The sequence below is a fragment of the Schistocerca piceifrons genome, chromosome 3, assembly GCF_021461385.2.
Source record: "Schistocerca piceifrons isolate TAMUIC-IGC-003096 chromosome 3, iqSchPice1.1, whole genome shotgun sequence".
Taxonomy (NCBI): Eukaryota; Metazoa; Arthropoda; class Insecta; order Orthoptera; family Acrididae; genus Schistocerca; species Schistocerca piceifrons.
The window spans coordinates 11,974,386-12,118,564 of NC_060140.1; the positions used below are offsets into that span (position 1 = coordinate 11,974,386).

Here is a 144,179-nt window from a genome sequence, read left to right on the forward strand (position 1 = left end):
AAGAGATTGTGGTTTAAGCGGCTCCTGGGAGACCAGTATTACATTCCGATGCACCAGTGCAGGTTTACTGTATCCCTTGGACCTTCACATTGACCATGAAACACAGAAATTGCATCGGGATTGAATACATAAGGCACAATGCCGACTTAAGTACAGGAAGAGTGAATCTTCTAAGAGTTTGTGCTTTGAGCGGCTCCTGGGAGACCAGTATTAGATTGCGATGCACCAGTGCACGTTGACTGTATCATTTGGACCTTCACATTGACTATGAAACACAGAGATTGCATCGGGATTGATTACAAAAGCACAATGCCGACTTAAGTACAAGAAGAGTGAATCTTCTAAGATTTTATGGTCTGAGCGGCTCCTGGCTGACCAGTATTAGATTCCAATGCACCAGTGCAGGATTACTGTATCCCTTGAACCTTCACATTGACCATGAAACACAGAAATTGCATCGGGATTGAATACAAAACTCACAATGCCAACTTAACCTCAAGAAGAGTGAATCTTCGTAGAGTTTGTGTTTTGAGCGTCTACTGGGAGACCTGTATAAGATTCCGATGCACCAGTGCACGTTTACTGTATCCCTTTGACCTTCACATTGACCATGATATACAGAAATTGCATCGGGATTGAATACAAAAGGGACAATGCCGACTTAAGTACAAGAAGGTGAATTTTCTAAGAGTTTGTGATTTGAGCGGCTCCTGGGAGACCAGTATGAGATTTCGATGCACCAGTGCAGGTTTACTGCATCCCTTGGACATTCACATTGTCCATGAAACACACATATCGCATCGGGATTGAATACAAAACGCACAATGCCGACTTAAGTACAAGAAGAGTGAATCTTCTATGATTTTATGCTTTGAGCGGCTCCTGGGAGAACAGTATTAGATTCCGATGCAGCCGTGCAGGTTGACTGTATCATTTGGATCTTCACATTGACCATGAAACACGGAAATTGCATCGGGATTGAATGCAAAAGATACAATGCTGACTTAAGTACAAGAAGAGTGAATTTTCTAAGAGTTTGTGATTTGAGCGGCTCCTGGGAGACCAGTATGAGATTTCGATGCACCAGTGCAGGTTTACTGCATCCCTTGGACATTCACATTGTCCATGAAACACACATATCGCATCGGGATTGAATACAAAATGCACAATGCCAACTTAAGTACAAGAAGAGTGAATTTTCTAAGAGTTTGTGGTTTGAGCGGCTCCTGGGAGACCAGTATTAGATTCCGATGCACCAGTGCACGATAAATGTATCCCTTTGACCTTCACATTGACCATGAAACACAGAAATTGCATCGGGATTGAATACAAAAGGGACAATGCCGACTTAAGTACAAGAAGAGTAAATTTTCTAAGAGTTTGTGGTTTGAGCGGCTCCTGGGAGACCAGTATTAGATTCCGATGCACCAGTGCACGATAAATGTATCCCTTTGACCTTCACATTGACCATGAAACACAGAAATTGCATCGGGATTGAATACAAAAGGGACAATGCCGACTTAAGTACAAGAAGAGTGAATTTTCTAACAGATTGTGGTTTGAGCGGCTCCTGGGAGACCAGTATTAGATTCCGATGCACCAGTGCAGGTTTACTGTATCCCTTGGACCTTCACATTGACCATGAAACACAGAAATCGCATCGGGATTGCATACAAAAGGCATAATGCCGACATAAGTACAAGAAGAGTGAATCTTCTAAGAGTTTGTGGTTTGGGCGGCTCATGGGAGACCAGTATTAGATTCCGATGAACCAGTGCAGGTTTACTGTATCCTTTGGACATTACCTTTGACCATGAAACACAGAAATTGCATCGGGATTGAATACTTATTGCACAATGCCGACTTAAGTACAAGAAGAGTGAATCTTCTAAGGTTTTTGTGGTTTGAGCGTCTCATGGGAGACCAGTATTAGATTCCGATGCACCAGTGTTCTTTTGCTGTGTCCCTTGGACCGTCACAATGACCATGAAGCACAGAAATTCCATCGGAATTGAATACATAAGGCACAATGCCGACTTGAGTACAAGAAGAGTGAAGCTTCTAAGAGTTTGTGCTTTGAGCACCTCCTGGGAGACCAGTATTTGATTCCAATGCACCCGTGCTGGTTTACTGTATTACTTGGACCTTCACATTGACCATGAAACACAGAAATTGCATCGGGATTGAATGCAAAAGATACAATGCTGACTTATGTACAAGAAGAGTGAATTTTCTAAGAGTTTGTGCTTTGAGCGGCTCCTGGGAGACCAGTATGAGATTCCGATGCACCAGTGCAGGTTTACTGCATCCCTTGGACATTCACATTGTCCATGAAACACACATATCGCATCGGGATTGAATACAAAATGCACAATGCCAACTTAAGTACAAGAAGAGTGAATTTTCTAAGAGTTTGTGGTTTGAGCGGCTCCTGGGAGACCAGTATTAGATTCCGATGCACCAGTGCACGATAAATGTATCCCTTTGACCTTCACATTGACCATGAAACACAGAAATTGCATCGGGATTGAATACAAAAGGGACAATGCCGACTTAAGTACAAGAAGAGTGAATTTTCTAAGAGTTTGTGGTTTGAGCGGCTCCTGGGAGACCAGTATTAGATTCCGATGCACCAGTGCACGATAAATGTATCCCTTTGACCTTCACATTGACCATGAAACACAGAAATTGCATCGGGATTGAATACAAAATGGACAATCCCGACGTAAGTACAAGATGAGTGAATTTTCTAACAGATTGTGGTTTGAGCGGCTCCTGGGAGACCAGTATTAGATTCCGATGCACCAGTGCAGGTTTACTGTATCCCTTGGACCTTCACATTGACCATGAAACACAGAAATCGCATCGGGATTGAATACAAAAGGCACAATGCCGACTTAAGTACAAGAAGAGTGAATCTTCTAAGAGTTTGTGGTTTGGGCGGGTCATGGGAGTCCAGTATTAGATTCCGATGCACCAGTGCTGGTTTCCTGTATCCCTTGGACCTTCACATTGACCATGAAGCACAGAATCTGCATCGGGATTGAGTACAAAAGGGACAATGCCGACTTAAGTACAAGAAGGTGAATTTTCTAAGAGTATGTGGTTTGAGCGGCTCCTGAGAGAGCAGTATTAGATTCCGATGCACCAGTGCAGGTTTACTGTATCACTTGGAGCTTCACACTGACCATGAAACACAGAAATCGCATCGGGATTGCATACAAAAGGCACAATGCCGACTTAAGTACAAGAAGAGTGAATCTTCTAAGAGTTTGTGGTTTGGGCGGCTCATGGGAGACCAGTATTAGATTCCGATGAACCAGTGCAGGTTTACTGTATCCTTTGGACATTCTCATTGACCATGAAACATAGAAATTGCATCGGGATTGAATACAAAATGCACAATACAGACTTAAGTACAAGAAGAATGTATCTTCGCAGAGTTTATGTTTTGAGCGGCTCCTGGGAGACCAGTTTTAGATTCCGATGCACCAGTGCAGGTTTAGTGTATCCCTTGGACTTTCACATTGTCCATGAAACCCAAGTATCGCATCGGGATTGAATACAAAATGCACAATGCCAACTTAAGTACAAGAAGAGTGAATTTTCTAAGAGTTTGTGGTTTGAGCAGCTCCTGGGAGACCAGTATTACATTCCGATGCACAGTGCACGATAAATGTATCCCTTTGACCTTCACATTGACCATGAATCACAGAAATTGCATCGGGATTGAGTACAAAAGGGACAATGCCGACTTAAGTACAAGAAGAGTGAAGCTTCTAAGAGTCTGTGCTTTGAGCACCTCCTGGGAGACCAGTATTTGATTCCAATACACCAGTGCTGGTATACTGTATTACTTGGACCTTCACATTGACCATGAAACACAGAAATTGCATCGGGATTGAATACAAATGAGACAATGCTACCTTAAGTACAAGAAGAGTGAATCTTCTAAGAGTTTGTGGATTGAGCGCCTCCTGGGAGACCAGTATTAGATTCCGATGCACCAGTGCACGTTTACTGTATCCCTTGACCCTTCACATTGACCATGAAACACAGAAATTGCATCGGGATTGAATACATAAGGCACAATGCCGACTTAAGTACAGGAAGAGTGACTCTTCTAAGAGTTTGTGCTTTGAGCGGCTCCTGGGAGACCAGTATTAGATTGCGATGCACCAGTGCACGTTGACTGTATCATTTGGACCTTCACATTGACTATGAAACACAGAGATTGCATCGGGATTGAATACAAAAGCACAATGCCGACTTAAGTACAAGAAGAGTGAATCTTCTAAGAATTACGGTCTGAGCGGCTCCTGGCTGACCAGTATTAGATTCCGATGCACCAGTGCTGTTTTACTGCATTACTTGGACCTTCACATTGACCATGAAACACAGAAATTGCATCGGGATTGAATACAAATGAGACAATGCCGCCTTAAGTACAAGAAGAGTGAATCTTCTAAGAGTTTGTGCTTGCAGCGGCTCCTGGGAGACCAGTATTAGATTCCGATGCTCCAGTGCAGGTTTTCTGTATCCCTTGGACCTTCACATTGACCAGGAAACACAGAAATTGCATCGGGACTGAATACATAAGGGACAATGCCGACTTAAGTACAAGAAGAGTGAATCTTCTAAGAGTTTGTGCTTTGAGCGGCTCCTGGGAGCTAACTCGATACAATACACCCAGGAAGTGGAGAGCAACCCGCACTGGACACCTCAAAAGGCAGAACATTGGGAATTATTGTAGATGTAGCTAAATGGAATATCTGAAGGGAAGTAACAAAATAATGTGTTCTAGGATGGGACAAACCTGCCCAAGTCCTCTACAAAGGATACCAAGGGTCTAAATAATGTTTTTATAACATTTTGTATTTAAAAATATTTGTGTGTATAAATTGTTCATGTTGATGTAAATTTGACAATTTAAGATATGGTCATGCTTAGGAACAATGTAAGAAATAGGTGTTATGTAAAAGCCAGTGTGCTTTTGTTTGAAACGAAAATAGCTGTGGGGAGTGCAAAAGGTGCGAAAGGCGAATTGGCATGCTACCTTGAGCAAGTGCGGGAAGTAAGTCACACAGTCTGTAGGCAGCAGTGATTGAGGTAACTCCTTTGTGGAGCAGAAGCTTTGCCTGCAAATTTTCATAAAAATGCCTCAGTTGAAGACTGCAAACAGCTTACAGCATAGCTGCGAGTTGTTGAGCTGCTGTATGTAAAACTGAATGAAGCCAAGAAGAGAAATTGAGCCCATACAGCAAGAAACTTGCAGGCCGTAGTGTGGGTAGTGTAGCCGTCATAACTGTTCGCCACACCCAAGCCTACAGCCACCAGATAAGATTTTTTTCTATTTTTACCTTTGTACAGCATGAACCATTAATTTAAACTGTGTTTTAATAATCATTCTTGAACTTTATGGAAACTGGCTCACCCTGTCATTTCATCCTAATAATACATCTGTATAGGGATCCTTCCTGGTGTTTGATTAATCCGAGTGTCCTGTTTTACAGACTTATGAAATGCCAAGTTAATATAAAGAGGCACCATTTAAATTGCTTTAGTGTAAATAATAAAAATGTTTTCTTAACTATTGCAAAGTGTTATAGTTTGCTTACATAAAATTCAATCAGAGTGAAGTGCCAAGTTAAAATAAAGAGGCACCATTTATATTGCTTTAGCGTAAATAATAAAAATGTTTTCTTAACTATACCAAAGTGTTATAGTTTGCTAACATAAAATTCAATCAGAGTGAAGCCAAGTTACTAGAACCTGTTAGATGGCTATACAGAATTAATTCAAAGAATAATAGCTTTTGAAAGTAAGTTCCACCAAGAAAGAGGTTTTCTTTAAGTGAATTGTTCAGTTAAAAAGTGTGTGCTTTAGTGTCTAAGTATTTAAGTTTCTTGATTATGGAAAGTGCTTTTCTAAAGGTTGTCCCCCCCCACCCCGGTTAATTTTTTTTACCTTCCTTGAAGTTATCTACTGGGCTTTTTCTTTTTTAAAAACATAATATATAAAGATGTAGCCCAAAATTGTTTAAGTGGGGTAATTTATTTGAAGAGCCAAACTAAACAGTAGCAAGAAAGTAGGCAAAATTCACATTTCTGCTTCTCCAATACTTCACTATTTCATTTCCAGGATAGGTTGGTGACCATTAAGTACATGTTTTAAACCACTAAATGAACTTGGAAATGAGTTGTCCTAGCTTCAGTATATTATTATTCATACTGTGTTTCTATCTAGCCACTGGGTAAGATCTTAGGAAAAGAAGTGAATAGTCCAATTTACTTATCCATTAGACGCAACACACGGTAAATCCAGTAAGAAGGATAACTCTATTGATTATCTTTTCCTATAAACAGGACTATCCTTCCATAGTGCATTTTATTTGGAAGCTAAACTAAATTTTAGTAAGAGGGTTATACGTGGCAACATAGAGACAGGGTTTCTGTTATTTACGTAAAAGCATACTAATATCATAATGGTAGTGTTATAAGGTCCTATTAATGTGTGGTCATGACATTTGTTAAATGTCTCACCACATTCCTATTGAAACTATTTACTCTTCTTGTAAATAACACCTATGACAATTTTATACAAATGTCCACTAAGACTTTGCTCGTCAACTTTCATTTAGGTAACAGCGATCTTTTAGATGTATTTAAATCAGTACTGTTAAGAAATACTGACTAGCTTTATTTTCAAGAATCTCAAGTTTAAGTTATACATACTGTTATCCTCCAATAAGAATCATTGGCCGATTCTTCATCTTTGACAGGTTCATCATGCCTGCAATGCAAGACATTATCTTTTGTATTAACAGATGAAATCCAACTTTTTAAATTTAATAAATGCTTATACAAACATAAAGTTTCTTCAAAAAATGTATTTCTGACAACTTCCTGTCACAGATAATTTTCACTGAATGTTGCAACCCAGTTATATTGCTGATGAGAAGCAAATGTTGATCTTTTCCCTCTCTTCCTTCACCATCTCCTGTTTTGTTCACCTTGACATATTTCTACCAAAAAGACTACCCCAACAGATCCACTGCTTATATTTAACACACAGTAAATTCAGTGCAAATATTTCCTTAACACAGGATGTGCATTGACGAGCTTGAATTAATCAGAAAAATATAAACAGATACTAACCATTCCACAGCTCTTACAAAGTACTTGCATTAAGTAATCATCAAAGCTACTTTTTGTACAGCAAGAGGACTAATGGTCAAAATGGTGCTACATGCTACAGGCAGTGCAATACAATTTATTTTACTCATTGCTACAGCAATAAATGTACTTATAAAAATATTCAGACTTAGACTATAATCAAATACACCAAGAGAAAATATTCTAACTAAAGATATATAGCAGCCATAGGCAGAAACAAATAAAAAAACTGATACTAATCTTAGCTTTGAGGACCAAAAGTTTATTCATCTGGAAAACGTAAAAAGAGAAATGAGACTGTTCAAGAATTAAGGACAAAAATTCAGGATCTTGAGTCAAGGAAGATGTATGGTTAAATGAATGAAAAAACTAGACTGGACATGATGAAATTCATTTGCGAAAGAGCAGCAGATGATGTAATTTTAAATGCTGAGAAATAAGATCTCTTCAAGAGGAGCCACCAAAAGGTCAAATAAGTGAAGAACAAGCTGAAAATACCGGTAAATGGGCTAAAATGGCGGCAAATAGATAAAGGTAACAGAAAGAAAGTGCTGAAGAACAGGCAACCAAACAACAACAACAACAACAACAACAATAATAATAACAGCACATTGTAGCAATATCTAATAGCAGTCCCACAACATCTGGAGGAAGATTTTCCACTAACAGAGCAATAAATTCATGAAGCCATCAAATCATTCCAAAACTTCAAAGCAACAAATGAAGACTCTACTGCAGCAAAATTATTGACATAGTCAGAACACACAAATGATCTACAACTGCTGTTTGAGAACATTTGGAAAGCTGAAGAGATTATGGAAAGCATTAATCCACAGCTATGAAAAAAAGGGGACACACAAAATGTCAACAATTGCAGAGATGCCTCACTTCTGCCAGTGGTACACAAAATATTATCAAAAATTCTCTGGACAGAGTTGTAGAAACTTTAGACAAATAACTGGGAGAATCTCAAGGAGCTCTAGAAAGGGAAGACCCTGCACAGAACAGATGTTTATTAGAAAATCGATAATTCTCCACATACTGTTAATCACCAAACCTATAATAGTATCACGTATTGGTTTCAAGAAAACATTTGATTTTATAGGCAAAGAAATTATAGGTAAAATCATCAAAGAATTTTGTGTTAAAGCAAACATAATCCTCAAAACACTAGCAAATAGGATGACTGAAGCTAAATTTATGGGAGAAGTATCTCAACCATTTGAAATAAAAACTGGTGTTAGACAAGGGGACAGTTTATCACTTTTACTGTAACACTGCATTCTAGAAAAAATAGAAAGTATCTGGAATTTGGAGAAAAAAAAAATCACAAAATTGAACCAATAATTTTAGGACGAAAAACAAATGGAATTAAGGTAAACTGCCTGGCTTCTGCAGATGATTCTGATATATTTTCAAAAAATCTGACAGACAGTTATTGAAAGAAATCTTTTGGAAGAAATAGCAAAGAGAGCTGGTCCCAAAATTTCAGCCGAAAAACCAACATTGATGACAATTTCAAACAATGCATCAACATTCTTAGAAAAACAAAACTGTAAAATAGCATTAGTAAGTAAATTTAAATATATTGGACAAACTGTACAACAAAATGGACTAGAAGAATTAACAGTAGATGCAAGAGTCAGCAAACTGGAGAGAGCAAATCGTTCGACAAAGGATATTTACAACAAGAGATGTACAACTAAAAAAACAAAACTAAAACACTATCCCACAGTGGTAAGACCAGGATGTTTATATGGATGAGGATGCCTAATGATGAACTATAAGCTGGACAGAACAGAGGTTCCTCAAAGGAGCATTATTAGAACATAATGGTTGCAATACAAGCTACAGATGGCTGGAAAATGAGAAGTAATGAGGAGATCTACAAAAATTTTGAGAAAATATCAGAAGTAATGGCTAAAAGAAGATTAATCTTTTTTGAGAGACCTCTACTGAATGAGTAGTTCTGGAAGAAGGAATCAATGATAGCATGGATTACAGAAATAAGAAAGAAACAACATCAAACAATCAGAAATAATAGAAAGAAACCTTTTTACAGATAAAATACTGAATTTAAAAGGATCATCACCTCTCCAAGATCAAAATTAATTTCATCCCTCTCAATAAGACCGTGAAAACCGGGAAAATTCATAAATATGATATTGCGAAGCTCAAAATCAATCAAAACATATTGGAACAATGCCACCAGTAACTGACAGTTGAATCCCATAAATGGGCAGACATTGCCTCCATGATCCAACAAGCAGCTAATACTACAATCCTGACAGCTAAAAAGAGGAATCATACATGGTGGAATGAGGTTTGTGGTGAGGTGGTGGCCAAAACAGCAAGTGCATGGAAAAAGTGGAACTCTACCAGGAGACCTGATGATTTTGATGTATTCCATGAAGTTCGAAAATATGCAGCCAGAACTCTACGAAGGGCTAAGCAATTGCAGAGAAACAGCAGTTAGAACAGATCGATCAGCGTTTCCAGATAAACAATGTCAGAGACTTCTATCAGACGTTCAAATCGAATTTGAAAGGATACCAAGCCCCTAGTTTTTGTTTTAGAGACGAAAATGGAAAGCTCAGTGTTGTGTACATAGTTCCGCGTATTCAGCGCGTACACAAATTTCCCACTAGAGTGTGCCCCGCTAAGCACAACAGCGCAGGCGCAGCGCTCGTCCATCTCCGCACTACGAGATGGCGCTGCCATAGAGACGGACCAAATTCTGCTTCCGCCGATCCGCGTAGTAATATGTAACGCAGCCAATGAGATTGCTGCTAACATAGAACACTTTCTCCTCGCGCATCACACTCGCGCAGTGATACATGAACGTGCGAGGTATTATAACAAGTGTTAAGACCTTCGATCAGTCAGTCTGCATTTGTCTGCACCAGTCTGTACCAGTCTGCATTAGTCTGTACCAGTCTGCATCAGTCTGTACCAGTCTGTACGAGTTCTACAATTGTCTGTACCAGTCCATAGTCAAGATTCAGTCTGCGCCTAATAAGATTACCATTTTCCTGTACATAGCCATGAAGATAAATGTATAGACACTTTTGTCAAGTATCCGAGATATATGTGAGAATAAGATTAACGTACCAATACCAAAGGAACTTCAGATTGTCAATTGTAAATAGCATCCAGAACCAAGTTAAGTAATTTTTATATTTGTTATTATTTTAATAAATGTATGTGAAAATTAATCAAGTTCTGTTTAAAGTTGGTCACCGTCAATCTGCTACTCTAAGCGTGCAAGTGGCATTTCTATCGTCTGACCTAATGGCAGAAGATAAACACGCCATGATAAGACCACGAGACATATTGCTGACACTCGCTTACTTCGTTAGAGCAACAAGTCAAATAATCTGATGGTGTGTGTACTGAAGGTCTTACAGTACGCACACCACACTTGGCCTGACCAACAAAGAAAACTGCAAGAAAATGTCTCGTTACTTTGAAAATCTACTTAATTGTGATGAACCGAAAGAAAGATTCCCTGTATGTGCCCCAATCCACAAACTACCCCTCATCTCCATCTAGTAAAGAGGAGACCAAAGATATCATCAACAACTTTAAGAATAATAAGGCAGCTGGAGAGGATTCAATAGTGGTGGAACTACTGAAGCTGGCAAATAATGAAACTCTAGATATACTAGTCCAACTTTTTGAGGAGATCTGGAGAGCTAGGATGATACCAACTGATTGGCAGTCAGCTTTAATCCATCGTCTACACAAAAAAGGTGATAAATAGAATGTCAATAACTATAGGGGTACCTCATTAGTATCTGTTCCATATAAGATACTCTCCAAAGTGATACAGAATAGAATAGAAGATCATTGTAACCAACTGACTGGGGACTATCAAGCTGGTTTCCGAAAGGGCGATTCTTGCGCAGAACAGATCTTTAACCTGAAGAACATCATCAGGTACAAAAAAAATTGGAAGAAATAACTATGTGGTCTTGTTTGTTGATTTTCAGAAAGTATATGACTCCATCGACTGACAGGCATTAATGAATATTTTGGAAAAGTTTGGGGTGGATAATACATCAAGAAAGCTGATCAAACAAACTCTTGCTAACACAGTGTCAAAAATTAAATTTATGGGTGAGGTATCTGAACCCTTTACAATCAGAACAGACATAAGACGAGGAGATGGACTATCCCCCTCCTTTTCAATTGTGTCTTGGAAAAGGTCATTCGAGAGTGGAGAAAGTTATTAGCCCAAGAAGAAACAAATGAAGAGTGGTTCAGACTTGGTCCTAAGAACAAAGGGGTGTGCATTGACTGCTTAGATTTTGCGGCTGACCTGGCCATTTTTGCTAACAACATAGAGTCAGCAGTCAACAAGATAAATAGGCTGTCAGAAATTGCTGAAAAAAGTTAGACTCCAGATCTCTATTCAAAAGACAAAATATATGACGAACATCTGTGACGGACCTGAATGGATGATAACCAACCTGGGAAAAAATCAGATGAGTTAAGAATTTCAGGTATCTCGGTGAAGTCATCCACCAGGAGAATGGATTAAAAGAAGAAGCAACTGTCGGGATGAGGAAGTTAGACCAAGCATACCAACTGACAAAGAATACTTATAACAAAAAGTCTATGAGTATATGGGCCAAGTTCCAACATTATAATACAGTTGTAAAACCTGAGGGCTTATAAGCATCCAAAACTTTGACCACGAATAGGCAAGGTCAAGCTGAGCGGCTGGAAAAGCGTGAGTGTAGGATATTAAGGAAAATCCTAAGGTAATAGATGGGTCGATGGACAATGGCGAATGAGAGCAAATGAGGACTCATGCAGCAAGACAGAACCTATCACAGCATCCATTACGAAGAAATGATTGTTATTTTATGGTCATCTCATGAAAATGGACGGTGATCGACTAACAAAAAGAATACGGAGTTTCATCCTATGTAAGAAAACGAGGCCGAGATGGTTCAAAGAATGTGAAAAAGATCTTAAGCAGATTGGTATCTCAGAGAGAAATTCCTGAAAGGAACAAATTTAGAAGATTGGTGACCAACTACCAAGGTTTTAACATGGCATCAACATCTGAAAGACAGTGAGGACCATTATCTGAAGGGCATAAAAAGGCACTTCTTGGAGGGGCTCAGAAGATACTGGCAGGAAGTCAAAGCTGGAGCAAGAACAAGACTTGGCACTAGAGTGAAGTCGGTTGTTACCACGCAGTCCGTAAAGACTCACCTCGATAAAAAAAATAAATAAATAAAAATAAAAGGCTTTCGATGCAGAAGAAATAGGGGATTGAGAACAACACGAATAGAATTTATGAGGAGGAGATGGACGAGTACTGGAAAAACAGGAGACGACAAGGGAAGAAGAAGAAGTGAAGTTATTACATGACGAGAGATGGTTATTGGATTTGATTTGATTCAGTTTTCGTTACATACATTGAAAAAATGAGATGATTCTCGAGGGTGTGGAACATGTCAGAATGTATAACACAAAACATTTTAATGTAATGAATACTACCCTGATCATTTGTCACGAGATTGTCAAAATAGGTGAATACAATACAGTAAACTGGAAAAGCTAATATTTACAGAATTAATACACTGTCAGAATGAAACATTGTTATGCACTATTAATAAATTTATCATACACAAAATACCTAATATTGTCTGTTGCAACCAAGTGCTGTCAAAACTTAAATCTAACATATTTTTACTTAAGCTGGCATAACAGTCTCTGTTAGGTTAGTCATCTATAGAGTAGAAGGCATTGCCTATCAAAAAGTCATTCAAACTCTGTTTAAACTGTGCTTTATCTGAAACCAAGTTTTTAATGGTTGCTGGTAATTTATTGAAAATGTGTGTTCCTGAATATTGGACCCCCTTTTGGACCAACATAAGTGATTTTAGGTCTTTATGTAGATTGTTCTTATTCCTAGTATTGATAATATGTATTGAGCTATTTGTTGGAAATATAGATATATAACTTGCAACAAATTTCATTAAGGAGTAAGTATACTGAGAAGCAATGGTTGGAATTCAAAGTTCCTCAAATAGGTTCTACACGATGTTCTTCAAAGACTGGTCCCAGATACTCCATTGCACCATTCACCGAACCTGATAACCCCGAGCCGTCAGTAACAAAAATTAAGTCTTGCTTAAGAGATTTACAACACTACATGCACTTGTTACCAAAGTCTCATTTACTTTTAGAGCTATCTGTTCCACTTCCTTTTTGGCCCCACTTCTCTCTGTCTTCACTATATCCCATACAGTTCTTATTTTGTTGCCCGATACAATTATCTTTTTCTCTTAATAAAGCTACTTCGATTTCTGGATTACTTGCTTCAACATTTTGCAGTATTCTTTGTAATGCATTACAATGCTAATATCAGAAATGTTCCTAGATAGTAGATACAGTCTCCTTTTTGCCCCACATGATATCTTTATTCCTTGTGTAATCCATGGTTTATCTTTTGACTTCTGTGTGATTTGAGTTACCTTTAGAGGAAAACAATTTTCGAATGAGGAGGTAACTTTATTAATAAATGCTTTGTATTTTCCATTTGAGTCAGGTAAACATCTCTCCAGTTCATGTCTTTGAGGAATTTCCTGAATTCCTCAATTTCTGGCTTATTTATTATCCTCCTGTACTCAGATTTAATATTTTTTTATCCTGACAAATTTCAACATTTAACACAAGATGCTGCACGTCGTGATCAGTTAGTCCATTTACTATTGGTTTTGTGATATGACTTTTTCCCCTAGATTTGTTCATAAAGATATTATCAATAGCAGTCTCAGAGCATTTACATATCCTAGCTGCAAAGTTCACAATAGGAACTAAATTGAATGATAGTGTTAAAAACACCAGCAACCACTATTTCCTCTTCTTTTTTTTTTTTTTTTTTTTTTTTTTTTTTTACAGAAGCCATTCCTTTCGCTTTGTGAAATGAAGCACTGCCTAGTTCCAAAACACAGGACTACTATGACAAGGTGAAATGTTCTCAGAGTGCTACATGTATGATAGTAAATGTAATCAGCACTATAGTTGTTTTCTGAGTAGTTATGCTGTGTGTGTTTCATTCAATCAGATGAAATGGAATAAAATCATCAATTTATTTATTTGGGCTCTTTATCACCAAGATACATTCAATGTTGGTTGAGGTTTATCTTTTGAATTCACTCCAGTGTAGATTGTCAAAATTTTATCAGTTGTCAAAGTACTTGTAACACAGTTTCCGAATTTACCGCCATCCAGGAAAGTCTCGCACTCAAATTATTCTCAGCGTCTGAGAGCTGGCTGAAACCCAGAGTAGAAAGCTCTGACATATTTAGTGATTAATGGAATATATATTGGAAAGGCAGGTTAGACACTGTAGGAGAGGGAGTGTCCATTGTCTCTATTGAGGTCAAAGCTGATTGTGACAGTGAAGTATAACAAGTCTACGTGAAATCACGTTAATTAATGGATGTTTTAATCAGCCACCCGGTTCTGCTATGACAGTTTTGGAGCCATTCAAAGAAAGTCTACAGACAGTAGCACGTAAATACCTAGATCATGCAATACTAGTTGGAGGTGAATTTAGCCTACTGAGTATAGATGGTAGCCTATGGCTTCATTGCAGGGGGTGCAGTCAATCTTGTGAAGCACTTTTGAATGTGGTTTTCGAAAATTGTCTTGAGCACCTAGTTTGGCACGCCACATGCAATGGAAATATCTTAGACCTTGTAGTTACAAACAGGCCAGATATCATCAATGACTTCAGCATAGAGATGGGGATTAATAATCATGATAACATCATAACAACTAAGGTTACAAAAATCAATAAATCAGTCAAGAATGCTAGGAAAATGTTCATGCCAGAAAGAGCAGATAAGCAGATGTTAGCATCTCACTTAGACAGAACTGACATCACTTACTTCCATTAAGATGGACGTAGAGAGATTATGGTCAAAGCTTAAACAGATCGTGAATTGCACTCTCAACAAGTCTGTACCTAGTAAACGAATTAAGGATGCAAAAGAGCCACTGTGGTTTAACAATGAAATTCGGAAAATACTGAGGAAGGAAAAGCTACTGCACTCTTGGTTCAAAAGAGAATGCCAAATGGCAACAAGGAAAGGTTACTACCACTGTCATACCTCAGCAAAAGATCTGGCTGAGAAGCAGGGGAAATTATTGTCCTATGTAAAATCACTAAGTGAGTCAAAGGTTTCCATCAAGTCACTTGACCAGTCTGGTGTGGCAGTAGGAGATAAATGTTTTAAATTTTGCATTTAAGAAATCATTCATGCAAGAGAATCATATAAACATACTGTCATTTAACAATAGCACAAAGACACCTAACAACAATCACCACAAGAGGCCAGCGCTAGCACAAGTTGTTCACATGATATTCGTTGGACTGTTACCTGTAAACACATGCCATGTCAGTGCTCTTGGAAGAGAGCTGTGGCAGTGACACGGCTCTGTTGCTGTTCCTGTGTAGTGATCTGCAAAGACGAGGGGGGGGGGGGGTCGGGTCGAGATTCAAGCAGTGATTAAGTACTTCATAAAGAAAGGTATGAAAGCGAACGACATTCATGCCGATTTCCAGAATACACCAGGGGACTCTGCTCCTTTGTCTTCAACTGTTGCTAAGTGGATAAATGAATTTAAATTTGGTCAGGAGAGCTTAGATGATGATCATCCATGAATAGGTCAGCCAAGATGTGTCACTACTCTAGAAATCATTGCAAAAGTGCGCATAATGATCAAGGAGGATCACCAATTTAGAGTGCATTAAATTGCTCACGCTTGCCAGATGTCATCTGAAAGGTATTCACAAGATGGGTGCCGCGACTCTTTACGCTGGGTCAAAAACGCATAAGAATGGACATATCACAACAATGTTTGGCCTGTTTTAGGAGAAACAAACAAGATCTTTTGTGCTGGTTTGTGACCACGAGGAAACTTTGGTTTACTACTATACCCCAGAGACAAAGCAACAATCAAAGCAGTGGAAACATGCTGAATCTCCTCCGCCAAACTCCTTCAGCGGGGAAGGACATGGCGTCAGTGTTCTGGGATGCACCACCAAATTCCTTCAGCGGGGAAGATCATGGCATCAGTGTTCTGGGATGAGAAGGGGATTCTGTTTGTACATTATCTCCCCACTGGGCAAACAATTACTGGAGAGTACTATGCTAACCTTCTGGACAAATTGCAACAAAAGATATGCAAAAAAGGCCAGGTTTAATAAGGAAGAAAGTCATCTAGCATCAAGCCAATGCACGCTCGCACGCATGTGCCATCGCCATGGTAAAATTACACAAACTAAGGTATGAATTGTTGCCACACGTGCCTCTTCCCTAAACTGAAAATTTTTCTTTGTGGATGAAGATTCACTTAAATGAAGAATTGATAGCCTGAGTTGACAACTATTTTGCAGTCCTGGAGGAAAATCATTGTCGAGATGGGATCAAGGTATTGGAACACTGTTGGACCAAGTGAAGTAATCTACAAGCAGGGTACATTGAAAAACAACAAAGTTTCAGTGACTAAGTACTTTTTTTCTATTCTGTTTCAAGAACTTTTCAAACCACCCTCGTAAGCATCTCTGACACCTTAAATAATTAAAAACAAATAAGTCGCCAGTTGCAGATGGAATCTCAATTTGGTTTTACAAAGATAGTGTGTGTGTGTGTGTGTGTGTGTGTGTGCTTGGGTGTGTGTAAGTGTGTAAGTATAATCTAACTTCTGCACCATTTCAGTGCAGTAATGTGTTCATTGTAAATAAGTATTACAGTAGTTGTATTACATGTTTCTTACCTTATAAATAAATAAAAAACTTTTTTATTTTAAATTCAGTGCAATAGTATTTATAAAATGACTCTTAGTGTTCATTAAAAAATGACGATCATTCCACTTGGGACCTGTGGAATGGTACATTAGCTTATTTGTTTTAGTTGTAAATATTTGTCATGTATTGTTGTTTTTCTGACATGTTCCACATCCTGGAGGACCTCCTCACTACGGATCAATTGGAATGAAAGTAAATCTAATCTAATCTAATCTGCTATATGGCACTGGACCCTTACTTAGCTTGTATTTATTGTGAATCTCTCACCCAGCAGAAAGACCTAAGCAACTGGGGAAAAAATACAGAGGCGTCTCCTGTATATACGAAGGGCGGAAGAACAGACCCGCGAAATTACAGACCAATACCTGTAACATCAGTTTGCTGCAGAATTCTTGAACATATTCTGGGTTTGAATCTAATCAGTTTCATAGAGACCAATAAGTTTATGTCCACAAATCAGTACAAAGCATCGCTCATGGGCAACTCAGCATGCCCTTTTGTCATACGACGTCTGTTCAAAAAATTCCAGAACTTTGTCCACAAAATTTTCTATGCTTATCTTTTAGTTACTATGGATTGTCTCCTTCGAAATACTCTCCTCCACAATTGATACACTGCTCCCAATATCATTTCCACTTCCAGGAGCAGTCTTGACACACCTCTTGCTGGGTCGCATAAAGTGCCATCTGCGAATTTTCTTCTATCTCATCTACCATTGGAAACTTCATCCTTTTCAACTTTGGAAATAAAAAGAAGTCTGCAGGGGTCATACTATTCTCGCAAGGAACATCTCATTCTCATTTGTGAGATCCAAAAAGTTTTTTTGGTCTTGACTCATGAGCCGTGGAATGAACTTGGCGGCAACACAATGCATTCCAAGATGCTGTGTCATTTCATAACATGATCCAATTGAAATGTTACATTCTTCTACAATCTCTCGGACAGTGAATCTTCGACCGGCACACACAATTTCGTTGACGTTCCTGACACAAGCATCATCAGGGGACATCTAAGAGCGTCCTGAACAAGGATCATTTTTGACTTTTGTAAAGCCATTTTTAAAACGTGTGAATAATATGTAACACCGAGTATGGCTTAAGCACTCATCGCTATAGGCTCCCTGCATCATTTGGTGTGTCTCTGTAAAGGTTTTCTTGAGTTTCACGCAAAATTTAATGCAGATGCATTGCTCCTCTAACTTTGCCATCACAAAATTCACAAACCCAGATTCCATATTTCTTGATTTCCGAGAAGCATTTGACATAGTGCCTCACTGCAGACTTTTAACAAAGGTACAAGCAAATGGAATAAGTTCCCAGACATGTGAGTGGCTCAAAGACTTCTGAAGTAATAGAACCCACTACATTATCCCGACGGTGAGTGTCCATCAGTGACTAGGGTATCATTAGGATCGTTCCAGGGATGTGTGATAGGAGCGCTATTACTCATATTTTCTATGTGCATAACTGATCTGATGGACAAAGTGGACAGTAATCTGTGGTTGTTTGCTGATGATGTTGTGGTGTATGGAAGGTGTCATCATTGAGTGATTTAGGAGGATAAAAGATGACTTGGACAAAGTTCCCAGTTGGTGTGATAAATGACAGCTAACCCTAAATGTAGAAAAATATAAGTTACTGCAGATGAGTTGGAAAAACAAATCCATAATGCAAGAATCCAGCATTAGTAGTGTCATGAATGAAGAAGTCACATTGTTTCAATATCTGGACATAACATTGCAATGTGATATGAAATGGAACAAACTTGTGAGGGTCATGGTAGGGAAGGTGAATAATCATCTTTCGTTTGTTGGGTGGATTTTACTACAGTGTGGCTCAGCTGTGATGGACATCACATATAGGATGCTAGTGTGATCTCTTCTTGAGTACAGTTTGAGTGTCTGGGATCCACAAGGGGTCGAATTAAAGCAGACATTGAGGTAATTCAGAGGCAGGATACTAGATTTGTTAACAGTAGGTTGAAACAACAACATACAAGTATTATGGACATGTTTCTGGAACTCAAATGGGAATCCCTGGAGGGATTTTGAGGAACACTGTGCTGACTGCAGAACAATTCTGCTTGCACCAACATATATTACGCATAAGGACCACGAAGATAAGAGACTACAAATTAGGACTCATAGAGAGGCATATAGACATTCACTTTTTCCTCACTCGATTGGCAGATGGAACGGGAAAGGAACTGACTACAGTCGAATTAAAATTACTTGATAGTTGGCACTTCAAACGCCAATAAGAGTAGTCAGCGTCACACTTGAACTGTCTGCTGTTGCCAAACTCCACCAAAATTGGCCAGTCACTTCCAATTCCTGGTTCAGCATTCTTTCTTGATGTATTTGTATCCCGAATTATGAGCCCGACACTTTTATTATGTATTTCATGACACGCGATAACTACACCAAAAACAACACACATTAACAATGCTAATAAAAGACACACATTTCATTCATAGCACTAACCAAATACTACCGAATAACTCAGCACAAGGTGTAATTCAGTATCATACATATAGTTATCATATTCACAGAGATCATCTTACATCAGATAAGCTTTTCACTACACTGCGTTAAACTGAAATTTTTAAGGTTGCAATTCATAGTTGCAACTGGGTCACTACATTCACATATATAAATACTTCATGCAGTGCTGTGGCATAGCACAATGGATGGCAGATTAATATAATGTGTAGCATGTCATAGGTTTGAATCTCATCAATGCAGCAAAATTTTTATTTCTAAATCTAACCAAAACAGTGTGATTATTATTTTCATTCAATTAATTGCTTTAAATATATATATTTTTTATTTTTAATAATTTGCTGCATCATTTTTCATCATTGTTTTGACTGTTCTATTTGGTCTTATTTGTCTTCCTGTCATTATTTCTTCATTTGGAATCTGCCTCAGTCATCTATAATCCACGACCAAGTGCCCACATGGACAGTTCACTGGTTTCTAACATGGCAGCATGTGCAACTAGTGTAAGGATAGTTACAGGTAACAAATGACATGGAGAAATTTCAATTTGCTTTCAGCCCTGAAATTGAGTTTTTGTTGTCTTGAGTTTACCCTTAAGGGTTAGCTTTAATCGCCATGAACAAAGTGATCATGATATTAGTACTGCTGCAGACTGTTGACCACAATTTTCTCGGCTGGGTTAGGACACAAGTTTACAGTCAGGGATACAAAAGGGGTCGTCTTCCCCAGTTCAGTCACTGGTCACTTTAAATCAATAGTCGACAGAGTATCCAACATTTCTGACATACCTTGCACCAGCCACTAGAAAAATTGCTCTGTGTTAAACATTTAACATAATTTGTGAAGTGAGCCGCTTGTTTGTTGTCACCTGTAACCAAACGGTAGCTGGCAGCCAATGTGGCAACATTGTTGCAGCAAGTGATTGATGTCAACTATCAAGTAATTTTATTCAGACTATTGTAGTGAGACAGGGTACCTTCTGCCATGCACCATATGGTGGCTAGTGGAGTATGTATGTAGATGTGGAATCAGTCTTTCCTTCTCATCCCATTTGGAAAGTCACCCTTGATCTGCAGTTCTGGATAACTTTCTCAAAATCTACCCTTTTTCCTAGACCTATCCTTCACCCCTCTTCCTTCCACTTCAACCCTTCTGCCTGAAGAATGAGCTACTGGCTCTGAAAGCTTGCCCCTGCAACTACTGAAAAGGCTGCTGCCCCTCTTCAGGAACCACATGTTTGTCTCACCTCTCAACAGATACCCCTCTGTCGTGGTTGCACCTACGGTACGGCCATCTGTATCGCTGAGGCACGCAAGCCTCCCCACCAATGGTAAGGTCCATGGTTCATGGGGGGAGTTCCTTCATAGTCAACAGTTAAGGAATGGGTGGCTGAATTCATATGTGGCATATGTCTCTGTAAGATGACTCATGAACAACTTCCTAGAATTACAATCAAATATGAAAATGCTGAGAAAGAACACAGTGTGATATTGCAAGATCAGTAATTAAAAAGATGTGCAAAACAGTTGATGCCGTGGCCGTACCAGAAAGTGAGTGGCATGTCTGTTGAAGCCTGACTACAACCTAATGTGAAAAACAATTTGGGACAATCTGACACACAACTGATTCTATGCACCAATCTGTTCCCGTGGATGAGAGATGACTGAAATGAAACAGCAGTTGCACAAAAATAGCCAAGGTGACTTCATCGGAGAGAAAGAGTGGTCATTGTTTTCAAGGATGCAAAAGTGATTTGTATTTTAGATTAGCTTGCAAGACTGAAACAATACCTCACAAATACTATGCAAGTATTCTGACTCAACTGGATGAAAAAATATGGAGCCAAGACCCAGGGGGGGAAAAAAAGTTTATCGTCAGTGAAATGCGTATGGTCACAAAGGCACTTTCACAATAGGAAAACTGGGAGTTTCAAGTGTGAAGTCTTCAAATATCTATTCCATTCTCCAATTTTTTCACATTCTGACTTTAGCTTCTTCTTCTTTTCTTTTTGTATGAATGATTCACTTAAGACTACATGCGTCACACCTCAAAACCGTTTTGTGGGTCAACAACTGGATATGTTTTCACTGCTCTGTCTCTTGTAACTCCGTTGGACATGGAGGTAGCAAATGAGGATGTAGGATGTCCATGACATACTGCTGTGCTGTCAGAGTGATCTGAAGTCATATCCGATGCTGCCCCACATGCCCTCTCCCTATGTCGTTGTCATACTCACTGACAACTGTCATCATGGGTCTTGCAGAATGTGACTCACTGCTGATCACATGACAGGTGCGGGTGTGAAAGGGTTACAATGTGCTCGGCGTACATTACAGCAATTCTCCCATGAGCTCGTCAGACACGGTCAACCGGAAGCTTGCTGCCAAGCACGCCGCCCTTACGTTCCCAAGCAGTCCAACATGGGGCCACTACCACATCTGAATGTCTCACAAATCTGAATATTGCATAATTCAATCAGCCTGGCAAATGGAGACACACAATTAGGCCCCTTCAAATTTTGTTACGTGCTGATAATGCTGACTCACAGAAGTACAGGGCATCTGTGCCCTTCACAGGGATCACTCAACATCTTACACTCTTCACATCTCTTATAGCTCCTACCATTCACGGTAACAATCCGAGACACAAACAAAGCTAATGCAATCTGGTGGCCTTTGTATCCATTTCAGAGAGTTGCAACTCTCATAATTTACCACTGGTATGCACACTCGTGAAACTATGTTGCTTCAGGGACCTTCCCTTTTTTCTCTTCAAGCAGTTTAGTTCTTTGAATCCATTTTTCTTGTAGCTCAGAATAATTATTTTATTGTGTAGCAAACTTACAGACTAGCATTCTGATCTGAGCTGTCGGAGTCGGCCGTCATGCGTGTGTGAGGTGTGCTTGCTTGTGTGAATGAATGGTGTGTATTTCTATTTCTTTTTCTGATGAAGGTTGTGGCCAAAAGCTTATGTGTAAGTGTCTTAACTGTGCCTGTCTGCATTTTAACGTGCCATCTTTATGGTAATTAGCACTCTATCGTTTCCTACACTGCTGATATTCCAACCTGGAGTTTCCATTGTTTGAACTTACGGTCTACTGTTTTATGTTGCAGTGCACTTCTACAAGTGTAATACACAAATGTTGCCTTAGGAAAGAGTCACAATAACATCCATGTCTACCATTTGCTATTTTTTACGAAATAGCATGTCACACTCGAAATTTAACTTAGCCAATGAAATAAGTTTGAAGATTTATTGTGTGTAAAAGACACGAGGGCCCACTGTGTGGGAAATGTGTGAAGTTCTGTGCAGAGACGGAGTTATCCACAGACGCGGTAAGTCTGGGGAGCTATACGGGTGTTAAAACATCGCCACCTGCTGGGATGAGGGGCCACTTACTCTGAGGTGGCGCTGTGCCAGCAACGAGCTCGACCCATTGATTAGCACCACAGATGACAATGAGCAACCAGCTGCTTCTCTGTGCAGAGATATAAAATTTATCGATTTTGGACGTCGGGTGACAATCTGTCACATGGAGAACAATGTTTACTCTGGCAATTTTAACACTAATCTAGTGTTCTGCAACATATTAATGTGAAATGTTGTCTATGATGTTGAGGAGTGTAAGTTAAACTGATATCTGAGAATTTGTTGTTTTTGTGGCACTATCTGGAAAATGGCCTCTCTTGCAGCTCCAAGCATAAATGTCAAGTGAAGAAGAATAATTAGCACAGCACACTGGAACCGAGTAGGGATCCGGTTTACTGCTCGGCCACTAAATTAGCATATCGTGAGTACACCAGAAGAGACGCTGTACACACTTGCATATACTACATACACAAGTACAAGCATCGATCAAGCTACTGTGAAACTGCACTCTATGTGACTCATCACTACATCAGAATACTGTAAATGTGGTGATTCCAATTCCTTAAGGTCTCTTCCTGTTTGTTTTCATCAGTTGGATCTTATTTTTCAAGTATGTGGGAATCCAATGAGCTGCCGGTTTGGATACATTCTTTCTGTACGTCCCACAAGTTGAATTCTTTGGAGACACATTGTAACAAGAGTTTTTAGGAATTTGCCTGGAGATTTCACACTGGGTTCTGTGTGATGTATTCCATCTTTTATTCTTGGACCTAAGATTTTTACTACAATTTTACATTCTTGCTGTTTTCATGTCTTGTGTTGGACAAAGAGTCTCTCTCATGCATAAAGAAATTCTAATTTGATCATTGTTGTACAATGTTAGATTTTAGAGTTCCAGGAAAAATACTTTTAGTTAACTGTGAGACAGTTTGTATTTTCTGAAGTCTGGATTCTATGGCCTTCTTTTCATTATGATGTTCAGTGGTCTTTTTCACCTAACTATTTAAACTCTTTAACACCGAATACTATGTCATTGCCTATATAAGTTCACCCAGTGCCATTTTGGTATCATCCAAGAATTTTTTCTCCAGGTGAAATTAGTAGTCCAATTTTCCTAGCTTGCTCCCTTAATATTTCAAATTGCTTTAGCACATCAGTGATGTTTTTGTCAATTAGTATTATGTCATCGGTATAGGTTACACAATATAATTCTATCTTTAAGTTTACGTTCTAGTCAGTGTAATAGTGCACCTGCTCTTCTCCATTATCTTACAATTTTCTTAGGGGCATAGTTGAATAGCAATGTGATATGCCATCCCATTTTCATATTCTTATGTCTGTCTTAAATTACACTGCTTGAAAAAAAGTGAGACACTCAGAAGGTGGGGAGAAAACAAATTGAAACATAGCGAATTTAGAGCGTATGTGATGTTATTTCAGTGATAACAAAACAGAGTCAAATTTATACAGAACTTATCAGTTTGAGCCCACTTATCAATACAGCAATGCACCCTGTCTCGCCTGGACGGTGCGGGAGGATGTCGTAAAGCTGCTGCATACCCTCCTGAGAAAGGTGATCCACAACTGTTGTAACTGGACATTGCAATCATGGATACAGGCAGTGGGATGGAGTTGACGTCCATGTTGGTCCCATAATGTTCTATCGGGGACAGATATGGGGATTTTGCTGGCCACAGGAGTATATCAACATCACGCAGACAATTTAAAGAGACACATACTACATGTGGACAAGCACTGGCCTGTTGAAAAATAGCACCACAATACTATTACACACTGCTGTACCATCAGAGTTCCCTCGGCCATTACAAGCCGTGACCTGAAGTCATACCCAATGGCTCCCCACACCATGGGACTGCTTTGTGACCCCCCCCCCCCCCCCAAATGTGGAAGAATGGGACCTCTCCCCATCTCCCCAGGTCACTGTCAAACTTCTCCACGATAGTCATTTGGAGCAGTGCAGGACTGGGACTCATTAGTGAACATAATGTGACGCCATTCATTAGCAGTCCGTACTTCTTGATCATGGCACCACTTCACATGCAGTCATTTGCTTGGGTGTTAATGGCAGCCTATGCGCAGGACGGCAATTCCACAGTCTGGCTGCTCCTAGCTGTATGACACAGCATGTTGCAAGGAGTCTATTACAGTGAACTCCTGTTTATCCGAAATGATCGGGACGGTGGCCGGTTCCGATAACGAAAATTTCAGATAAATCAAAGTCCCCCTGTTTTCACATGTGAACACTCCAAATTGCATCAATATTGCGAAATACGATCGTAAAACGTGCGTAGGGTATGTAAAACGTTACTGATATGGTTGCAAATAACCCTGCACTTTTTTACTGAAAAAATTGTGTTGACATGTTAAAAAGGCACCAAACTATGATTGAAAACTCAAAGTTTTTAAATGCTGTATAACAAAGCTCGATTATTTTGCATTCTTACAGAAAAAATCTCCCTTATTTGGCAGCAGGAAAAAACAGGAGTTTTAATTTTATTACCTACTCTTTTGAATAAAAAATAAACTACTGAACAAAATTATGAAACAAATCTAGAGATTACTCAAAGGAACGAAAAGTCTGTCTAGAGGAACTTTCAAGAAAATTAAAAAAAAAAAAAAAACTTTTTAAGTTATGGACATAGAAGTTCTAGGATGCTTCATTAGAGTTTATTTTTTGGTAACGAAGTCACAAATGTCTTTTTTTTTTATTTTTTGCTTGAGAAACTATTACTGCAACAATACAACTCCAACGTTGAAATCAAACTATTTCAGGATAAATCGTCTCCTCCTGTTGGCTGATGTACTCCAGGGCAGTTTGGATCACTTCGTAACAGAATATGTGAGGAATATTTTTCTCTGATTCATCATCAGAAACATAGTCTTCTGACACTTTATGATCGGTCACAATTTGGACGATTTCATCCTCAGTCACATGAAAAAATGCCATTTTCCATCCACTCTTCAATGTCTTCGAAGTGTGTGTCTTTACAACCAGCTTCTCCAGTAAATTCACCAAAATTATGTCAGCTTGAGTTTCGGTGTTGCCTCCTCCTTCCCACCACTTAGGTTGCCTTACGATCTAAGAGTTTTTTCCAAGACCCAACAAGAGGAAGTGGAGGAATTAGACTCCAAGCTTCAGCAATCAATGAATGACACTTAAAACATCGATTTTTTAAGAGCTTCCACAAAATCATCTGCAGCATCAATCACCTAGCATCTTGCGTCTGTAATGTTTTTCCATCGCCTCAAGAATACCTTGGTCCATCGGTTGACATAGAGATGTGACATTTTGTGGGAGAAATACAACTTTGATATCCCCATCTTGCAGATCACCTGGGTGATAAGGAGCATTGTCCACAAGAAGTAGCGCTTTTCGAGGAAGTCCATTTCCTTCCATGTAATTTACTACAGCTGGAACAAACTCTGCCTGGAACCACTCTCTGAAGATGGCACTGTTCATACATGCCTTAAGACTGATTCGTGTACCTCAGTGGCAAACTGGTTGGTTGGTGTCTAAATGCTCTTGGTGTTTTGGATTTGCCAATTAAAGTAAGACACAGTTTATGATTGCCAGTGGCATTACTGCAAGCGAGGACAGTAAATCTTTCTTTGATATTTTTGTATCCGGAAGCCATTTCTTCTTCTTTAGAGGCAAGGGTTTTCGTTGGCAGCATTTTGTAATTCAACCCAGTTTCATCACATTTGTAAAGTTGATTGCCAGTATAACCTCCTTTGTCAATGATTGTGTGCAGTTTCTTCTTAAAATCAGCGTAGCAGCTTCATCCCCAGATAATGATTTGGCACTGATGGCAATTTCATGAATGCCATGCCGCTTCTTGAAACGATCCTGCCGGCCATTACTTCCGAGGAATTCTTGCTTCCTTCCTTCAATCAGCTCATCAGCTCATTTTGACAAAGTAGAGGACCTGAAACTGACACACCTTTGGCTCTTATTTATTCGTGCCACAAAAATAATGCCTCTTCTAACTGAGGATGTGCACCTTTTCTCATTGTTTTTCAAGATTTCACTGCGCTGCCCAATGCTTGGATGGAACAAAATTTTTCAATTCCTGATCGATTTGTCTTCCGATCAGTAATTGTACTCCTACTCTGCAGCAACTTTTGTGGGTGGCTCACCAGCTTTGATGTACTGACAACAAATGGAAAGTGTTAGGCGGCGCACTCTAATTGTCAGTTTCGACAGGACTACGTTGCGCTGCATAGAACAATACTGTATGTACTGTACTTACAAGGAGTTCCAATAGATGGCAGTGGCATGAAACCATGCAATACGAATAAGAAACGCACTAGAGCTTCAACCAACACACGCACGAATTGACAATACTTGGACTTTTGACACGTACCAGTGCACTGATTAGCACTAGATTGCCAAAAAACACCAGCAAATGCTTGGCTCCAGGTGCATGCAAATTGAAACTTGTCAAGTGTCAATCTAGCTAGCCAAAAGTGTAGCTGCACGAGAGTTTACTGTACTTGTTCTCAGATGGCAGTCACAGACGTGAACAGGTTACAATGTACTCAGTACACTACACAGTGATGCTCCCTTGTAGTGGTCTGATGTAGTCAACTGGAACATTGATTTTGAGTATGCCCTTACTTTCCAACATCAGGCCACTATCAGATCCAAATACTCCAAAAATACAGATGTTGCAAGGTTTAACCACGCGACCAAATGGACATCCACAATGAGGTTTCTTTCAAACTCTCATCAGATAATGCTGTCTCACACCAATATGCAGCACCTTCATATCCTCCAGAGTGATGATTCAACATCTGACGCTATTCGCATCCCTTATATACCACATGATGCTTGCTAAACAGCAATAAAAACAAAGAACACTAATGAATAATGAAGGAAAAGACAGACTGTTACTTACTATAAAGAAGATACCTTAGGCTGCAGATGGGCAGAATTAAAAGACACTTACATAAAGCTTTCAGCCACAGCCTTCACCAGTAAGTAGTAATTTGTCTTTTCCAACATTGTTGATATTCCTACTGGAGTTTCCATTGTTTCAAGGACACTGATGCTTTTCTGTGAGTGTTTCCTTTATGATGTTTTCTACATTTTAGCTTCTCTTTTAAAAAGAAAAAAAAAGAAAGAAAGAAAGAAAAAAAAAGATTTGTTGCTGGAAAACTTCTGAAGTCCAATAAAGGAGTTACAACAGCCATATATGGTTATCTGGTGGACCTTGCAGAACCAAATTCTAGGGCTGAAATGTATTGTTGACCAATGGGCATTAATCAGACTGAATACTAAATAAAAAATTAAATCCAATTTTACACAAAAACACAGGTTCTATCACTGTTGTTTTTCCTTCTATTTTGCTCTTATGTTCGCTATGACTTGTTAAGCAGAAATTTTCTTTCTATCTATAGAGTTACATTTGCTGTAATGTATCTTACCTGCATGTTGTTACTTCTTTCTTCTCACTGCTGCCCCAATCATGGCAAGCAAGTCATCCTCACTGCATTTGCTTCGTATTGCATCTCTGAAACAACAGTTAAAACACCCGTTAAACAGTACCAGGCAATTACCACACAGTGAAATGTTGGTACACTAAAAAGGAAGAAAAACTTTGCAGAAATCTTCAACAGTAATCTTGTAGTCTGTAGTAGGCAACAGCAGGATAACAAACCCACTGGACAAGAATGGGAAAGTCATGATAGAAGTTACTTTTATTTTTATAAATAAACAGGTATCTTACACAAATGCTCAAGAGTATACATAGGATCTTGGGCTGAAAAGGTGGAGCAGAAACTGACATTAGTTTTGTTGAAGAGGGAGTAGTGGAACACAGCACAATTTCTTGCAAAATGAAGCCGAATTTATTGATAAACTGTTAATTAATTGCCAAGCTCACTAATGTGACCATTTTACAACAGGCACTTACTGCTTGGAGTATATGTGAATTTTCAGGCTTGCCTGATAGATCTGTTGCAAAAACACTTTGGGTTCCCCACCAGATAACATTATGCAAGTCCCTCCCTCAATATTTCAGTGACACAACTTTTTGGCATCTTCAGGTGGTGGTGATTTCCACCATCACTGCTGCAAGATGCAACTGGCAATTTCCACGTGACAGCTTTGAAATTTATCATGTGGATGACTATGACCATCATATTTAGAATTCAGAGGATTTCATAGAATACCTGAAGATGCTTAAACTAGAACTTTCAGATCTTTTAGTTAGCTCAAATGTTATATCATTACTTACAAAAGTGCCCCTGCAGCCCTCATTAGAGATTATTAGCAGCAAGTTTGAGAAAGAAATTGTGGTGCTGTTTAAACATGTGCATACCTCATCCTATTTCTTATGTAACACCAACTACTTTGATCAAGTGGACAGTGTTCCCATGGGAGATCCTCTATTTCCCTTAGTAAATATCCAACATTCCTCCTTCTGGCAGAATGCTGAAGAGACATTTGTGGTGTGGCCCACATAATACAGACACTACCTATGTTCCTGCAGCATTTGCACTCACTCCATCTGAATATTCAGTTCACTGTGGAAGTACAATAAGATAGCAGCTTACCATTCCTGGATGTCACGGTTAGAAGAAAAGCTGACAGAACACTGGGGCATAGTCTCTACTGCAAACTGATACACGCAGAGTTATATTTGCGGTCCAAAAGTTGCCATCACCCTGCACAATGTGGTAGTGTCTTACACTCCCTGGCACATAGAGCACACGTGATCTCAGATACCGACAGTCTGCCTGGTGAACTGTAACACCTAAGAACAGTGTTCCAGCAGAATGTTTATTCTTGTAAACAGATTTGCAATGTGTTCTGAGCAAAGCAAGTTCAGTGTAGGGATGTAAATGAAGATACTTAGACAAGCACTGCAAATGGCTTTCTTGCTATATTTCAGTGGCATGTTTTCAAAAATAGAAAGAATCGCTAAGAGAAACAGAATCAAGTGTGTTTTTCGTCCACCAGCAAAACTAAGGAATTGTTTGGGTTCAGTTAAAGACAATCTTGACCTTAGAAAACACAGATCATATATAAGATCTGATGCCATTATGGGAAATCTTATATAGGGCAGACACCTCACATTGTGCAAGAACACTGTGTTCAACAGCGCTGACAAAAATGCCACCCAGTAAATTAGTGGTAGCAGAGCACTGCCTGAATACAGGGCACCACACGTTTCCCAAGAGAACTGAAATTTTATCCTCAGCATCATCACTCTAGGATTGTGTTTTTAAGAATGAGGCATGTATCCATACGGTGGGCAATCTTACCAACAGGAATATGGAATTTTGACTAAGCACTGCCCAGAATCCAGCACTGATTGCCATGAAATTAAAACAGTAGAAACCAGATCCTCCGATGTATGACCTGATGCAGCACCTTGCAGAGAGTTAATTCAGCTTTTAACCACACGAGTGTCCAGAAGTGCAGTCATTGCCCACAACACATAAGCAGAAGGCTACTATGAATGGCATTTCCATCCAACTGGGAGTGCCTGTCCACACATTCGTACTCCTGCTTCTAGCCTGACAAATTTCAATTCTGCTGTGCGAATATCACCAGTCACATCTTGCAGCAGTGATGACAGGACCCACCACTACCTGAAGATGACGAACAGTTGTGTTTGTGAAATCTTGTGAGGCTTGCACAAAGTTATTCAGTGGCAAATCTGAGAAGGTTTGTATACATTATTTTTCTGTGATGCAGGTAATGTGCAGCAAAATGTGATAACTTTCTGCATTTGCCTTTTTATACATTTCAAAATACCCCAAAAATTGGTGATAAACACTGAACATATGACGTAACCAGATGACATACCCCACAGCATGTGCAGCAGTTGGGGCTGAGTGTAAAGGAATGATTGAGCAGTGCAATACTTTCATTTGAGCAAACAGAGCAAATTTCGAAAACATTTTGTAAATATGATCTGTTGTAAATGTAGATGTTACAAAATTATTGTCCCTGCTGTAATCAAGCAAAAGCAGTTCTGATTTTGTGTTCTTTGCTTCTGTCCCTTCTCTTTTTGTTCACAGACATTAGTTAGTAAAGAAAACATAGGTCATTTAATGGCAATGGTGCTATTCTGAAGTTTATACTCATCTACTTGTTATGCAATATGGTAGGTTTTCATTGTACTGTACTTTGCAAGAAATCAAGGAAACTGCAAGACCGGTAAATAAAATAATAAACTTCAATATAAATACATAATTGTTTAACACAATGAAAAAATACTGCCTGCCAGATGCAAGACTCAAATCCTGAACACCATCACTAAAGTCGCACACATGTGTCCGTAGCCACAATGATATGAATACTTGACTTGGGTTGGGATGATCAAGTGTGACAGGCCGAGAGGCTCAACCACTGCAAGCATGGCAAGGTACATCATCTGGTGACATTTGTCATTCACTTTTGACACATTTCCCAACATTTGTATCGTATCCAACATTTATGATCCCATGTGTCTTGTATTAAATTACTTGTCTCAGGGTCATCTACAGTGCTTTGGAGGTTTTTAAATGTTAATACGCATCACCCTGTCTGTGTGTGTGTGTGTGTGTGTGTGTGTGTGTGTGTGTGTGTGTGTGTGTGTGTGTTTATATATATGAAACAAATGCTAACAAAGAGATAGAGGGCCTGGCCAGTACTTACCTCAGCTCAGTACAGCCGATAGATACACAAAACAGAACAGAAAATTGACGTATCCTAGCTTTCGGAACTTCGTTCCTTCATCAGGGAGGAGAGAGGGGAAAAAAGGGGAAGAAGGGAAAGTGGATTCAGTTATTCACAACCCAGGTTATGAAGCAACAGGGGAAAGGTAAACAGGAAGGGTAGCAAAGATGGAGGCATGGATGTCAGAGGGAAGCCAAAGATATTCTACTGTAATTACTGTGCCAGCTTCAAACCAAGGAGGATGAATACAGAAGTAAAGAGGCACATAGTATAAAGATAAACGCAACTGTGTAGGATGAAAAGATGCGTGAATGGCTAAAGAGGAAAGGGAAAGAGGAGAAGACTAAAGAGTAAATGGGAGTGAGGTTGGTTAACATATGTTCAGTCCAGGGGGATGGCGGGATGAAAGGATGTGTTGGAGTGCAAGTTCCCATCTCCGCAGTTCCGAGGTACTGGTGTTGGGTGGGAGAAGCCAAATGGCACATATTGTGTAGCAGGTTCCTAGGTCCCTAGAATTATGCTGGAGGGCATGCTCCGCTACTGGGTATTGGACATCTCCTAGGCTGACAGTTCGTCTGTGCCCATTCACGCGCTCAGCCAGTTTAGTTGTCGTCATACCAAAGTAAAAGGCTGTGCAGTGCAGGCATGTCAGCTGATAAATGACGTGTTGTCTCACATGTGGCCCTGCCTTGAGTTGTGTATGTTATACCAGTAGCGGGGCAGGAGTATTTGGTTGTGGGGGGATGCATGGGGCAGGTTTTGCATCGGGGTCGGTTACAGGGGTAGGAACCGCTGGGTAGAGAAGGTGGTCTGGAAATATTGTAGGGTTTGACAAGGATGTTACGGAGGTTAGGGGGTCGGCAAAAGGCAACTCTGGGTGTTGTGGGGAGAATATTGTCAAGGGATGATCTCACTTCAGGGCTTGACTTGAGAAATTTATATCCGTGGCAGAGTAATTAGTTGCCGTATTCGAGGCCAGGATAATATTGGGTGAAAAGGGGGATGCTTCTGTGTGGTCTGGGGGTAGTAACATTGTTGTTGGGTGGGGAGGAATGTATTGCTTGGGAGATCTGTTTGTGGACAAGGTCTGCAGGATAGTTGTGGGAGAGGAATGCACTGATATATAATATAATACAGGGAAACATTCCAAATGGAAAAAATATATCTAAAAACAAAGATGATGTAACTTACCAAATGAAACCATTGGTATGTTGATAGACACACAAACAAACACACACACAAAATTCAAGCTTTCGCAACCCACAGTTGCTTCATCAGGAAAGAGGGAAGGAGAGGGAAAGACGAAAGGATGTGGCTTTTAAGGGAGAGGGTAAGGAGTCATTCCAACCCCGGGAGTGGAAAGACTTACCTTAGGGGGGGAAAAGGACAGGTATACACTCACGCGCACACACACACACACACACACACACACACACACACACACACACACACACATATATATTCATCCGCACATATACAGACACAAGCAGGGTATATGTGCGGATGGATATGTGTGTGTGTGTGTGTGTGTGTGTGTGTGTGTGTGTGTGTGTGTGTGTGTGGCATACTGATCTGAACTATGCAGCCTTCAAATGGAAGTTTTTTGATCACTCCTTATTTTGCACCCTACCACCTTGGCAATATGTACCGCAAATCATCAGACAGACGACCTTCCTGCATGCTTCGAGCATCCCCTGGTGCTGTTCCGAACCAATGCTAATCTTTGTAACTGTGACGAGCAGTGTGCAGATTGCATGTTTGTATCCCACAAAGAGGTGACAGTTCCCAGTGGCATGAATGGTTACTGTTTATTGACTGTCACTGAGTTGGTGAGTCATTTGCTGCATTGTGGCCCACCTGTTCACTGCTAAAGCCATGCTAGTCAGTGGTAACCCCTGTCAATGATATCCTGTTGCCCATAGCAGTTCACTCTGCTGATTGTGGTAGTATTTTCCTTGAATAAATCTGCTCACAGTACACCTTTGACACTGTGGTACAAGAAAGCCCAATGACTACACACCCTTATAGAATATGTGTCTTGACCCATGGGTACCCACGATATGGCAGTGATGAAATCACCCTGTGATCAACTGTCACACTGCAGCTGTAAGCTGCACCTCCTTTTTCAGAATACTCAGGTTTATTAATTTGAAGTAAATCAGATCTTTTGAAGGAAGATTTAACAAAAAGAGCACATCCAGGAAAGGATGAAAGCATGTCTAATTAACTGGAACACAAAATTAATAATTAGTGGTGACAAAGATCCTCTGCAATAAAAAATAATGTCCACTTACTTCATGTATTAGTCTTCAAGTGACAGAATATATGTAACAGTGTCCTTCTTATTTACACTGATTAAACAATGTAAATTCCAGGTAGGAATATCAACAGTGCAGGGAAAGATAGATCACTATTTACCGTAAAGAAAATAAAGTTGCACACAGGCACAACACACAAGCAAGCACACTGCGTGCGCACACACGCACACACAGAGAAAAAAAAACTGCCAAGTCCAGCAGCTAGAGGCAAGCTGCTGGAGTTGGCAGTCATATGTGTGTGACATGTGCTTGCCTGTGTGTATGAATGTGTGTGTTTCTCTGTATCTCTTTTGCTGATGAAGGCTGTGGCCGAAAGCTTTGTGTAAGTGCCTTTTTAATTGTGCCTGTCTACAATGTAACATGTCTCCTTTACAGTAAGCAGCAATCTATGTTTTCCTATATTTTTCATTTACACAGATGTAATTAACAAATCAGAGTCTATTTATTCCAGAGAAGTGACAGTTTGTTCATGACAGTTCAGCACAAATCTGATTTTTTATATACAGCAAGGCTACCTATAAATTATTCTGTGTGCCAGTGTTCATGCTGACTATAGGGATTCACACTGATCATGTGTAATTTGACATCTGGTCCTGTAAACTTACTTCTGCTCAATGTGAAAAATTCTCCAATCCACGTTTTGTAATTAACCTTAACATATCAAATAATGCACCCTTCAATATAACTGCTTATTGTCCACTTCCCATCACTCTATTCCCACTGTCAACCCAGCTGACCACTACTTCTAATCCAAAAACCATGGTTGACTCAATGTTTGCTATTGCAAGCTATTGCTATTGCAACACAAAAGTGCCAGAGGCACCAGTAATAATATATAATTAAAAATACTAGAAAGTAAGGCTCACCGGTTAGTTCATGCTAAGACAAACACTACAAGTGTCTAAGACACTGCGCTCTCACACAAGTACGAGGTCTGAATACATTCCAGTTACGATACACTAAACTATTTCATTCACGGTGGCAATATACATACTCTCTCCCCAATAAACAGAATAGTTATAACTCAATTGTTCACAAGTGTATATTATGACTCTTGCCACAGCTATGCAGTCAGTATGCCACAGGCGTGCCATAGAAAGGGATCAGGTTCAATTCCTTGTAGAGCCGGGAAATTCTGCTCGGTGGACAGACTGGAATAGGGTACACACTGCTTGTAGTTCCAGCTGAGGAGCTACTCAAGTGAGAAGTAGTGTCTTCAACTTCTGGAAGTTGATAACAGCCTGGAGAGTTGTATACTGACCCCTTAACTCTCCATAGATATATAGTAGAGAACATCTCTCGAAGAGCATTGCGTGGTCTTCTGGGCCCAATACAGAGTTCCTTTATCAATGTATATTGTATATCACCACTTGTACACACTCATCAGCACAGTACCATATTGTCTCTTCACGTGGCAAATTTTTATTCCCTTGTTTCCAGATCAACATTTTTCCTCTTCTTCTTCTTCTTCTTTTTTTTTCCTTACTATCATTTCTTGTACCACACATATTCCACACGGTTTATGCTCACTCCTTCAATGATACTGCCCATCCTTCTCTAGTGTGTGAGTTGTCCCTGCTTTCCTGCGTGTTTGTTGGTTTAAACACCCTTGTTTCAAAAGAGAGTGACAGCTTAGATACAGTCTTGTCAACATTTTTTATTTTTATTTAGCAATTATTGTTTGAGCCTTATAGGCGAATGTCACAAGATATTGTCAACCACTGCATTCACTAGATTGGAATGGGGTTCATGGTAACTTATCAATTCATTTTTTAAGTTGCTGTTATCTTTTTCATCCTATCTTGGACTAGTTTTCCATATTCCCACTCTATTTTATGTAGTCAAACAGTTATCTGCCCTTGCAAACTTGCTCCTTTACTACCAAGTTAACTAATACTGGGCAGACTAACAGAAGTTCCAATATCCAGTCTTTCACCACAATTCACCTACACACACTTTTCACTCACTGATTTTCTTTTTTCAATGTCATAAATATTTTGCTTTCACAGACTGCTGTGCTTTGAACATAAAATTATAGGAACATCTGCCTCACATGTCAGTTTTTTTTTTTTTTTTTATTTATTAAAGAATATGTTCCTTGCTTATTCCTATCTGCTTCTGATACATTTCCATTCTCACTTTTATTTTGTTTTGATCCATTTCTTTTTTCTTTGATAGACAAGTCAAACAACAATGGCAATATGTTGCAGCCCCCTGTGTTTCACCCTACTTACTACGAACTTACTTTTCTTAGCTTCCAATTTCATTAGTCATTTGGTTTCTAAGATACTTAAATTAATTGTTTGACCCTGTATTTTTATATCTTATTTTACCTTCGGTTGATAAAGGATTTCTGTTATGGTCACAAAGAGAGAGCTGATTCTTCCCACCCCCTACCCCCCTTACCTTGTCCTGAAACAAACTTATCGCCAAGTATCTTGCAGTTTTTTTCCTATTATTAATCTCTTAGTCTAGTCATCAATGTAAAAGTGTCAGTTGTTGGTCCCATTGTCTAATAATGTGTACATTTATACACATGAAGTTCCAATTTTTATTTGGAACATATAGACTCTGATAATCATGAATCACAGTTCAAATGGCTCTGGGCACTATGGGACTTAACATCTGAGCCAAGGCAGGATTCAAACCTGCGACCGTAGCAGTCGCGCGGTTCTGGACTGAAGCGTCTAGAACCGCTCGGCAACGGTGGCTGGCGAATCATAGTTACCATCACATGGACAGAAATACTGTGTTAACTATATTACAACCAAGGGACATAGCTAAAAATGTCTTTACATAATTTCCAGTCCTGATTACTTTCCTTTAATTTAATCTCACAAATAGGTTAGTGTAACATGATGTTGACAGAGGCAAATTATATATACTCACAAATTATTTAGCTAGAGGTATCTGGTTTGTATGTCTGGGAGGGAGGAGGGTGCAAGCTGAAAACTTCAAGAAAAGATTACTCATTTCATACCTGCTGGATTTAACTGCAGTTTATCTCTTCCATATACCAACCACATACCTAATGTGCATGGCAAACAGTTTAAAAGTATTATTCTATACTCAGCATTTGGAACTATCAGTTCCTTCATGAGATAGGAAAGAGGGATAAGTTCCTGAAGGTCTGAAAGGTCACTCGGACTCCACAACTAATGTGAGGACAAGAGGAACGAATGTGTCTATAAGAAGTTTTGGAATTTCACCTCTTGAACGTAAAATACTGATCAGTCTATCAGTCTTCTAGTAATTTTATGGTTTCCTCACATGAAATTTCACTTGGACACGATTATTCTATGTTTCATCACTCACCTGAGAGATATCTCTGAATTCCCAAAGAGACACACCTCCAAATTGCCATCAGCTGTTATCCGTAAACGGTTGCACGTGCCACAGAAGTGTTCACTCATTGAGGTAATAAATCCCACACATCCCTTGAAGCCCAGGACATGGTATGCCTGCAAAAAGAAATTGTAAGAAAATAGCTACTGCTGTTGTGAAAATACTATAAATGTGTTGCTCACCAAGTGGAGGAAGGAGAAAACGTGCATTAAGGGGAGTTTGAACACCCTATCCTGACAATGTTAAATTTAGTGACTTAACTTCCCCGTATTTCAGGAACAACTGTAGCCATTGACAAGAAACTTTTACAGCACATTAAACTATATGTTCTGAGTCTTACAATAATTGCATTTCAGCCACTGCTTTTGGAAATACAATTTTTTAATTACACACTTAAAATTTTGTGTACTTTTTTGTATGTTATTCTAAATAATTTTATTTATACATAACATTATGTTTTTCTTTTAGTTAAGAAGACTCAGGATACGTATGTTATTACTCCCTGAAAATTTGAATTCGCTACTCGAAGTAGTTTCTGAGATTTAGCGAAAAATGCAAGAGAAAATGTAAATTTTCAGGAAGAGTTTTTAAAGTTTTAATAGACTGTAACTCAATATATGCTTAACATTTTATTTTTAGTCACTCAGAAGCACCCTGCACCATACTGTATATCATCCTCTTGATCTTTTTTAAGTTTTTTCTTGTTTTCTTCTTTCTGGACTCTGTAGTGGCCAACTGTGCTGCATACTTTGCTTTACCAATGCAAACCTTGTCCATCCATTCAAATTCTCTGATGCAGTTTGCTCCAGAATTAATTCCCATATGTTGTAGCACTTTCACGCTACCAATGTTGCCATCATTAAAAGCAATAACAGCATAACTGACCCCCACTTTAGTGTCTTCATTACGAGAAAATCATTTTTTGGTCTACATCTACATCTACATACATACTCCTCAAGCCACCTGACGGTGTAGGGTACCTTGAGTACCTCTATTGGTTCTCCCTTCTATTCCAGTCTCATATTGTTTGTGGAAAGAAGGATTGTCGGTATGCCTCTTTGCGGGCTCTAATCTCTCTCATTTTATCCTCATGGTCTCTTCGCGGGATATACGTAGGAGGGAGCAATATACTGCTTGACTCCTCGGTGAAGGTATGTTCTCGAAACTTCAACAAAAGCCCATACCGAGCTACTGAGCGTCTCTTCTGCAGAGTCTTCCACTGGAGTTTATCTAACATCTCTGTAACGCTTTCGCGATTACTAAATGATCCTATAACGAAGCATGCTGCTCTCTGTTGGATCTTCTCTATCTCTTCTATCAACCCTATCTGGTACGGATCCCACACTGCTGAGCAGTATTCAAACAGTGGGCGAACAAGTGTACTGTAACCTAATTCCTTTGTTTTCGGATTGCATTTCCTTAGGATTCTTCCAACGAATCTCAGTCTGGCATCTGATTTACCGACGATCAACTTTATATGATCATTCCATTTTAAATCACTCCTAATGCATACTCCCAGATAATTTATGGAATTAACTGCTTCCAATTGCTGACCTGCTATATTGTAGCTAAATGATATGGGATCTTTCTTTCTATGTATTCGCAGCACATTACACTTGTCTACATTGAGATTCAATTGCCATTCCCTGCACCATGCATCAATTCGCTGCAGACCATCCTGCATTTCAGTACAATTTTCCATTGTTGCAACCTCTCGATATACCACAGCATCATCCGCAAAAAGCCTCAGTGAACTTCCAATGTCATTCACAAGGTCATTTATGTACATTGTGAATAGCAACTGTCCTACGACACGCCCCTGCAGCACACCTGAAATCACTCTTACTTCGGAAGACTTCTCTCCATTGAGAATGACATGCTGCGTTCTGTTATCTAGCAACTCTTCAATCCAATCACATAATTGGTCTGATAGTCCATATGCTCTTACTTTGTTCATTAAACGATTGCGGGGAACTGTATCGAACGCCTTGCGGATGTCAAGAAACACAGCATCTATTTGGGAACCCGTGTCTATGGCCCTCTGAGTCTCGTGGACGAATAGCGCGAGCTGGGTTTCACACGATCGTCTTTTTCGAAACCCATGCTGATTCCTACAGAGTAGATTTCTAGTTTACAGAAAAGTCATAATACTCGAACATAATACATGTTCTAAAATTCTACAACTGATCGACGTTAGAGATATAGGTCTATAGTTCTGCATTTCTGTTCGACGTCCCTTCTTGAAAACGGGGATGACCTGTGCCCTTTTCCAATTCTTTGGAATGCTATGCTCTTGTAGAGACCTACGGTACACTGCTGCAAGAAGGGGGACAAGTTCCTTCACATACTCTGTGTAAAACTGAACTGGTATCCCATCAGGTCCAGCGGCCTTTCCTCTTTTGAGTGATTTTTATTGTTTCTTTATCCCTCTGTCATCTATTTCAATATCTACCATTTTGTCATCTGTGTGACAATCTAGAGAAGGAACTACAGTGCAGTCTTCCTCTGTGAAACAGCTTTGGAAAAAGACATTTAGTATTTCGGCCTTTAGTCCATCATCCTCTGTTTCAGTACCTTTTTGGTCACAGAGTGTCTGGACATTTTGTTTTGATCCACCTACCACTTTGACATAAGAGCAAAATTTCTTAGGATTTTCTGCCAAGTCAGTACATAGAACTTTACTTTCGAATTCATTTAACGCCTCTCGCATGGCCCTCCTCACATTACATTTCGCTTCACGTAATTTTTGTTTGTCTGCAAGGTGTTGGCTATGTTTATGTTTGCTGTGAAGTTCCCTTTGCTTCCGCAGCAGTTTTCTAACTCGGTTGTTGTACCACGCTGGCTCTTTTCCATCTCTTACGATCTTGCTTGGCACATACTCATCTAATGCATATTGTACGATGGTTTTGAACTTTGTCAACTGATCCTCAACACTATCTGTACTTAAAACAAAACTTTTGTGTTGAGCCGTCAGGTACTCTGAAATCTGATTTTTGTCACTTTTGCTAACCAGAAAAATCTTCGTACCTTTTTTAATATTTCTATTTACGGCTGAAATCATTGATGCAGTAACCACTTTATGATCGCTGATTCCCTGTTCTGCGTTAACTGTTTCAAATAGTTCAGGTCTGTTTGTCACTAGAAGGTCTAATATGTTATCGCCACGAGTCGGTTCTCTGTTTAACTGCTCAAGGTAGTTTTCAGATAAAGCTCTTAAAAAATTTCACTGGATTCTTTGCCCCTGCCATCCGTTATGAAAGTTTGAGTCTCCCAGTCTATATCCGGCAAATTAAAATCTCCACCCAGAACTATAACATGGTGGGCAAATCTACTCGAAATATTTTCCAAATTATCCTTCAGGTGCTCAGCCACAACAGCTGCTGAGCCAGGGGGCCTATAGAGACATCCAATTACCATGTCTGAGCCTGCTTTAACCGTGACCTTCACCCAAATTATTTCACATTTCGGATCTCCATCAATTTCCTTCGATACTATTGCACTTCTTATCGCTTTAAACATGCCTCCCTCTTCACTGTCCAGCCTGTCTCTGCGGTATACATTCCAATCTGAGTTTAGAATTTATTAATGTTTACATCTGGTTTCAGACAACTTTCTGTCCCTAGTACTATGTGGGCATTGTGACCGTTTATTAATCAGAGCAGTTCTGGGACCTTTCTATAGATGCTCCTGCAGTTTACTATTAGCACATTAATATTGTTATTCCCTGTTGCATTTTGTCTACTTCTACCTTGCCGCATCTCAGGAGGTGTCTTGTCGGGCCTAGGGAGGGAATTCTCTAACCTAAAAAACCCACATGTGCACTCCACACATACTCCGCTACCCTTGTAGCCGCTTCCTGCATGTAGTGCACGCATGACCTATTCAGGGGGACCCTACTTTTCTCCACCCGATAGCGGAGGTCGAGAAATTTGCACCCCAGATCTCCGCAGAATCGTCTGAGCCCCTGGTTTAAGCCTTCCACTCGGCTCCAAACCAGAGGACCACTATCGGTTCTGGGAACGATACTACAAATAGCTAGCTCAGATTCCACCCCGCGAGGCTTTCTGCCTTCACCAACTCCGCTAACCGCCTGTACGAACTGAGGATGACCTCTGAACCCAGATGGCAGGAGTCATTGGTGCCGACATGAGCAACAATTTGCAGTCGGGTGCACCCAGTGCTCTCTATCACTGCCGGCATGGCCTCCTCCACATCTCGGATGAGACCCCTGGCAAGCAGACAGAGTGAACACTGACCTTCTTCCCCGACCTTTCCGCTATTTCCCTAAGGGGCTCCATCACCCGCCTAACGTTGGAGCTCCCAATAACTAATAAACCCCTCCCCCCATGTGCCTGCTCGGACCTAGCTGAAGGAGTGGCCACATGTCCACTCACAGGCAGAATGGGTGATGCCACACGGCCAGCCTCCACACTGACCCTCCGCCTCGTGCGCCGCGAATGCCGCTGAACCCGCCACTCCCCTTGGGAAGAGGGTGGCCCAACCGCACGCACCCGGTACCCACAAAGATGTGTCGACAGAAGGGTTAGTGGGTGAAGCATGTAACACCTGGGGTGTACCATGCAACGCACCAGACTCCCCACTGCCACTACACTCCAAGGAAACAGCCTGAAGACGGCTAACCGCGGCCATCAACACGTTCAGCTGTTTGCGAACAGTGGCCAGCTCCTCCTGTGTCCGTACACAGCAGTCACACATCCTATCCATACTAAGAAATCAATTTACTGTAGAGAGTTAATCAACTTATAACTGGACTGCTAATTCACTAAAGGCGGCTGATAGTTGACTAAACTGTGGTTACTAGACACTTCCTGTAGAAAACAATGAAAATAGCATTACCTGTCTCTGGACTGTATTGAAAACAAACACTAGCACTACTGGCACTATGGCTGACTAAACGGACTCTCTCTGACTGTATTCAAAACAAACACAAAATCTATGGAACACTATTACTAGCACTCGACAATTAAAGCTTCCTAAAAGCAAAAACACACGGAAGAAGAAGTGACAAGTAAGAAAAATAGAGTTAATACTTAAACTAGCGTAGCTCACTGCACAGCAGACGTGACGCAGACGGCAGTTACGATGACACTGACACTATAAGATTATTGAACGACTCATTGGGATTTTGAGTCTGACAATGCAGACACTTCTTCAATAATTCAGGATTGCCAGGTCTCTGTAAACAGGTTTTATGATATCCACAACTGCTGCTGGGATAGAATGTTTATGGCTGTATGACCTGTTTGATTACTGGGCATTGCGGTAATTGCACCATGAACCAGATCCAGGAGGGCAAAGATGGTGTACTGGTTTATCATCAGCTGACAGTCTCTGGAAGAAGGTAACCCATACTGCCTGCTTCATTTTCAACAAATCCTCAGTATTATTTCTAATGGCAATCTCATAATACTGTTGTAGTTCATCGATCATTTTGTCTGTCAGCCTGCTTCTTATGGTCTTACCACCTGAAAGTTTCTTGTCTCTCAAACTTTGTTTCAACTTCCTCAATCTGGTACCCATCCTCTTCTGGACATGACCAACACATTCCATTTCTGTGATAAGCTTCTCACCATAAGGCTGAGTGGCTACTACACTGTTATATGCATTTGAGTCTGCCTAACCTAAGAACTTAGTGTAACACACTCGCCTTTAGTTTACAGATCGATTATAAATTTCAACAGCTGCACAGGCCTCCGTACGACTAGTTGTCCTTCATAATTTCTGTCACAGATATGCCCTTCTTCATTCCCTGATTTATACTTATAATAATGTTTGGTTAAAATCTGGAAATCTATTAGCTTTCCAGTATCCACACTGGTCACTGTAGCAACAGAATTCTTAGAACTGCAGCTGCGCTTCTACCAAGTGCCCCAAAAGCTACTGATATGTCAATCATACCATCGTTTATTTCAGCAGCTTCATTTGCAGCACCCTTAATTGACTCACATGCAGCAGATTTCACAGCAGCTCCAATAAATCCTGCATACTTGTCCATTTTGCAAAGTGGGCGTGGCATATACATCATGACAGACATTGTTTCTGCTGCAGTGTGTCCTTTGCCAATAGCTCTCAATGCATAAAACCACCTAACATTTATTTCAAAATAATTATCTTTACACTTATCAGAATTCCAAAATGAATGAGTATATTTGCAACTGGCAGAATTAATGATAAGTTTCCTGGCTTGTCCATTTGATACCTCAATGTCTTCATGTAAACTAACTGGCCCTCCACATACATACAGCACACACATTCACATAACATCCCTATTAGGATGTGTAAATGTATCAGAATATAACCTAACCTACCGTTTACATGAGGTTTGTTTTGAGATAACTGTGTTATCACTATGTTTCATTTTAATCTTCGAAGCACTAATGGGTGTTTCGCTCATGAGTTTGCCAGTATTTCATTGTCTGTAACTTCACACACCACATGCTGAACACAATGTTTCTCTTTATTCAAAAATTTATTACCATGAAACCCACATTTCTTAAAAACACTTCATTTTGGAGTCATACTTTTTGAGAGATTTACCAGTCTATTCGTCACTTTTCCTCGGAAAAACGTTAGCACTTCGATATACAAAGCATGTTTATACTATGAAAAGATACGATACTATTTTTGACACTGCTACCAATACAAACACATAACTTAACCTTCATAACACAGCAATCCACAGCTTTCTACAGGGTGGTCCATTGATAGTGACCGGGCCAAATATCTCACGAAATAAGCATCAAATGAAAAAACTACAAAGAACAAAATTCGTCTAGCTTGAAGGGAGAAACCAGATGGCGCTATGGTTGGCCTGCTAGATGGCACTGCCATAGGTCAAACTCATATCAACTGCATTTTTTAAAAATAGGAATCCCCATTTTTTTATTAGATATTCATGTAGTACGTAAAGAAATATGAATGTTTTAGCTGGACCACTTTTTTCGCTTTGTGATAGATGGGGTTGTAATAGTCAAAAATGGTTCAAATGGCTCTGAGCACTATGGGACTTAACTTCTGAGGTCATCAGTCCCCTAGAACTTAGAACTACTTAAACCTAACTAACCTAAGGACATCACACACATCCATGCCCGAGGCAGGATTCGAACCTGCGACCGTAGCGGTCGCGCATTTCCAGACTGTAGTGCCTAGCACCGCTCGGCCACTCCAGCCAGCTGCTGTAATAGTCACAAACATGTAAGTATGTGGTATCACATAACATTCCGCCAGTGCGGACGGTATTTGCTTCATGATACATTACCCGTGTTAAAATGGACTGTTTACCAATTGCGGAAAAGGTCGATATCGTGTTGATGTATGGCTATTGTGATCAAAATGCCCAAGGGGCGTGTGCTATGTATGCTGCTCGGTATCCTGGATGACATCATCGAAGTGTCCGGACCATTCGCCGGATAGTTACATTATTTAAGGAAACAGGAAGTGTCCAGCCTCATATGAAACATCAACCACGACCTGCAACAAATGATGATGCCCTAGTAGGTGTTTTAGCTGCTGGGGCAGCTTATCCACACATCAGTAGCAGACAAATTGCGCAAGAATTGGGAATCTCAAAAACGTCAGTGTTGAGAATGCTACATCAACATCGATTGCACCCGTACCATATTTCTATGCACCAGGAATTGCATGGCGATGACTTTGAACGTCATGTACAGTTCTGCCACAGGGCACAAGAGAAATTACGGGACGATGAAAGATTTTTTGCATGCGTTCTATTTAGCGATGAAGCATCATTCACCAACAGCAGTAAGCTAAACCGCCATAATATGCACTATTGGCCAACGGAAAATCTACGATGGCAGCAACAAGTGGAACAGCAGCGACCTTGGCAGGTTAATGTATGGTGTGGCATTAAGGGAGGAAGGATAATTGGCCCCCATTTTATCGATGGCAATCTAAATGGTGCAATGTATGCTGATTTCCTGCGTAATGTTCTACCAATGTTACTACAAGATATTTCACTGCATGACAGAATGGCAATGTACTTCCAACATGATGGATGTCCGGCACATAGTTTGCGTGCGGTTGAAGCAGTATTGAATAGCATATTTCATGACAGGTGGATTGGTCATCAAAGCACCATACCATGGCTCGCACATTCACCGGATCTGACGTCCCCAGATTTCTTTCTGTGGGGAAAGTTGAAGGATATTTGCTATTGTGATCCACCGACAATGCCTGACAACATGCGTCAGTGCATTGTCAATGCATGTGCGAACATTACGGAAGGCGAACTACTCACTGTTGAGAGGAATGTCATTACATGTATTGCCAAAGGCATTGAGGTTGACAGACATCATTTTGAGCATTTATTGCATTAATGTGGTATTTACAGGTAATCACGCCGTAACAGCATGCGTTCTTAGAAATGATAAGTTCACAAAGGTACATGTATCACATTGGAACAACCGAAATAAAATGTTCAAATGTACCTACATTCTGTATTTTAATTTAAAAAACCTACCTGTTACCAACTGTTCGTCTAAAATTATGAGACATATGTTTGTGACTATTACAGCGCCATCTATCACAAAGCGAAGAAAGTGGTCCAACTAAAACATTCATATTTCTTTACGTATTACACGAATATGTAATAAAAAATGGGGTTCCTATTTAAAAAAACACAGTTGATATCAGTTTGATCTATGGCAGCGCCTTATAGCAGGCCAACCATTGCGCCAGCTGGTTTCCCCTTTCAAGCTAGACAAATTTCGTTCTTTGTAGTTTTTTCATTTGACACTTATTTCGTGAGATATTTGGCCCGGTCACGATCAATGGACTACCCTGTATATAAAAAATTACCGATTTTATTAGGTCTTGAAGTAATGCATGTAAAAATTTTAACATTTTCAACTGGTGTAGATTATATTTTAGAAAATAAAATAAAATACTTCCGACGCAAGTTTATAAGTAATATACATATCATTTTATTTGGAAAATTGCAAATTTTATAATCAGATAAAAACCCGAAAAAAAGAACAAGAATGTTTTCCCCTTCTAACTCCCCTTAAAGTTACGGAAATGTGCTAGCTTTCGGAGCCAGTGGCTTCTTCTTCTGGCAGAAACAATGAAGGGGAAGGAAAAGGGAAGTAAGAAAAGGATTGTCAAGGTTTAGGAAATGGGGAGAGTTGCAGAAAAGCTGCAGAGAAACCCAGGCCAGGACAGACTTACTGAATGGGATGAGAAATATGTAACTAAACCAGTCCATCTCTCATACCACCAGCAGATGTGAAGTATTCTTGTGATTGGTAGTAAGTCATAAACATTAAATTATTTTCAATGTATGTTCATATGTAATACTTCACGTACCTTTGAGGTATCATTGGGCCCATTGGGAAGAGGATCAAAATCAGGCCACTGCTTTCTAATTATTTGGAGCATTTCACTAAATGAGACCATCTTCCCATCATTCCATTTGTTGCCGCTGAAAGGCATGTACTCGATAAATCTTACATCAACATTTTACTCTTTTGTTAACTCCACAAAACTGCACACTTCATCTTCATTAAAATCTCGCATTACAACACAATTCGTCTGTGGAAGAAAGACACCATTAAAAACTTGGTATCAGATAAAGCTTGGTTTAAACAGAGTTTGAAAGACTTTTCGATAGGCAACTCATCCTACTCTATAGATGAATATCTTAACAGTGGCTGTTAGGCCAGCTTAAATAAGAATGTCTGTTAGATTTCAGTTCTGAGAGCACTTTGTCATAACAGTCAAGATTATGTACTTTTTGTTTGATAAATTTATTAATAGTGCATAACAATGTTTCAGTCTGACAGAGTATCAATTCTGAAAATATTAGCTGTTCCAGTTTGTATTGTATTCACCTAGTTTGACAATCTCCTGACAAATGATCAGGGTATTCAAATGTTTTATATTTTTTATGTTATACTTTCTGGCATGTTACTCACCCATGAGAATCATCTCATGTTTTGGGTCTTGGAACAAAAGCTGAATCTAATCTAATCTAACCTACAAAATAATGGTTCTACAAGTCTGTTGTTATATTTGTATACCTCACTGATTCTGTTAAATTAATCTTTTTCTCTTTTTTTAGAGAATGTCTGAATTTATCTTAGCATGCCAAGCTGTTAACCTTCTTAACAATTTACAAAAATTAAACTGCATACATCTCCAATCTTTTTCCCCACTCCAACGCACACATCTTTTGCTGAAGGTATTATTTTAACTATTACATTAAATTAAGAAGCTTTCTTGAAACTGTGCTGCCATTTGTGAAACAAAGTTAAAAGTGTTCTCAAGATAAAAGGTCTTCACAAAAGGAGCATTTAGTATCTGTGCAGGTGGTTAACGCTGACAGCCTTCATATAAACAAGCCCAAATGGTAGAACATCCTGCTTTACACATACATGCAATGGCAGAAAAAAGGAAAAGAGCACACCTTTCATTCAAGCATTGAATATATAAACTGATGAGACAAAACACTATGACCTCCTGTTTGATAATGTGTTTGTCCACTGTTGGAACACAATACAGCAGTGATTTTGTGTGGGACAAGTTCAACAAATTTCAGGTATGTTCCCAGCATTATGTGAGGTATGTTCCCAGCATTATGCAGCACCGCATGTCTAAGCACAGGTCATGTAATTCCCATAAATTGGAGATCAGTGGTTTCTGGGTGCAGAACTGGTATCTGATAGCATCGCAGATGTATTCCATCAGATTCAGAAGGGGTGAATTTGATTCTGGCCTTGTGACACTGAAAGTCATATTGTTGAAACATGTCACCTTCATTAGGGACAGGGTGCGGACAGTGCACAATAATGTTCACACAGAACAAAGCTGTTATGGAGCCTTCAGTTACTACCACAGGACCCACAGAAGACCAGGTGAATGTCCTCAATGAATGATTCAACCAGATGACACATTTCTATTGATTCACTGCCCAATCTCAATGCTCCTGAGCCACAGAAATTGTAATTCAACAGTGTTGTCAACATGGGAACATACAGGGGTTGTCTGCAGCAGAGCCCTATGTTTAACAATGTGCAATGAATGGTGTGCTCTGAAATACTCGTGCTTCCACCAGCACTGTGCCATCAGACCTGCCACAGAAATTAGCTTCCTCAGCCGAATGTCATCTTTTTTAAAGGAACCATCCCAGAATTTGTCTTAACTCATTTAGGGAAATCGAGGAAAAGCCAAATTTTGGTGGCCCGATGGGACTCGGGTCCATTGTCCTCTCGAAGGCAAGTCCACTGTCTGACCACTGTGGTGGCATGACCTAGTCTTAATTAAGCCAGAAAATCCTGGGAAATGCTGACATACTTATTGATTTAAGATATAACAATTTAATACAATCCTTTCATGAATTTCACTACAATTTTCTGCTCTTTTGAAAAAAAATTTCTTTTGACTGTTTTGATATTGTTTAGTATGTTTAAATAATGATGGCAGTCTCTATAAAAGGGCAGTTTGACTTTTAAGTTTAGTTATACTGTTTTAAACTACATGCTTCATCTATTTGTCCACACAGAAGTGCTGTAGGATATGACTTGAAGACTATGGTGAGGTGGTGGGGGACAGTCATGTGTTGAGAAGGTGGTGCTGCCAGAAATGAAGTGTGACACTGCATACAGGGAGAATAAAAATACTCTATTCCATATTCATTTACAATCTAATTCTGGCCCCCATATGGTTTTACTTTTCTCCAACAAGAAAAAAGAAATTGTCAGTAACTGTCTTTATAAGGTCTTAAAAGGAAACAAACAATAGAAAATCTAGGCTGGAATAATGACCATATTATAAAAAAGATACATTGCTATTCACAGTATACAGGAGATGTTAGGTCACAGACAAGCACAACAAAAAGACTACTAAACACGTAAGCTTTCGATCAGAAAGTCTTCTTCCAAAGTGGACAAAACACACACACACACACACACACACACACACACATGACCGTTGTTTCTCCCATGATGCGCAGTTGCTCCCAGTCTGGCCCTAGCAGCCAGAGACAGTGGTCATGTATGTGTGATTTGCATTTGCGCGCATGTGTGTGTGTGTGTGTGTGTGTGTGTGTGTGTGTGTGTGTGTGTGTGTGTGTGTGTATGTGTGTATGTGCATTACTTCTGCAAACCTTTCAGAATGGACACGGTATGCATTTCATTCAGCAAGATGAGTAATAAACAATATTAGCAATACTGCATCAAACTTGTTCACTTTCATCTTTGGATTAAACATTCGATTTCAGAGAGTACAGAATTTGGCAGAATCAAATTTTGGGGATATGTGGAACTGGGACAGTGGCATATTTTTCACCCATTCAACAAACTAAGCACTGCTGATTGCTACTTTTATTGTGTCTGCTGCTGCAATGCATATATGAAACTGTAAGTGCAGCATCTATGATGGAATAAAATTTTATACAAATGAAACAAACTCTCGTTCAGAACATGTTCTCTCATACACAGTCTATTATTTGGTTCTTGTTGATCATTATCAAAGAAAGCAGCAGTGTAAGTAACAAGAAATAGTAGTCTCTTGCCATTGTTTCGCTAATGAGACGATTTCTCTCTCTTTTCTTCTTTCACAAAGAAAAAGGAGCCACAATTGCACTTTGTGTGCCAGTTACTTTCCAATACATTGGCACCAGCTGATCTTATTTAAGAATACTCAACTTTCGTAGCCATACAGCACATCCTTTGCTTCCTGGCCTATATCCAAGTTAACTCCCAGCCCCCCTGCCTCCCCCCCCCCCCCCCCCACACACACACGCCACTCCCCCCCCCCCTCTCCCCCCCCCCAAATCAGCTAGTTGTGTGCTGTTATCTCACGTCACACCCTAGTCTATGAGTGCCCAGCTGTCTGTCGCCTGACCCCTCTACCTGCACCCCTAGCTAGCCCACAGATGGCTCCCCACTCTCCCACGAGCCACTAAATGCTTCCCTCCAAACCCCTCCCATCTCTCTCCATCTCTCACATTGCCTCAACCCACCCCATCCTACCCCACTCTAAAGCCATACCTCACTCCAGAACACTCACCGTTGGCCAGTAAAGAGCTGGCAGTTGAGCGACCACAGCATAAGGAGACATGCATGCGCATGTGAGAACGTGTGTGTGTGTGTGTGAGTGTGCGCGCACGCGTGGGCGCGCGCGCATGTTTTCCCTACAGCTAGAAAAAGAAAGTGCATTCTGGAAGCTTGCCAAGCAACGTACCTTTGTTTGGAAGGTAGAAGGCGAGGTACTGGTGGAAGTAAAGCTGTGAGGACGGGTCGTGAGTCGTGCATGGATAGCTCAGATGGTAGAGCACTTGCCCACGAATGGCAAAGGTCCCAAGTTCGACTCTTGGTCCGGCACACGGTGTTTATCTGCCAGGAAGTTTCATATCAGTGCACACTCCACTGCACAGTGAAAATCTCATTCTACATACCTTTTGTTCGTGTGCCTATCGATGAGACAGTGCTTCTGCCTTTTGGTGAGCCATCTCCTTTATTCCTAAATAATTTGTAATTTTCAACAGAAACCTTCCATACGTTATTATTGCATCCTACATTACAGTATGCAATTTCCACAATATGTGGTCATCTGTGAATATAATGGGGGTAACAACTGTAGGAGACCAAAAACTGACTGCAGTAAGCAAGTTCAAGTTACTGTACGCTGCAGTAGTTATGCAGAGGTGAAGAGGGTCACACAGGATAGGCTAGCATGGGAAACTCCATGAAACCAATCTTCAGATGGAAGATCACAACAATAAAAACATTTGATTCAGCATACACCAGACTCCAAACAGCGTACACAACCTGTATGCTCAGAAAAACAGAAAATCATATTGGTTCCATCAGCAGGAAACTTCAGCCAGTAATTGATATAGAACACTGTGTCAATTTTGTTCATTAATAAAACCCAAAACTGGGGAGTAATAAGAGAGTATTGTTGTAACTTCTTATCAACCTGGTTACCAAAATACATATTAAGAAGACTGGTAAAGTGTTATTTTAAAGGGGTCACTCCAAAGCACCACGAAAGTATTTGAGCAATGTATAACATTAGAGAATCAGTGCGCAATATTGAAAGCCTATCTACATTATCTATATCTGCATGACTAGTCTGTAATTCACAATTAAATGCTGGCAGAGGGTTCAGAGAACCACCCTCAACCTATTTATCTACCATTCCACTCCCCTACAGCATTTGAGGAAAACCAAACACTTCAATATTTCCGTACAAGCTCTGATTTCTCTTATTTTATTACAAGATCATTTCTCTCTATATAAGAGGGCTCTAACAAAATATTTTCACATTCGGAGGAGAAAGTTGATGATTGAAATTTTAAGAACCTGCTCCAGCAAAATGCTTTTGCTTTAATGACTGCCACCCCAATTCACATGCGATATCTGTGGCATGCACTTTCCTGTTTCCCAATAATACAAAATGAGCTGCCCTTCTTTGAACTTTTAAATGATGTCCTCTGTCAGTCCTATCTGGTAAGGATCCCACACCATGCAGAATGCTCCAAAAGAGGACAGACAAGTATAGTTGTAGATAGTCTCTTTAGTAATCCTAATCTTCTAAATGTTTTACTATTAAATCACAGTCTTTTGTTTGCTTTCCCACTGCATTATCTATATGAGCATTCCAATTTAAGTTATTTGTAAATGTAATTCCTAAGTATTCAGTAGACTTCACAGCCTTTAGATCTGTGTGAATTATCATGTAACCAAAATTTAGTAGATGCCTTTTACTACTCATGCGGATGACATAACAATTTTTATTATTTAAGGTCAGTTACCACTTTTTGCATCATATGGATAGGTAGCCTAAATCATTTTGCAGTTCATTTTGATCATCTGATCACTTTACAAGACAGTAAATGATTTGCAAGACTGTAAATGATAGCATCATCTAAGAGGACTGCTCAGATTCTCTCTTAAATTGTTAATGTAGATCAGCAACAGCAGGTGGTCTATAACACTTCCTTGAGGAATGTCAGATATCACTTCTGTTTTACTTGACGATTTTCCATCAATTACTATGAACTGTGACCTTTCTGACAGGAAACCACACATCCAGTTGCACAACTGAGACAATACGCCATATGATTAGAAAATGCTTGTGAGGAACTGTTTCAAAAAGTCTTCTGGAAATCTACAAATATGGAATCAATTTGAGATCCCAAGTCGACAGCACTTATTACTTTGTGTGACTAAAGAGCTAGCTGTGTTTTAAAAGGTCGATATTTCTGAATCTATCTTGGCTATTTATCAATGAATAATTATCTTTGAGATAATTCATAATATTCAAACACAACATATGCTCCAAAATCCTAATGCAAATCAACATTAGTGATATGAATCTGTTATTTAGTAGATTACTCCTCTTTTCTTTCTTGAGCATTGGTGTGACTTGAGCAACTTTTCAGTCTCTAGGTATGGATCTTTATCAAATGAGTGGCTATATATGATTTCTAATGGAGCTATTGTATCAGCATTCTCTGAAAGAAACATAACTGCTTTATGACACTGAGGAGAGCTACTACTAAGTAACTCACAGTTGCAGTTGTTCTTGATTTGAATACTGCAATATTTACTTTGTTGTCTTTGGTGAAGAAATTTCAGAAATCCGTGTTTAGTAACCCTGCTTTAGTAGCACTGTCATCAGTAACATTACCACAGCTATTGCGCAGTGAAGGTATTGGTTGCGTCTTGCCATTAGTGTACTACACATGCAACCAGAACCTCTTTGGATTTTCTTCCAGATTTCAAAACGAAGTTTCACTATGGGAACTATTAAACACATCTTGCACTGAAACCCACCCTAAGTTTCGAGCTTCAGTAAAACATCGCTAATCTTGGAGATTTTGCATTCTTTTAAACTTTTACATGCTTTTTTTCATTGCTTCTGCAGCTGAGTTTTGACATATTTTGTGCACCGTCCTTTTAATTTATTTGGTATCCTTTCAATTTATTTGGTATATATCTGTTAATTGATGTCGATACTATTTCTCTGAATTTAAACCATGTCTGGTCTACTCTTACATAGTCAGACTTGAAGGAGTAGAGACTTAGTAGAGACCGTCTCCTTGGAAGGCATCAAGTTAATTTTTATCTGCTTTCTCATTAAATGCCCTATTGTGTAGGGCTGAAAATTAATAGAGATAAGGCAAACAGAATGTGCAAAGTAAGTGGAAATTACTCATCTCTTCCCCGATTACAGTGCAATAGAAGATACTACAAGATGTTGACAGATTTCCATATCTCGGTAGCTTTATATGTAATAATGAGGTCACAGATGCAGATATCACCAGCAGAACTGGAAAATCAGTCCATATGGCAATTAGGTCTGTAATATGTCAACAAAGCTTTGACTGTACTCCTTTATCGTTTGTATGTGTGAGACTTGGGAAATGTCAGTAAAATCAGCACACAGTCTCCATATTTTTCACCAACAATGCTAGAGATGAATTCTGAAGATGTTAACCCAACCAAGTTACAAACGATGAAGTGCTGAGAATACAACGTCTAGACAGCCTGCACAAAATTATTGTTGAAAGAAGACTGAAGATTGCAGGTTATGTTCTACGCATGTAAGGTGGAAGAATCCAAAAATCAACACTGTTGTGGAAATCAATGGACAGATACAGATGTACAGGAAGTCCTTCTAACACCTGGAACTTTTGCAATGAATCTTCAATGCATGGACTTGGAGGAAGGTGAGAACTTGGCAGCTGATCAAGTGAACTAGTGGAAACCAGTTCCTTGTATGGTACACAGCAAATCTGAGTAGGTTAGTAAGTAAGTAATTAAGTAAAGTAAGTACAACTGGGGATTTTGCAAAATTGTTGGATGATCGATATTATTGTCTAGATATGACACTGTTGGACTTCTACCTTTTCCTTGATGTGTATTCTTCAAATTGTGAGTTTTATGAGAAAGCTGATAGGTACTTACCAATCAACATTCCCTCACACGAACTGACATTGTCTCTTTGTAAATTCTACTGTGCTAACAATTATCTTCTGAGAATCCTCGACTACGTCTCCGCAGCTCAAATGAGCCAGTTTCTTTTAAATTTCTGTCTTTGGCTATAATTGTCTTCCAAGTATGGTGACACAACATCCTGTCATGAAACTTTTGCCTTTACACTTGTTTACTTTTCTGGAAACTGCCTTTTTCTACACTGTGCACTAAATACATTATGTGAGTAACGCCCAATCTCCAACAACCAATCGTGAACTGTAAACAGTTGTAAACTCTATCAGGGCTCATAACAAACAATTAACATTTGTGTTTTAGTGTTCTAAGTTGTGAGGTCATCAGCAGACAAATAATTTTAGTACCTATTCCTGGACAGCCAGAGTGGCCGTGCGGTTCTAGGTGCTACAGTCTGGAACCGAGTGACCGCTACGTTCACAGGTTCAAATCCTGCCTCCGGCATGGATGTGTGTGATGTCCTTAGGTTAGTTAGGTTTAATTAGTTCTAAGTTCTAGGCGACTGATGACCTCAGAAGTTAAGTCGCATAGTGCTCAGAGCCATTTGAACCTATTCCTGACGTGCTGTTGTTTGGAACAACAACTGACATGATCCAAAATATTACTTTCTTTTATTATAGCTTCACTTTTATTTTGTCTAATGATTACTACTTTCAGTATCAAATTCCATCATCAAGCCACTATATGATCAGAAAGCATAGTGTTTCGTTAAAATATTGTTTAATAAACAGATTACCATTATATCATCATTCCTTAAAGTAATGTCCAAAGTGGAAGGACAGATGATTAATTTTGAGTGTATACAAAAGTCAGAGTGCTGAACTGGATATGAAAGAAGGAAAACCAGAAGGGCAGTGAGAGACGGGTGCCTTCTATCACCTTACTTCCATAATATGTTCATCAAGGAAGTAATAACAACAACAAAGAAAAGATGACAAGAATCAAAAGGTAATTTCTGGAATACTCCAAGGAAATGTGATAAGACCATTACATTTACAATGTATATAAATGATTCAGTAGAAAGTGTCAGAGGCTCCTTAATATTGTTCACAGATACTACACTTGTCCATCAGAAAGTAGCAACAACAGAAGACAGTATCAATTTGCACAATGACCTGCAGAGGATTGGTGAATGATGCAGGCTCTGGCAGTTGACCCTGCACATAAATAAATGTAACATATCACACACACACACACACACACACAGGAAAAGAAATCCAATACTGTACAACTACACTATTAATGACAAATTGCTGGAAACAGAATCTACCATAAAATATCTAGAAGTAACTATCCAGAGCAACCTTAAAGTGGAATGACCACATAAAACAGCAATAGAAAAGCAGATGCCAGACTAAGATTCACAGGAAGAATCTTAAGTGAATGTAAATTACCTCTGTGTCCTTACCCAGTAGGACTGACAGAAGAGAGAAAGAAGATCCAATGAAGTGCGGAGTGTTTTGTCACAGGATCATTTAGTCGCTGTGACATCATTACAGATATGCTCAGCAACTCCAGTGGTAGATGCCATAAGAGAGCAGTTGTGCATCACGGAAAGATTTACTACCCAAATTTCGAGAGAGTAGTTTCCGAGAAGAGTCTGACAACATAATAGTTTCTCTCATATACAATTCACGAAATGATCACGAAAAGAAAATTTGAGAAGTTAGAGATAATACAGAAGTGGAACAAGGCAGAGGGGATCAGTTGGTGGCATGAGACATACCCCCTGCCGCACACAGTTAGGTGGTTTTTGGAGCATGATGTCGATATGGAAACTTAATTGCATGCATATACACTGCAGATTGACGACATCACAATAGTAAATCAGAGTAGGAACTAAATAAAATGTTTCAGGCCTTAAATCAAGAAGTGGTAAAACTAAAGCTAAAAATGAATACAAAGAAGACAAAAGTTATGGCTACAGACAAGAAAGGAGGTGGAGGTAGGACTGACACAAGAACAGGCAATGAGCAACTCAAGAAAGGAACTGAAATTCACTATCTCAGTAGCATTTTGCAAGAAAACAATCAATATTTCAAGGCATTCAAGAAAAGAAAAGCACAGGTGAAGAGTTCCTTCCAAAATAAGAAGAAGCTGCAACTGAATAAACATATCAGCTTCCACATTAAGAAAATATTTGTAAAGACCTTTGTGTGGAGTGTTCTGACACACAGATGCAAAATCTGTACATTAGAAAAGCCAAAGAAAGCTCGCCTCAAACCTGCTGAAATGTGGTTCTGGAGGAGAAGTACAAGAACTAGCTGCATTGACAGAAAAGTTAAAGGAAATAGGAGACAAGAAAGAACCACTGAAAGTTATAGGCCAGGGCAAAGCAAAATACACTGGACACTTAACTGGAGACGATAATCTTTTAAAAAACATTTCTGAAGGCAAGATCGTAGGTAAGAAAACAAGAGGATGACTGAGAACATCCTACTTAAACAATATGATCAATGAATGGGATTTTCTTCACACATGGAGATGAAGACAACTGCTGAAGAGAGAAAGCTGTGGCTGCAGAGACAAGGTTTAACCTTTTGGAAGAGTAAGGACAAACTAATACAAAATATGAGTCTGCATGGTAGCTACATATGGAATAAATGACAACTTCTTGTGTGCAGTCATCAAGTCACTTACCCCTGTAGGTGTCTTATCTACTAAAAGTAAAGGTCACTGTTGTGCTTTCAATAGATGTGAACTGCACCCTGAAAATGGTATGTCTAGTTTGCAGTTGTACAGAAGCTTTTTATTTTGCAAAATGGTTCAAATGGCTCTAAGCAGTATGGGACTTAACGTCTGAGGTCATCAGTCCCCCAGACTTAGAACTACTTAAACCTAACTAACCTAAGGACATCCCTGCCTGAGACAGGATTCGAACCCGCGACCGTAGCAGCAGCACGGTTCCGGACTGAAGTGCCTAGAACCGCTTGGCCACAGTGGTCAGCTTCTATTCTGCAAAGAAATTTTTGATAATAAGATGAACTGATGCTGGTACTTGCTACTGAAACCAGTAGTACTTAGACACAACAAAAGTGTGACTACAGAATTAAGAATAATTTTTCCAAACAATCGAGTATTTTTTCAAAACAACACCACAATAGAGGAAACTTATTTTAAACTAAAGACACAAAAGAAAAAAAGAGAAACTGTAAAGATCTTGAGTCTCATAAGACTCTCTTGGGAGGAAAATATAAGATATTTAATTGGTAAACTTGCAACGCATACTTTTTTATGTTGTATAAACTATGAAACTGTTAGCATCGTCAGCTAAAATTTACTTCTTCTGTCTTAATATACCTTCCTTCACTTACAGCTGCAGTGTGGAGACAGGGGTGAGGGTGGGAGCGGTGATGGGGGCGAGGGTGAGGGCGTACTGCTTTAAAATGGTGATTCTTGTATTGATATTCTTAACAACAGATTTATATCTTTTGCTTATGAAAGTCTGCATGCGATGACAGCTGCACTAGTAATACCTTCACAGGGTCGTATTCAAGTTGCAAGGCTAGATCTATGCCAGCCATGACACACTCCCAGCCTTTCCTCCTCGTGATCTGGTTGTAGCGTTGGGACTGCAGGGTGTCTAAGCTGATGTTCAGACCGTCAAGCCCTGCCCTCTGCAAGGCAACCAGCTGTCTTGTCAACATGAGGCCATCGGTTGTCATTAAGACACTTTCGAGATCTTTTATTTTCTTCAAGGCACCTGTGAAACAGCAAATTATTCTAAAGAAACTGAAACAAATAATTTGTAACATTGCTGCTGCATATGAAACAAACCTCCAGTTGATAAATTGAAAATACAAATTCCTTAAAAGTTAACTGTACATTTGCCCTAATACAAAGAGATAAGAAGGGTTAATAAACTGAATTGAAGAATGCAAGTTAAGATAGCAATGAAAAAATAATTAGAGGCATGAGATCACCTACTGCAACAGGGAAATGGGAATCAATATGAACCATTACCCAGCTACTGTCAACTGATTCCATGTCTCCATGCACACTGTATAAACCACTGTGGGTTGTACGACAAAGTACTTTGTTGTACCACACATTATGGTTTTTCCCCATTCAATGCTCATGTGGAGTGTGGGAAGAATGATTCTTTAAATGGTTCTGTGCATGCTGTAATTAATCTTGCCTTCATGGTCCCTATAGGAGTGATACATATGCGGTTATTGTATAATCCCTAAATACCTCACTTAATACAGGTTCCTGAAATTTCATAAGTTGGGTTTTGTCATATATTTGGCGTCTATCTTCACTTGGCTGGCATTTCCAATTTGTAGTAGCTTCTTGATGCTCTCCCATGCATCAAATAAATCTATGATCAATCATGCTACACTATTTTGTATACATTCAATGTCTGCCATTAGCCTTATTTGTTATGGGTCATACTTAAGCAATATTCTAGAATGGGCCACACAAGTATTTTGTAAGCAATGTCCTCTATAGACTGATTACATTTTCCAGTATCTTACCAATGAATTGAAGTCTGCATTCTGCTTTGCCTACAAGTGAGTCTATGTCACCATTTCATTTCATCCAGATATTTGTATGAGTTGACCAATTAAAACTGTGATTATTTGATAATGTAGTCATACAATACTGTCTTTTATTTGTTTTGTGATGTGCTCCAATTTACATTTCTGAAAACTTAAACTCAGTTGCCTATCTTTGGACCAATTTGAAATGTTATGATCTGACTCAAATTTGTGCAGATTTTTTTCAGGCAATAATTCATTATAGACAACTCTATCATCCAGGAAAAGTATGAGGCTCCTTATAATATCGTCTTCCAGAACATTAAGGTACAACATTAATGTAATGGTATAAATTACTATAAATGTATAAATAAGTTTATAAGTGTGTAAAATACATTGAACTATTTGTTACAACAAAACATTGTACTGGTATACTCAGCAAGATGTTAAATCAGCAGATAGCTACATTTTATGTTCAACATTTTGTGTACAGCATATATGCTGGAAAGGATTTATACCCAAATTAAAGAAATCTGAAGAAATGGTAGGGTGTCTCTGGAAAAAAAATCCATAAAAACTCATACAGTCCAATTTGCTATTATGTCACTGTTACTGAAATATAATACAAAGTAACTGAATTCGATGAACATTCTCAGAGTGCAATATGCCTCAGAGTGAATGCACAGTAATGTCAACATTATTTTTCAAGGCTATGTTTGTGAAAATGGATGAAAGCAAACCACACATTTTGTTCTCAATCTGCGGAAGCATTATGCACTGTGAAACACTGTACTGCTGTTCTACATAAAAGCTGTCTCATTGCCAACATCTTTCCCCTGCTGGCTGTTCTACACTTCTCATCACTGATTCAACATGTTGTAAGATATTTTATGCTGTATGACACCACAGTCCAATCTGGTTAGGATAGCATAAAAATAATATATGAATTTCAGTATTGAAACTGGAACAGCAGAACAGCTCTCATCACACTGGATATCAAATCGAGGTTGGATTACAGCCATGGGTACATCATTTCATGCTACTCAACTGTATGTCATATGTCAGAGTTCATCAACTGTAGTGGCTGGCGACTGGTGGCTGGCGACTGGTGGCATAGCCATCTCTTGGCATCCACTGAACAGACATTCTACACAGGTGACAGATTTGAAGAAAATGCTGGATACGGCAACAGTGGAACACTCTCTGTATCGAGGTAGCTCAGTACAGCTCAGGTGATGTGTAGTCTTGCATTATCTTGTTAAAAGATAACATCACGGAGCCCTTGAGAATAGGGCACAGCGATAGGCCTTAACAAAACACAAATGCAATGGCTGCTGTCCAAATTACTGGCTATGTGAACCAGAGGTTGTGACATGTATCCAGTTGCACCCCATACCATAACATCACATGCTGGACCCGCATGTGAATGACAGGTACAATCTGGCCAGGTCTGTTGGCATCAGAGCCTCCACACACAAGTACATCAATTGTGACGATGTTGCAGAACCAAGACTCATCTGATACGATGACACAGTGCCATTCCTGTGTCTGACATTGTTGTCAGTTGCACCGCTGTCAGTTCACCTCTCTCTAGAGCTGCATTAAGGGCTAGACAGTCTGTGCTGCTCCAGATGCCATCACATTGTCTGTGTGGATACTTGTCTCACTGTATACAAGCCCACTTCCTGACTAAATGTACACAACTTCACTGCAGGATCACGTACGCATGAGTGAACACTTGTCTGCCCTCTCAGGTGCTAGTTGGGTGGCACTACTGAGGCCCTGCAAGGCATTTAGCATGGTCCTCCTGAACCTACCAATTCTATGTTCGCACAAAATGAGATTCTGAGCAATGCAAGCAGCAATATAGTGAAACAATAAACCAGAGTCTCAGCAGACCATGAGCCTGCCACTGCCAAATCTGGAATGCTTATAAACATTTCTCCTTCTTCCATTATGCTTAACACGGTCTTCGAGTAAACAACCAACACTGAAATAGAATTTCTGAATGAGAAACCTGCTCCATAAGCTTTTCTTGCATACAGAATATGCATGAGAGTGCTGAAAAGTAATGCCTCTGAATTTTTTATTCTGTTCTAAATATCGGTCGAGGTATGACACGTCACGCATATTACTTGGTCAACTTTCCCACTTCACTGACTCGTGGCACACCCCCCTCCCGCAAACAGATGGAGTCACAATAGGCAGCCCACTCTGACCAGAGATTGTGAATATGTTTACAGTGCACTTCGAGGAAGAGGTGCTGATGTCATCCAAATGGAAATCCATCTTCTTCTTCTTCTTCTGTTATGTGGATAACACACTTGTCATCTGGCCTCATGGAAGAGACAAACTTCTTGACTTCTTTGTACATCTGAACTCCACACGCCACAAAATCAAATTCACTATGGAGACCAAAGAAGAAGGAAGACTACCATTCCTGCACATCATAGTCAGGAGAATAATGGACAGCACCCTGTGCCACAGCGTGTATCTGACTCTATAAAACACATAAACTCAGTTCTCCCTATGGCACTGTGAATAATTTCAATAACTTAAAGTGAGATGAATGTTGCAGCGTACATTTAATTTCCACTTTGGCTTTGCATTCAAAATCAGTCTTACCTGAGAGTACAACATTACATCTTTGGTTAATTTAATTATATGTTCATTAGATTTTGGTTATAAGGCACGTTTTGCTGCCTAATGTTTCATCTCCAAATACTGGAAACAATCCATGGAGGAAGAGGAGTATGTAAGACATTGGTGGACCAGGTTGGAAGAATCTGAGAATTTCAATACTCTGTAGAAGACCTCAATCATTTGAAAATAACTTTCAGACCTTGTGGCTATTCTAACAGATGTACATAAGGCACTACATTCTAAAATATTTGCATCTTTCACTGAAAAACAAGCAACTAGAGGAAAAGTTCTCTTGTCATTTGTAAAAACAGTCGCAGATCGCGACCTCCGAGTGCTATGAAGAGAAGGTATTGACGCAGTGCTTAAACCAAACTGAAGACCACAACAGCAGCCATACTCAAGTAAATTGCTATGCAGTAGTTTCAGTGAATTTGACAATGATGTGGCTGCTTTCATGGTGGCCCAGTCATATTGTGGGGTAGGGAATGCCAGTGACAGGGCTGGAATTGTAGGTGACAGATGGATTTTTGTCAAAGCCTTGTATCAATACCTCCTTAAATATTGAGCTGAAAAACTGTAAAAAACATTCATACAGCAAAATCACACAAAAAAATTTCCTATTTCTGCAGGTATTGTGCCTTCTGTTTCTTTTTCATTACAAAAACATATTGATTCAAGTTTATAAAGTCACAACTATGTCACTGTGATTTGTGTAACACACATTCTGGAACATGTTCCAGGAATGTCATGAAACAGACAGCTTTAAATACTTACTCTAGCTCATCTTTCAAGACTTGCATGCCAACAACAACACCATCTATCCAATCTGTTTTTATTTCACTTTCATGTAAAGATTTCTCCACAAAGGATATCATCTGCCATGTAGGCAGTGCAAGAGGAAATTCCACACTCACATTTGGGTAATCAAGTGGATTCTGTGTCTTGTCAGAACCAAGTACAATCAACCCAATTTCATCTTTACCACTGGTAAATATCTGAAAACATATTAAATGGTAAAAATAAGTTTTGTTTATAACAAGTTGTATACCAATAAAAACATCACACACAGATACTCTTTATAAAATTATTTAATTGGATAGATAAAAAATCTACTCACCAAGCAGTGGCAGAACACACACATAAAAGACTGTTGTGATAGGCAAGCGTTTGGAGCCAGTGACTCCTTCTTCAGGCTGAAGGGTTGCAGGGGAAGCAAGAAGGGTGAAGGAAAAGGACTGGAGAGGTCTAAGAAAAGGGGTAGATTTTGAGAAAGTTACCCACAACCGTGGGTCATGGGTGACTTACCGTACAGGATGAGAAGGAAAGACTAATTGTTGGGGCTGCATCCGGCAAGATTCGGAAACCTGGGATCTTAAAGGTGGAAGACAGGGTAATATGCAAGACAGAGATTACTACTAAAACTGTACATGAGTTAATAAAAGTGAGAAGCTAAGTGTATTGTATGCAACAACTGTGGGAGGGGGCAGTGAAAATAGACGGAAAAGACAATGAAAGATGTAGAAAGCTAAAACGGAGTGAAGCAAAGAGTAATTACAGTGAAGAAAAGCTGAGACAGGAGAAATTAACGTAAATTAAGGCAAGGTGGATGGTGAGAACCAAGGACACGTTGTAGTGCTAGTTCCCACCTGCGGAGTTCTGAGAAACTGGTGTCTGGCGGAAGAATCCAGGTGGCATGTGTGGTGAAACAAGTGCCGAGGTCACGTATGCCATGTTGTAGAGCATGCTCTGCAACAGGATATTGCAAGTTTCCAGTATATACACTATGCCTGTGCCCATTTATCCTAACTGATAATTTGGTGGTAGTCATGCAGATGTAGAAAGCTGAACAGTGTTTACATAATAGCTGGTATATGACATGTGTCGTTTCTATTTTTCGCCTGATCCGCAGTTCTGGGTGACTTTCCCAAAATCTACACCTTTTCCTGGAACTCTCCAGGCCTTTTCCTTTACCCTTCTTCCTTCCCCTTCAACGCTTCTGTCTGGAGGAGCCACAGGCTCCGAAAGCTTGCCAATCACAACAGTCTTTTATGTGTACGTTCTGCTGCCGCTTGGTGAGTAGATTTTTTATCTATTCAATTAAATAATTTTATCAATAATTTATTGTTTATGTTGTTATAGTTACTCTTTATAACCTACTTAAAATACATCACGTACCCTCCTCTCCACAATTCTTCGAACACATAGTTTTGCCTTTTGTAAAAAATCACTGCATTTCTGTATAACATACTTGGAGTCAAAGTGTCCAACATCTATTACAATTATAAACAGAAGAAAGAAAGTCATTGTATTTATTGGCAGTATTACGCAATCAAATATTTTGAAAGAGTTCCAGTGGTATAAATTTACAATATCTTACAAATAAATATATACGTTTATTCTTTAAATCAATTCTTAGCAATAACATAATAGTATAAATTGCAGAATCAATATAGCCAATTTTAATGTAATGACTGCAATACAAATACAAAATAACAGCGATAAGTTATAACAAATGAGAGAGAGAGAGAGAGAGATAGAGAGAGGCATTTAGACAATGTTTCATTACAGTGTGAAACTTATTAGAATTAAAATGAAGCCATAGTGAATTATTACATTCCAAAAATAATAATTATTGTGTTCTTTCACCCCAAAATAATACTTTCATTAGGTAATATATACTTTTAATTTCAGAAATTTTTACAACAGCTCTGGACTTCACTGCCTCGATGAATTTATTACATGTGTCAATGAATGAGGGTTGATAACACTGCTCTAGTCATTCAATTGTTCGTCATGTGATATTCGCAATGTTCTTAATAACTTCTTATGTAAAGTTCCATCATCAAAAAGATAATCTACGTAAGTTTTAAAAGTCGCGAATCTTTAAACAACAACTTGAAAATGGGTATATCAGTATTTTGTATACTTTCTAGCATTGCTAGATTTACTTTTAAATTTTAAAGTATATGAGCAGATTGAGCGACTTTCCATCCAGAAAATTTGCTGTTGGCAAGGCCTCACTACAAAGATAAATGGTCTTTCCGGAGTCAAATGCAAAAAAAAATTCATAAATACCAGCATTGTAAGTGATACAAACAGGTATTAAGCAACGGGCATAAATATCGTTCTTCTTGACGAGAAAAAAAAGTAGGTAGATGAAAGAGTAAATTGGGTGCAAGGATTGAACATAAACTCACCCAAATTGCTAAGGTTTAAAGAAAAAAACAAAAAACAAAAAACAAAACAAAAAAGAAACAAGAGGGTCACTGCTCAAGAATTGAGAACTGCCCCCCCCCCCCTCCCCCTTTCTTTTACAGGCTTGCTTTCACTTTTCAGATGAGACCATGTCCCGCATACGTGAAGAAAATAGCCAATATGTAAAGAGAATTACAGATAAAGAGTTTTCTAGAATGAGATTTTCACTCCGCAGCATAGTGTGCACTGATATGAAACTTCCTGGCAGATTAAAACTGTGTTCTGGACCAAGACTCAAACTTGGTGATCGTAACCCCAGACCTGTGTTGCCGTTTTGGGAGGTAGATCTCGTATCTGGAAAGAGGAGATGACAGTTAGGGTACTATGGGCGAGCAGCTGCCATCAATTTTTGATGGTGCAGAACCCACAATAGTGGAACTGCTGCCTAGTCCAAAGGCACCTGTTACCAGTCTTACCCCACAATAGTGTATCGAATCCAGACGTAATGTCGAAGCTGATAAAAAGTCATATGAGAGATTCCTGTAATCTAGGTGTGACTGCACCAATGCTGCATACAGCCATATCAAAGTAGAGTGGACCACACCGCGGTCGGTGTCGCTGAGGCATAGAAGAGCATTCAGGTGCGACCTACATGTCTGCTTTAGTTGACAAAGATGGGGAAGCCATGTCAACTAGGCATCAAAGACCGGTCCTAAAAAACACAATGACAGAAATGCATAATGTAGGTCATGGCAGCCAAAAAATGGATGCTATGAGTGAAAGCCCAGGATTGTGCTTGGTGTATTGCTCCCTGCATTCTGCCTCCAGCAATAGCCATCGCGGACGAACAAAAAAGATGGGGACACCATATGTCATGCAGCTGCCGCCAGATCATTGATAGCCACAAAAAGGAGAGCGACACTCAAAACAGAACCTTGTGCAAGCCCATTCTCCTGCAGGGGGGGATGCTACAGGAGGCACCAACATGTACCCAAAAAGTGTGACATGGAAGAAAGTTCTGGATAAAAATCAGGAGTGGGCCATGGAGGCCCCACTCCTTTAAGGTGGCAAGGACGTTATGGCACCATGTGGTATCATAAGATATATACGCAGATCAATGAAAACTGCAACAAGGAACTGATGCTGAGCAAAAGCTGTTCAGATAGCACACTTCAAGTGGACTAAATTATCTTCAGTAGAGTGCCCTTGGCGAAAAGCACCCTGGATCGAAGCCAAAGATCCGGGGATTCAAGGACACAATACAGCCTTCGACTAACCATATGTTCAAGTAACTTGCAGGACACTGAGTAAACAATCTGGACGACAGCTGTCCGTTTGAAGAGGCAATTTATCTGATTTCAAAATTGGAATAACGGCATTTTCTCGCTACTGGGAAGAGAATTCTGCATTGCACCAGGGATGGTTAAAGAAAGGCCAGGTACATTGACAGAAAAATTTGCAACACCAAAAAATAATTAATGTAGAGTAATGAAATACCAGGAATATATTTGTTGAGACAATGTATGTAAAGTGATTAATGTTGCAAGATCAGAGATCAATGTGAGTGTGAGATAAGCCACTGCAAATGTAAATGTAAATGCTGGTACGCTGTTGTACACGTGTCATGTGTCAGTTTGTGGGATGGAGTTCAATGCCTGTTGCACTTGGTTGGCCAATATAAGGACAGTTAATGATGTTTGTGGATGGGTTGAAGCTGTCATCAGATGATGTCCAATATGTGCTCGATTGGAGGTAGAGCTGGTTATCGAGCAAGCCAAAGCAATATGTTGACACACTATAGCATGTTGGCTTACAACAGCAGTATGTGAGCAAGTGTTATCCTGTAGGAAAACACCTCCTGGAATGCTGTTTGTGAATGGCAGCACAACAGGTCAAATAACCAGACGGACGTACAAATTTGCAGTCAGCGTTCGTGGGATTCAGACAGACAGTTTTGTCAGTGGAAAAGCGAAAGCCATTGTCGATGCTCCAGGAGTAAGACAATCAAGACATTGCTGAAGATGCCACTAAGTGAGACAGGTTCATAGAGAACTGCAATAGATGGCAAAATCGTCAAAAAAAAGGGAGCCGGAGATGCCCAGTGGGAGACAGGCCATTATAGGGTTAATGGCGATAGCAAAGAGAATGACACTCAGAATGGAACCCTGAGACACACCATTTTCCTGGATAAAGGTGTCCGACAAGGCAGACCCTCCATGCACCTCGAAAACTCGGTCTTTTAAAAATGTCTGAAGGAAACAGGGTAGGTGGCCACGGAAGCCCCACATGTGAAGAGTATGGAGGGTACTAGCTCTCTAGCAGGTGTCATAGGCCTTCTCCAAATCGAAAAACACAGCAACAGTCTGGGATTTCTGCAGAAAACCATTCTTGACATGGGTGGGCAAAATAATGAGACGGTCAACTGCAGAATGCCGTGTTGAAAGCCACACTGTGCATCCATCAAAAATTGTGAGACTCGAGCCACCATATCATCCGGGCATGAATCATATGTCCCATCACCTTGCGAACACACTGGTAAGAGAGATGGAGTGGTAGCTAGAAGGAAGAGTGTGTGTGTGTGTGTGTGTGTGTGTGTGTGTGTGTGCGTGTGTGTGTGTGTGTGTTTTTGCGTGTGTGTGTGTGTGGGTGTCAGAGAGAGAGAGAGAGAGAGAGAGAGAGAGAGAGAGAGAGAGAGAGAGAGAGAGCTAATTTCGGCAAGAGCTGGATTTCCATCAATAAACTGAGTTGAAGTCTGCTGTTGTGGTCTTCATCCAACTACTGCTTTGGTGCATCTCACCAGCCTATTCCAGCCTTTGTAAGCCTCTTCATCTCTGCATAGTATTTCAACCTAAATCCACTTAGAATGGTGAACCACCATTCAGAGAATAACTTTTTAACAACACAGTTTGACTTCTGTAAAGGCTTCTATACTGAGAATCCAACATAATATCTCACAAATTCATTTCCAGTAGAATTAAATAGTGGAAATTATCCCCTCTGTCGTCTTGCCAAAGCCTTTGACTGTTTAGATTAAAAAATTCTGTGAGGGGGAGCTAAAATAGTATGGCATTAAAAGTCTTCCCCTTGCATGGATTGAGTTGTACTTTAACTACAGAAAATGGAAGGTCACATTAACAAATGATAAGACAGGAATAAGATTAAACTCAAAAAGGGAGAACATAAAATATGGTGTGGCACACAGTGTTTGCTGCCAAGTCCACAAAAATGATTTACTTGGGGCACTGGAGGGCTTTGGAAAAACTCTAATGTTTTGCAGTGTCACAAACTTATTGATGCAAGATCTAAACTCATCCATACCAGAAACATCCAGGAGAATAACAGAACAGGCTTGTACTGATCCACAGGTACCAGCTTAATGCCTAAAAACTTGTATTGTGCAGTTCTAAAGAAATAAAAGTGACTTACAGATACGAATATCAAAAGCAGGGATAAATGGGCAGTTAGGCTCCCGTGTTCTAAGTTCCTGGGTATGCAGATACCACTCACGTGTGAGACCAGCATGTGAGTCAGCTAACCGAGAAGCTCAGTTCCGCCCATTTTGTGCTTAGAAATCTCTTACTGTATCAAACTGGACAAAGGATTGCTAACACACTTTCACTCAGTTTACTCATATGGCATAATCTTCTGAGGTACTTCAGCTAAGCGGAAAAAAATATTTATTCTACATGTTGAAAAAGCTTCTTCAGGGACCCATGGATTCTCACACTTACATGCTTATAGAAGTTATATTCCCTAATGGTATTTGTGATTAATAACAAGAGTTAGTTTAAGATGAACTCAGCAATTCAGAACTGCAATACTAGAAGCAAAAATAATTTCCATATATAAAAACCTAAAATCAGGGTTGCCACAAGTTTCTCCAAGTGAAATTCCCTGATATTTCTCTGATTCCACAGACACGTTTTAGAATTTTTCCCCGACAAATTTTGAGGTCTCAAGGGGAGGTAAAGACATAAGTCGACAAAAGAATGTAAGGGCTTTGTATTTCTCCCCCATTTTGTTTTAGGGCGCAAAAACACCTAGGGTCATATGTGTCCATGCCAAAACTGTGAAACACAAAGATGAAGAGAGGAGTTAAAAATGATTACATGTCAACGTTTAATGACAGAAGAGAGGACAGCTACAAACAGGGACGTGGAGAAAGGTCTATGAAGTACGCAATAGGGAAATGGAGGCCCAGAACTAAAAACTAAATGGCCTTCACCATATTGCTACAACTGATAAAAAGTAAAACACGGTCGACAGCCCACGCATTGTTCACTAAAACGGCCAATAACTCAGATGGCAAACCCAAACGGGAATGTAAACGGTAAAAAGAAAAGGGCATCCCCTCAGGAAACGGCAGACAGTTAAAAGTTGGGTGCAATGTGCACAAAGTAGTAGGGGAGCACCACTTAACAAATGGTGATGACTAAAAAGGCAGTGCCCAATATGCAACCTAGTTAAAATGACCTCCTCACCACAGGAGGACTGAGAGGTGGTTGTCCAAGCCACTGGGAGAGGCTTAATAACCCAGAGCTTATTCCTATGAATGGAGGACCAGTGGCGATGCCAAAGTGACATCACCTCCTGACAGAAAGCAACAAGAGATCATCAGAGGGAATGCAAGAATTATTGGGCTGAAGTACGAGGAATGCAGCTTTGGCAGCAGTATCAGCAACCTCTTGGACCGATATGACCTGGAACCCACATAAACATCACAGTGGCTCCATAAAAAGTGAGCAAGTGGAAGCTTTCCTGGAACCGGTGCACTAAGGGATGGACAGTCTACAGTGCACAGAGGCTTTGAAGGGTGCCAAGAGAGTCTGAGCAGTGACACAGTTGAAAAGAGTATGTCACCAGATGTACTCCATGATCTGATACAGGGTGAAGAGCTCTGCTGTAAATACTGACCAATGTGCTGGAAGTCAGTACCAAAAAATGTTGGTTGACGTTGAAGGCACACCCGACACCATGGTCAGTCCAAGAGCCACCAGTGTACACAAAGATACTATTGCAAAATTCCATGCATAGGTCATGAAACTGAAGGCAATAGACTGAGCCTGGTGCAGTGCCTTTAGAAAGTGAATGAAGGTCAAGGTGAAGATGGGCTGCCGCACAAAGCCAAGATTGTGAAGGGTTCACACCCATCGAAAAAGCTGCAGGGAGCATGAAGTGGGAGGACCAAGATAGTTTTGTATAAAGCAGGAGCCTCAGGAATTTTGTAGTGTCAATGAATGGAAGAGCAACAGGCCCAAGATGTAAAAATGGTGGGAGAAACCAGCTGTGCTGCCAGAAATTCATACAAATGTTTTTGTCAGTAGAAAAACGAAAGCCACTGTTGATGCTCCGTGAGTAAAGACGACCGAGACATTACTGAAGACACCACTCAATGAGACAGGTTCATGGAGAGCAGCAGTAGATAGCAAAATTGTCAACAAAAAGAGAGCTGGAGATGCCCGGCAGGAGACAGGCCATAGTAGGGATAATGGCGACAGCAAAGACGACGACACTCAGGACAGAACCCTGAGGTACACCATTTTCCTGGATAAAAGTGTCCGAGGAGGCAGACCCCATACGTACTTCGAAAACTTGTCTTTTAAAAATTCCTCAAGGAGATGGGGCAGTTGGCCCCATGTGTAGAGATTACAAATGATACTAGTCCTCCAACAAATGTTGTAGGCTTTCTCCAAATTGAAAAACACAGCCAGTCTGGGATTTCCACAGAAAACCATTCATGACATGGGTAAACAAAGTGGGTGATAGCCAGAAGGAAGTTGTTTGTCCTTACCGGGCTTAGGTGTGGGTATGACAGTGGCTTCACGACAGTGGCAGGAAAACATGCCCTCTGCCCAGGTCCGGTTGTACGTATTAAGCAAAAAGTGCTTGCCCACAAGAGAAATGTGCTGCAACATTTGAAAGTTAACAGTGTCTGGTCCAGGGCAGAGGATTGAGATGAAGTGAGAGCGTGACCTAGCTTCCTCATAGTGAAGGCAGCACAGTAACACTCACGATCCTAAGAAATCCAGCTCTTGCCGAAATTAGCTCTCTCTCTCTCTCTCTCTCTCTCTCTCTCTCTCTCTCTCTCTCTGACACCCACACACACACACACACACAAAAACACACACACACACACACACACACTCTTCCTTCTAGCTACCACTCCATCTCTCTTACCAGTGTGTTCGTAAGGTGATGGGACATATGATTCATGCCCAGTTGATATGGTGGCTCGAGTCTCACAATTTTTGATGGATGCACAGTGTGGCTTTCAACACGGCATTCTGCAGTTGACCGTCTCATTATTTTGCCCACCCATGTCAAGAATGGTTTTCTGCAGAAATCCCAGACTGTCGCCATGTTTTTCTATTTGGAGAAGGCCTATGACACCTGATAGAGAGCTAGTACCCTCCATACTCTTCACATGTGGGGCTTCCGTGGCCACCTACCCTGTTTCCTTCAGACATTTTTAAAAGACCGAGTTTTCGAGGTGCATGGAGGGTCTGCCTTGTCGGACACCTTTATCCGGGAAAATGGTGTGTCTCAGGGTTCCATTCTGAGTGTCATTCTCTTTGCTATCGCCATTAACCCTATAATGGCCTGTCTCCCACTGGACATCTCCGGCTCCCTTTTTTTGACGATTTTGCCTTCTATTGCAGTTCTCTATGAACCTGTCTCACTTAGTGGCATCTTCAGCAATGTCTTGATTGTCTTTACTCCTGGAGCATCGACAATGGCTTTCGCTTTTCCACTGACAAAACTGTCTGTCTGAATCCCACGAACGCTGACTGCAAATTTGTATGTCCGTCTGGTTATTTGACCTGTTGTGCTGCCATTCACAAACAGCATTCCAGGAGGTGTTTTCCTACAGGATAACACTTGCTCACATACTGCTGTTGTAAGCCAACATGCTATAGTGTGTCAACATATTGCCTTGGCTTGCTCGATAACCAGCTCTACCTCCAATCGAGCACATATTGGACATCATCTGATGACAGCTTCAACCCATCCACAAACATCATTAACTGTCCCTATATTGGCCAACTAAGTGCAACAGGCATGGAACTCCATCCCACAAACTGACACATGACACGTGTACAACAGCGTACCAGCATTTACATTTACATTTGCAGTGGCTTATCTCACACTCACATTGATCTCTGATCTTGCAACATTAATCACTTTACATACATTGTCTCAACAAATATATTCCTGGTATTTCATTACTCTACATTAATTATTTTTTGGTGTTGCAAATTTTTCTGTCAATGTACCTGGCCTTTCTTTAACCATCCCTGGTGCAATGCAGAATTCTCTTCCCAGTAGCGAGAAAATGCCGTTATTCCAATTTTGAAATCAGATAAATTGCCTCTTCAAACGGACAGCTGTCGTCCAGATTGTTTACTCAGTGTCCTGCAAGTTACTTGAACATATGGTTAGTTGAAGGCTGTATTGTGTCCTTGAATCCCCGGATCTTTGGCTTCGATCCAGGGTGCTTTTCGCCAAGGGCGCTCTACTGAAGATAATTTAGTCCACTTGAAGTGTGCTATCTGAACAGCTTTTGCTCAGCATCAGTTCCTTGTTGCAGTTTTCATTGATCTGCGTATATATCTTATGATACCACATGGTGCCATAACGTCCTTGCCACCTTAAAGGAGTGGGGCCTCCATGGCCCACTCCTGATTTTTATCCAGAACTTTCTTCCATGTCACACTTTTTGGGTACAGGTTGGTGCCTCCTGTAGCATCCTCCCCTGCAGGAGAAGGGGCTTGCACAAGGTTCTGTTTTGAGTGTCACTCTCCTTTTTGTGGCTATCAGTGATCTGGCGGCAGCTGCATGACATATGGTGTCCCCATCTTTTTTGTTCGTCCGCGACGGCTATTGCTGGAGGCAGAATGCAGGGAGCAATACACCAAGCACAATCCTGGGCTTTCACTCATAGTATCCATTTTTTGGCTGCCATGACCTACATTATGCATTTCTGTCATTGTGTTTTTTAGGACCGGTCTTTGATGCCTAGTTGACATGGTTTCCCCATCTTTGTCAACTAAAGCAGACATGTAGGTCGCACCTGAATGCTCTTCTATGCCTCAGCGACACCGACCGCGGTGTGGTCCACTCTACTTTGATATGGCTGTATGCAGTCACACCTAGATTACAGGAATCTCTCATATGACTTTTTATCAGCTTCGACATTACGTCTGGATTCGATACACTATTGTGGGGTAAGACTGGTAACAGGTGCCTTTGGACTAGGCAGCAGTTCCACTATTGTGGGTTCTGCACCATCAAAAATTGATGGCAGCTGCTCGCCCATTGTACCCTAACTGTCATCTCCTCTTTCCAGATACGAGATCTACCTCCCAAAACGGCAACACAGGTCTGGGGTTATGATCACCAAGTTTGAGTCTTGGTCCAGCACACAGTTTTAATCTGCCAGGAAGTTTCATATCAGTGCACACTACGCTGCAGAGTGAAAATCTCATTCTAGAAAACTTTTTATCTGTAATTCTCTTTACATATTGGCTATTTTCTTCACATATGGGGGACATGATCTCAACTGAAAAGTGAACACCCAATTTACTCTTTCATCTACCTAGTTTTCTTCTCGTCAAGCAGAACGATATTTATGCCCGTTGCTTAATACCTGTTTGTATCACTTACAATGCTGGTATTTATGTATTTTTTAGCATTTGACTCCGGAAAGACCATTTTTCTTCGTAGTGAGGTCTTGCCAACAGCAAATTTTCTGGATGGAAAGTCGCTCAATCTGCTCATATACTTTAAAATTTAAAAGTAAATCTAGCAATGCTAGAAAGTATACAAAATACTGATATACCCATTTTCAAGTTGTTGTTTAAAGATTCGCGACTTTTAAAACTTACGTAGATTATCTTTTTGATGATGGAACTTTACATAAGAAGTTATTAAGAACATTGCGAATATCACATGACGAACAATTGAATGACTAGAGCAGTGTTATCAACCCTCATTCATTGACACATGTAATAAATTCATCGAGGCAGTGAAGTCCAGAGCTGTTGTAAAAATTTCTGAAATTAAAAGTATATATTACCTAATGAAAGATTTATTTTGGGGTGAAAGAACACAATAATTATTATTTTTGGAATGTAATAATTCACTATGGCTTCATTTTAATTCTAATAAGTTTCACACTGTAATGAAACATTGTCTAAATGCCTCTCTCTCTCTCTCTCTCTCTCTCTCTCTCTCTCTCTCTCTCTCTCTCATTTGTTATAACTTACCGCTGTTATTTTGTATTTGTATTGCAGTCATTACATTAAAATTGGCTATATTGATTCTGCAATTTATACTATTATGTTATTGCTAAGAACTGATTTAAAGAATAAACATATATATTTATTTGTAAGATATTGTAAATTTATACCACTGGAACTCTTTCAAAATATTTGATTGCGTAATACTGCCAATAAATACAATGACTTTCTTTCTTCTGTTTATAATTGTAATAGATGTTGGACACTTTGACTCCAAGTATGTTATACAGAAACGCAGTGATTTTTTACAAAAGGCAAAACTATGTGTTCGAAGAATTGTGGAGAGGAGGGTACGTGATGTATTTTAAGTAGGTTATAAAGAGTAACTATAACAACATAAACAAAAAATTATTGATAAAATTATTTAATTGAATAGATAAAAAAATCTACTCACCAAGCGGCAGCAGAACATACACATAAAAGACTGTTGTGATTGGCAAGCTTTCGGAGCCTGTGGCTCCTCCAGACAGAAGCGTTGAAGGGGAAGGAAGAAGGGTAAAGGAAAAGGCCTGGAGAGTTCCAGGAAAAGGTGTAGATTTTGGGAAAGTCACCCAGAACTGCGGATCAGGCGAAAAATAGAAACGACACATGTCATATACCAGCTATTATGTAAACACTGTTCAGCTTTCTACATCTGCATGACTACCACCAAATTATCAGTTAGGATAAATGGGCACAGGCATAGTGTATATACTGGAAACTTGCAATATCCTGTTGCAGAGCATGCTCTACAACATGGCATACGTGACCTCGGCACTTGTCTCACCACACATGAAACCTGGATTCTTCCGCCAGACACCAGTTTCTCAGAACTCCGCAGGTGGGAACTAGCACTACAACGTGTCCATGGTTCTCACCACCCACCTTGCCTTAATTTACGTTAATTTCTCCTGTCTCAGCTTTTCTTCACTGTAATTACTCTTTGCTTCACTCCGTTTTAGCTTTCTACATCTTTCATTGTCTTTTCCATCTATTTTCACTGCCCCCTCCCACAGCTGTTGCATACAATACACTTAGCTTCTCACTCTTATTAACTCATGTACAGTTTTAGTAGTAATCTCTGTCTTGCATATTACCCTGTCTTCCACCTTTAAGCTCTCAGGTTTCCGAATCTTGCCGGATGCAGTCCCCAACAATTAGTCTTTCCTTCTCATCCTGTACGGTAAGTCACCCATGACCCACGGTTGTGGGTAACTTTCTCAAAATCTACCCCTTTTCTTAGACCTCTCCAGTCCTTTTCCTTCACCCTTCTTGCTTCCCCTGCAACCCTTCAACCTGAAGAAGGAGTCACTGGCTCCAAACGCTTGCCTATCACAACAGTCTTTTATGTGTGTGTTCTGCCACTGCTTGGTGAGTAGATTTTTTATCTATCCAATTAAATAATTTTATAAAGAGTATCTGTGTGTGATGTTTTTATTGGTATACAACTTGTTATAAACAAAACTTATTTTTACCATTTAATATGTTTCCAGATATTTACCAGTGGTAAAGATGAAATTGGGTTGATTGTACTTGGTTCTGACAAGACACAGAATCCACTTGATTACCCAAATGTGAGTGTGGAATTTCCTCTTGCACTGCCTACATGGCAGATGATATCCTTTGTGGAGAAATCTTTACATGAAAGTGAAATAAAAACAGATTGGATAGATGGTGTTGTTGTTGGCATGCAAGTCTTGAAAGATGAGCTAGAGTAAGAATTTAAAGCTGTCTGTTTCTTGACATTCCTGGAACATGTTCCAGAATGTGTGTTACACAAATCACAGTGACATAGTTGTGACTTTATAAACTTGAATCAATATGTTTTTGTAATGAAAAAGAAACAGAAGGCACAATACCTGCAGAAATAGGAAATTTTTTTGTGTGATTTTGCAGTATGAATGTTTTTTACAGTTTTTCAGCTCAATAATTAAGGAGGTATTGACACAAGGCTTTGCCAAAAATCCATCTGTCACCTACAATTCCAGCCCTGTCACTGGCATTCCCTACCCCACAATATGACTGGGCCACCATGAAAGCAGCCACATCATTGTCAAATTCACTGAAACTACTGCATAGCAATTTACTTGAGTATGGCTGCTGTTGTGGTCTTCAGTTTGGTTTAAGCACTGCGTCAATACCTTCTCTTCATAGCACTTGGAGGTCGCGATCTGCGACTGTTTTTACAAATGGCAAGAGAACTTTTCCTCTAGTTGCTTGTTTTTCAGTGAAAGATGCAAATATTTTAGAATGTAGTGCCTTATGTATATCTGTTAGAATAGCCACAAGGTCTGAAAGTTATTTTCAAATGATTGAGCTCTTCTACAGAGTATTGAAATTCACAGATTCTTCCAACCTGGTCCACCAATGTGTTACATACTCCTCTTCCTCCATGGATTGTTTCCAGCATTTGGAGATGAAACATTAGGCAGCAAAACGTGCCTTATAACCAAAATCTAATGAACATATAATTAAATTAACCAAAGATGTAATGTTGCACTCTCAGGTAAGACTGATCTTGAATGCAAAGCCAAAGTGGAAATTAAATGTACGCTGCAACATTCATCTCACTTTAAGTTATTGAAATTATTCACAGTGCCATAGGTAGAACTGAGTTTATATGTTTTATAGAGTCAGATACACACTGTGGCACAGGGTGCTGTCCATTATTCTCCTGACTATGATATGCAGGAATGGTAGTCTTCCTTCTTCTTTGGTCTCCATAGTGAATTTGATTTTGTGGCGTGTGGAGTTCAGATGTACAAAGAAGTCAAGAAGTTTGTCTCTTCCATGAGGCCAGATGATAAGTGTGTTATCCACATAACAGAAGAAGAAGAAGAAGAAGAAGAAGAAGAAGATGGATTTCCATTTAGATGACATCAGGGCCTCTTCCTCGAAGTGCACCGTAAACATATTCACAATCTCTGGTCAGAGTGGGCTGCCTATTGTGACTCCATCTGTTTGCGGGAGGGGGATGTGCCACGAGTCAGTGAAGTGGGAAAGTTGACCAAGTAATATGCGTGACGTGTCATACCTCGACCGATATTGAGAACAGAATAAAAAATTCAGAGGCATTACTTTTCAGCACTCTCATGCATATTCTGTATGCAAGAAAAGCTTATGGAGCAGGTTTCTCATTCAGAAATTCTATTTCAGTGTTGGTTGTTTACACGAAGACCGTGTTAAGCATAATGGAAGAAGGAGAAATGTTTATAAGCATTCCAGATTTGGCAGTGGCAGGCTCATGGTCTGCTGAGACTCTGGTTTATTGTTTCACTATATTGCTGCTTGCATTGCTCAGAATCTCATTTTGTGCGAACATAGAATTGGTAGGTTCAGGAGGACCATGCTAAATGCCTTGCAGGGCCTCAGTAGTGCCACCCAACTAGCACCTGAGAGGGCAGACAAGTGTTCACTCATGCGTACGTGATCCTGCAGTGAAGTTGTGTACACTTAGTCAGGAAGAGGGCTTGTATACAGTGAGACAAGTATCCACACAGACAATGTGATGGCATCTGGAGCAGCACAGACTGTCAAGCCCTTAATGCAGCTCTAGAGAGAGGTAAACTGACAGCGGTGCAACTGACAACAATGCCAGACACAGGAATGGCACTGTGTCATCGTATCAGATGAGTCTCGGTTCTGCAACATCGTCACAATTGATGTACTCGTGTGTGGAGGCTCTGATGCCAACAGACCTGGCCAGATTGTACCTGTCATTCTCATGCGGGTCCAGCATGTGATGTTATGGTATGGGGTGCAACTGGATACATGTCACAACCTCTGGTTCACATAGCCAGTAATTTGGACAGCAGCCATTGCATTTGTGTTTTGTTAAGGCCTATCGCTGTGCCCTATTCTCAAGGGCTCCGTGATGTTATCTTTTAACAAGATAATGCAAGACTACACATCACCTGAGCTGTACTGAGCTACCTCGATACAGAGAGTGTTCCACTGTTGCCGTATCCAGCATTTTCTTCAAATCTGTCACCTGTGTAGAACGTCTGTTCACTGGATGCCAAGAGATGGCTATGCCACCAGTCGCCAACCACCAGTCGCCAGCCACTACAGTTGATGAACTCTGACATATGACATACAGTTGAGTAGCATGAAATGATGTACCCATGGCTGTAATCCAACCTCGATTTGATATCCAGTGTGATGAGAGCTGTTCTGCTGTTCCAGTTTCAATACTGAAATTCATATATTATTTTTATGCTATCCTAACCAGATTGGACTGTGGTGTCATACAGCATAAAATATCTTACAACATGTTGAATCAGTGATGAGAAGTGTAGAACAGCCAGCAGGGGAAAGATGTTGGCAATGAGACAGCTTTTATGTAGAACAGCAGTACAGTGTTTCACAGTGCATAATGCTTCCGCAGATTGAGAACAAAATGTGTGGTTTGCTTTCATCCATTTTCACAAACATAGCCTTGAAAAATAATGTTGACATTACTGTGCATTCACTCTGAGGCATATTGCACTCTGAGAATGTTCATCGAATTCAGTTACTTTGTATTATATTTCAGTAACAGTGACATAATAGCAAATTGGACTGTATGAGTTTTTATGGATTTTTTTTCCAGAAACACCCTACCATTTCTTCAGATTTCTTTAATTTGGGTATAAATCCTTTCCAGCATATATGCTGTACACAAAATGTTGAACATAAAATGTAGCTATCTGCTGATTTAACATCTTGCTGAGTATACCAGTACAATGTTTTGTTGTAACAAGTAGTTCAATGTATTTTACACACTTATAAAATTATTTATACAGTTATAGTAATTTATACCATTATATTAATGTTGTACCTTAATGTTCTGGAAGACGATATTATAAGGTGCCTCATACTTTTCCTGGATGATAGAGTTGTCTATAATGAATTATTGCCTGAAAAAAATCTGCACAAATTTGAGTCAGATCATAACATTTCAAATTGGTCCAAAGATAGGCAACTGAGTTTAAGTTTTCAGAAATGTAAATTGGAGCACATCACAAAACAAATAAAAGACAGTATTGTATGACTACATTATCAAATAATCACAGTTTTAATTGGTCAACTCATACAAATATCTGGATGAAATGAAATGGTGACATAGACTCACTTGTAGGCAAAGCAGAATGCAGACTTCAATTCATTGGTAAGATACTGGAAAATGTAATCAGTCTATAGAGGACATTGCTTACAAAATACTTGTGTGGCCCATTCCAGAATATTGCTTAAGTATGACCCATAACAAATAAGGCTAATGGCAGACATTGAATGTATACAAAATAGTGTAGCATGATTGATCATAGATTTATTTGATGCATGGGAGAGCATCAAGAAGCTACTACAAATTGGAAATGCCAGACAAGTGAAGATAGACGCCAAATATATGACAAAACCCAACTTATGAAATTTCAGGAACCTGTATTAAGTGAGGTATTTAGGGATTATACAATAACCGCATATGTATCACTCCTATAGGGACCATGAAGGCAAGATTAATTACAGCATGCACAGAACCATTTAAAGAATCATTCTTCCCACACTCCACATGAGCATTGAATGGGGAAAAACCATAATGTGTGGTACAACAATGTACTTTGTCGTACAACCCACAGTGGTTTATACAGTGTGCATGGAGACATGGAATCAGTTGACAGTAGCTGGGTAATGGTTCATATTGATTCCCATTTCCCTGTTGCAGTAGGTGATCTCATGCCTCTAATTATTTTTTCATTGCTATCTTAACTTGCATTCTTCAATTCAGTTTATTAACCCTTCTTATCTCTTTGTATTAGGGCAAATGTACAGTTAACTTTTAAGGAATTTGTATTTTCACTTTATCAACTGGAGGTTTGTTTCATATGCAGCAGCAATGTTACAAATTATTTGTTTCAGTTTCTTTAGAATAATTTGCTGTTTCACAGGTGCCTTGAAGAAAATAAAAGATCTCGAAAGTGTCTTAATGACAACCGATGGCCTCATGTTGACAAGACAGCTGGTTGCCTTGCAGAGGGCAGGGCTTGGCGGTCTGAACATCAGCTTAGACACCCTGCAGTCCCAACGCTACAACCAGATCACGAGGAGGAAAGGCTGGGAGCGTGTCATGGCTGGCATAGATCTAGCCTTGCAACTTGAATACGACCCTGTGAAGGTATTACTAGTGCAGCTGTCATCGCATGCAGACTTTCATAAGCAAAAGATATAAATCTGTTGTTAAGAATATCAATGCAAGAATCACCATTTTAAAGCAGTACGCCCTCACCCTCGCCCCCATCACCGCTCCCACCCTCACCCCTGTCTCCACACTGCAGCTGTAAGTGAAGGAAGGTATATTAAGACAGAAGAAGTAAATTTTAGCTGACGATGCTAACAGTTTCATAGTTTATACAACATAAAAAAGTATGCCTTGCAAGTTTACCAGTTAAATATCTTATATTTTCCTCCCAAGAGAGTCTTATGAGACTCAAGATCTTTACAGTTTCTCTTTTTTTCTTTTGTGTCTTTAGTTTAAAATAAGTTTCCTCTATTGTGGTGTTGTTTTGAAAAAATACTCGATTGTTTGGAAAAATTATTCTTAATTCTGTAGTCACACTTTTGTTGTGTCTAAGTACTACTGGTTTCAGTAGCAAGTACCAGCATCAGTTCATCTTATTATCAAACATTTCTTTGCAGAATAAAAGCTGACCACTGTGGCCAAGCGGTTCTAGGCACTTCAGTCCGGAACCGTGCTGCTGCTACGGTCGCGGGTTCGAATCCTGTCTCAGGCAGGGATGTCCTTAGGTTAGTTAGGTTTAAGTAGTTCTAAGTCTGGGGGACTGATGACCTCAGACGATAAGTCCCATACTGCTTAGAGCCATTTGAACCATTTTGCAAAATAAAAAGCTTCTGTACAACTGCAAACTAGACATACCATTTTCAGGGTGCAGTCCACATCTATTGAAAGCACAACAGTGACCTTTACTTTTAGTAGATAAGACACCTACAGGGGTAAGTGACTTGATGACTGCACACAAGAAGTTGTCATTTATTCCATATGTAGCTACCATGCAGACTCATATTTTGTATTAGTTTGTCCTTACTCTTCCAAAAGGTTAAACCTTGTCTCTGCAGCCACAGCTTTCTCTCTTCAGCAGTTGTCTTCATCTCCATGTGTGAAGAAAATCCCATTCATTGATCATATTGTTTAAGTAGGATGTTCTCAGTCATCCCCTTGTTTTCTTACCTACGATCTTGCCTTCAGAAATGTTTTTTAAAAGATTATCGTCTCCAGTTAAGTGTCCAGTGTAGTTTGCTTTGCCCTGGCCTATAACTTTCAGTGGTTCTTTCTTGTCTCCTATTTCCTTTAACTTTTCTGTCAATGCAGCTAGTTCTTGTACTTCTCCTCCAGAACCACATTTCAGCAGGTTTGAGGCGAGCTTTCTTTGGCTTTTCTAATGTACAGATTTTGCATCTGTGTGTCAGAACACTCCACACAAAGGTCTTTACAAATATTTTCTTAATGTGGAAGCTGATATGTTTATTCAGTTGCAGCTTCTTCTTATTTTGGAAGGAACTCTTCACCTGTGCTTTTCTTTTCTTGAATGCCTTGAAATATTGATTGTTTTCTTGCAAAATGCTACTGAGATAGTGAATTTCAGTTCCTTTCTTGAGCTGCTCATTGCCTGTTCTTGTGTCAGTCCTACCTCCACCTCCTTTCTTGTCTGTAGCCATAACTTTTGTCTTCTTTGTATTCATTTTTAGCTTTAGTTTTACCACTTCTTGATTTAAGGCCTGAAACATTTTATTTAGTTCCTACTCTGATTTACTATTGTGATGTCGTCAATCTGCAGTGTATATGCATGCAATTAAGTTTCCATATCGACATCATACTCCAAAAACCACTTAACTGTGTGTGGCAGGGGGTACGTCTCATGCCACCAACTGATCCCCTCTGCCTTGTTCCACTTGTGAACAGTGCTTGGGAAGAATGACTGTCAGTACGCTTCTGTATTAACTCTTAACTTCTCAAATTTTCTTCTCGTGATCATTTCGTGAATTGTATATGAGAGAAACTATTATGTTGTCAGACTCTTCTCGGAAACTACTCTCTCGAAATTTGGGTAGTAAATCTTTCCGTGATGCACAACTGCTCTCTTATGGCATCTACCACTAGAGTTGCTGAGCATATCTGTAATGATGTCACAGCGAATAAATGATCCTGTGACAAAACACTCCGCACTTCATTGGATCTTCTTTCTCTCTTCTGTCAGTCCTACTGGGTAAGGACACAGAGGTAATTTACATTCACTTAAGATTCTTCCTGTGAATCTTAGTCTGGCATCTGCTTTTCTATTGCTGTTTTATGTGGTCATTCCTCTTTAAGGTTGCTCTGGATAGTTACTTCTAGATATTTTATGGTAGATTCTGTTTCCAGCAATTTGTCATTAATAGTGTAGTTGTACAGTATTGGATTTCTTCTCCTGTGTGTGTGTGTGTGTGTGATATGTTACATTTATTTATGTGCAGGGTCAACTGCCAGAGCCTGCATCATTCACCAATCCTCTGCAGGTCATTGTGCAAATTGATACTGTCTTCTGTTGTTGCTACTTTCTGATGGACAAGTGTTGTACCTGTGAACAATATTAAGGAGCCTCTGACACTTTCTACTGGATCATTTATATACATTGTAAATGTAATGGTCCTATCGCATTTCCTTGGAGTATTCCAGAAATTACCTTTTGATTCTTGTCATCTTTTCTTTGTTGTTGTTATTACTTCCTTGATGAACATATTAAGGAGGTAAGGTGATAGAAGGCACCCGTCTCTCACTGCCCTTCTGGTTTTCCTTCTTTCATATCCGGTTCAGTACTCTGACTTTTGTATATACTCAAAATTAATCATCTGGCCTTCCACTTTGGACATTACTTTAAGGAATGATGATATAATGGTAATCTGTTTATTAAACAATATTTTAACGATACACTATGCTTTCTGATCATATAGTGGCTTGATGATGGAATTTGATACTGAAATTAGTAATCATTAGACAAAATAAAAGTGAAGCTATAATAAAAGAAATTAATATTTTGGATCATGTCAGTTGTTGTTCCAAACAACAGCACGTCAGGAATAGGTTCAAATGGCTCTGAGCACTATGCGACTTAACTTCTGAGGTCATCAGTCACCTAGAACTTAGAACTAATTAAACCTAACTAACCTAAGGACATCACACACATCCATGCCTGAGGCAGGATTCGAACCTGTGAACGTAGCGGTCATTCGGTTCCAGACTGTAGCGCCTAGAACCGCACGGCCACTCCGGCTGTCCAGGAATAGGTACTAAATTATTTGTCTGCTGATGACCTCACAGCTTAGAACACTAAAACACAAATGTTAATTGTTTGTTATGTGCCCTGGTAGAGTTTACAACTGTTTACAGTTCACGATTGGCTGTTGGAGATTGGGCGTTAATCACATAGTGTATTTAGTGCACAGTGCAGAAAAAGGCAGAGTCCAGAAAAGTAAACAAGTGTAAAGGCAAAAGTTTCATGACAGGATGTTGTGTCACCGTACTTGGAAGACAATTATAGCCAAAGACAGAAATTTAAAAGAAACTGGCTCATTTGAGCTGCGGAGACCTAGTCGAGGATTCTCAGTAGATAATTGTTAGCACAGTAGAATTTACAAAGAGACAATGTCAGTTCGTGTGAGGGAATACTGATTGGTAAGTACCTATCACCTTTCTCATAAAACTCACAATTTGAAGAATACACATCAAGGAAAAGGTTGAAGTCCAAGAGTGTCAAATATAGACAATAATATGGATCATCCAACAGTTTTGCAAAATCCCCAGTTGTACTTACTTTACTTACTTACTTACTTACTTACTAACTTACTCAGATTTGCTGTGTACCATACAAGGAACTGGTTTCCACTAGTTCACTCGATCACCTGCCGCGTTCTCACCTTCCTCCAAGATTCATTGCAAAAGTTCCAAGTGTTAAAAGGTCTTCCTGTACATCTGTATCTGTCCATTGATTTCCACAACAGTGTTGATTTTGGGATTCTTCCCCCTTACATGTGTAGAACATAACCTGCAATCTTCAGTCTTCTTTCAACAATAATTTTGTGCAGGCTGTCTAGACGTCGTATTCTCAGCACTTCATCGTTTGTAACTTGGTTGGGTTAACATCTTCAGAATTCATCTCTAGCATTGTTGGTGAAAAATATGGAGACTGTGTGCTGATTTTACTGACATTTCCCAAGTCTCACACATATAAACGATAAAGGAGTACAGTCAAAGATTTGTTGACATATTACAGACCTAATTGCCATATGGACTGATTTTCCAGTTCTGCTGGTGATTTCTGCATCTGTGACCTCATTATTACATATAAAGCTACCAAGATATGGAAATCTGTCAACATCTTGTAGTATCTTCTATTGCACTGTAATCGGGGAAGAGACGAGTAATTTCCACTTACTTTGCACATTCTGTTTGCCTTATCTCTATTAATTTTCAGCCCTACACAATAGGGCATTTAATGAGATAGCAGATAAAAATTAACTTGATGCCTTCCAAGGAGACGGTCTCTACTAAGTCTCTACTCCTTCAAGTCTGACTATGTAAGTGTAAACCAGACATGGTTTAAATTCAGAGAAATAGTATCGACATCAATTAAGAGATATATACCAAATAAATTGGAAGGATACCAAATAAATTAAAAGGGTGGTGCACAAAATATGTCAAAACTCAGCTGCAGAAGCAATGAAAAAAAGCATGTCAAAGTTTAAAAGAATGCAAAATCTCCAAGATTAGCGATGTTTTACTGAAGCTCGAAACTTAGGGTGGGTTTCAGTGCAAGATGTGTATAATAGTTCCCATAGTGAAACTTCGTTTTGAAATCTGGAAGAAAATCCAAAGAGGTTCTGGTTGCATGTGTAGTACACCAATGGCAAGACACAACCAATACCTTCACTGCGCAATAGCTGTGGTAATGTTACTGATGACAGTGCTACTAAAGCAGGGTTACTAAACACGGATTTCTGAAATTTCTTCACCAAAGACAACAAAGTAAATATTGCAGTATTCAAATCAAGAACAACTGCAACTGTGAGTAACTTAGTAGTAGCTCTCCTCAGTGTCATAAAGCAGTTATGTTTCTTTCAGAGAATGCTGATACAATAGCTCCATTAGAAATCATATATAGCCACTCATTTGATAAAGATCCATACCTAGAGACTGAAAAGTTGCTCAGGTCACACCAATGCTCAAGAAAGAAAAGAGGAGTAATCTACTAAATAACAGACTCATATCACTAATGTTGATTTGCATTAGGATTTTGGAACATATATTGTGTTTGAATATTATGAATTATCTCAAAGATAATGATTCATTGATAAATAGCCAAGATAGATTCAGAAATATCGACCTTTTAAAACACAGCTAGCTCTTTAGTCACACAAAGTAATAAGTGCTGTCGACTGAGGATCTCAAATTGATTCCATATTTGTAGATTTCCAGAAGACTTTTTGAAACAGTTCCTCACAAGCATTTTCTAATCATATTGTGTGCCTAGGGAGTATTGTCTCAGTTGTGCAACTGGATGTGTGGTTTCCTGTCAGAAAAATTGATGGAAAATCGTCAAGTAAAACAGAAGTGATATCTGACATTCCTCAAGGAAGTGTTACAGACCACCTGCTGTTGCCGATCTACATTAACAATTTAAGAGAGAATCTGAGCAGTCCTCTTAGATGATGCTATCATTTACAGTCTTGCAAATCATTTACTGTCTTGTAAAGTGATCAGATGATCAAAATGAACTGCAAAATGATTTAGGCTATCTATCCATATGATGCAAAAAGTGGTAACTGACCTTAAATAATAAAAATTGTTATGTCATCCGCTTGAGTAGTAAAAGGCATCTACTAAATTTTGGTTACATGATAATTCACGCAGATCTAAAGGCTGTGAAGTATACTGAATACTTAGGAATTACATTTACAAATAACTTAAATTGGAATGCTCACATAGATAATGCGGTGGGAAAGCAAACAAAAGACTGTGATTTAATAGTAAAACATTTAGAAGATTATGATTACTAAAGAGACTATCTACAACTATACTTGTCTGTCCTCTTTTGGAGTATTCTGCATGGTGTGGGATCCTTACCAGATAGGACTGACAGAGGACATCATTTAAAAGTTCAAAGAAGGGCAGCTCATTTTGTTTTATTGGGAAACAGGAAAGTGCATGCCACAGATATCGCATGTGAATTGGGGTGGCAGTCATTAAAGCAAAATCATTTTGCTGGAGCAGGTTCTTAAAATTTCAATCATCAACTTTCTCCTCCGAATGTGAAAATATTTTGTTAGAGCCCTCTTACATAGGGAGAAATGATCATTGTAATAAAATAAGAGGAATCAGAGCTTGTACAGAAATATTGAAGTGTTTGGTTTTCCTCAAATGCTGTAGGGGGGTGGAATGGTAGATAAATAGGTTGAGGGTGGTTCTCTGAACCCTCTGCCAGCATTTAATTGTGAATTACAGACTAGTCATGCAGATATAGATAGTGTATATAGGCTTTCAATATTGTGCACTGATTCTCTAATTTTATACATTGCTCAAATACTTTCGTGGCGCTTTGGAGTGACCCCTTTAAAATAACACTTTACCAGTCTTCTTAATATGTATTTTGGTAACCAGGTTGATAAGAAGTTACAACAATACTCTCTTATTACTCCCCAGTTTTGGGTTATATTAATGAACAAGATCGCCGCAGTGTTCCATAACAATTACGGGCTGAAGTTTGCTGCTGATGGAACCAATATGATTTTCTGTGTTTCTGAGCATACAGGTTGTGTACGCTGTTTGGAGTCTGGTGTATGCTGAATCAAATGTTTTTATTGTTGTGATCTTCCATCTGAAGATTGGTTTCATGGAGTTGCCCATGCTAGCTTATCCTGTGTGAACCTCTTCACCTCTGCGTAACTACTGCAGTGTACAATAACTTGAACTTGCTTACTGCAGTCAGTTTTTGGTCTCCTACAGTTGTTACCCCCATTATATTCACAGATGACCACATATTGTGGAAATTGCATATTGTAATGTAGGATGCAATAATAACGTACGGAAAGTTTCTGTTGAAAATTACGAATTATTTAGGAATAAAGGAGATGGCTCACCAAAAGGCAGAAGCACTGTCTCATCGATAGGCACAAGAACAAAAGGTATGTAGAATGAGATTTTCACCGTGCAGTGGAGTGTGCACTGATATGAAACTTCCTGGCAGATTAAAACTGTGTGCCGGACCAAGAGTCAAACTTGGGACCTTTGCCTTTTGTGGGCAAGTGCTCTACCATCTGAGCTATCCATGCACGACTCACGACCCGTCCTCACAGCTTTACTTCCACCAGTACCTCGCCTTCTACCTTCCAAACTAAAAGGTACGTTGCTTGGCGAGCTTCCAGAATGCACTTTCTTTTTCTAGCTGTAGGGAAAACATGCGCGCGCGCACACGCACACACACACACACACACACACACACACACACACACACACACACACACACACACACACACACACACTCACATGCGCATGTCTCCTTATGCTGTGGTCGCTCAACTGCCAGCTCTTTACTGGCCCACGGTGAGTGTTCTGGAGTGAGGTGGGGCTTTAGAGTAGGGTAGGATGGGGTGGGTTGAGGCAATGTGAGAGATGGAGAGAGATGGGAGGGGTTTGAAGGGAAGCATTTAGTGGCTCGTGGGAGAGTGGGGAGCCATCTGTGGGCTAGCTAGGGGTGCAGGTAGAGGGGTCAGGCGGCAGACAGCTGGGCACTCATAGACTAGGGTGTGACGTGAGATAACAGCACACAACTAACTGATTTGGGTGGGGGCGAGAGGGGGGGGAGCGGCGTGTGTGTGTGTGTGTGGGGGGGGGGGGGGGGGGCAGGGGCGCTGGGAGTTAACTTGGATTTAGGCCAGGAAGCAAAGGATGTGCTGTATGGCTACGAAAGTTGAGTATTCTTAAATAAGATCAGCTGGTACCAATGTATTGGAAAGTAACTGGCACACAAAGTGCAATTGTGGCTTCTTTTTCTTTATGAATTTTGAATAGTCTGCAGAGCAAATTGAATTAGGAGGATCAGGCATTTGTGTGGGTCTAGGAAAGTAAATTGTAGAGCCAGATAAAAGGCGCGCAAGACAGGAGGGGTACTACTACTCATCACTGCTGTATCGTGCTACTAGTACGTGTCAGCGTGAGTGCACCGAGAGTGGTGTTGCCGTACATGCGTCTTTAAATTGGTCACCGACTGATCATTGCAGGCTGGCTGCTGGATTCCGTCTCTGGGAGCCAAGCGTGCGGCGCGGTCCCTGCCGTGCCATCTGCTGATGACTCGCACATATATAAGTGTGGAACAGTGCTGACTGACTCTCTGTGTGATTCTAGTTTGTAATGTGCACATCAGTGTTCTGTGTCTTGTTGAGTCCTTAGAGGCATATTGTTTGGAGGTTATTATTAAAGCCATATTTGTGCGACTTGGATCACACTTCAGTATTTATTTATTTATTTAATAATTTATTTATTTCTTGTTCCATAGATCCAGTTAGTGAGTCAATCACAAGGATATAGAACGTGTCAAATTGTACAGGTTTCAATTTAAACTTACAATAAATACAAGGGCAATTCAATGGCAAATTGTACATAGTTTAAGTAAGACATACTATAAATACAGTAACAGATACACTGTCAGCTAGACAACATAACAACCGTTTGACAGAAAAAGGAGTTTCAAATAAAGGTTAAAGATAAGAGCACAAAGTTAAATCAGATATTAGGCCTACAAGAGTAAATACATGTACAGCCAATCTGTTGTTGCAAAAAGTGTGCTAATGCCCAAATGCACAATAAAATCAATTGAACTACTTCTAGACACAATAAGTTTAGTGATGGTATACATTTTATTTCAGGTATTCATCCACAGTATAATAAGATTTCTCTGTCAGGTAATCTTTGAGAACTAGTTTAAATTTTGGCAGTTCTGTATGAACACATTTGATATGTAGTGGTAGAGCATTGAACAACTTAATGCTGGAGTAGTAAACTCCTTTTTGTACCAGAGTGAGACGTTTCATTTCTAAATGTAGATTGTTTTTGTTTCTGGTGTTATAACCATGGAATTTACTGTTGTCTTGGTAGATGGAATAATTTTTGCACACAAAGGTCAGCAAGGAAAAAATAAACTGTGAGGCAGTTGTTAGGATACCTATCTTCCGAAACAAGTGCCTGCAAGAGTGTCTTTGATGGACCCCACACATTATTCTGATTGCTTTTTTTTGGATGGTGAAAACTTTTTTTGCAAGTGGTTGGTTCCCCCAGAATATGATAGCATATGACATCAATGAGTGGAAGTTGCCAAAGTAGGCAACCTTAATAGAGTCAACTTCAGCCACTGAAGAAATTACCCGTAACGAAAATGTTGCCGAGCTAAGTCTTTTACATAGATGAAGAATGTGAACTGACCAATTACATTTACTGTCTATGTAAGCACCCAGGAATTTTGTGTCTTCAACTTTCTGTATTGGTTGATCTCTACATTTTATGTCAATTTCATCGGGATTACTTTGTGATGTATGGAACCTCATATAATGAGTTTTATCTGCATTGAGTGAGAGACCATTTGAGGGGAACCAATTTAAGATGTCATTAAAAACAGTATTTGTAGTTTTTTCAAGATCATCATCAATCAAATCGTCAATTAGAATTGTGGTATCATCGGCAAACAGGGTAAATTTGCTGTTTGTCTCAGAACAAAGAGGAAGATCATTAATAAAGATGAGGAAAAGCAGTGGGCCCAAAACGGAGCCTTGAGGCACACCACACGTTATCGTGCCCCATTCAGATGAGGCAGGTTCTCCAGAAGAGCCATTTAGCATTACAGTCTGCTTCCAATCCTGTAGATATGATTGTAGCCACAAGCCAACAGTACCACCTAAACCATAGTATTCTGCCTTTTTCCAAAGAATTTGGTGGTTTACACAGTCAAAGGCTTTCATAAGATCGCAAAAAATACCCACTGGAGACATTTTTTTGTTAATGGCTTCCAGAACTTGGTTGCTGAAAGAGAATATTGCCTGTTCAGTACAAAGACCGGCACGAAAACCAAACTGATTTTTGCTTAAGATACTATGGTAGATGAGATGGTCTACAATCCTCCTGTGCATGAGTTTTTCTAGAATTTTCGAGAAGGTAGTTAATAGGGATATTGGGCGATAGTTTGTAACAATGCTTTTATCCCCTTTTTTAAAGAGAGGAATCACTACAGCCAACTTAAGTCTGTCAGGGACAATCCCATCTTGTAGGGATGCATTGTATATGTTGCATAAGACGGGACTAACAAATTTAAAACAGTGTTTCAGTATTTTACTAGAAATATTGTCCACACCAGCAGAATTTTTATTTTTTAATGATCTAATTACTCTTATGACTTCGCTTACAGTAACTGGAGATAAGGATAACTGTGGGATTCTGTTGCTAATAGCTTTCTGTAGGAGGGACAATGATTCTTCCATGGAACCATTACAGCCTGTCTTCTCTGCTGCTCTCAAAAAGTGGTTATTAAATATTTCTGCAACCAACTCAGGTTTCTTAATGATACTGTCCCCTGTTTTAATCTCTACCTGAGACATGTTCCCTGTTGTCCTGCCAGTTTCCCTCTTTATTACATTCCATATAGTTTTAATTTTATTTTCTGAGCTTTCAATTTCTGATTTTATGCACATATTTTTAGATTTATTTATAACCTTCTTGAGAATGCTACAGTAAAGTTTGTAGTGTTGTCGTTTCTTTGGATCATTACAAGTCCTGAGAGAACTTTATAACATCCTCTTTGTTCTACAAGATGTTGTTATCCCTGTAGTGATCCAAGACTTCTTGGCATTGCCTATATGACTATTTCTAACTACTTTTTTGGGAAAGATGGACTCAAATACAGACATGAATTCATTTAAAAATGAATTGTACTTTTTGTTTACATCTGTTTCCCTATAAACTCGGCTCCAGTCTATCTATTTTAGGCTATCATTGAATTTTTTAAGGCCCTGTTCATTTATTATCCTAAAAGATTTCCAAGAATGCTCGGAACTGTTGCACACACTGATGTAATTGAACCTAAGCAATTGACCACCATGATCAGAAAGGCCAAGGATTGGATGTACAATGATCTCATTCCATGTAGACTTATCTATAAATATATTATCTATCAGACTTTTACTGTTAACAGTAACCCGAGTTGGGAAATCTACTATTGCCATCAGATTATAAGACTCCATTAAATGTACTAAATCAGCTTTACTATTGCTCTCATTTAGGAAATCAACATTAAAGTCACCAGAAATTATCAAGTTCTTGGACTTTGAGTACAGTATGGATAATGAAGAATCTAAGTGCTTAAGAAATACATTCAAATTCCCTGAGGGAGATCTATACAGTGCTAACACTACAGCCGTGAAGTCATTTACAGTAATCTCAACACCACATACTTCAATTTGTTGCTCTACACAATGGCTCTTTAAATCTAATGCATTGTAAGATATGTTGTTTTTTACATAAATTACCACTCCACATTCTTCCATGATGGTTCTTGAGTAATGCGCTGCCTGACACACAGTATTACTTGGTTAGTACATCACCACAAACATATGCACCGGGAATGTACATCCTTTGACAGTTTGCTATGTCTCTCTCTTCTAGGACTGACATGGTAGCTGCCTTGCATTTCTTAATGACTCTGGCCTTGTCAACCACAAACCGAATCTTAGTACAGTCATGATTTCCCTGAAGAGATTACATGACAGCAGAGACTTGTAAAATTGTGTTACCCATTTCTCTAGCCAGTGAAGATTCATTCTATACCTTCAGATACAGTGTCATGTAGGAGTAGAACAGCAAGAAATACGGAGCTCCTCTAACAGTAATGACAGTTTATCACCTCCCAACACTACATGTGCCAATGTTTCAGTGCATTTTTGAATATGTTTGTTAACAGATTCATCAACACAACAAAAATTTACGATCTCAGTAGCATCTTATTTCTTAACTCATACTTTACTATTCATCAGAATCTTCATTGCTGCTCTTTGATTCGTCAGAGCTCCCTGCTGTACTTTGTTTTATTTCATAGTTAGAATTAGTTGAAATACCACCTACCGTATTTACTCAAATCTAAGCCGCACTCAAACCTGAAAAATGAGACTCGAAATAAAGGAAGGAAAAAAAAAATTCCTGAATCTAAGCTGCACCTGAAATTTGAGACTCGAAGTTCAAGGGGAGAGAAAAGTTTTAGGCCGCACCTCCAAATCGAAACAAAGTCGGTCCATTGTAATATGAGACACAACTTAGGTCGAATGATTGACGATACAGCTACAGTAGTTTGGTTCGAGTCGTAAGCTTAGCAGTTAAGCTTTACCAGGTAGCCTTTGCTATGCGTCAGGCGCTCCGTCCGTATTTATACTGGTACCCTTCCTTTTTCACATGCATCGTCTGGTTTGAATCGATTGCTTATTTTGCTTCGATCTGATAAGTGCCGCTTTCCTTGTTATAGGCGTTTATGTCACTCTAAGCTGAAAATGTATTACTGTACTGTGTCATGCATTGTTTGTCACATTCTGATAGTGCGTGTTTGCGGACTGTCGTCGCTCGCGGCATGGCTTGCTTTTGTGCACGCTACCGCCGCCTACAATAAAAAAAAAAAAAAAAAAAAAAAAAAAAAAAAAAAAAAAAAAAAAAAAAAAAAAAAAAAAAAGAAGAGAGAGAGAGAGAGAGAGAGAGAGAGAGAGAGAGAGAGAGAGAGAGAGAGAAATCATCTCATTAGCGGAACAATGGCAAGAGACTACTATTTCTTGTTACTTACACTGCTGCTTTCTTTGATAATGATCAACAAGAACCAAATAATAGACTGCGTATGATAGAACATGTTCTGAACGAGAGTTAGGCGAAAATTTTTCTCCATTTGAAAATCTTTGCGGCCGCTTCTTTAGTACATCAAATTCTGCACAGAAATTAGAGTCATCTTAGATTTAAAAATCTAGTCAGTTGCTGTGCTTCATTTCTGACTGTATCACTATTAGGCATAACAATAATACGAATATAAACATGACACGATACGTATATTCTTCCGCGTTTGCTGTTGTCTCACTCTAGTTTCGTAGTTTATTAGGCAGACAGGATTTAAATAAGATAGCAGCAAACACGAAAGAATACGTGGCAAAATGTTTATATTCGTATTACTCTTATGATGAAGAGAATACTGCATGTGATTCACATTTCATCAGGTTCCTATTAGCAACCATCTCTTCTCACAGGTAGGAAAAAATTCAGAACGTAGAGTTGGCCATATTGACAAACATCCCAAACAGTCTTGCCAGTCGGATTTTCGTAATACATTGAAGTTCTGCTACATTCGAAGATGAACAATACGGAATTTGTATTTACTTCGTTGGATAATGTATGAAAATTGTCTTCCACCTTTTTTCTTAATTTATTTACTGACGCAGAGGTTTTGGCGCCAGTATTTATCTTTGTGCCTACGAAGCATGCCTGTGTAGCGCTACATATATTCGACGGCAGAAGTTAGTTGTGGCAGCACCTACCGACATTTTTCAGAACTTCCACTTGCTTTGCACTCGAATCTAAGCCGCAGGTGGTTTTTTGGATTACAAAAACCGGAAAAAAAGTGCGGCTTAGATTTGAGTAAATACGGTACATCCTCTCCTTTGGATTCAACTTCTTAAGTATTATCTTTCAAGTCAACACCTGCTAATCTGTGAGACCGAAATGATGAGCCATACTACTCTATTTCACCGTGCCTGTTTGTTTCATTTGTATAACATTTTATTCCATCATAGATGCTGCACTTACAGTTTCATATATGCATTGCAGCAGCAGACACAATAAAAGTAGCAATCAGCAGTGCTTAGTTTGTTGAATGGGTAAAAAATATGCCATTGTCCCAGTTCCACATATCCCCAAAATTTGATTCTGCCAAATTCTGTACTCTCTGAAATCGAATGTTTAATCCAAAGATGAAAGTGAACAAGTTTGATGCAGTATTGCTAATATTGTTTATTACTCATCTTGCTGAATGAAATGCATACCATGTCCTTTCTGAAAGGTTTGCAGAATTAATGCACATACCAGTTTTCTAAAAACTTACATTGAGATTGTGCTCTCCTCCCTCTTGTACAAATTAGTAGAGCCCTTCGGATTACTCCACAATATGCCTCTTGGCAAGGTGGTAACAACAGTATTATCAAATGATAGATTGGCACTCACTGTATAGTGTAGATGTTGTGTTGCAGGCAGGGGAAAAAAAAAAAAAAGAAATACACCACCTATTAAACACGTAAGCTTTTGGTGCAACCCCCCCCCCCTTCCCACACACACACACACACACACACACACACACACACACACACACACACATATGCGTGCAAATGCAGATCACACATACATGACCACTGTCTCTGGCTGCTAGGGCCAGACTGGGAACAACTGCGCATCATGGGAGAAACAACGGTCGTGTGTGTGTGTGTGTGTGTGTATGTGTGTGTGTGTCTGTGTGTGTGTGTGTGTGTGTGTGTGTGTGTGTGTGTGTGTGTGTTTTGTCCACTTCGGAAGAAGACTTTCTGATCGAAAGCTTATGTGTATAGTAGTCTTTTTTGTTGTGCTTGTCTGTGACCTAACATCTCCTGTATACAGTGAATAGCAATGTATCTTTTTTATAATATGGTCATTATTCCAGCCTAGATTTTCTATTGTTTGTTTCCTTTTAAGACCTTATAAAGACAGTTACTGACAATTTCTTTTTTCTTGTTGGAGAAAAGTAAAACCATATGGGGGTCAGACGTAGATTGTAAATGAATATGGAATAGAGTATTTTTATTTTCCCTGTATGCAGTGTCAATAACGTCACCTCACACACTTAATTTCTGGCAGCACCTCCTTCTCAACACATGACTGTCCCCCACCACCTCACCATAGTCTTCAAGTTATATCCTATAGCACTTCTGGGTGGACAAATAGATGAAGGATGTAGTTTAAAACAGTATAACTAAACTTAAAAGTCAAACTGCCCTTTTATAGAGACTGCCATCATTATTTAAACATAATAAACAACATCAAAACAGTCAAAAGAATTTTTCTTTCAAAAGAGCAGAAAATTGTAGTGAAATTCATGAAAGGATTGTTTTAAATTGTTATATCTTAAATCAATAAGTATGTCAGCATTTCCCAGGATTTTCTGGCTTAATTAAGACTAGGTCATGCCACCACAGTGGTCAGACAGTGGACTTGCCTTCGAGAGGACAACGGACCCGAGTCCCATCGGGCCATCAAAATTTGGGTTTTCCTTGATTTCCCTAAAGGATTTAAGACAAATGCTGGGATGGTTGCTTTGAAAAAGATGACATTCGGCTGAGGAAGCTAATTTCTGTGGCACGTCTGATGACACAGTGCTGGTGGAAGCATGAGTATTTCAGAGCACACCATTCATTGCACATTGTTAAACATAGGGCTCTGCTGCAGACAACCCCCGTATGTTCCCATGATGACAACACTGCTGAATTACAATTTCTGTGGCTCAGGAGCATTGAGATTGGGCAGTGAATCAATAGAAATGTGCCATCTGGTTGAATCATTCGTGTTTCGCATTACACCTGCTTGACGGTTTTGTGCACATACACCGTCAACAGAGTGAATTGGTGCTTGAAAGGTGCACTTTGCTACAGACTTAGGCCAGTGGGAGCAATATTATGCTATGGAGGACATTCACCTGGTCTTCTGTGGGTCCTGTGGTAGTAACTGAAGGCTCCATAACAGCTTTGTTCTGTGTGAACATTATTGTGCACTGTCCACACCCTGTCTCTAATGAAGGTGACATGTTTCAACAATATGACTTTCAGTGTCATGAGGCCAGAATCAAATTCACCCCTTCTGAATCTGATGGAATACATCTGTGATGCTATCAGATACCAGTTCTGCACCCAGAAACCACTGATCTCCAATTTATGGGAATTACATGACCTGTGCTTAGACATGCAGTGCTGCATAATGCTGGGAACATACCTCACATAATGCTGGGAACATACCTGAAATTTGTTGAACTTGTCCCACACAAAATCACTGCTGTATTTGTTCCAACAGTGGACAAACACATTATCAAACAGGAGGTCATAGTGTTTTGTCTCATCAGTTTATATATTCAATGCTTGAATGAAAGGTGTGCTCTTTTCCTTTTTTCTGCCATTGCGTGTATGTGTAAAGCAGGATGTTCTACCATTTGGGTTTGTTTATATGAAGGCTGTCAGTATTACCACCTGCACAGATACTAAATGCTCCTTTTGTGAAGACCTTTTATCTTGAGAACACTTTTAACTTTGTTTCACAAATGGCAGCACAGTTTCAAGAAAGCTTCTTAATTTAATGTAATAGTTAAAATAATACCTTCAGCAAAAGATGTGTGCGTTGGAGTGGGGAAAAAGATTGGAGATGTATGTAGTTTAATTTTCGTAAATTGTTAAGAAGGTTAACAGCTTGGCATGCTAAGATAAATTCAGACATTCTCCAAAAGGAGAGAAAAAGATTAATTTAACAGAATCAGTGAGGTATACAAATATAACAACAGACTTGTAGAACCATTATTTTGTAGGTTAGATTAGATTAGATTCAGCTTTTGTTCCAAGACCCAAAACATGAGATGATTCTCATGGGTGAGTAACATGCCAGAAAGTATAACATAAAAAATATAAAACATTTGAATACCCTGATCATTTGTCAGGAGATTGTCAAACTAGGTGAATACAATACAAACTGGAACAGCTTTTTTTTTCAGAATTGATACGCTGTCAGACTGAAATATTGTTATGCACTATTAATAAATTTATCAAACAAAAATACATAAACTTGACTGTTATGACAAAGTGCTCTCAGAACTGAAATCTAACAGACATTCTTATTTAAGCTGGCCTAACAGCCACTGTTAAGATATTCATCTATAGAGTAGGATGAGTTGTCTATCAAAAAGTCTTTCAAACTCTGTTTAAACCATGCTTTATCTGATACGAAGTTTTTAATGGTGTCTTTCTTCCACAGATAAATTGTGTTGTAATGCGAGGTTTTAATGAAGATGAAGTGTGCAGTTTTGTGGAGTTGACAAAAGAGAAAAATGTTGATGTAAGATTTATTGAGTACATGCCTTTCAGCGGCAACAAATGGAATGATGGGAAGATGGTCTCATTTAATGAAATGCTCCAAATAATTAGAAAGCAGTGGCCTAATTTTGATCCTCTTCCCAATGGGCCCAATGATACCTCAAAGGTACATGCAGTATTACATATGAACATACATTGAAAATAATTTAATGTTTATGACTTACTACCAATCACAAGAATACTTCACATCTGCTGGTGGTATGAGAGATGGACTGGTTTAGTTACATATTTCTCATCCCATTCAGTAAGTCTGTCCTGGCCTGGGTTTCTCTGCAGCTTTTCTGCAACTCTCCCCATTTCCTAAACCTTGACAAGCCTTTTCTTTCTTCCCTTTTCCTTCCCCTTCATTGTTTCTGCCAGAAGAAGAAGCCACTAGCTCCGAAAGCTTGCACATTTCCATAACTTTAAGAGGAGTTAGAAGGGGAAAACATTCTTTTTCACTTTTTTGGGTTTTTATCTGATTATAAAATTTGCAATTTTCCAAATAAAATGATATGTATATTACTTACAAACTTGCGTGGGAAGTATTTTATTTTATTTTCTAAAATATAATCTACACCAGTTGAAAATGTTAAAATTTTTACATGCATTACTTCAAGACCTAATAAAATCGGTAATTTTTTATATACAGGGTAGACCATTGATCGTGACCAGGCCAAATTTCTCACGAAATAAGTGTCAAATGAAAAAACTACAAAGAACGAAATTTGTCTAGCTCGAAGGGGGAAACCAGCTGGCGCAATGGTTGGCCTGCTATAAGGCACTGCCATAGCTCAAACTGATATCAACTGTGTTTTTTAAAATAGGAACCCCATTTTTTATTACATATTCGTGTAATACGTAATATCTTAGAAGAAAGATTAAGAAGAGGCAAACCTACGTTTCTAGCATTTGTAGACTTAGAGAAAGCTTTTGACAATGTTGACTGGAATACTTTCTTTCAAATTCTAAAGGTGGCAGGGGTAAAATACAGGGAGCGAAAGGCTATTTACAATTTGTACAGAAACCAGATAGCAGTTATAAGAGTCGAGGGACATGAAAGGGAAGCAGTGGTTGGGAAGGGAGTAAGACAGGGTTGTAGCCTCTCCCCGATGTTGTTCAATCTGTATATTCAGCAAGCAGTAAAGGAAACAAAAGAAAAATTCGGAGTAGGTATTAAAATTCATGGAGAAGAAATAAAAACTTTGAGGTTCGTCGATGACATTGTAATTCTGTCAGAGACAGCAAAGGACTTGGAAGAGCAGTTGAATGGAATGGACAGTGTCTTGAAAGGAGGATATAAGATGAACATCAACAAAAGCAAAACAAGGATAATGGAATGTAGTCTAATTAAGTCGGGTGATGCTGAGGGAATTAGATTAGGAAATGAGGCACTTAAAGTAGTAAAGGAGCTTTGCTATTTGGGAGCAAAATAACTGATGATGGTCGAAATAGAGAGAATATAAAATGTAGGCTGGCAATGGCAAGGAAAGCGTTTCTGAAGAAGAGAAATTTGTTAACATCCAGTATTCATTTAAGTGTCAGGAAGTCATTTCTGAAAGTATTTGCATGGAGTGTAGCCATGTATGGAAGTGAAACATGGACGATAAATAGTTTGGACAAGAAGAGAATAGAAGCTTTCGAAATGTGGTGCTACAGAAGAATGCAGAAGATTAGATGGGTAGATCACATAACTAATGAGGAAGTATTGAATAGGATTGGGGAGAAAAGAAGTTTGTGGCACAACTTGACCAGAAGAAGGGATCGGTTGGTAGGACATGTTCTGAGGCATCAAGGGATCACCAATTTAGTATTGGAGGGCAGCGTGGAGGGTAAAAATCATAGAGGGAGACCAAGAGATGAATACACTAAGCAGATTCAGAAGGATGTAGGTTGCAGTAGGTACTGGGAGATGAAAAAGCTTGCACAGGATAGAGTAGCATGGAGAGCTGCATGAAACCAGTCTCAGGACTGAAGACCACAACAACAACAACGTAAAGAAATATGAATGTTTTAGTTGGACCACTTTTTTCGCTTTGTGATAGATGGCGCTGTAATAGTCACAAACATATGTCTCATAATTTTAGACGAACAGTTGGTAACAGGTAGGTTTTTTAAATTAAAATACAGAACGTAGGTACATTTGAACATTTTATTTCGGTTGTTCCAATGTGATACATGTACCTTTGTGAACTTATCATTTCTGAGAATGCATGTTGTTACGGCGTGATTACCTGTGAATACCACATTAATGCAATAAATGCTCAAAATGATGTCTGTCAACCTCAATGCCTTTGGCAATACATGTAACAACATTCCTCTCAACAGTGAGTAGTTCGCCTTCCGTAATGTTCGCACATGCATTGACAATGCACTGACGCATGTTGTCAGGCATTGTCGATGGATCACGATAGCAAATATCCTTCAACTTTCCCCACAGAAAGAAATCCGGGGACGTCAGATCCGGTGAACGTGCGGGCCATGGTATGGTGCTTTGACGACCAATCCACCTGTCATGAAATATGCTATTCAATACTGCTTCAACCGCACACAAACTATGTGCCGGACATCCATCATTTTGGAGGTACATCGCCATTCTGTCATGCAGTGAAACATCTAGTAGTAACATTGGTAGAACATTACCCAGGAAATCAGCATACATTGCACCATTTAAATTTCCATCGATAAAATGGGGGCCAATTATCCTTCCTCCCTTAATGCCACACCATACATTAACCTGCCAAGGTCGCTGCTGTTCCACTTGTCACTGCCATCGTAGATTTTCCGTTGCCCAATAGTGAATATTATGGCGGTTTAGGTTACCGCTGTTGGTGAATGATGCTTCATCGCTAAATAGAAAGCATGCAAAAAATCTTTCATCGTCCCGTAATTTCTCTTATGCCCAGTGGCAGAACTGTACATGACATCCAAAGTCATCGCCATGCAATTCCTGGTGCATAGAAATATGGTACGGGTGCAATCGATGTTGATGTAGCATTCTCAACACCGACGTTTTTGAGATTCCCAATTCTCGCGCAATTTGTCTGCTACTGATGTGTGGATAAGCTGCCCCAGCAGCTAAAACACCTACTAGGGCATCATCATTTGTTGCAGGTCGTGGTTGATGTTTCACATGTGGCTGGACACTTCCTGTTTCCTTAAATAATGTAACTATCCAGCAAATGGTCCGGACACTTCGATGATGTCGTCCAGGATACCGAGCAGCATACATAGCACACGCCCCTTGGGCATTTTGATCACAATAGCCATACATCAACACGATATCGACCTTTTCCGCAATTGGTAAACAGTCCATTTTAACACGGGTAATGTATCATGAAGCAAATACCGTCCGCACTGGCGGAATGTTATGTGATACCACATACTTACATGTTTGTGACTATTACAGCAGCTGGCTGGAGTGGCCGAGCGGTGCTAGGCGCTACAGTCTGGAAACGCGTGACCGCTACGGTCGCAGGTTCGAATCCTGCCTCGGGCATGGATGTGTGTGATGTCCTTAGGTTAGTTAGGTTTAAGTAGTTCTAAGTTCTAGGGGACTGATGACCTCAGAAGTTAAGTCCCATAGTGCTCAGAGCCATTTGAACCATTTTTCACTATTACAGCCCCATCTATCACAAAGCAAAAAAAAGTGGTCCAGCTAAAACATTCATATTTCTTTACGTATTACATGAATATGTAATAAAAAATGGGGGTTCCTATTTTTAAAAAATGCAGTTGATATGAGTTTGACCTATGGCAGCGCTATCTAGCAGGCCAACCATAGCGCTATCTGGTTTCTCCCTTCAAGCTAGACGAATTTCGTTCTTTGTAGTTTTTTCATTTGATGCTTATTTCGTGAGATATTTGACCCGGTCACTATCAATGGACCACCCTGTAGAAAGCTGTGGATTGCTGTGTTATAAAGGTTAAATTATGTGTTTGTATTGGTAGCACTGTCAAAAATAGTATCGTATCTTTTCATAGTATAAACATGCTTTGTATATCGAAGTGCTAACGTTTTTCCGAGGAAAAGTGACGAATAGACTGGTAAATCTCTCAAAAAGTATGACTCCAAAATGAAGTGTTTTTAAGAAATGTGGGTTTCATGGTAATAAATTTTTGAATAAAGAGAAACATTGTGTTCAGCATGTGGTGTGTGAAGTTACAGACAATGAAATACTGGCAAACTCATGAGTATCTAGAGAAACACCCATTAGTGCTTCGAAGATTAAAATGAAACATAGTGATAACACAGTTATCTCAAAACAAAACTCATGTAAACGGTAGGTTAGGTTATATTCTGCTACATTTACACATCCTAACAGGGGTGTTATGTGAATGTGTGTGCTGTATGTATGTGGAGGGCCAGTTAGTTTACATGAAGACATTGAGGTATCAAATGGACTAGCCAGGAAACTTATCATTAATTCTGCAAGTTGTAAATATACTCATTCATTTTGGAGTTCTGATAAGTGTAAAGATAATTATTTTAAAATAAATATTAGGTGGTTTTATGGATTGAGAGCTATTGGCAAAGGACACACTGCAGCAGAAACAATGTGTGTCGTGATGTATATGCCACGCCCACTTTGTAAAATGGACAAGTATGCAGGATTTATTGGAGCTGCTGTGAAATCTGCTGCATGTGAGTCAATTAAGGGTGCTGCAAATGAAGCTGCTGAAATAAACGATGGTATGATTGACATATCAGTAGCTTTTGGGGCACTTGGTAGAAGCGCAGCTGCAGTTCTAAGAATTCTGTTGCTACAGTGACCAGTGTGGATACTGGAAAGCTAATAGATTTCCAGATTTTAACCAAACATTGTTATAAGTATAAATCAGGGAATGAAGAAGGGCATATTTGTGAAAGAAATTATGAAGGACAACTAGTCGTACGGAGGCCCGTGCAGCTGTTGAAATTTATAATCGATCTGTAAACTAAAGGGGAGTGTGTTACACTAAGTTCTTAAGTTATGCAGACTCAAATGCATATAACAGTGTAGTAGCCACTCAGCCTTATGGTGAGAAGCTTGTCACAGAAATGGAATGTGTTGGTCATGCCCAGAAGAGGATGGGTACCAGATTGAGGAAGTTGAAACAAAGTTTGAGAGACAAGACACTTTCAGGTGGTAAGACCATATGAAGCAGGCTGACAGACAACATGATTGATGAACTACAACAGTATTATGAGATTGCCATTAGAAATAATACTGAGGATTTGTTGAAAATGAAGCAGGCAGTATGGGCTACCTTCTTCCAGAGACTGTCAGCTGATGATAAACCAGTACACCATCTTTGCCCTCCTGGATCTGGTTCATGGTGCAATTACCGCAATGCCCAGTACTCAAACAGGTCATACAGCCATAAACATTCTATCCCAGCAGCAGTTGTGGATATCATAAAACCTGTTTACAGAGACCTGGCAATCCTGAATTATTGAAGAAGTGTCTGCATTGTCAGACTCAAAATCCCAATGAGTCGTTCAATAATCTTATAGTGTCAGTGTCATCGTAACTGCCATCTGCGTCACATCTGCTGTGCAGCGAGCTACGCTAATTTAAGTATTAACTCTATTTTTCTTACTTGTCACTTCTTCTTCCGTGCGTTTTTGCTTTTAGGAAGCTTTAATTGTCGAGTGCTAGTAATAGTGTTCCATAGATTTTGTGTTTGTTTTGAATACAGTCAGAGAGAGTCCGTTTAGTCAGCCATAGTGCCAGTAGTGCTAGTGTTTGTTTTGAATACAGTCCAGAGACAGGTAGTGCTATTTTCATTGTTTTCTACAGGAAGTGTCTAGTAACCACAGTTTAGTCAACTATCAGCCGCCTTTAGTAAATTAGCAGTCTAGTTATAAGTTGATTAACTCTCTACAGTAAATTGATTTCTTAGGATGGATAGGATGTGAGACTGCTGTGTACGGACACAGGAGGAGCTGGCCACTGTTCGCGAACAGCTGAACGTGTTGATGGCCGCGGTTAGCCGTCTTCAAGCAGTGGTGAGTCTGGTGCGTTGCATGGTACACCCCAGGTGATACATGCTTCACCCACTGACCCTGCTGTCGACACATCTTTGCGAGTACCAGGCGCGATTGGGCCACCCTCTTCCCAAGGGGAGTGGCGGGTTCAGCGGCGTTCGCGGCGCACGAGGCGGAGAGTCAGTGTGGAGGCTGGCCGTGTGGCATCGCCCGTTCTGCCTGTGAGTGGACATGTGGCCACTCCTTCAGCAAGGTCCGAGCAGGCACATGGGGGGAGGGGTTTATTAGTTATTGGGAGCTCCAACGTTAGGCGGGTGATGGAGCCCCTTAGGGAAATAGCGAAAAGGTCGGGGAAGAAGGTCAGTGTTCACTCTGTCTGCTTGCCGGGGGTCTCATCTGAGATGTGGAGGAGGCCGTGCCGGCAGTGATAGAGAGCACTGGGTGCACCCGACTGCAAATTGTTGCTCATGTCAGCACCAATGACTCCTGCCGTCTGGGTTCAGAGGTCATCCTCAGTTCGTACAGGCGGTTAGCGGAGTTGTTGAACGCGGAAAGCCTCGCGGGGTGGAATCTGAGCTAGCTGTTTGTAGTATCATTCCCAGAACCGATAGTGGTGGTCCTCTGGTTTGGAGCCGAGTGGAAGGCTTGAACCAGGGACTCAGACGATTCTGCGGAGATCTGGGGTGCAAATTTCTCGACCTCCGCTATCGGGTGGCGAAATGTAGGGTCCCCCTGAATAGGTCACGCGTGCACTACATGCAGGAAGCGGCTACAAGGGTAGCAGAGTATATGTGGAGTGCACATGTGGGTTTTTAGGTTAGAGAATTCCCTCCCTAGGCCCGACAAGACACCTCCTGAGATGCGGCAAGGTAGGAGTAGACAAAATGCAACAGGGAATAACAATACTAATGTGCTAATAGTAAACTGCAGGAGCGTCTATAGAAAGGTCCCAGAACTGCTCTCATTAATAAGCGGTCACAATGCCCACATAGTACTAGGGACAGAAAGTTGGCTGAAACCAGATGTAAACAGTATGAAATTCTAAAGTCAGATTGGAATGTATACCGCAGAGACAGGCTGGACAGTGAAGGGGGAGACATCTTTAAAGTGATAAGAAGTGCAATAGTATCGAAGGAAATTGATGGAGATCCAAAATGTGAAATAATTTGGGTGAAGGTCACGGTTAAAGCAGGCTCAGACATGGTAATTGGATGTCTCTATAGGCCCCCTGGCTCATCAGCTGTTGTGGCTGAGCACCTGAAGGATAATTTGGAAAATATTTCGAGTAGATTTTCCCAACATGTTATAGTTCTGGGTGGAAATTTTAATTTGCCGGATATAGACTGGGAGACTCAAACTTTCATAACGGGTGGCAGGGACAAAGAATCCAGTGAAATTTTTTAAGAGCTTTATCTGAAAACTACCTTGAGCAGTTAAACAGAGAACCGACTCGTGGCGATAACATATTAGACCTTCTAGTGACAAACAGACCCGAACTATTTGAAACAGTTAACGCAGAACAGGGAATCAGTGATCATAAAGCGGTTACTGCAGCGATGATTTCAGCTGTAAATAGAAATATTAAAAAAGGTACGAAGATTTTTCTGGTTAGCAAAAGTGACAAAAATCAGATTTCAGAGTACCTGATGGCTCAACACAAAAGTTTTGTTTTAAGTACAGATGGTGTAGAGGATCAGTGGACAAAGTTCAAAACCATCGTACAATATGCGTTAGATGAGTATGTGCCAAGCAAGATCGTAAGAGATGGAAAGAAGCCAGCGTGGTACAACAACCGAGTTAGAAAACTGCTGCGGAAGCAAAGGGAACTTCACAGCAAACATAAACATAGCCAACACCTTGCAGACAAACAAAAATTACGCGAAGCGAAATGTAATGTGAGGAGGGCCATGCGAGAGGCGTTAAATGAATTCGAAAGTAAAGTTCTATGTACTGACTTGGCAGAAAATCCTAAGAAATTTTGCTCTTATGTCAAAGCGGTAGGTGGATCAAAACAAAATGTCCAGACACTCTGTGACCAAAAAGGTACTGAAACAGAGGATGATGGACTAAAGGCCGAAATACTAAATGTCTTTTTCCAAAGCTGTTTCACAGAGGAAGACTGCACTGTACTTCCTTCTCTAGATTGTCGCACAGATGACAAAATGGTAGATATTGAAATAGATGACCGAGGGATAGATAAACAATTAAAATCACTCAAAAGAGGAAAGGCCGCTGGACCTGATGGGATACCAGTTCAATTTTACACAGAGTATGTGAAGGAACTTGCCCCCATTCTTGCAGCAGTGTACCGTAGGTCTCTACAAGAGCGTAGCGTTCCGAAGAATTGGAAAAGGGCACAGGTCATCCCTGTTTTCAAGAAGGGACGTCGAACAGATGTGCAGAACTATAGACCTATATCTCTAAGGTCGATCAGTAGTAGAATTTTAGAACATGTATTATGTTCGAGTATTATGACTTTTCTGTAAACTAGAAATCTACCCTGTAGGAATCAGCATGGGTTTCGAAAAAGACGATCGTGTGAAACCCAGCTCGCGTTATTCGTCCACGAGACTCAGAGGGCCATAGACACGGGTTCCCACGTAGATGCTGTGTTTCTTGACTTCCGCAAGGCGTTCGATACAGTTCCCCGCAATCGTTTAATGAACAAAGTAAGAGCATATGGACTATCAGACCAATTATGTGATTGGATTGAAGAGTTGCTAGATAACAGAACGCAGCATGTCATTCTCAATGGAGAGAAGTCTTCCGAAGTAAGAGTGATTTCAGGTGTGCTGCAGGGGAGTGTCGTAGGACCGTTGCTATTCACAATATACATAAATGACCTTGTGAATGACATCGGAAGTTCACTGAGGCTTTTTGCGGATGATGTTGTGGTATATCGAGAGGTTGCAACAATGGAAAATTGTACTGATATGCAGGATGATCTGCACCGAATTGATGCATGGTGCAGGGAATGACAATTGAATCTCAATGTAGACAAGTGTAATGTGCTGCGAATACATAGAAAGAAAGATCCCATATCATTTAGCTACAATATAGCAGGTCAGCAATTGGAAGCAGTTAATTCCATAAATTATCTGGGAGTATGCATTAGGAGTGATTTAAAATGGAATGATCATATAAAGTTGATCGTCGGTAAATCAGATGTCAGATTGAGATTCATTGAAAGAATCCTAAGGAAATGCAATCCGAAAACAAAGGAATTAGGTTACAGTACACTTGTTCGCCCACTGTTTGAATACTGCTCAGCAGTGTGGGGTCCGTATCAGATAGGGTTGATAGAAGAGATAGAGAAGATCAAACAGAGAGCAGCATGCTTCGTTATAGGATCATTTAGTAATCATGAAAGCATTACGGAGATGTTAGATAAACTCCAGTGGAAGACTCTGCGGGAGAGACGCTCAGTAGCTCGGTACGGGCTTTTGTTGAAGTTTCGAGAACATACCTTCACCGAGGAGTCAAGCAGTATATTGCTCCCTCCTACGTATATCTCGCGAAGAGACCATGAGGAGAAAAAGGGAGAGATTAGAGCCCGCACAGAGGCATACCGACAATCCTTCTTTCCACGAACAATACGAGACTGGAATAGAAGGGAGAACCAATAGAGGTACTCAAGGTACCCTACACCGTCAGGTGGCTTGAGGAGTATGGATGTAGATGTAGATGTAGACCAAAAAATGATTTTCTTGTAATGAAGACACTAAAGTGGGGGTCAGTCATGCTGTTATTGCTTTTAATGATGGCAACATTGGTAGCGTGAAAGTGCTACAACATATGGGAATTAATTCTGGAGCAAACTGCATCAGAGAATTTGAATGGATGGACAAGGTTTGCACTGGTAAAGCAGAGTATGCAGCACAGTTGGCCACTACGGAGTCCAGAAAGAAGAAAACAAGAAAAAACTTAAAAAAGATCAAGAGGATGATATACAGTATGGTGCAGGGTGCTTCTGAGTGACTAAAAATAAAATGTTAAGCATATATTGAGTTACAGTCTATTAAAACTTTAAAAACTCTTCCTGAAAATTTACATTTTCTCTTGCACTTTTCCCTAAATCTCAGAAACTACTTTGAGTAGCGAATTCAAATTTTCAGGGAGTAATAACATACGTATCCTGAGTCTTCTGAACTAAAAGAAGAACATAATGTTATGTATAAATAAAATGATTTAGAATAACATACAAAAAAGTACACAAAATTTTAACTGTGTAATTAAAAAATTGTATTTCCAAAAGCAGTGGCTGAAATGCAATTATTGTAAGACTCAGAACATATAGTTTAATGTCCTGTAAAAGTTTCTTGTCAATGGCTACAGTTGTTCCTGAAATACGGGGAAGTTAAGTCATTAAATTTAACATTGTCAGGATAGGGTGTTCAAACTCCCCTTAATGCACGTTTTCTCCTTCCTCCACTTGGTGAGCAACACATTTATAGTATTTTCACAACAGCAGTAGCTATTTTCTTACAATTTCTTTTTGCAGGCATACCATGTCCCGGGCTTCAAGGGATGCGTGAGATTTATTACCTCAATGAGTGAACACTTCTGTGGCACATGCAACCATTTACGGATAACAGCTGATGGCAATTTGGAGGTGTGTCTCTTTGGGAATTCAGAGATATCTCTCAGGTGAGTGATGAAACATAGAATAATCATGTCCAAGTGAAAATTCATGCGAGGAAACCATAAAATTACTAGAAGGCTGACAGACTGATCAGTATTTTACCTTCAGGAGGTGAAATTCCAAAACTTCTTATAGACACATTCGTTCCTCTTGTCCTCACATTAGTCGTGGAGTCCGAGTGACCTTTCAGACCTTCAGAAACTTATCCCTCTTTCCTCTCTCATGAAGGAACTGATAGTTCCAAATGCTGAGTATAGAATAATACTTTCAAACTGTTTGCCATGCACATTAGGTATGTGGTTGGTATATGGAAGAGATAAACTGCAGTTAAATCCAGCAGGTATGAAATGAGTTATCTTTTCTTGAAGTTTTCAGCTTGCACCCTCCTCCCTCCCAGACATACAAACCAGATACCTCTAGCTAAATAATTTGTGAGTATATATAATTTGCCTCTGTCAACATCATGTTACACTAACCTATTTGTGAGATTAAATTAAAGGAAAGTAATCAGAACTGGAAATTATGTAAAGACATTTTTAGCTATGTCCCTAGGTTTTAATAAAGTTAACACAGTATTTCTGTCCATGTGATGGTAACTATGATTTGCCAGCCACTGTTGCCGAGCGGTTCTAGGCACTTCAGTCCAGAACCGCGCGACTGCTACGGTCGCAGGTTTGAATCCTGCCTTGGCTCAGATGTTAAGTCCCATAGTGCCCAGAGCCATTTGAACTGTGATTCATGATTATCAGAGTCTATATGTTCCAAATAAAAATTGGAACTTCATGTGTATAAATGTACAAATTATTAGACAATGGGACCAACAACTGACACTTTTAAATTGATGACTAGACTAAGAGATTAATAATAGGTAAAATACTGCAAGATACTTGGCGATAAGTTTGTTTCAGGACAAGGTAAGGGGGGTGGGGGGCGGGAAGAATCAGCTCCCTCTTTGTGAGCATACCAGAAATCCTTTATCAACCCAAGGTAAAATAAGATATAAAAATACAGGGTCAAACAACTAATTTAAGTATCTTAAAAACCAAATGACTAATAAAATTGGAAGCTAAGAAAAGTAAGTTCGTAGTAAGTAGGGTGAAACACAGGGGGCTGCAACATATTGCCATTGTTGTTTGACTTGTCTATCAAAGAAAAAAGAAATGGATCAAAACAAAATAAAAATGAGAATGGAAATGTATCAGAAGCAGATAGGAATAAGCAAGGAACATATTCTTTAATAAATAATTAAAAAAAAGAAACTGACATGTGAGGCAGATGTTCCTACAATTTTATGTTCAAAGCACAGCAGTCTGTGAAAGCAAAATATTTATGACATTGAAAAAAGAAAATCAGTGAGTGAAAAGTGTGTGTAGGTGAATTGTGGTGAAAGACTGGATATTGGAACTTCTGTTAGGCTGCCCAGTATTAGTTAACTTGGTAGTAAAGGAGCAAGTTTGCAAGGGCAGATAACTGTTTGGCTACGTAAAATAGAGTGGGAGTATGGAAAAGCTAGTCCAAGATAGGATGAAAAAGATAACAGCAACTTAAAAAATGAATTGATAAGTTACCATGAACCCCATTCCAATCTAGTGAATGCAGTGGTTGACAATATCTTGTGACATTCGCCTATAAGGCTCAAACAATAATTGCTAAATAAAAATACAAAATGTTGACAAGACTGTATCTAAGCTGTCACTCTCTTTTGAAACAAGGGTGTTTAAACCAACAAACACGCAGGAAAGCAGAGACAACTCGCACACTAGAGAAGGATGGGCAGTATCATTGAAGGAGTGAGCATAAACCATGTGGAATATGTGTGGTACAAGAAATGATAGTAAGAAAAAAAAAAGAAGAAGAAGAAGAAGAGGAAAAATGTTGATCTGGAAACAAGGGAATAAAAATTTGCCACGTGAAGAGACAAAATGGTACTGTGCTGATGAGTGTGTACAAGTGGTGATATACAATATACATTGATAAAGGAACTCTGCATTGGGCCCAGAAGACCACGCAATGCTCTTCGAGAGATGTCCTCTACTATATATCTATGGAGAGTTAGGGGATCAGTACACAACTCTCCAGGCTGTTATCAACTTCCAGAAGTTGAAGACACTACTTCTCACTTGAGTAGCTCCTCAGCTGGAACTACAAGCAGAGTGTACCCTATTCCAGTCTGTCCACCGAGCAGAATTTCCCAACTCTACAAGGAATTGAACCTGATCCCTTTCTATGGCACGCCTGTGGCATACTGACTGCATAGCTGTGGCAAGAGTCATAATATACACTTGTGAACAATTGAGTTATAACTATTCTGTTTATTGGGGAGAGAGTATGTATATTTCCAACGTGAATGAAATAGTTTAGTGTATCGTAACTGGAATGTATTCAGACCTCGTACTTGTTGTGTGAGAGCGCAGTGTCTTAGAAACTTGTAGTGTTTGTCTTAGCATGAACTAACCGGTGAGCCTTACTTTCTAGTATTTTTAATTATATATCATTACTGGTGCCTCTGGCACTTATGTGTTGCAATAGCAATAGCTTGCAATAGCAAACATTGAGTCAACCATGGTTTTTGGATTAGAAGTAGAGGTCAGCTGGGTTGACAGTGGGAATAGAGTGATGGGAAGTGGACAATAAGCAGTTATATTGAAGGGTGCATTATTTGATATGTTAAGGTTAATTACAAAACGTGGATTGGAGAATTTTTCACGTTGAGCAGAAGTAAGTTTACAGGACCAGATGTCAAATTACACATGATCAGTGTGAATCCCTATAGTCAGCATGAACACGCACACAGAATAATTTATAGGTAGTCTTGCTGTATATAAAAAATCAGATTTGTGCTGAACTGTCATGAACAAACTGTCACTTCTCTGGAATAAATAGACTCTGATTTGTTAATTACATCTGTGTAAATGAAAAATATAGGAAAACATAGATTGCTGCTTACTGTAAAGGAGACATGTTACATTGTAGACAAGCACAATTATAGAGGCACTTACATAAAGCTTTCGGCCACAGCCTTCATCAGCAAAAGAGATACAGAGAAACACACACATTCATACACACAGGCAAGCACATGTCACACGCATATGACTGTCAACTCCAGCAGCTTGCCCCTAGCTGTTGGACTTGGCAGTTTTTTTTTTTTCTCTGTGTGTGTGTGCGTGCATGCGTGCGCGCGCGGTAGGCTTGCTTGTGTGTTGTGCCTGTGTGCAACTTTGTTTTCTTTACGGTAAATAGTGATCTATCTTTCCCTGCACTGTTGATATTCCTACCTGGAATTTCCATTGTTTAATATGTAAATATTTAAAGAAGGACACAGTTACATATATTCTGTCACTTGAAGACTAATACATGAAGTCAGTGGACATTATTTTTTATTGCAGAGGATCTTCGTCACCACTAATTATTAATTTTGTGTTCCAGTTAATTAGACATGGTTTCATCCTTTCCTGGATGTGCTCTTTTTGTTAAATCTTTCTTCAAAAGATCTGATTTACTTCAAATTAATAAACCTGAGTATTCTGAAAAAGGAGGTGCAGCTTACAGCTGCAGTGTGACAGTTGAACACAGGGTGATTTTATCACTGCCATATCGTGGGTACCCATGGCTCGAGACACTTATTCTATAAGGGTGTGTAGTCATTGGGCTTTCTTGTACCACAGTGTCAAAGGTGTACTGTAAGCAGATTTATTCAAGGAAAATACTACCACAGTCAGCAGAGTGAACTGCTATGGGCAACAGGATATCATTGACAGGGGTTACCACTGACTAGCATGGCTTTAGCAGCGAACAGGTGGGCCACAATGTAGCAAATGACTCACCAACTCAGTGACAGTCAATAAACAGTAACCATTCATGCCACTGGGAACTGTCACCTCTTTGTGGGATACAAACATGCAATCTGCACACTGCTCGTCACACTTACAAAGATTAGCATTGGTTCGGAACAGCACCAGGGGATGCTCGAAGCATGCAGGAAGGTCGTCTGTCTGATGATTTGCGGTACATATTGCCAAGGTGGCAGGGAGCAAAATAAGGAGTGATCAAAAAAACTTCCATTTGAAGGCTGCATAGTTCAGATCAGTATGCCACACACACACACACACACACACACATACACACACACATACACACATATCCATCCGCACATATACCCTGCTTGTGTCTGTATATGTGCGGATGGATATATGTGTGTGTGTGTGTGTGTGTGTGTGTGTGTGTGTGTGTGTGTGCGAGTGTATACCTGTCCTTTTTCCCCCCTAAGGTAAATCTTTCCACTCCCAGGATTGGAATGACTCCTTACCCTCTCCCTTAAAACCCACATCCTTTCGTCTTTCCCTCTCCTTCCCTCTTTCCTGATGAAGCAACTGTGGGTTGCGAAAGCTTGAATTTTGTGTGTGTGTTTGTTTGTGTATCTATCAACATACCAACGCTTTCGTTTGGTAAGTTACATCATCTTTGTTTTTAGATATATTTTTCCCATTTGGAATGTTTCCCTGTATTATATTATATATCAGTGCTTTCCTCTCCCACTACTATCCTGCAGACCTTGTCCACAAACAGATCTCCCAAGTAATACATTCCTCCCCACCCAACAACAATGTTACTACCCCCAGACCACACAGAAGCATCCCCCTTGTCACCCAATATTATCCTGGCCTCGAATACATCAACTAATTACTCCGCCACGGATATGAATTTCTCAAGTCAAGCCCTGAAATGAGATCATCCCTTGACAATATTCTCCCCACACCACCCAGAGTTGCCTTTTGCCGACCCCCTAACCTCCGTAACATCCTTGTCAAACCCTACAATATTCCCAGACCACCTTCTCTACCCAGCGGTTCCTACCCCTGTAACCGACCACGATGCAAAACCTGCCCCATGCATCCCCCCACAACCAACTACTCCAGCCCCGCTACTGGTAAAACATACACAACTCAAGGCAGGGCCACATGTGAGACAACACGTCATTTATCAACTGACATGCCTGCACTGCACAGCCTTTTTCATTGGTATGACGACAACTAAACTGGCTGAGCGCATGAATGGGCACAGACGAACTGTCCGCCTAGGAGATGTCCAATACCCAGTAGCGGAGCATGCTCTCCAGCATAATTCTAGGGACCTAGGAACCTGCTACACCATATGTGCCATTTGGCTTCTCCCGCCCAACACCAGTACCTTGGAACTGCGGAGATGGGAACTTGCACTCCAGCACATCCTTTCATCCCGCCATCCCCCTGGACTGAACCTACGTTAACCAACCTCACTCCCATTTACTCTTTAGTCTTCTCCTCTTTCCCTTTCCTCTTTAGCCATTCATGCATCTTTTCATCCTACATAGTTGTGTTTATCTTTATACTATGTGCCTCTTTACTTCTGTATTCATCCTCCTTGGTTTGAAGCTGGCACAGTAATTACAGTAGAATATCTTTGGCTTCCCTCTGACATCCATGCCTCCATCTTTGCTACCCTCCCTGTTTACCTTTCCCCTGTTGCTTCATAACCTGGGTTGTGAATAACTGAATCCACTTTCCCTTCTTCCCCTTTTTTCCCCTCTCTCCTCCCTGATGAAGGAACGAAGTTCCGAAAGCTAGGATACGTCAATTTTCTGTTCTGTTTTGTGTATCTATCGGCTGTACTGAGCTGAGGTAAGTACTGGTCAGGCCCTCTATCTCTTTGTTAGTATTTGTTTCGTATATATAAACACACACACACACAGACAGGATGATGCGTATTAACATTTAAAAACCTCCAAAGCACTGTAGATGACCCTGAGACAAGTAATTTAATACAAGACACATGGGATCATAAATGTTGGATACGATACAAATGTTGGGAAATGTGTCAAAAGCGAATGACAAATGTCACCAGATGATGTACCTTGCCATGCTTGCAGTGGTTGAGCCTCTCGGTCTGTCACACTTGATCATCCCAACCCAAGTCAAGTATTCATATCATTGTGGCTACGGACACACGTGTGCGACTTTAGTAATGGTGTTCAGGATTTGAGTCTTGCATCTGGCAGGCAGTATTTTTTCATTGTGTTAAACAATTATGTATTTATATTGAAGTTTATTATTTTATTTACCGGCCTTGCAGTTTCCTTGATTTCTTGCAAAGTACAGTACAATGAAAACCTACCATATTGCATAACAAGTAGATGAGTATAAACTTCAGAATAGCATCATCGCCATTAAATGACCTATGTTTTCTTTACTAACTAATGTCTGTAAACAAAAAGAGAAGGGACAGAAGCAAAAAACACAAAATCAGAACTGCTTTTGCTTGATTACAGCAGGGACAATAATTTTGTAACATCTACATTTACAACAGATCATATTTACAAAATGTTTTCGAAATTTGCTCTGTTTGCTCAAATGAAAGTATTGCACTGCTCAATCATTCCTTTACACTCAACCCCAACTGCTGCACATGCTGTGGGGTATGTCATCTGGTTACATCATATGTTCAGTGTTTCTCACCAATTTTTGGGGTATTTTGAAATGTACAAAAAGGCAAATGCAGAAAGTTATCACATTTTGCTGCACATTACCTCCGTCACAGAAAAATAAAGTATACAAATCTTCTCAGATTTGCCACTGAATAATTTTGTGCAAGCCTCACAATATTTCACCAACACAACTGTTCATCATCTTCAGGTAGTGGTGGGTCCTGTCATCACTGCTGCAAGATGTGGCTGGTGATATTCGCACAGCAGAATTGAAATTTGTCAGGCTAGAAGCAGGAGTACGAATGTGTGGACAGGCACTCCCAGTTGGATGGAAATTCCGTTCATAGTAGCCTTCTGCTTATGTGTTGTGGGCAATGACTGCACTTCTGGACACTCGTGTGGTTAAAAGCTGAATTAACTCTCTGCAAGGTGCTGCATCAGGTCATACATCGGAGGATCTGGTTTCTACTGTTTTAATTTCATGGCAGTCAGTGCTGGATTCTGGGCAGTGCTTAATCAAAATTCCATATTCCTGTTGGTAAGATTGCCCATCGTATGGATACATGCCTCATTCTTAAAAACACAATCCTAGAGTGATGATGCTGAGGATAAAATTTCAGTCCTCTTGGGAAACGTGTGGTGCCCTGTATTCAGGCAGTGCTCTGCTACCACTAATTTACTGGGTGGCATTTTTGTCAGCGCTGTTGAACGCAGTGTTCTTGCACAGTGTGAGGTGTCTGCCCTATATAAGATTTCCCATAATGGCATCAGATCTTATATATGATCTGTGTTTTCTAAGGTCAAGATTGTCTTTAACTGAACACAAACAATTCCTTAGTTTTGCTGGTAGACGAAAAACACAATTGATTCTGTTTCTCTTAGCGATTCTTCCTATTTTTGAAAACATGCCACTGAAATATGGCAAAAAAGCCATTTGCAGTGCTTGTCTAAGTATCTTCATTTACATCCCTACACTGAACTTGCTTTGCTCAGAACACATTTCAAATCTGTTTACAAGAATAAACATTCTGCTGGAACACTGTTCTTAGGTGTTACAGTTCACCAGGCAGACTGTCGGTATCTGAGATCACGTGTGCTCTATGTGCCAGGGAGTGTAAGACACTACCACATTGTGCAGGGTGACGGCAACTTTTGGACCGCAAATATAACTCTGCGTGTATCAGTTTTCAGTAGAGACTATGCCCCAGTGTTCTGTCAGATTTTCTTCTAACCGTGACATCCAGGAATGGTAAGCTGCTATCTTTTTGTACTTCCACAGTGAACTGAATATTCAGATGGAGCGAGTGCAAATGCTGCAGGAACATAGGTAGTGTCTGTATTATGTGGGCCACACCACAAATGTCTCTTCAGCATTCTGCCAGAAGGAGGAATGTTGGATATTTACTAAGGGAAATAGAGGATCTCCCATGGGAACTCTGTCCACTTGATCAAAGTAGTTGGTGTTACATAAGAAATAGGATGAGGTATGCACATGTTTAAACAGCACCACAATTTCTTTCTCAAACTTGCTGCTAATAACCTCTAATGAGGGCTGCAGGGGCACTTTTGTAAGTAATGATACAACATTTGAGCTAACTAAAAGATCTGAATGTTCTAGTTTAAGCATCTTCAGGTATTCTATGAAATCCTCTGAATTCTAAATACGATGGTCGTAGTCATCCACATGATAAATTTCAAAGCTGTCACGTGGACATTGCCAGTTGCATCTTGCAGCAGTGATGGTGGAAATCACCACCACCTGAAGATGCCAAAACGTTGTGTCACTGAAATATTGAGGGAGGGACTTGCATAATGTTATCTGGTGGGGAACCCAAAGTGTTTTTGCAACAGATCTATCAGGCAAGCCTGAAAATTCACATATACTCCAAGCAGTAAGTACCTGTTGTAAAATGGTCACATTAGTGAGCTTGGCAATTAATTAACAGTTTATCAATAAATTTGGCTTCATTTTGCAAGAAATTGTGCTGTGTTCCACTACTCCCTCTTCAACAAAACTAATGTCACTTTCTGCTCCACCTCTTCAGCCCGAGATCTTATGTATACTCTTGAGCATTTGTGTAAGATACTTGTTTATTTATAAAAATAAAAGTAACTTCTATCATGACTTTCCCATTTTGTCCAGTGGGTTTGTTATCCTGCTGTTGCCTACTGCAGACTACAAGATTACTGTTGAAGATATCTGCAAAGTTTTTCTTCCTTTTTAGTGTACCAACATTTCACTGTGTGGTAATTGCCTGGTACTGTTTAACGGGTGTTTTAACTGTTGTTTCAGAGATGCAATACGAAGCAAATGCAGTGAGGATGACTTGCTTGCCATGATTGGGGCAGCAGTGAGAAGAAAGAAGAAACAACATGCAGGTAAGATACATTACAGCAAATGTAACTCTATACATAGAAAGAAAATTTCTGCTTAACAAGTCATAGCAAACATAAGAGCAAAATAGAATGAAAAACAACAGTGATAGAACCTGTGATTTTTGTGTAAAATTGGATTTAATTTTTTATTTAGTATTCATTCTGATTAATGCCCATTGGTCAACAATACATTTCAGCCCTAGAATTTGGTTCTGCAAGGTCCACCAGATAACCATATATGGCTGTTGTAACTCCTTTATTGGACTTCAGAAGTTTTCCAGCAACAAATCTTTTTTCTTTCTTTCTTTCTTTCTTTTTTTTTCTTTTTTAAAAAAAAGCTAAAATGCAGAAAACATCATAAAGGAAACACTCACAGAAAAGCATCAGTGTCCTTGAAACAATGGAAACTCCAGTAGGAATATCAACAATGTTGGAAAAGACAGATTACTACTTACTGATGAAGGCTGTGGCTGAAAGCTTTATGTAATTGTCTTTTAATTCTGCCCATCTGCAGCCTAAGGTATCTTCTTTATGGTAAGTAACAGGCTGTCTTTTCCTTCATTATTCATTAGTGTTCTTTGTTTTTATTGCTGTTTAGCAAGCATTGTGTGGTATATAAGGGATGCGAATAGCATCAGATGTTGAATCATCACTCTGGAGGATATGAAGGTGCTGCATATTGGTGTGAGACAGCATCATCTGATGAGAGTTTGAAAGAAACCTCATTGTGGATGTCCATTTGGTCGCCTGGTTAAACCTTGCAACATCTGTATTTTTGGAGTATTTGGATCTGACAGTGGCCTGATGTTGGAAAGTAAGGGCATACTCATCATCAATGTTCCAGTTGACTACATCAGACCACTACAAGGGAGCATCACTGTGTAGTGTACTGAGTACATTGTAACCTGTTCACGTCTGTGACTGCCATCTGAGAACAAGTACAGTAAACTCTCGTGCAGCTACACTTTTGGCTAGCTAGATTGACACTTGACAAGTTTTAATTTGCGTGCACCTGGAGCCAAGTATTTGCTGGTGCTTTTTGGCAACCTACTGCTAATCAGTGCACTGGTGCATGTCAAAAGTCCAAGTATCGTCAATTCATGCGTGTGTTGGTTGAAGCTCTAGTGTGTTTCTTATTTGTATTGCATGGTTTCATGCCACTGCCATCTATTGGAACTCCTTGTAAGTACAGTACATACAGTATTGTTCTATGCAGCGCAACATAGACCTGTCGAAACCGACAATTAGAGTGCGCCGCCTAACACTTTCCACTTGTTGTCGGTACATCAAAGCTGAGTGTTTAACAGTGAACGTACAACACCCTGTTGTGTTGCCACATGGGCTTGGGTAGAACAGAGGAAATGGCATAGATGTATTGAATGCTTTCATTTGATGGCTGCCACAGCCTGGTTTCAAAAGTCAAAAGTTTGTCTAGTGCATCTCGAGTGTTGTCAAGTTGTGCATCTGTGTGTTTCTGATTTGAGGTTTTGTGCTCCCACTATGTGCCTTAAAGTGTCCAGAGATAAAAGGGGCCAAAAACCATAAAGGACTCAGTCGAGTGTCTGTAAAAAGAACACTGAACGTGACTATGGGTGAAACATAAAACGAATGTGATCTTGTTGGAAAAAGAGCTTCACTCTTTGCAGAGAATTGATGCTGGTGAGCCACCCACAGAAGTGGCTGCAGAGTAGGAGTACAATTACTGATCGGAAGACAAATCAATCAGGAATTGAAAAATTTTGTTCCATCCAAACATTGGGCAGCGCAGTGAAATCTTGAAAAACAATGAGAAAAGGTGCACATCCTCAGTTAGAAGAGGCATTATTTTTGTGGCACGAATAAATAAGAGCCAAAGTTGTGTCAGTTTCAGGTCCTCTACTTTGTCAAAATGAGCTGATGAGCTGATTGAAGGAAAGGAGCAAGAATTCCTCGGAAGTAATGGCCGGCAGGATCGTTTCAAGAAGCGGCATGGCATCCATGAAATTGCCATCAGTGCCAAATCATTATCTGTGGATGAAGCTGCTATGCTGATTTTAAGAAGAAACTGCACACAATCATTGACAAAGGAGGTTATACTGGCAAACAACTTTACAAATGTGATGAAATTGGGTTGAATTACAAAATCCTGCTAACGAAAACCCTTGCCTCTAAAGAAGAAGAAATGGCTTCCGGATCCAAAAAAATCAAAGATATATTTACTGTCCTTGCTTGCAGTAATGCCACTGGCAATCATAAACTGTGTCTTACTTTAATTGGCAAATCCAAAACACCAAGAGCATTTAGACACCAACCAACCAGCTTTGCCACTGAGGTACACGAATCAGTCTTAAGGCATGTATGAACAGTGCCATCTTCAGAGAGTGGTTCCAGGCAGAGTTTGTTCCAGCTGTAGTAAATTACATGGCAGGAAATGGACTTCCTTGAAAAGCGCTACTTCTTGTGGACAATGCTCCTTCTCACCCAGGTGATCTGCAAGATGGGGATATCAAAGTTGTATTTCTCCCACAAAATGTCACATCTCTATGTCAACCGATGGACCAAGGTATTCTTGAGGCGATGGAAAAACATTACAGACGCAAGATGCTGGAATACTTAATAGATGTGATTGATGCTGCAGATGATTTTGTGGAAGCTCTTAAAAAATCGATGTTTTAAGTGTCATTCATTGATTGCTGAAGCTTGGAGTCTAATTCCTCCACTTCCTCTTGTTAGGTCTTGGAAAAAACTCTTAGATCGTAAGGCAACCTAAGTGGTGGGAAGGAGGAGGCAACACCGAAACTCAAGCTGACATAATTTTGGTGAATTTACTGGAGAAGCTGGTTGTAAAGACACACACTTCGGAGACATTGAAGAGTGGATGGAAAATGGCATTTTTTCATGTGACTGAGGATGAAATCGTCCAAAATGTGACTGATCATAAAGCGTCACAAGACTATGTTTCTGATGATGAATCAGAGAAAAATATTCCTCACACATTCTGTTACAAAGTGATCCAAACTGCCCTGGAGTACATCAGCCAACAGGAGGAGACGATTTATTCTGAAATAGTTTGATTTCAACATTGGAGATGTATTGTTGCAGCAATAGTTTCTCAAGCAAAAAAACAAAAACAAAAAAACATTTGTGACTTCGTTACCAAAAAATAAACTCTAATGAAGCATCCTAGAACTTCTATGTCCATAACTTAAAAAGTTTTTTTTTTTTTTACTTTTCTTGAGAGTTCCTCTAGACAGACTTTTCGTTCCTTTGAGTAATCTCTAGATTTGTTTCATAATTTTGTTCAGTAGTTTATTTTTTATTAAAAAGAGTAGGTAATAAAATTAAAACTCCTGTTTTTTTCCTGCTGCCAAATAAGGGAGATTTTTTCTGTAAGAATGCAAAATAAACGAGCTTTGTTATACAGCATTTAAAAACTTTGAGTTTTCAATCACAGTTTGGTGCCTTTTTAACATGTCAACACAATTTTTTCAGTAAAAAAGTGCAGGGTTAATTGCAACTGTATCAGTAACGTTTTACATACCCTACGCACGTGTTACGATCGTATTTCACAATATTGACGCAATTTGGAGTGTTCACATATGAAAACAGGGGGACTTTGATTTATCTGAAATTTTCGTTATCAGAACCGGCCACCGTCCCAATCATTTCGGATAAACAGGAGTTCACTGTAACAGACTCCTTGCAACATGCTGTGTCATGCAGCTAGGAGCAGCCAGACTATGGAATTGCCGTCCTGCGCATAGGCTGCCATTAACACCCAAGCAAATGACTGCATGTGAAGTGGTACCATGATCGAGAAGTACGGACTGCTAATGAATGGCGTCACATTATGTTCACTAATGAGTCCCAGTCCTGCACTGCTCCAAATGACTATCGTGGAGAAGTTTGACAGTGACCCGGAGAGATGGGGAGAGGTCCCATTCTTCCACATTTTTGGGGGGGGGGGGGGGGGGGGGGTCACAAAGGAGTCCCATGGTGTGGGGAGCCATTGGGTATGACTTCAGGTCACGGCTTGTAATGGCCGAGGGAACTCTGATGGTACAGCAGTGTGTAATAGTATTGTGGTGCTATTTTTCAACAGGCCAGTGCTTGTCCACATGTAGTATGTGTCTCTTTAAATTGTCTGCGTGATGTTGATATACTCCTGTGGCCAGCAAAATCCCCATATCTGTCCCCGATAGAACATTATGGGACCAACATGGACGTCAACTCCATCCCACTGCCTGTATCCATGATTGCAATGTCTAGTTACAACAGTTGTGGATCACCTTTCTCAGGAGGGTATGCAGCAGCTTTACGACATCCTCCCGCACTGTCCAGGCCAGACAGGATGCATTGCTGTATTGCTAAGTGGGCTCAAACTGATAAGTTCCGTGTAAATTTGACTCTGTTTTGTTATCACTGAAATAACATCACATACCCTCTAAATTCGCTATGTTTCAATTTGTTTTCTCCCCACCTTCTGAGTGTCTCACTTTTTTTCAAGCAGTGTAATTTAAGACAGACATAAGAATATGAAAATGGGATGGCATATCACATTGCTATTCAACTATACCCCTAACAAAATTGTAAGATAATGGAGAAGAGGAGGTGCACTATTACACTGACTAGAACGTAAACTTAAAGATAGAATTACATTGTGTAACCTATACCGATGACATAATACTAATTGACAAAAACATCACTGATGTGCTAAAGCAATTTGAAATATTAAGGGAGCAAGCTAGGAAAATTGGACTACTAATTTCACCTGGAGAAAACATTCTTGGCTGATACCAAAATGGCACTGGGTGAACTTATATAGGAAATGACATAGTATTCGGTGTTAAAGAGTTTAAATAGTTAGGTGAAAAAGACCACTGAACATCATAATGAAAAGAAGGCCATAGAATCCAGACTTCAGAAAATACAAACTGTCTCTCAGTTAACTAAAAGTATTTTTCCTGGAACTCTAAAATCTAACATTGTACAACAGTGATCAAATTAGAATTTCTTTATGCATGAGAGAGACTCTTTGTCCAACACAAGACATGAAAACAGCAAGAATGTAAAATTGTAGTAAAAATCTTAGGTCCAAGAATAAAAGATGGAATACATCACACAGAACCCAGTGTGAAATCTCCAGGCAAAATCCTAAAAACTCTTGTTACAATGTGTCTCCAAAGAATCCAACTTGTGGGACATACAGAAAGAATGTATCCAAACAGGCAGCTCATTGGATTCCCACATACTTGAAAAATAAGATCCAACTGATGAAAACAAACAGGAAGAGACCTTAAGAAATTGGAATCACCACATTTACAGTATTCTGATGTAGTGATGAGTCACACAGAGTGCAGTTTCACAGTAGCTTGATCGATGCTTGTACTTGTGTGTGTAGTATATGCAAGTGTGTACAGCGTCTCTTCAGGTGCACTCACGATATGCTAATTTAGTGGCCGAGCAGTAAACCGGATCCCTACTTGGTTCCAGTGTGCTGTGCTAATTATTCTTCTTCACTTGACATTTATGCTTGGAGCTGCAAGAGAGGCCATTTTCCAGATAATGCCACAAAAACAACAAATTCTCAGATATCAGTTTAACTTGCACTCTTCAACATCATAGACAACATTTCAAATTTAATATGTTGCAGAACACTTATTTCATTGGCTAAGTTAAATTTCGAGTGTGACATGCTATTTCGTAAAAAATAGCAAACGGTAGACATGGATGTTGTTGTGACTCTTTCCTAAGGCAACATTTGTGTATTACACTTGTAGAAGTGCACTGCAACATAAAACAGTAGACCGTAAGTTCAAACAATGGAAACTCCAGGTTGGAATATCAGTAGTGTAGGAAACGATAGAGTGCTAATTACCATAAAGATGGCACGTTAAAATGCAGACAGGCACAGTTAAGACACTTACACATAAGCTTTTGGCCACAACCTTTATCAGAAAAAGAAATAGAAATACACACCATTCATTCACACAAGCAATCACACCTCACACACACATGACCGCCAACTCTGACAGCTCAGACCAGAATGCTAGTCTGTAAGTTTGCTACACAATAAAATAATTATTCTGAGCTACAAGAAAAATGGATTCAAAGAACTTAACTGCTTGAAGAAAAAAAAGGGAAGCTCCCTAAAGCAACGTAGTTTCACGAGTGTGCATACCAGTGGTAAATTATGAGAGTTGCAACTCTCTGAAATGGATACAAAGGCCACCAGATTGCATTAGCTTTGTTTCTGTCTCGGATTGTTACCATGAATGGTAGGAGCTATAAGAGATGTGAAGAGTGTAAGATGTTGAGTGTTCCCGTGAAGGACACAGATGCCCTGTACTTCTGTGAGTCAGCATTATCAGTGCGTAACAAAATTTGAAGGGGCCTAATTGTGTGTCTCCATTTGCCTGGCTGATTGAATTATGCAATATGCAGATTTGTGAGACATTCAGATGTGGTAGTGTCCCCATGTTGGACTGCTTGGGAACGTAAGGGCAGCATGCTTGTCAGCAAGCTTCCGGTTGACCGTGTCTGACGAGCCCATGGGAGAATTGCTGTAATGTACGCCGAGCACATTGTAACCCTTTCACACCTGCACCTGTCATGTGATCAGCAGTGAGTCACATTCTGCAAGACCCGCGATGACAGTTGTCAGTGAGTATGACAACGACATAGGGACAGGGCATGTGGGGCAGCATTGGATATGACTTCAGGTCACTCTGACAGCACAGCAGTATGTCATGGACATCCTGCATCCTCATTTGCTACCTCCATGTCCAACGGAGTTACAAGAGACAGAGCAGTGAAAACATATCCAGTTGTTGACTCACAAAACGGTTTTGAGCTGTGACGCATGTAGTCTTAAGTGAATCATTCATACAAAAAGAAAAGAAGAAGAAGCTAAAGTCAGAATGTGAAAAAATTGGAGAATAAAATAGATATTTGAAGACTTCACACTTGAAACTCCCAGTTTTCCTATTGTGAAAGTGCCTTTATGACCATATGCATTTCACTGATGATAAACTTTTTTTTTTCCCTCTGGGTCTTGGCTCCATATTTTTTCATCCAGTTGAGTCAGAATACTTGCATAGTATTTGTGAGGTATTGTTTCAGTCTTGCAAGCTAATCTAAAATACAAATCCCTTTTGCATCCTAGAAAACAATGACCACTCTTTCTCTCCGATGAAGTCACCTTGGCTATTTTTGTGCGACTGCTATTTCATTTCGGTCGTCTCTCTTCCAAGGGAACAGATTGGTGCATAGAATCAATTGTGTGTCAGATTGTCCCAAATTGTTTTTCACATTAGGTTGCAGTCAGGCTTCAACAGACATGCCACTCACTTTCTGGTACGGCCACGGCATCAACTGTTTTGCACATCTTTTTAATTACTGATCTTGCAATATCACACTGTGTTCTTTCTCAGCATTTTCATATTTGATTGTAATTCTAGGAAGTTGTTCATGAGTCATCTTACAGAGACATATGCCACATATCAATTCAGCCACCCATTCCTTAACTGTTGACTACGAAGGAACTCCCCCCATGAACCATGGACCTTGCCATTGGTGGGGAGGCTTGCGTGCCTCAGCGATACAGATGGCCGTACCGTAGGTGCAACCACAACGGAGGGGTATCTGTTGAGAGGCCAGACAAACATGTGGTTCCTGAAGAGGGGCAGCAGCCTTTTCAGTAGTTGCAGGGGCAACAGTCTGGATGATTGACTGATCTGGCCTTGTAACATTAACCAAAATGGCCTTGCTGTGCTGGTACTGCGAACGGCTGAAAGCAAGGGGAAACTACAGCCGTAATTTTTCCCGAGGACATGCAGCTCTACAACTTGACCAGAAGAAGAGATCGGTTGCTAGGACATGTTTTGAGGCATCAAGGGATCACAAATTTACCATTGGAGGGCAGCATGGAGGGTAAAAATCGTAGAGGGAGACCAAGAGATGAATACACTAAGCAGATTCAGAAGGATGTAGGTTGTAGTAGGTACTGGGAGATGAAGAAGCTTGCACAGGATAGAGTAGCATGGAGAGCTGCATCAAACCAGTCTCAGGACTGAAGACCACAACAACAACAACAACATGAAGGAACTGACTCCTAATAAGTAAGATGATGCCTGTAGAAAAGTACAACAAAACAGTAATCTCAAAAAAGTTCAGGATAGACAGTACATTCTGTAGGACATATTAAAAATTATTGGTAAAAGAGACTTGGTGTATAAAATGCAGCTTTTGATTACATGGTAATTGAATTGGATAGATAAACAATCTACTTGCTAAGTGGCGGCAGAACACACACATAAAAGAAGATTATAATTAAGCAAGTTTTCAGAGCGAGTAGCTCATTCTTCAGGCAGAAGGGTTGAAATGGAAGGAAGAGGGGTGAAGGATAGGTCTAGGAAAAAGGGTAGATTTTGAGAAAGTTACCCAGAACCGCAGATCAGGGGAGACTTTCCAGATGGGATGAGAAGGAAAGACTGATTCCACATCTACATACATACTCCACTAGCCACCATATGGTGCATGGCAGAAGGTACCCTGTCTCACTACAATAGTCTGAATAAAATTACTTGATAGTTGACATCAATCACTTGCTGCAACAATGTTGCCACATTGGCTACCAGCTACCGTTTGGTTACAGGTGACAACAAACAAGCGGTTCACTTCACAAATTATGTTAAATGTTTAACACAGAGCAATTTTTCTAGTGGCTGGTGCAAGGTATGTCAGAAATGTTGGATACTCTGTCGACTATTGATTTAAAGTGACCAGTGACTGAACTGGGGCAGACGACCCGTTTTGTATCCCTGACTGTAAACTTGTGTCCTAACCCAGCCGAGAAAATTGTGGTCAACAGTCTGCAGCAGTACTAATATCATGATCGCTTTGTTCATGGCGATTAAAGCTAACCCTTAAGGGTAAACTCAAGACAACAAAAACTCAATTTCAGGGCTGAAAGCAAATTGAAATTTCTCCATGTCATTTGTTACCTGTAACTATCCTTACACTAGCTGCACATGCTGACATGTTAGAAACCAGTGAACAGCCCATGTGGGCACTTGTTCGTGGATTATAGATGACTGAGGCAGATTCCAAATGAAGAAATAAAGACAGGAAGACAAATAAGACCAAATAGAACAGTCAAAACAATGATGAAAAATGATGCAGCAAAGTATTAAAAATAAAAAAATACATTTAAACCAATTAATTGAATGAAAATAATAATCACACTCTTTTGGTTAGATTTAGAAATAAAAATTTTGCTACATTGATGAGATTCAAACCTATGACATGCTACACATTAGATTAATCTGCCAACCATTGTGCTATGCCACAGCACTGCATGAAGTATTTATATATGTGAATATAGTGACCCAGTTGCAACTATGAATTGTAACCTTAAAAATTTCAGTTTCACGCAGTGTAGTGAAAAGCTTATCTAATGTAAGATGATCTCTGTGAATATGATAACTATATGTATGATACTGAATTACACCTTGTGCTGAGTTATTCGGTAGTGTTTGGTTAGTGCTATGAATGAAATGTGTGTCTTTCATTAGCATTGTTAATGTGTGTTGTTTTTGGTGTAGTTATCGTGTGTCATGAAATACATAATAAAAGTGTCGGGCTTGTAATTCGGGATACAAATACATCAAGAAAGAATGCTGAACCAGGAATTGGAAGTGACTGGCCAATTTTGGTGGAGTTTGGCAACAGCAGACAGTTCAAGTGTGACGCTGACTACTCTTATTGGCGTTTGAAGTGCCAACTATCAAGTAATTTTAATTCGACTGTAGTCAGTTCCTTTCCCGTTCCATCTGCCAATCGAGTGAGGAGAAAGTGAATGTCTATATGCCTCTCTATGAGTCCTAATTTGTCGTCTCTTAACTTCGTGGTCCTTATGCATAATGTATGTTGGTGCAAGCAGAATTGTTCTGCAGTCAGCACAGTGTTCCTCAAAATCCCTCCAGGGATTCCCATTTGAGTTCCAGAAACATCTCCATAATACTTGTATGTTGTGGTTTCAACCTACTGTTAACAAATCTAGTATCCTGCCTCTGAATTACCTCAAAGTCTGCTTTAATTCGACCCCTTGCGGATCCCAGACACTCAAACTGTACTCAAGAAGAGATCACACTAGCACCCTATATGTGATGTCCATCACAGCTGAGCCACACTGTTGTAAAATCCACCCAACAAACGAAAGATGATTATTCGCCTTCCCTACCATGACCCTCACAAGTTCGTTCCATTTCATATCACATTGCAACATTATGTCCCGATATTGAAACAATGTGACTTCTTCATTCATGACACTACTAATGCTGGATTCTGGCATTATGGATTAGTTTTTCCAACTCATCTGCAGTAACTTATATTTTTCTACATTTAGGGTTAGCTGTCATTTATCACACCAACTGGGAACTTTGTCCAAGTCATCTTTTATCCTCCTAAATCACTCAACGATGACACCTTCCATACACCACAACATCATCAGCAAACAACCACAGATTACTGTCCACTTCGTCCATCAGATCAGTTATGCACATAGAAAATATGAGTAATAGCGCTCCTATCATGCATCTCTGGAACGATCCTAATGATACCCTAGTCACTGATGGACACTCACCGTCAGGATAATGTAGTGGGTTCTATTACTTCAGAAGTCTTTGAGTCACTCACATGTCTAGGAATCTATTCCATGTGCTTGTACCTTTGTTAAGAGTCTGCAGTGAAGCACTATGTCAAATGCTTCTCGGAAGTCAAGTAATATGGAATCTGGGTTTGTGAATTTTGTGATGGCAAAGTTAGAGGAGCAATGCATCTGCATTAAATTTTGTGTGAAACTCAAGAAAACCTTTACAGAGACACACCAAATGATGCAGGGAGCCTATAGCGATGAGTGCTTAAGCCATACTCGGTGTTACGTATTATTCACACGTTTTAAAAATGGCTTTACAAAAGTCAAAAATGATCCTTGTTCAGGACACTCTTAGATGTCCCCTGATGACGCTTGTGTCAGCAACGTCAACGAAATTGTGTGTGTCAGTCGAAGATTCACTGTCTGAGAGATTGTAGAAGAATGTAACATTTCAATTGGATCATGTTATGAAATGACACAGCATCTTGGAATGCATTGTGTTGCCGCCAAGTTCATTCCACGGCTCATGAGTCAAGACCAAAAAAACTTTTTGGATCTCACAAATGAGAATGAGATGTTCCTTGCGAGAATAGTATGACCCCTGCAGACTTCTTTTTATTTCCAAAGTTGAAAAGGATGAAGTTTCCAATGGTAGATGAGATAGAAGAAAATTCGCAGATGGCACTTTATGCGACCCAGCAAGAGGTGTGTCAAGACTGCTCCTGGAAGTGGAAATGATATTGGGAGTAGTGTATCAATTGTGGAGGAGAGTATTTCAAAGGAGACAATCCATAGTAACTAAAAGATAAGCATAGAAAATTTTGTGGACAAAGTTCTTGAATTTTTTGAACAGACGTCGTATGACAAAAGAGCATGCTGAGTTGCCCATGAGCGATGCTTTGTACTGATTTGTGGACATAAACTTATTGGTCTCTATGAAACTGATTAGATTCAAACCCAGAATATGTTCAAGAATTCTGCAGCAAACTGATGTTACGGGTATTGGTCTGTAATTTCGCGGGTCTGTTCTTTCGCCCTTCGTATATACAGGAGACGCCTCTGTATTTTTTTCCCGTTGCTTAGGTCTTTCTGCTGGGTGAGAGATTCACAATAAATACAAGCTAAGTAAGGGTCCAGTGCCATATAGCACTCTTTGTAAAACCAAATTGAGATTCCATCTGCAACTGGCGATTTATTTGTTTTTAATTATTTCAGGTGTCAGGGATGCTTACGAGGGTGGTTTGAAAAGTTCTTGAAACAGAATACAAAAAAAGTACTTATGTCACTGAAACTTTTTTGTTTTTCAATGTACCCTGCTTGTAGATTTTCCTCCAGGCCTACAAAATAGTTGTCAACTCAGGCTATCAATTCTTCATTTAAGTGAATCTTCATCCACAAAGAAAAATTTTCAGTTTAGGGAAGAGGCACGTGTGGCAACAATTCATACCTTAGTTTGTGTAAGTTTACCATGGCGTTGGCACATGCGTGCGAGCGTGCATTGGCTTGATGCTAGATGACGTTCTTCCTTATTAAACCTGGCCTTTTTTGCATATCTTTTGTTGCAATTTGTCCAGAAGGTTAGCATAGTATTCTCCACTAATTGTTTGCCCAGTGGGGAGATAATGTACAAACAGAATCCCCTTCTCATCCCAGAACACTGATGCCATGATCTTCCCCGCTGAAGGAATTTGGTGGTGCATCCCAGAACACTGACGCCATGTCCTTCCCCGCTGAAGGAGTTTGGCGGCGGAGATTCAGCATGTTTCCACTGCTTTGATTGTTGCTTTGTCTCTGGGGTATAGTAGTAAACCAAAGTTTCCTCGTGGTCACAAACCAGCACAAAAGATCTTGTTTGTTTCTCCTAAAACAGGCCAAACATTGTTGTGATATGTCCATTCTCATGCGTTTTTGACCCAGTGTCAAGAGTTGCGGCACCCATCTTGTGAATACCTTTCAGATGACATCTGGCAAGCGAGAGCAATTTCATGCACTCTAAATTGGTGATCCTCCTTGATCACTATGCGCACTTTTGCAATGATTTCTAGAGTAGTGACACATCTTGGCTGACCTATTCATGGATGATCATCATCTAAGCTCTCCTGACCAAATTTAAATTCATTTACCCACTTGGCAACAGTTGAAGACAAAGGAGCAGAGTCCCCTGGTGTATTCTGGAAATCGGCATGAATGTCCTTCGCTTTCATACCTTTCTTTATGAAGTACTTAATCACTGCTTGAACTTGAATCTCGACCCGACCCCCCCCCCCTCGTCTTTGCAGATCACCACACAGGAACAACAACAGAGCTGTGTCACTGCCACAGCTCTCTTCCAAGAACACTGACATGGCACGTGTTTACAGGCAACAGTCCAACGAATATCATGTGAACAACTTGCGCTAGCACTGGCCTCTTGTGGTGATTGTTGTTAGGTGTCTTTGTGCTATTGTCAAATGACGGTATGTTTATATGATTCTCTTGCATGAATGATTTCTTAAATGCAAAATTTAAAACATTTATCTCCTACTGCCACACCAGACTGGTCAAGTGACTTGATGGAAACCTTTGACTCACTTAGTGATTTTACATAGGACAATAATTTCCCCTGCTTCTCAGCCAGATCTTTTGCTGAGGTATGACAGTGGTAGTAACCTTTCCTTGTTGCCATTTGGCATTCTCTTTTGAACCAAGAGTGCAGTAGCTTTTCCTTCCTCAGTATTTTCCGAATTTCATTGTTAAACCACAGTGGCTCTTTTGCATCCTTAATTCGTTTACTAGGTACAGACTTGTTGAGAGTGCAATTCATGATCTGTTTAAGCTTTGACCATAATCTCTCTACGTCCATCTTAATGGAACTAAGCGATGTCAGTTCTGTCTAAGTGAGATGCTAACATCTGCTTATCTGCTCTTTCTGGCATGAACATTTTCCTAGCCTTCTTGACTGATTTATTAATTTTTGTAACCTTAGTTGTTATGATGTTATCATGATTATTAATCCCCATCTCTATGCTGAAGTCATTGATGATATCTGGCCTGTTTGTAACTACAAGGTCTAAGATATTTCCATTGCATGTGGCATGCCAAACTAGGTGCTCAAGACAATTTTCGAAAACCACATTCAAAAGTGCTTCACAAGATTGACTGCACCCCCTGCAATTAAGCCATAGGCTACCATCTGTACTCAGTAGGCTAAATTCACCTCCAACTAGTATTGCAAGATCTAGGTATTCACGTGCTACTGTCTGTAGACTTTCTTTGAATGGCTCCAAAACTGTCATAGCAGAACCAGGTGGCTGATTGAAACATCCATTAATTAACGTGATTTCACATACACTTGTTATACGCAACCAGATAACTTCACTGTCACAATCAGCTTTGACCTCAATAGAGACAATGGACACTCCCTCTCCTACAGTATCTAACCTGCCTTTCCGATATATATTCCATTAATCACTAAATATGTCAGAGATTTCTACTCTGGGTTTCAGCCAGCTCTAAGTCTCTGAGAATAATTTGAGTGCGAGACTTTCCTGGATGGCAGTAAATTCGGAAACTGTGTTACAAGTACTTTGACAACTGATACAATTTTGACAATCTACACTGGAGTGAATTCAAAAGATGAACCTCAACCAACATTGAATGTATCTTGGTGATAAAGAGCCCAAATAAATAAATTGATGATTTTATTCCATTTCATCTGATTGAATGAAACACACACAGCATAACTACTCAGAAAACAACTATAGTGCTGATTACATTTACTATCATACATGTAGCACTCTGAGAACATTTCACCTTGTCATAGTAGTCCTGTGTTTTGGAACTAGCAGTGCTTCATTTCACAAAGCGAAAGGAATGGCTTCTGTAAAAAAAAAAAAAAAAAAAAAAAAAAAAAAAAAAAAAAAAGAAGAGGAAATAGTGGTTGCTGGTGTTTTTAACACTATCATTCAATTTAGTTCTTACTGTGAACTTTGCAGCTAGGATATGTAAATGTTCTGAGACTGCTATTGATAATATCTTTATGAACATATCTAGGGGAAAAAAGTCATATCACAAAACCAATAGTAAATGGACTATCTGATCACGACGTGCAGCATCTTGTGTTAAATGTTGAAACTTGTCAGGATAAAAAAATATTAAATCTGAGTACAGGAGGATAATAAATAAGCCAGAAATTGAGGAATTCAGGAAATTCCTCAAAGACATGAACTGGAGAGATGTTTACCTGACTCAAATGGAAAATACAAAGCATTTATTAATAAAGTTACCTCCTCATTCGAAAATTGTTTTCCTCTAAAGGTAACTCAAATCACACAGAAGTCAAAAGATAAACCATGGATTACACAAGGAATAAAGATATCATGTGGGGCAAAAAGGAGACTGTATCTACTATCTAGGAACATTTCTGATATTAGCATTGTAATGCATTACAAAGAATACTGCAAAATATTGAAGCAAGTAATCCAGAAATCGAAGTAGCTTTGTTAAGAGAAAAAGATAATTGTATCGGGCAACAAAATAAGAACTGTATAGGATATAGTGAAGACAGAGATAAGTGGGGCCAAAAAGGAAGTGGAACAGATAGCTCTAAAAGTAAATGAGACTTTGGTAACAAGTGCATGTAGTGTTGTAAATCTCTTAAGCAAGACTTAATTTTTGTTACTGACGGCTCGGGGTTATCAGGTTCGGTGAATGGTGCAATGGAGTATCTGGGACCAGGCTTTGAAGAACATCGTGTAGAACCTATTTGAGGAACTTTGAATTCCAACCATTGCTTCTCAGTATACTTACTCCTTAATGAAATTTGTTGCAAGTTATATATCTATATTTCCAACAAATAGCTCAATACATATTATCAATACTAGGAATAAGAACAATCTACATAAAGACCTAAAATCACTTATGTTGGTCCAAAAGGGGGTCCAATATTCAGGAACACACATTTTCAATAAATTACCAGCAACCATTAAAAACTTGGTTTCAGATAAAGCACAGTTTAAACAGAGTTTGAATGACTTTTTGATAGGCAATGCCTTCTACTCTATAGATGACTAACCTAACAGAGACTGTTAGGCCAGCGTAAGTAAAAATACGTTAGATTTAAGTTTTGACAGCACTTGGTTGCAATAGTCAATATTAGGTATTTTGTGTATGATAAATTTATTAATAGTGCATAACAATGTTTCATTCTGACAGCGTATTAATTCTGTAAATATTAGCTTTTCCAGTTTACTGTATTGTATTCACCTATTTTGACAATCTCGTGACAAATGATCAGGGTAGTATTCATTATATTAAAATGTTTTGTGTTATACATTCTGACATGTTCCACACCCTCGAGAATCATCTCATTTTTTCGGTGTATGTAACGAAAACTGAATCAAATCAAATTCAATCACCATCTCTCGTCATGTAATAACTTCACTTCTTCTTCTTCCCTTGTCGTCTCCTGTTTTTCCAGTACTCGTCCATCTCCTACTCATGTTTTTCCCCCTTTATTCTATTCGTGTTGTTCTCAATCCCCTATTTCTTCTGCATCGAAAGCCTTTTATTTTTATTTATTTATTTTTTATATCGAAGTGAGTCTCTACGGACTGCGTGGTAATAGCCGACTTCACTCTAGTGTCCACGTCTTGTTCTTGCTCCAGCTTTGACTTCCTGCCAGTATCTTCTGAGCCCCTCCAAGAAGTGCCTTTTTATGCTCTTCAGATAATGGTCCTCACTGTCTTTCAGATGTTGATGCCATGTTAAAACCTTGGTAGTTGGTCACCAATCTTCTAAATTTGTTCCTTTCAGGAATTTCTCTCTGAGATACCAATCTGCTTAAGATCTTTTTCACATTCTTTGAACCATCTCAGCCTCGTTTTCTTAGATAGGATGAAACTCCGTATTCTTTTTGTTAGTCAATCACCATCCATTTTCATGAGATGACCATAAAATAACAATCATTTCTTCGTAATGGATGCTGTGATAGGTTCTGTCTTGCTGCACGAGTCCTCATTTGCTCTCATTCGCCATTGTCCATCGACCCATCTATTACCTTAGGATTTTCCTTAATATCCTACACTCACGCTTTTCCAGCCGCTCAGCTTGACCTTGTCTATTCGTGGTCAATGTTGTAACTTGGCCCATATACTCATAGACTTTTTGTTGTAAGTATTCTTTGTCAGTTGGTATGCTTGGTCTAACTCCTCATCCCGACAGTTGCTTCTTCTTTTAATCCATTCTCCTGCTGGATGACTTCAGCGAGATACCTGAAATTCTTAACTCATCCGATTTTTTCCCAGGTTGGTTATCATCCATTCAGGTCCGTCACAGATGTTCGTCATATATTTTGTCTTTTGAATGGAGATCTGGAGTCTAACTTTTTTCAGCAATTTCTGACAGCCTATTTATCTTGTTGACTGCTGACTCTATGTTGTTAGCAAAAATGGCCAGGTCAGCCGCAAAATCTAAGCAGTCAATGCACACCCCTTTGTTCTTAGGACCAAGTTTGAACCACTCTTCATTTGTTTCTTCTTGGGCTAATAACTTTCTCCACTCTCGAATGACATTTTCCAAGACACAATTGAAAAGGAGAGGGATAGTCCATCTCCTCATCATATGTCCGTTCTGATATAAAGGGTTCAGATACCTCACCCATAAATTTTATTTTTGACACTGTGTTAGTAAGAGTTTGTTTGATCAGCTTTCTTGATGTATTATCCACCCCAAACTTTTCCAAAATATTCATTAATGCCTGTCAGTCGATGGAGTCATATACTTTCTGAAAATCAACAAACATGACCACATAGTTATTTCTTCCATTTTTTTTGTACCTGATGATGTTCTTCAGGTTAAAGATCTGTTCTGTGCAAGAATCGCCCTTTCAGAAACCAGATTGATAGTCCCCAATCAGTTGGTTACAATAATCTTCTATTCTATTCTGTATCACTTTGGAGAGTATCTTATATGGAACAGATACTAATGAGGTACCCCTATAGTTATTGACATTCTATTTATCACCTTTTTTGTGTAGACAATGGATTAAAGCTGACTGCCATTCAGTTGGTATCATCCCAGCTCTCCAGATCTCCTCAAAAAGTTGGACTAGTATATCTAGAGTTTCATTATTTGCCAGCTTCAGTAGTTCCACCACTATTGAATCCTCTCCAGCTGCCTTATTATTCTTAAAGTTGTTGATGATCTCTTTGGTCTCCTCTTCACTAGATGGAGATGAGGGGTAGTTTGTGGATTGGGGCACATACAGGGAATCTTTCTTTCGGTTCATCACAATTAAGTAGGTTTTCAAAGTAACGAGACATGATCTTGCAGTTTTCTTTGTTGGTCAGGCCGAGTGTGGTGTGCATACTGTAAGACCTTCAGTACACACACCATCAGATTATTTGACTTGTTGCTATAATGAAGTAAGCGAGTGTCAGCAATATGTCTCGTGGTCTTATCATGGCGTGTTTATCTTCTGCCATTAGGTCAGACGATAGAAATGCCACTTGCATGCTTAGAGTTGCAGATTGACAGTGACCAACTTTAAACAGAACTTGATTAATTTTCACACACATTTATTAAAATAATAACAAATATAAAAATTACTTAACTTGGTTCTGGAGGCTATTTACAATTGACAATCTGAAGTTCCTTTGGTATTGGTACGTTAATCTTATTCTCACATATATCTCGGATACTTGACAAAAGTGTCTATACATTTATCTTCATGGCTATGTACAGGAATATGGTAATCTTATTAGGTGCAGACTGAATCTTGACTATGGACTGGTATAGACAATTGTAGAACTCGTACAGACTGGTACAGACTAATGCAGACTGGTACAGACTAATGCAGACTGGTGCAGACAAATGCAGACTGACTGATCGAAGGTCTTTACACTCGTTATAATACCTCGCACATTCATGTATCACTGCGCGAGTGTGATGCGTGAGGAGAAAATGTTCTATGTTAGCAGCAATCTCATTGGCTGCGTTATATATTAATACGTGGATTAGTGGAAGCAGAATTTGGTCCGTCTCTATGGCAGCGCCATCTCGTCGTGCGGAGATGGACGAGCACTGCGCCTGCGCTGTTGTGCCTAGCGGGGCGCACTCTAGTGGGAAACTTGTGCACGCGCTGAATACGCGGAACTATGTACACAACACTGAGCTTTTCATTTTCGCCTCTAAAATAAAAACTAGGGGCTCGGTATCCTTTCAAATTCGATTTGAACGTCTGATAGAAGTCTCTGACACTGTTTATCTGGAAACGTTGATCGATCTGTTCTAACTGCTGTTTCTCATGCAATTGCTTAGCCCTTCATAGAGTTCTGGCTGCATATTTTCGAACTTCATGGAATACATCAAAATCATCAGGTCTCCTGGTAGAGTTCCACTTTTTCCATGCACTTGCTGTTTGGGCCACCACCTCACCACAAACCTCATTCCACCATGTATGATTCCTCTTTTTAGCTGTCAGGAGTGAAGTATTAGCTGCTTGTTGGATCATGGAGGCAATGTCTGCCCATTTATGGGATTCAACTGTCACTTACTGGTGGCATTGTTCCAATATGTTTTGATTGATTTTGAGCTTCGCAATATCATATTTATGAATTTTATTTCCGGTTTTCATGGTCTTATTGAGAGGGATGAAATTAATTTTGATCTTGGAGAGGTGATGATCCTTTTAAATTCAGTATTTTATCTGTAAAAAGGTTTCTTTCTATTATTTCTGATTGTTTGATGTTGTTTCTTTCTTATTTCTGCAATCCATGCTATCATTGATTCCTTCTTCCAGAACTACTCACTCAGTAGAGGTCTCTAAAAAAAGATTAATCTTCTTTTGGCCATTACTTCTGATATTTTCTCAAAATTTTTGTAGATCTCCTCATTACTTCTCATTTTCCAGCCATCTGTAGCTTGTATTGCAACCATTATTTTCTAATAATGCTCCTTTGAGGAACCTCTGTTCTGTCCAGCTTATAGTTCATCATTAGGCATCCTCATCCATATAAACATCCTGGTCATACCACTGTGGGATAGTGTTTTAGTTTTGTTTTTTTAGTTGTACATTTCTTGTTGTAAATATCCTTTGTCAAACGATTTGCTCTCTCCAGTTTGCTGACTCTTGCATCTACTGTTAATTCTTCTAGTCCATTTTGTTGCACAGTTTGTCCAATATATTTAAATTTACTTACTAATGCTATTTTACATTTTTGTTTTTCTAAGAATGTTGATGCATTGCTTGAAATTGTCATCAATGTTGTTTTTTGGCTGAAATTTTGGGACCAGCTCTCTTTGCTATTTCTTCCAAAAGATTTCTTTCAATAACTGTCTGTCAGATTTTTTGAAAATATATCAGAATCATCTGCAGAAACCAGGCAGTTTACCTTAATTCCATTTGTTTTTCGTCCTAAAATTATTGGTTCAATTTTGTGATTTTTTTTCTCCAAATTCCAGATACTTTCTATTTTTTCTAGAATGCAGTGTTACAGTAAAGGTGATAAACTGTCCCCTTGTCTAACACCAGTTTTTATTTCAAATGGTTGAGATACTTCTCCCATAAATTTAGCTTCAGTCATCCTATTTGCTAGTGTTTTGAGGATTATGTTTGCTTTAACACAAAATTCTTTGATGATTTTACCTATAATTTCTCTGCCTACCAAATCAAATGTTTTCTTGAAACCAATACATGATACTATTATAGTTTTGGTGATTAACAGTCTGTGGAGAATTATCGATTTTCTAATAAACATCTGTTCTGTGCAGGGTCTTCCCTTTCTAGAGCTCCTTGAGATTCTCCCAGTTATTTGTCTAAAGTTTCTACAACTCTGTCCAGAGAATTTTTGATAATATGTTGTGTACCACAGGCAGAAGTGAGGCATCTCTGCAATTGTTGACATTTTCTCATAGCTGTGGATTAATGCTTTCCATAATCTCTTCAGCTTCCCAAATGTTCTCAAACAGCAGTTTTAGATCATTTGTGTGTTCTCACTATTTCAATAATTTTGCTGTAGTGGAGTCTTCATTTGTTGCTTTGAAGTTTTGGAATGATTTGATGGCTTCATGAATTTATTGCTCTGTTAGTAGAAAATCTTCCTCCAGATGTTGTGGGACTGCTATTATATATTGCTACAATTCATTTATTATTTATTTATTTATTTATTTCTTGTTCCGTAGATCCAGTTAGTGAGTCAATCACAAGGATATGGAACGTGTCAAAATGTGCTGTTATTATTATTATTGTTGTTGTTGCTGTTGTTGTTGTTTGGTTGCCTGTTCTTCAGCACTTTCTTTCTGTTTCCTTTATCTATTTGCCGCCATTTTAGCCCATTTACCGGTATTTTCAGCTTGTTCTTCACTTATTTGACCTTTTGGTGGCTCCTCTTGAAGAGATCTTATTTCTCAGCATTTAAAATTACATCATCTGCTGCTCTTTCGCAACTGAATTTCATCATGTCCATTCTAGTTTTTTCATTCATTTAACCATCCATCTTCCTTGACTCAAGATCCTGAATTTTCATCCTTAATTCTTGAACAGTCTCATTTCTCTTTTTACGTTTTCCACATGAAGAAACTTTTGGTGTTCAAAGCTAAGATTAGTATCAGTTTTTTTATTTGTTTCTGCCTATGGCTGCTATATCTCTTTAGTTAGAATATTTTCTCTCTCTGTATTTGATTATAGTCTAAGTCTGAATATTTTTATAAGTAATCAAAATATCCACGGGTATGCTGCCGGTCTATAGTGTCCAACGGGCACAATATTTCGGCGATCAAACACGTCGCCATGATCAGGTGAACTGACGGACTGAGCTCCTGTGAACGTGCCGGCACGGAGATCCGTACGCTATGGCTGCTCAGAGGGAACTGGGTTCGGTCGCGGCGGCGACCGATTTAAATACCGTCCGCCCGCGGCGCGCTCCCTCCGCCGTCCGCGCCCAGCGCCACGGTCGCGCGGTGGAACAGATTGCGACGGCGTCTGAGATGACGTCGGTGTGATGGCTCTGTCCACCGTGGTCGTCACAACTATACGTCTGCTCGATTTACTCTTGATTAACAAGATCGCTGGTTCCCAAGCCTTGCTAAGATTATAGCCACAGTCACGGTTTATGAGGTCGTCATTGGTGCGAATTTTGATGGCCTCTCTAACAACGCTGTCCCAGTATCTCGACGTCTGTAGCAGAGTCCTCGTGCGGTCATACTCCATGGCGTGATTTTCCGACAAACAATGTTCAGCGACCGCCGACTTGCTCGGATACATCAGTCGAGTGTGCCTCTGGTGTTCACGGCATCGATCCTCGACGGTACGCATCGTCTGACCAATATACGACTTGCCACATTGACACGGAATCTGGTACACGCCGGCCTTCCTCAAACCGAGGTCATCTTTGGCACTCCCCACCAGTGCACGAGTTTTATTTGGAGGACAAAACACAGTTCCGACCCGGTGTTTCTTCAGAATGCGGGCGATTTTCCCCGAGAGTGCGCCTGTGTATGGAATAAATGCAGTGCCTACCTCCTCCCTCGTGACTTCATCCATCTCAACAGGTTGCGCTGCAGTGGTTGGGCGGAGAGCACGTTGAATCTGCCACTCTGAGTACCCATTTTTTCGAAATACAGTTCTCAGATGTTCCAATTCCTGGGGTAGACTCTCTGCGTCAGAGATAGTGCGCGCCCTATGTACTAGAGTTTTAAGTACCCCATTCCTCTGTGAAGGGTGGTGGCAGCTGTCTGCATGCAAATACAGATCAGTGTGCGTAGCCTTCCGATACACCCCATGACCTAGGGTGCCGTCAGCCCTTTTCTTGATCAAGACGTCAAGGAAAGGTAATTTACCCTCCGTTTCAGTCTCCATAGTGAATTTGATGTTGGGGTGTATGGAGTTTAGAATCTGTTGATTGGGTAACGATAATGAGTCCCTGACTACCAATCCATTCTGTCAAAGCCGCAAATCAATAGCACTTCATACTTGTGGTGCGAGCTTTAGGCATTTCACCCCGTGGCTTGGTCTTCAAAAGTGAAATAATTGTGGTTCAGGATGTGATAGGGTAAGGGGATTAGGAAAGAGGTGGTGGGTTTGGTATCAGGAGGATGTTTGGAAAGTGAGGCCATGGGCATGGGGGATGTTGTAAAATGATGTTGCATCCATAGTAACCAGCAAGGAGTCATGTGGTAGCAAAACAGGAATTGCAGAAAGGCGGTGAAGGAAGTGAGCATTGTCTTCATTGTAGGATGGGAGGTTACAGACAATGGTTTGCATGTGATGTTCAGTGGGAGGATTGTACCCAGCCACAGTTGGACAAGTGGAGAGACCTGTGTAGTTGGGTTTGTGTAGTTTGGCGAATAGGTAAAAAGGAAGGAGTGGTGTGAGGAGGGAGATTGATCCAGGAGTCAGGTTATGGGATGGACTTAAGGTCTTGGAGAGCTGCTGGAGTCTTGGAATTCTAGGATGTGATCATGGTTGTAAGGTTTGTATGCAGAGGTGTTAGAAAGTTGGTGAAGACTCTCAGCCACATAGTCACTATGATTCATGAACACTGTGATGAAGCTTTTATCTGTGGGAAAGATGATAAGGCACGGATTGATTTTCAGGATATGGGTAGCTGTGTGTTACATAGGAGTGATGTTGGTCTCATTAGGGAGGATTTAGGAAAGGAAAGTAAGGCCGGGTTAGAAGTGACGAATTCCTGAAAGATAACCAAGAGATGACTGGCTGGAATGGGAGGTTCAGGGTGGGAGGGAGGCTGGAACTGTTTTAAGCAAGGTTCTATGTGAGGTTTTTGTTGGCTGTTATTAGTGGGATGCATCATCATCATCATCATCATTTAAGACTGATTATGCCTTTCAGCATTCAGTCTGGAGCATAGTCTTGATCTATTTCTATAGTTTTTATATCCCTTCCCTTCCAACACACACACACTAGCCACCAAGGAAGAGCCTACAGCTTTGATTCAACACACCCCCCCCCCCCCTTCCAGTCATACCCTCATACCTCCCTAATGCACATTGAAGAAATTTCCACTGCAGAGATTAGGTAAGGAAAGAAGGTCCTTTACAAGTCCAGCACACTTGAATTTAGGTTTTGGGCTAAAGGTGAGGCCTTCAGAAAGTACCAAGACTTCTGCAGGGCTAAGAGTTGTGGCAGAAAGGTTGACAAAAGTTTTACAGGATTGGTGTTTAGGATGTATATATCTCATGGATGATGGAGGAATTTGTTGCGATTGTGGAAGATGGAGTAATGAACAAAGCATAGTTAGGGAGGTATGAGAGTATGACTGGGGGGGGGGGGGGGGGTTGAATCAAAGCTGTAAGCTCTTCCTTGGTGGCTAGTGTGTGTGTGTGTGTGTGTGTGTGTGTGTGTGTGTTGGAAGGGAAGGGGTATAAAAACTGTAGATATAGATCAAGACTTCACGATTACTACCAGGTTTAAATGGGTGGGTGTTGTAATAGATATGTAGAGGTGGAGGTGATGAGGCTTGCACAGGATAGATTAGTATCGAGAGCTGCAGCAAACCAATCTTTAGACTACCACAGCAACAACAAAAAGGTCATAAGATGGAAACAATTTTGCGTCGTAGTATCTCCCTCTGTTTCCACTCCATGTAGTTTTCACTTGTGGTAATGTGGCGTGTGTACAGAGATTTATCGGGTGTTGTTATTTTTTATTGTACTGTATTAACAGGATTTATCAAGAGTGGTGATAACATCAATTTGTGACAATAAATCTTTGTCATGTGTAATCTATAATACTGTTGTTCCATTTGTAATAAACAATTTCTTTGATGCTGTTTTCCCAAATAAGCCTAAATTTTACTGTTATTCACATGGACAGAGGCAGAGTAAGACATGGGAGATAACTTCAGCTGATCTTCGAAGATCAGTTTCTTGAGACAGAGACAGTGTCATTATTATTATTGTTATTGTTATTGTTATTATTATTATTATTATTATTATTATTATATTGAATTATTGTTAACTAATACCCCCTAAAGTAGAGCAGTAAAGCACCATCAATTTTGAAGGCTTTTTTTCTGTCTCTTTCATTTGTCTTTCAAAAACTTCTCATATATTCATTGTGATTCTTCTTCCTCTCTTCTGTACCGTTCTTCCCCGTTTCCTTCTCTTTCAATATCTGCTGAAATTTCTGTTTCCAAGTTTTTTACTCTGTATTTTTTCCTGTCTGTGATGTCTTCTGTGGAGATTTTTAGTTTCTTGAGGTCCTCCATGGTTTCCTATACCCAGTTGGTTTTCACTTTATTAGTCATAACTATATTAAAAATATTCTTGGTAAGTCTGTTTTTGTGCATAATTTGTATGTGTCTCTAGAAATTTGTCCTTCTTTACCTGGTGTTGTTTTTAATCCTCTGTTTGTATTTGTACAGTTCTTTTGTCAATATGTTTATCCAGATCCCCTGTCTCTGAACTGGCCTGTACATCTTTCCTTCTGTTTTTCCATCTCTTTGATTTTTATTCTTCCCTTCATTGCTGTTGTTCTGAGGTGTACAAGGCCTATGGTAACTACTGTACTACAGTGTCTTAATTTGGCATTGATGGAAAAACTTGTTATAATTGTTCCATATAAGTCTGAATACTTTATGCAGTTTTGTGATTCTTTTTTCATTGGATGTTGAGTTCAGTCCCATTTTCTGTGTAATCTCTTCCAGGCACTGGAAACTTTCTTCATGTGATATCTTTCCATACTTTGTTACCAGTGGGTGTCTGTCTCTTTACATTATGTCAATGTACAAGTTTTTTTCATGTGAGATTTGTAGTCCCATTTTGACTGAGATTTGATAAAGAGTTTGTAGAGCTTTTTTGTCTTCTTTTCTGTTATTTGTTATGATGGCTATATCATCAGCAAAGGCCAGACATTTTATCTACATGTGCATATATATTCCGCAAGCCATGGTGTGGTGTGTGACATGATTTGACTACACGTAGCGTGCAGTCTTTGTTTGGCATGGCACTTGGAGGGCGACGGTTCAGTCTTCACCCATCTGTCTCTTTTGTCCCATGTCCTGATTATTTTCTCCAAAACTGAGATAAATAGAGTAGGTGATGGTCATCCTCATGCCTCACTCCCGTCTTTACTTTGGACGGTTCATAGATCTCTCCCATGAACTTCACCTTCGATATTGCATTTTTCATGTTTCTTGTCATATTAACATCAAAGATAATGATAATGTGCAAGAATAATGTAAGGCTAGCATCTTTTTAGTCACATGTTTCTGCTGATACAGCTTATATTGTACACCTGGAAATACAATGTCAATTTTGTTCTGATGACAACACATGTCATCTGGGAATAGTAGATGTACTGGCAATGGTTTCAGTGTCATCCACCAACAGATAGTGTAATGGCATAGCTATCAGAGTGCTATATGTGTCTACCCTTTCATAGGAAATGCTCACAGCCAGTGTGATGCAGACATGTGAAGCAAGCAGGCAACCATGCCAGGAAGGCACACTCGTGATTCTTATAGCCAATGAGTGAGTTTAAAAAGGGGTCAAATTGTGGGCTCCCGAGTGGCAGGATGGTCCTTTCGGGGGAATTGCCACACAAGTTGGACATGCTGCGTCAGTTATGCAACGTTGCTAGTATCAGTAGTCACGTGAACATTCTCACACACGTAGTCGACGTTCTGGACATCCACACAGCACAGATGCTCACTAGGATTGTTGTACTGAAAGGGCAGCAGGTGCAGATCGTACGGCTACCACAGCACAGATAAAAGGTCTTGTGAGCCCCAGATGTGTCAACACAAACTGTTGCGCAGCAGTTATTGCCAGTTGCGTTACGGACGTGCACACATCTATCCCGTCTTCCAATCGTGCCTCAGCACTGACATGCATGGCTCGAGTGGTGCCATCAGAAAGTCTCTTTGAGGATGGCATGGCACGCCATGGTCGTAAGTGATGAAAGCAGATTCTGCTCGCACACAAGTGATGGTCGTATCAGCAAATGACATAAATCTGGTGAGCACTCTCTTGTAGAGTGCATTCGTCCAAGATACAGTGGCCCCACCCCAGGCCTTATGGTCTCGGGTGCGATAAACTACAACTCTCATTCATCTGTGGTGTTTCTGCACTTGGTACATGCAGAATGATGTTACACCCGTTATTTTTGTATTCTTGCAACTGGAAGGTAATGTACTGTTCCAACAGTATAGTGCTGACCCACACGCTGCCCATGACACTCAGTGTTCTCCGAAAGATGAGCAGTGACTTCCCGGGCCAGCATGTTCTACGAGTTTGTCTCCAACCAAGCACATGTGGGAACATGGGATGAGAAGTGACTCGTGCAACTTGTCAACCAACAACTCTTACATGACATAATTTATCTCAGGACAGTTTTTGCCATCTGTACTATCGACTGAATGCCATAGTCAGTGCCTGCATTGTCACAAGTGAGGGCTACACCACATACTAATGTGTGTGTTTTGGCACGGGTCGATACATGCTAGCTGAAAAGCATTTGCAGTATTAATCTGTAAATGTGATCATTTCATGTACTCCATATGCACTGTTGCAACATTAAATCTGGAGTGAATTTTCTTCTGGCAGTGGGCACAGACTTTTACCTCACAACTTTGATACATTTTACTTTTTCTTTTTCTTAGTCTTTATCCCCTGCTATCACAGTCTCAGCATGTTAATGTGGATTTGGCAGTATTAGTGGTAAATTGTGGCCAGGTGCCCTTTCCATGCCACCTCCCCACCCCCTCCCTCCCTTCCAACCCACACCAGGATGAAAGTTATGTACCCTGTATCTGTATGTATCTAATATTATCGTGTGTGAACGTGTGAGAATGTTTTCAAAATGTTTGAGGATCATGTAACTGATGTGGAGTGTGCATACCAGTCTGCTATTCATCTAGTCGGATGTGGACAGCAGCCTAAAAACCATGTCCACACTGGCTCTAGCTGCATGCTAATGTTGGCATCTACCCAGGAGTATTACAATTTCGATAGAGTACAGTAGAGTTTTAATGATTTATACAATACTTTTATGTCATGAATTTTAGAAAATTGATTGAAGATGTCTTTCTGTTGTTG

The 144,179-nt window shown here is 39.8% G+C and overlaps 1 protein-coding gene and 1 pseudogene across 1 annotated transcript; one reads left to right on the plus strand and one right to left on the minus strand.

Annotated features, from left to right (window-relative positions):
• Positions 1 to 6,736: 6,736 nt before the first annotated feature.
• Positions 6,737 to 73,265, minus strand: LOC124787707 (annotated as a pseudogene).
• A 748-nt stretch (positions 73,266 to 74,013) lies between these two features.
• On the plus strand, positions 74,014 to 118,620 carry LOC124787708 (molybdenum cofactor biosynthesis protein 1-like). The gene is made up of 8 exons (XM_047254542.1): positions 74,014 to 74,142; positions 75,325 to 75,545; positions 75,754 to 75,769; positions 79,767 to 79,982; positions 96,960 to 97,184; positions 107,530 to 107,675; positions 116,424 to 116,509; positions 118,418 to 118,620. Exons 1-8 carry the CDS (start codon positions 74,014 to 74,016, stop codon positions 118,618 to 118,620), a joined length of 1,242 nt encoding a protein of 413 aa, XP_047110498.1.
• The last annotated feature ends 25,559 nt before the right edge of the window (positions 118,621 to 144,179 follow it).

Coding starts and splice junctions, on each gene's coding strand:
- LOC124787708 (XM_047254542.1), top strand. CDS start 74,014: ATGACTTTCTTTCTTCTGTTTATAATTGTAATAGATGTTGGACACTTT. Junction 74,143..75,324: donor GAAGAATTGTGGAGAGGAGG/GTACGTGATGTA, acceptor ATATGTTTCCAG/ATATTTACCAGTGGTAAAGA. Junction 79,983..96,959: donor TTGAATACGACCCTGTGAAG/GTATTACTAGTG, acceptor TTTCTTCCACAG/ATAAATTGTGTTGTAATGCG.